The 142,954-nt window shown below is 33.4% G+C and overlaps 13 protein-coding genes across 25 annotated transcripts in view; 7 read left to right on the top strand and 6 right to left on the bottom strand.

Moving 5' to 3' along the window:
- LOC112795669 (probable acyl-activating enzyme 16, chloroplastic) overlaps positions 1-12,306 on the bottom strand; it is a 14,177-nt gene extending 1,871 nt beyond the window's left edge. Inside the window, exons 1-14 of one of the 6 annotated variants that reach the window (XM_025837727.3) lie at positions 10,397-10,667; positions 9,965-9,979; positions 9,675-9,866; positions 8,662-8,776; positions 7,853-7,940; positions 6,872-7,083; positions 6,380-6,498; positions 5,699-5,848; positions 5,536-5,603; positions 4,128-4,233; positions 3,362-3,520; positions 2,549-2,602; positions 2,389-2,469; positions 1,539-1,676 (exon numbers count right to left, since the gene is read on the bottom strand). In XM_025837727.3, the coding sequence (XP_025693512.1) occupies positions 1,539-1,676; positions 2,389-2,469; positions 2,549-2,602; positions 3,362-3,520; positions 4,128-4,233; positions 5,536-5,603; positions 5,699-5,848; positions 6,380-6,498; positions 6,872-7,083; positions 7,853-7,940; positions 8,662-8,776; positions 9,675-9,866; positions 9,965-9,979; positions 10,397-10,531 (1,632 nt within the window). In that variant the 5' untranslated portion in view covers positions 10,532-10,667. Of the gene's footprint in view, positions 1-1,538; positions 1,677-2,388; positions 2,470-2,548; positions 2,603-3,361; positions 3,521-4,127; positions 4,234-5,535; positions 5,604-5,698; positions 5,849-6,379; positions 6,499-6,871; positions 7,084-7,852; positions 7,946-8,661; positions 8,777-9,674; positions 9,867-9,964; positions 9,980-10,136; positions 10,161-10,396; positions 10,769-11,739 lie in introns of those variants that run through there. The other 5 variants (XM_025837731.3, XM_072234767.1, XM_072234769.1 and 2 more) reach the window with 5 other exon arrangements.
- A 5,026-nt stretch (positions 12,307-17,332) lies between these two features.
- LOC112795668 (serine/threonine-protein kinase rio2) lies at positions 17,333-24,299 on the top strand. Its single transcript, XM_025837724.3, has 13 exons — positions 17,333-17,768; positions 17,929-17,975; positions 18,067-18,137; positions 18,317-18,430; positions 18,542-18,717; positions 18,815-18,903; positions 20,106-20,223; positions 20,369-20,442; positions 21,254-21,301; positions 22,485-22,653; positions 22,864-22,950; positions 23,205-23,291; positions 23,894-24,299. The coding sequence occupies exons 1-13, from the start codon at positions 17,685-17,687 to the stop codon at positions 24,071-24,073; spliced, it is 1,344 nt and encodes a 447-aa protein (XP_025693509.1). The 5' UTR covers positions 17,333-17,684; the 3' UTR covers positions 24,074-24,299.
- Positions 24,300-26,466: 2,167 nt separating this feature from the next.
- LOC112795667 (squalene epoxidase 3) lies at positions 26,467-32,685 on the top strand. Of its 3 annotated transcripts, none has more exons than XM_025837721.2 (8): positions 26,467-26,852; positions 28,204-28,315; positions 29,821-29,995; positions 30,118-30,289; positions 30,421-30,639; positions 30,792-31,067; positions 31,291-31,569; positions 32,373-32,685. In XM_025837721.2, the coding sequence occupies exons 1-8, from the start codon at positions 26,619-26,621 to the stop codon at positions 32,475-32,477; spliced, it is 1,572 nt and encodes a 523-aa protein (XP_025693506.1). In that variant the 5' UTR covers positions 26,467-26,618; the 3' UTR covers positions 32,478-32,685. The 3 variants fall into 3 exon arrangements, with proteins under 3 accessions (XP_025693506.1, XP_025693507.1, XP_025693508.1); XM_025837722.2 differs by having other exon boundaries at positions 26,470-26,852; positions 32,405-32,685; XM_025837723.2 differs by lacking the exon at positions 31,291-31,569 and having other exon boundaries at positions 26,470-26,852.
- Positions 32,686-39,050: 6,365 nt separating this feature from the next.
- Positions 39,051-43,457, bottom strand: LOC112795666 (receptor-like kinase TMK4). Its single transcript, XM_025837720.3, has 2 exons — positions 40,912-43,457; positions 39,051-39,894 (listed from the first exon to the last, which is right to left on the bottom strand). The coding sequence occupies exons 1-2, from the start codon at positions 43,214-43,216 to the stop codon at positions 39,377-39,379; spliced, it is 2,823 nt and encodes a 940-aa protein (XP_025693505.1). The 5' UTR covers positions 43,217-43,457; the 3' UTR covers positions 39,051-39,376.
- Positions 43,458-50,581: 7,124 nt separating this feature from the next.
- Positions 50,582-52,972, bottom strand: LOC112795665 (xyloglucan endotransglucosylase/hydrolase 2). The gene is made up of 3 exons (XM_025837719.3): positions 52,612-52,972; positions 51,300-51,493; positions 50,582-51,173 (listed from the first exon to the last, which is right to left on the bottom strand). The coding sequence occupies exons 1-3, from the start codon at positions 52,894-52,896 to the stop codon at positions 50,780-50,782; spliced, it is 873 nt and encodes a 290-aa protein (XP_025693504.1). The 5' UTR covers positions 52,897-52,972; the 3' UTR covers positions 50,582-50,779.
- A 6,212-nt stretch (positions 52,973-59,184) lies between these two features.
- LOC112795663 (dolichyl pyrophosphate Glc1Man9GlcNAc2 alpha-1,3-glucosyltransferase) lies at positions 59,185-63,998 on the bottom strand. Of its 3 annotated transcripts, XM_025837715.3 has the most exons (6): positions 63,526-63,972; positions 62,463-62,544; positions 61,445-62,373; positions 60,837-61,043; positions 59,968-60,205; positions 59,185-59,626 (listed from the first exon to the last, which is right to left on the bottom strand). In XM_025837715.3, exons 3-6 carry the CDS (start codon positions 62,195-62,197, stop codon positions 59,238-59,240), a joined length of 1,587 nt encoding a protein of 528 aa, XP_025693500.1. In that variant the 5' UTR covers positions 62,198-62,373; positions 62,463-62,544; positions 63,526-63,972; the 3' UTR covers positions 59,185-59,237. The 3 variants fall into 3 exon arrangements, with proteins under 3 accessions (XP_025693500.1, XP_025693503.1, XP_025693501.1); XM_025837718.3 differs by lacking the exon at positions 62,463-62,544 and having other exon boundaries at positions 63,526-63,998; XM_025837716.3 differs by lacking the exon at positions 62,463-62,544 and having other exon boundaries at positions 61,445-62,364; positions 63,526-63,992.
- Positions 63,999-64,456: 458 nt separating this feature from the next.
- Positions 64,457-68,779, top strand: LOC112795662 (uncharacterized). 2 transcript variants are annotated; one of them, XM_025837713.3, is made up of 5 exons: positions 64,457-64,816; positions 65,060-65,257; positions 65,798-65,908; positions 65,988-67,634; positions 67,827-68,779. In XM_025837713.3, exons 1-5 carry the CDS (start codon positions 64,780-64,782, stop codon positions 68,480-68,482), a joined length of 2,649 nt encoding a protein of 882 aa, XP_025693498.1. In that variant the 5' UTR covers positions 64,457-64,779; the 3' UTR covers positions 68,483-68,779. The 2 variants fall into 2 exon arrangements, with proteins under 2 accessions (XP_025693498.1, XP_025693499.1); XM_025837714.3 differs by having other exon boundaries at positions 64,511-64,816; positions 65,804-65,908.
- A 3,656-nt stretch (positions 68,780-72,435) lies between these two features.
- Positions 72,436-74,935, top strand: LOC112795661 (pentatricopeptide repeat-containing protein At4g14190, chloroplastic). Its single transcript, XM_025837712.3, has 2 exons — positions 72,436-72,921; positions 73,530-74,935. The coding sequence occupies exons 1-2, from the start codon at positions 72,490-72,492 to the stop codon at positions 74,670-74,672; spliced, it is 1,575 nt and encodes a 524-aa protein (XP_025693497.1). The 5' UTR covers positions 72,436-72,489; the 3' UTR covers positions 74,673-74,935.
- LOC112795660 (protein PUTATIVE RECOMBINATION INITIATION DEFECT 1) lies at positions 74,716-83,053 on the bottom strand. Of its 3 annotated transcripts, none has more exons than XM_029297697.2 (9): positions 82,440-82,894; positions 81,737-81,846; positions 81,474-81,654; positions 80,412-80,720; positions 78,875-79,835; positions 78,065-78,773; positions 77,120-77,400; positions 75,724-76,390; positions 74,716-75,577 (listed from the first exon to the last, which is right to left on the bottom strand). In XM_029297697.2, exons 3-9 carry the CDS (start codon positions 81,511-81,513, stop codon positions 75,344-75,346), a joined length of 3,201 nt encoding a protein of 1,066 aa, XP_029153530.1. In that variant the 5' UTR covers positions 81,514-81,654; positions 81,737-81,846; positions 82,440-82,894; the 3' UTR covers positions 74,716-75,343. The 3 variants fall into 3 exon arrangements, with proteins under 3 accessions (XP_029153530.1, XP_025693494.1, XP_029153531.1); XM_025837709.3 differs by having other exon boundaries at positions 74,774-75,577; positions 81,474-81,649; positions 82,440-83,053; XM_029297698.2 differs by lacking the exons at positions 81,474-81,654; positions 81,737-81,846; positions 82,440-82,894 and adding an exon at positions 81,304-81,425 and having other exon boundaries at positions 74,774-75,577.
- A 5,832-nt stretch (positions 83,054-88,885) lies between these two features.
- LOC112795659 (protein transport protein SEC23 E) lies at positions 88,886-97,957 on the bottom strand. The gene is made up of 12 exons (XM_025837706.3): positions 96,977-97,957; positions 96,210-96,383; positions 93,812-93,973; positions 92,972-93,114; positions 92,162-92,237; positions 91,845-92,017; positions 91,658-91,739; positions 91,408-91,485; positions 90,519-90,680; positions 90,165-90,428; positions 89,906-90,010; positions 88,886-89,648 (listed from the first exon to the last, which is right to left on the bottom strand). Exons 1-12 carry the CDS (start codon positions 97,739-97,741, stop codon positions 89,502-89,504), a joined length of 2,331 nt encoding a protein of 776 aa, XP_025693491.1. The 5' UTR covers positions 97,742-97,957; the 3' UTR covers positions 88,886-89,501.
- An 11,756-nt stretch (positions 97,958-109,713) lies between these two features.
- LOC112795658 (isoflavone 2'-hydroxylase) lies at positions 109,714-116,342 on the top strand. Its single transcript, XM_072234765.1, has 3 exons — positions 109,714-110,641; positions 112,286-112,484; positions 115,455-116,342. The coding sequence occupies exons 1-3, from the start codon at positions 109,932-109,934 to the stop codon at positions 116,064-116,066; spliced, it is 1,521 nt and encodes a 506-aa protein (XP_072090866.1). The 5' UTR covers positions 109,714-109,931; the 3' UTR covers positions 116,067-116,342.
- Positions 116,343-121,643: 5,301 nt separating this feature from the next.
- On the top strand, positions 121,644-122,365 carry LOC112795657 (cysteine proteinase inhibitor B). The gene has a single exon (XM_025837704.3). It carries the CDS (start codon positions 121,772-121,774, stop codon positions 122,195-122,197), a length of 426 nt encoding a protein of 141 aa, XP_025693489.1. The 5' UTR covers positions 121,644-121,771; the 3' UTR covers positions 122,198-122,365.
- A 2,480-nt stretch (positions 122,366-124,845) lies between these two features.
- On the top strand, positions 124,846-126,333 carry LOC112795655 (uncharacterized). Its single transcript, XM_072236282.1, has 2 exons — positions 124,846-125,208; positions 125,329-126,333. The coding sequence occupies exons 1-2, from the start codon at positions 124,846-124,848 to the stop codon at positions 126,331-126,333; spliced, it is 1,368 nt and encodes a 455-aa protein (XP_072092383.1).
- The last annotated feature ends 16,621 nt before the right edge of the window (positions 126,334-142,954 follow it).

Genomic DNA, 142,954 nt, shown 5'->3' with positions numbered 1-142,954 from the left:
TTTTTTTAAATTTCATTTAAAATAGAAGAAAAATGTTCAAAAACTAAAAATGTAACAAGTGAAAACCTTGGGGGGAAAAGTTGCTCTAGTGTTTTTCCCCAGCTAGTTAGTGTTTGTTTGGGTGCCGTTAAATTGGTAAAAAAATATCTTTTTTCATTTTTTTTTATTTTTTTTTTTGTGTGTGGCAAAATTTTAGTAGTAAAAGTAAAAACACTAGAAAAAAAAATCTTTTTTTAGAAGCTATAATTTACATTTTTTTTAAGATCTTTTTTACTTAAAAAATGTTTTTAACATAATAAATAAACAAAAAAGTACTTTTTTATTGTACCCAAACATAATTGTTAGATAAAAAATATTTTACATGAGATATACAAACATAAAATTACTTTTACTTTTCTAAAAGATCTTTCAAAAAAAGATCACTTGAAAAAAAAAATCTTTCGTAAAAGTTCACCCAAACAAGTCCTTAGAATAGCTTCCTGAAAAGCATAACACTCTAATAGTCTAATATGTCTATCTATCTATTTATAAAATATTAAATCTGATACCAAGATTGTTGTAAAATATATTATTGACGTCTTAGATAATCTCTAGCTTAGCCACAACATCATTTTACCAATTTGTCATTCTATAATTGAACCTAATGCACATCAACTATTTTCTTTCCTTTCCTCATTTTCACTTCAAAGCTTCCATTATTATTATATGGTTAGAAATGTAATAACATTTTCAAATTGCTCCTCTTTAGTGGACCTTAAGTTACACCTTTTCTCCTACTTCGATTAAATTCGCCTTCCAATATTGTAAACCTTTCAATTTGAATGTGAATTAAGTATTATCAGTCACTTAAAACACCGTTTGAGCCACTCTCATTCTTCAAATAAGATTTTTAGTCATGCCTATACTAATATAGTTTACTTGGTTTCCCTTATTTCGCAGGGAAAATTCTAATCAATGACTACACTCTATTGCCAAATAAACAGTGTTATTAAGTTAGCATGCTCCATATTTCATGAATTCACTTGCATCAGTTAATGTCATTGAATGAGGATTGCATTGTTAATGGCATATAAAAATAATGTATGCTTTGTGCAATGTTGTTGCACAACGCTATTTTTCATATGCCGAATAATTGTTTCTTTTCCTAAATCATTATAACTTTGCAGTGTGTTATTGTTTGTGACATTGGATGCAATAGAAGAATAGTGGATACTATAGTCTGGGCTACGTGAGAGTTACAATGGTAAAGACCGATAATAGTTATTTGTCATTTTCTCTCTTCTTATTATTCTATGTTTAATAATATAATCTAATTGATATTTTAAAAATATTAAAAAATCAGATTTTATATACTTATAATTTTAATTTCTAATGATAATTGATCTATATTTTAATTATTTATAGACAATTTTTATTGTATTTTCTGCGCATCGTGCGGGGTCAATCCAGTTAAAAGTAGTTACACTATATCATTGTTTTTCCAACCAAACACACCATAGGACACACATGTAAACTTGCATATGGACGAAGTAAATTACCTTGTAGTATCCCTTCATCAATGCTGGGCCCGTCACTTTCAAAATTCCCTTTGAACCAGGTGGAAGAACTTCACCAGTTTCATAATCTACAACTTTAAATTTTGTATGCCTAATTGGATGCCCAGCAGATCCAATAACCTTCAAACAATTAAGTCTGTGACCTTTTCAGATAAAAGCACCACTCTTCGCAGACTCAAGATAAAAACCAATTAGAAGAATGCAAATTATGCTATTATTACGAGTACCAATGTCTCTACATGGAAACAAATATACTTTGCTATAATAGGGATTAAGGTATCTTATCGGAAATGGAATAAATAAAAGAGAAAACAGATAAAAGGCATGTTGACACACTACATTTTATCTCATTTAGCCTTCCCTTTCCTTAAAAATGGCAGCCCGGTGCACAAGCATCCCACGTTAACGCAGAGTCCGGGAAAGGACCGCACCCAAAGAGTGCAATGTACGTAACCTAACCTGATCATTACAATTTCCACAAATTGAACCCATGACCCTGAGGTCACACGGAGACAACTCATTGCTCCAAGGCTCCCCTTCCCTCCCTTTCCTTAAAAAAGAAAAAAAAATCCCATTCTCAACATATACTATTGTCCCATCAACCCCCCAAATTGAGGGAAAAAGGATGAACAGACAAATATATTGAAGGTTAGAGGGAAAGAACACATTACCTAAAATAGCTTGTTATTAAGAAAAAATGCAAGATTACGTTTAGAAAAATGGCAAGTTTAACCACTTTAAAAGTAGAGTAAGAATTTTAAACAGAAAGCACCAGCAATATGCTTGAAAAAACAATGGCATAATATTGTAGAATTTATATTCTGCTGCTTACATTACATTCAGGTCGCCGAGCAGCAATAACTGGTGAAGTTTCTGTTAAACCATATCCATTCTGCACTTTAACACCAATAGCCTGTATGCATTTGAAACCAATGACATTAAATAAAGCGAACAATATTCTGCTTACTCGTTAAAAAGGTGTAATACCAAACCTCAAAAAATTTGTCAACATGAATAGGTAAGCTTCCACCACCGCTTACTCCAGCCTGCAGAGTGCCAGAAGATTCACTTGTTATGAGCAGAAACATTTTGAAAAATATTTAAAATAAGCAGCATGGCATAAAATTTAGTGTAAAGATGGAACACTACGGGACTAAGGGCCAACCAAAGATGACATAACCAAAACCAGCAGATTGTTTTTTCCCCATTTTTTATCCCCCCCCCCCCCCCCCTCCTTCCCCTATTCCAACCCACGACCAAAAAAAAAATTCATTCCAGTTAGGAAACTTTTCCTTACTATAATGGAAACAAAGAAGAAAACCTTGAGACTTGAGTTGAACTTTACTTGACAAACCAAAGTTCATAGATAATGTTTGCTCGAGTGCTGCTACCAATAAACACACACCCTTTAAATTAAAAAGAGAAACAAAAACAAAAAGTCTCACCGGACTTTCTAAAGCTAATTTACAAAGGAGAATTATGAGCAAGGAAATGGTGGAAAATATTATAGAAGCAAACAACTGACAGAGACTCGAATAGAATAGAATCTTAGAAAAATCTTGATATTTTTGGAATGGAGGGAATACTGTATAAATATTCAAAATATTGGAATAACTAACCACTAACTAGGTTAACTAAGTCAATAGATGATTACTCAAAACCCACTTTAAACATCTTCAACCAGTTTGCAAAGTACTCATGGAAACATAAACTAGAAATATTTGCTCAAAACTTAATGCAAGGAACAACCAGCATGACACACCTCAAAAATGAATAGAAATTAAATAAGCATATAATAGCAAGACCTTTGATATTCCAATAGCTGAATGGATTTTACTGTAGACCACTTTCTTTGCCAACATATGAATTGGAAATATTATTGCAGCAACTATTCTTGCCCACAACCATTCCAACGTTGAATACAGATAAGAAGGCTGCTTCTCATTCTTTGTTAGACATTTACCCTACAAACATAACCAGAGCTTATTAGAGAAAATATATTTGCGAAGAAGTAGAATTACTACGTATATACTCTTGATCTGATGGAAAAAAGTGCACTGTACTCATAAATAAAACTTGTGAATATAGTGGGGGGGAAAAGAAAATAGAAAAAATTATTGGACATTTATCTACCATACCAGTTATTGACTTATTCAATCCTTCACAAAGCGCACACACAGCTTCATCCATGCATTATTTTATTTTTCAATCCAAAGCAAAAGACAGAAAACATAGTTTTTCTCAAGTGACAAATGAGCATGAACTATCTCATGAATGATGTTCAGGAAAGAAACATTAGGGTCAGCCCATAATCTTTTCATTTTTTCGCTCCAGAAAAGGAAGGAAGCTGGAAAAAGACTTGTATAATGCATAGAAACCATAATAGGACTGGTCATTGTGGGAATATTCTTAGAATAATGCCGTCAACCAACATTTTTATGAACATATTTAATGAGTTAAGAGCAACACCAACTGTGTGTGTATAAAACACATTATGTGATAACATCATTAAATGCAAGTGAATTCATGTTAACATTACAGAGACCACACAGTGAGAGCTAATGATCAGACCTCATAAATCCGCTTACACTCCATGTATGCTAAGCTGATCCTAATGAATGTGAGTGCAACAAGCTTTCTGATTAGGGAGCTTGTAGATATCTGCTTCTGGATGCCACTGCAGAAGGTACAATCCACGGAAACAATACAGTCATGTTTGTGAGAAATATAAACCTTCTAAATGAAAAACACAACATGTGATTAAGAAATTTTACAATCTGGTAGGATCTTCAAAAGTACAATATACATTAAAAAAAGAACCCCCCCCCCCCCTTTCTCTCCCCCTGTCCTCTTTGTTTAGTTAAAAAGATCTTTTGGCACAAAAGTTTTCTTCTCAGAGGCACTAATGATAAGATAATCATGAAAGGTTGAGTGAACTCCTTGTCAAAATGCTAGCTGTAATTAATTCTCCTGATGGTGAAATTAACTATATTACTCCTGTCCCCTCACACTATAGAGAAATTGAACTAGGATGCGATTCATTAACAAAACCATGTCTAATGATGAATCTCTATGCACCGTGTACAAAAAGAGAGAAATTTGTTGATAGAAAAGGGTAAAAAATATATCCTGTTATGTGTTAACTCTTCAATGACCAAAATAACAGATAGGTGGTGGTAGTGAGGACCAAACTACTTTGAATATTTATCCATATTTTCTCTGAAATATTTAATTTAACAAAGGCAGATTTTTGTAATAACAATTAAAAGACTAAAATAATAAACTGCAAAAATAGAAACAAACCAAAACACAAACATGAAGACGTAAGTTCACTTACCAACAACTACAAGCAAGGGGGAAAAGCAATAGCAAAAAGTTCATCACCAAAGTACCAAAATTACTGCTTTTTATCAAACCCAACCCCAAATTCATGTAATAACCTCTACTCAAGCAATTCTCTCAATCATCATGAACAACAACAAAGACGCGTCCCACTTAAATAATTTTCTCATCAATGCTAGACCATAAATACTAGAAAACTAATTCCTTTTCTTCCTTCCAGTTTTCTATTTTCTTCTTTGGATAAAAGAAGGAACTTCATTCTCTTCCTTAGATTGCTTCTTTGTTCCTATTAGCGAATGTGGGTTGTAACATAATTAAGAAACACAACCTCCTCCACAGCATGGGTTTTAATTATGGGTCAGATTGCTTCTGTTTCCTATTGATATATGGGTTTCAATTATTGGAAGGTATACATTGCACGATGTTTTAGTTCTCTTTTCCATCAGCATATTAGACATTAGCAAGAACTTGATTTATGATCATTTGGACTAGAAGAATGGTTTTTGAATTTGGAAAGAAAAAAGAAATTCTCCAACACTAGAACTATCCCTAGAAAGAATTCCTTTTCAACATGCGATATCATGGAGTAGATTATCAATGCAATAGGTATTCACAAGTTCATAGGAAAAGGGTTTACCTATATAATGTTTCATAAACTAGAGGAACTGAAATCAAGTAATGTGGTTGATATTGCTTCAAATCATCCTAGAAGAGAAGAAAATACAGGATATTAATACATGAGGAAATATGTTTTTATAACAACATACAATACATGAAACATCTGATTAAAGTAGAAATACCTTTAAGTTTTTCACAGTTGTGTATACTTGTTCAACACCGTATGAGAAAATGAAATACTCACAAGCTCTTTCATATGCATGCCAAGGAGGCAGCATGCTTAGAAATCTATCCCCAACTTCAGCAGGGACAATATCCCATAAGTTTTTAACCTAGAAATTCATTGAGAATGATATATAGTATCAATGCAAGAATTATCTTCACATAAAACCAAGCGAAACTTATCACTGCGACATGGTAAATGAAATAAACAAAACAGACTCCAGCACTCAGAAAGCAGGATACATTTTTATCCTCCATTGTTTAGGTTTTCGTGGAGAACATCTGTTTTCTTCTCAAAAAGAAAACCATAATTAACGTTAAAGCACAATATGTGAGTCAATGATAACGGTATTTGTGTGCAGGTGAGAGATAGATAGAGGGGTTGAATACAAAGTCTGTTGGTTGCAGTATAATGTGTTGACTGCCCCGACCCTAACTTTAGCTAGACTCCAGGGTCATATCACAAGTATATTCAGCGAATGGAACATCCCTCAATCATGCTTCACAAAGAATTATAATTCATGCATAATTAAACACAACCTATTTTGGGATCAACACCCTAATACATAACCTACATCTACATAGCCCGTCTAGAAGTATGATTTGCTGCAACGGATTTTACAAAAGAATGAAAATCAAACCTGATGTAAAAGATTCCGATGAGTAAGCATAACACCTTTTGGATTTCCAGTTGTTCCACTTGTGTATACAAGAGTAGCAATATCATCAGACTTAATTGCTTCATACTTAAATTGATTATCTGTAATCACATCAGAGAGAAGATAAGTTCCACTGAAACCAAGTATGGTTCCTTCTGATGATTGACAGAATGACCAATAAGTTTGCGCAAAAATAAACAAATAAAGTAAGTGCATGTGCATGTGTGTGTGTGTGTATATATATATATATATAGAGAGAGAGAGAGAGAGATAGAGAGAGATTATGCTTTTGACTTCTCTGGTCATGGCTAGCTAAGACTCTCTTATCGTTTATTTTTCTTCTTCTTCCCCAACCCAACTCTTGTTTAGTAACTGTTTTGGGGTTCTTGTGTTGCCTTATTTGCTCAATAAAGAAAAGGTTTTAGCAATATAAATAGAGTTTGTAGGATTTAGAGCAGGATCTAGGCTACATACCACCATCACGAGAATCAATCAATGCCATGCGACTCTCACGTCCCAAGTCTATGACTTCTGTGAATGTGAAGACTGGCACCTCCTTGTTTCCTTCACAAACCAGGGATGATTTGTCTCCCCAAAGAAGAATAATATATCTCATGGAAGCCTTTGCATAGAATGATTTTGCAATCCGATTAAACATTTCAGGTGTGTCCACAGCTAGTGCAACGCTGAATGCAGCAAAGTCAGCCACTTTCTATCGAGTCATCAATAAATATACAGAAGATTTAAGAATTTATAAAATTAATTAAGAAGCATTAACAATAGCAAAACACCATCATAGTCAAAGAACAAGTATATTGGACTGTAATTTCCCATTTGTTGTTTGCTAATGACTCCATCTTGTTCTTGGAAAATGAGTGAGTTATGAATGTTCTCTCTATTTTTCAATTTCTCGAGTTATCCTCTGGTTTAAAGATCAATATGTCAAACAGTTGCTTATCTGAGATTAATATAATTCCTCATAACCTTTCTGATTTTGCATCTATGACTAGGTGTCCTATTTTAGAGTGGCCTCTTGTTTATCTAGGTGTTTTGCTGGATGACAATCCTAGATCTATTTCCTTTTAGGATCCTAATCTTGAAATATATCTAAACGATTGGGACTCTAGAAAGGGGCCTATGCCTCACCAACATTCTACCATACTTCTTATCCTTGTTCCATATTCCAGTGAGCATGGCAAATTCAAAAGATTATGGGGAACTTTCTATGGTATGGTGCTTTGGATGCAAACAGGAATCATTGGGTGAACTGGGAAGTTTGTTGTGCCCCCTCAAAAGGAAGGAAGCTTGGGTCTCGGCAAAAAAGAAGGGGAAAAAAAAAAACTCCTGCGTTCAAGAAATAGAATTAAGATGCAATAACTATGAAGCATAAATACTAACATGGAAACAGACACATCAGATTTTCAAAATTGTAGGACATGGAAGTATTAACCAAACCTTTCAGAGTGTTGGTATATTTGAAACAGCTCTTCAATTGATGATCTTGTTCCCCTCACGACATTGATTGCTCCACTTGCCATCATGCCTAGACTAAAAACAGAGCATGGATGTCATAAAAACAAAATTATTACAACCATCTAGCCTTAGGAATTGTAAATACTTGACCCCATATATACCGAGTACACACAGTCATGCCCCCATGCCTATTCATATTTCACACTCCCCGTCAACTTATCATAATACAGACAAAGTAAGTTAATTGAGAACTCACAGATAAGTATTTAAATATGATAAGCCTGCCACTGATCTCAACATAAAAATTCATTTTTTCACTCATTAAACAAAAATCAAAATGCAATCTAGCGGTGAAGATGACAAAAAAATATCTAGCAAGGGAAGTGTTTAGCCTTGTTATCGTCTAAATAATAAAATACTACGGAAATGAAAACTTTGGTAATAACAACTGCATAAGAAGCAACATGAAAAAACTCCTCTTGATAATTTTTATATAGAAATAAGAGTAGTGATCGTTTTACAGAATCAAAAACAAAAAGGAAAGTTTCACAAAACAAGCAATGTCAAATCAATGATGGGCTTTTCATCCCCACAATAACTTATTTACAAATAATCAATTTAAAACTTCGTAAATTGTGCTTTTAAAATGTTAATACTTACACGTTTAGTTTCTTTTTCCCCTTCCTTTTTCAAATTTCTTTTGAAGAAACAAGAGGAGCAACACCACACTAAGAGTGGATAAAAACTAAACTCTGAACTCCTAAAAAAAAGAATACATAAAGTTCACACACCTTGATCTGCTACAAGCCAGCGACATGAATTATCAGCAAAAAGTGCAATCTTTTCCTCTGGTTTTACTCCAAGAACTCTCAAGCCTTCGGCAAAATCCAATATTGCTTCCTCCAACTGAAACATTTGATATGAAGTGGAAATGTAAGAAAGACAATAAAGAATGATTTGGATAAGTTTCCTACATTGCTCAATATAGGAATGGAAATCAATAACAATGAACATCAATCTAATAGCTCTAATAATTGGAATATATTCACACTCCATAATCTTGATTCTTGATAGCTAAGTAAAATGTTTTCTTTTGAAAATCATATTGTGCACTATATAACATCAATATAATTCAACAATCTATGATTAAAAACAATCATATTAATATTCTTTAAGAAGTTATTAGATGGTGCAAGAGAACCCAGTCTAAAAACATTGTCAACTACTCAAGGGTTTTGGAGGAAGCACAATAAAATTCTAACATCTTGTGAGACGAGATGAGAAGGTCAAAGTGTTTGAATGGACACATTGGGAAAAAGACAAGTAGGCACCTGCTATAGAAAAGATAATAGAATCTTGGTTTAGGCAATCTGCTTATGAGTATAGAATCTGGAAATCACCAACAAAGTAGAGTAGAATGGACAAACGACAGCCAACTAGTTAAGTGTTACAAGGATAGCAAGAAAATTTATAGGAAAACCGAAAGATTTGAATCTAACATCTCCTCTAAAACTATGGCTTGTGATGTGACAATATAACAATGATGTTTAATAGTTCGTTTTCAAATCGTTAGCAAAAGAAATGGTTATCGCCATAAAGAACTTCCTGCATAAATTACACATTCTAATCATGAATCAATTCCAAATTCCACAACCAAAATCAGATTTTACCTTGCCATCAAAAAAACCAAACTCTTCTTTTCAGACTATGAATGATTACTACTAGGGCACAAGTACATAGTACTACAAATGACCGAAATTTCCAGTATATGGAAGAAGCAAACTATTCAAAATAAACAAATTACCTGTTTATAGGTCATTGTTGAAGGAGGATCATGATATGGATCTATTAAGGCTACTTTATCACCATACTTCTCAGCAGAGGATCTCCAAATGTCAGGAATAGCTTTCCACTCATCCGAGGCCACCACGCCATTCCCAGAAAGCAGTGAACTTTCTAGTAAAGGGGAGCACCTTCTTATCTGTACTTCCTTTGTCTACATGGAGAAGTTCGTAGTTGGAAGAAAATAAATCAAATAATCAGGACAATTAATAACTGCAAGTTACACCCCGGAATCTAGATCTCCAGAATTACCTCGCACGTTCGCACCTATATATACCAAATTTAATTTACTTAGAGATTACTAGCTTCTCCCTGAATAAATTACTATGATATTGATTAAAGAAAATGCAATTTTCAACACGAACAATAATCATGATAATATGCAAGTGGAATTTCATATCAGAATAGGAACCTCCACACTTACTGCATCGGCATCCACGTCCTCTTACCAGAAAAAAAATCCATCCAGTTCGAGACAAAATAAATACTATAATATTAAGGGGGGAAAATAAATAAATAATTCAACATGGTACCAAATTTTCCACACCTGCAAGCTAAAGTCATGTGTACCAAATTTCATTGACTTTGAAGCTCAATAAAGCTTTCATAAAAGTCAATAAAATCATGAATGGTACGAAGGTTGACTCAAAACTGTTAAAAGAAAAGCAGGGAAGAACGAAATACCTTAGAGTCAATTTGGCAGTAAACGCAAAAACGACGGCGTATAGAAGGTTTGATCCTGGCGAAGGTGTTGGTGGTGTAGCGAGAATAGAAGAGAGGAAGCGCGTGGGTGGAATAGGTGAAAGGAATCGTCGACATTTGTGAATGCGCGAAGAAACCGAAGAAATGGCGGAAGAAGAAAGAAGGAAGCAAAGGACGTTGCAGTTGGAGATAGGAAAGTGGGAAACACTAGAATATACGAAGAGTTACATGTGACAGAGACAGATATGAAGTAAGCCTTGAAAGTGGAGAAGTGGATTTGTCGTTTTGTCGCTCTTGACCCCCTGGATATCCATTTTCAGTTATGACTTATGAGTTATGACCCCTCAACATTTCACTTTTTTCGTTTAGACCGCCAAAGATATTGGTAGTTGCGAAAGGACCCCACAATTGATGAAGATTTTTTTTTTTCACTAAGGACACGAACTAATTTGTCGTGCAATAACTTATTAGTTAGTCATAGATCTCTTAAATAGAACTTAAATTTACAAATGAATGAATTATTTGTTTGACAAACTGAAAAATACCACTAAAAAAATACTCACCCTTTTGTTGCAACCTATATATTGTATTATTGGATCTCAAGTTATGAATACATTATACAAAAATATTAGATGATAGCAGAATTTATTGTTTTTTATCAGTTAGTTGTAGATCTAAACTAAATTTAAAGACTAATCCACAATCGACGAGGGTTTTTGTTTGTATGTATTGGTCTTCTTTAACAACGAGCCTACCTAGTTATTACTTTTTGATGTGTTGGTTCTAACGATCAAGACTCCTTTCTGTGAAAGCAAAAACAACAAGCAGATAGAGTCTATGGAACAGATTCTCATATCAGAGAAAGACAATCACCACCATCACAGCATTCATGTTCTGTCCTCAAATTCCATCACTGTCTAGAGACGTCGCTCATTGTACACCACAAATAGTTAGACCACAGGAAATCGTGACGATGAAAATCACGACATTGAAGGCAATAGTAGCAGAATGCAAATAGAGTTTCAAAGTTCAATTTTCCACCAACGAATATTAGAAAGCGAGCAGGTAATTTCTCATGGTTTTCTAAGATGAATGCACACTTTCTCTTTGATTGCAGCTTACTAGTTTTTGAAAAGAGTTATTAGATTAAGTGAGATGAGATGAGTAAATTTTCATTTTGGTCTCTGAAATTAGTGTGATTATTTTAATTTTCAAAATTTAAAATTTTCATAATGGTCCTCCAAATTTAGGTTCCGACACCAATTTAGTCCCTCGATCCTTTTCGGTGATAAATTAATCGGAGTGCTGAAGTAACAAAATCTTACCACTTTGGATGCTTCAACAATTAGGTGACATGACAACTTTTGATTTTAGACCCCATTTGATCTTGGAATCCTAACTTTTTCTTGCTCCACACTGTCCTTCTCATCTAGCACCATTTTTCATCACTTCTTCTTCTCAAATCGTCAACACCATATGCAATTGCTGTTGCCACTACTTCTACACCTCCTTCATATATGTGCTTAATTAGGGTTTACATGCAAATCTTTCTTGGTTGATTTTCAGATAAGGCCCTGTCACTTGGATAAGGTTCTCTTTTCTTTTCTCTTATCTTCTCTTCCCTCTTATCTATCTGATAATATAGATCTCGATCTTTCTTTCTTTTTAGATAAATAAATAAATAAATAAACAAAATAAAATTTTCTTTTTCTTTAAATTAAAATTGAACATGGCAAATCGATGGTGGACTAGGAATAATGTGGCTATGAGGGCAACCGACTCAATCTCAGCGTCCCCATTCTTTGCACCTGAGAAGAGAACTGGAGTTCCTAGACACTCCCAACAACAACAACACTCCAACAAACAACAGCAAGGAAAAATGACGATGCAGAACAAGAATAAAAAGTTAGGGTTTTAGAGAATAAATGGAGTCCAAAATCAAATATTGGCATGTTACCTAATTATTGGAGCATCAGCATGGCAAGATTTTGCTACTTCAATACTCTGTTTATTAACTCATTGCTGAAAAAGATTTAAGGAATTAAATTAGTGTCCAGACCTGATTCTGATTCTGGGACCACTATGAGGAATTTTGAATTTCAAAAATCAAAATGGATAATCGTGCGAAATAACCTTATTGCAAGTATAGTTTCAAATCGACTAATAATTCTCAATTAAAGTTTAATTTTAGTTGTCACAAATTCAACCCAATAAAAATAACCGAAAGTATTAGTCCCGGGTCATTCTCAATTATTGGTTATGAAGTCAAAAGAGGGTTGGGTTGATAAAAGTGCAAGGAATTAAAATGACAAGAAAATAAATCAACAATTAAAGATAACAATTACTAAAAAGAGACATTCATGACAAGGATCGAAAATCAAGGCTTTCTATCATAGTCATTAATTATCATACAATAGTTAACAAGAGTTAATCTTATTTCGTCATCTCCAACATCAGAAGAAGGTATAATGTTATCTTTGTATTGAGAGAAAGTCAAATAGGACTAGTTAATCTCAATCCATAAGTAATGTTAATGGATACAAGACTAACTAATCACTCTAAATCACCAATCTAAATTGGGTATTAATGACTTAAGATTGTCCAATTTCTCTTTCCAAGTCAAGAATGCTCAAAAGCTATTTTAAACTCCAATCAAGCATTTTATCAAACACTTGGAATGCATAGAAGAAAAGCATGGTAAATGGCAAGAAATAGTAAAATCTACTACTACCCAAAGCAAAAACATCAATGACATGAAATCATAAAATTGCATTAAAGAAAATCTCAATCCAACAAGAGTGCATCAATATAAAAAGAGGCATAAAAAGGAAAATTAACAAGAGAACTAAGAAGAACAAAGATATAAGAACAAGAAATTATAAAGAAAACTAGATGAAAACAAGAATTAAACTCTAGATCCAAGAGGCATTAACCTAATTCTACCATAATTCTATAGAGAAGAGAGAGATTCTCTCTCTATAAAACTACCTAAAACATGATCCTAAACTAATATAATTGCTCTCCCTTTGTCCAATTTGGTATTCTGCATCAAATAGCCTCAGAAATGAGTTAGATTTGGGTTTGGAAAGCTTAGAAATCGCCCCAACGTCTTCACTTTAATAAGGTCACGAGACCAGCGTCACGCGTGCGCGTGGTCAATGCATGTGCGTTGCTTGTAAATTTCCTCCTCACATGTACGCGTGGGTGACGCGTGCGCGTGGCCATTAATGTCCTCCTCACGCGTACCCGTGTGTGGATGACGCGTTGCGCGTGGCCTTGAATTCTCCAAATGCTCATTTCTTCATGAATTCTCCACTTTACATGTTTTTCTATTTACTTCTTCCATCCAATACTTGCTTTATAAATCTGAAATCACTCAATAAACATATCAAGGCATCGAATGGAATCAAAATGGATTAAATTTAGCTATTTTATGGTCTAAAAAGTATGTTTTCGCTCTTAAGTACAAATTAGGAAAAATTCACAAAACCATACTATTTCATTGAATAAATGTGAGATAAGTTGATAAAATCCCCTAAATTCAACACAAGATAAACCACAAAATTGGGGTTTATCACTAGTTTTTACAAAGGGTAGAGTTGGAGTTTTCAAATTTTGATTGAGGGTAATTTTGGAAATACATATTATTAAAGTTTCGATCCTTGTTCTCATAAATTTCAGTCCTCTATGTCCCTACTTTTTAGAGGTACCAAAAAAACTAGAATTTTGTTTTTAGAAACTGAAATTTTAGTTTCAGATTTTTACTACCAAATGTAATTGTAATATTATTTTTTGGGGATGGATTCTTCTGGTCCGGATTCTGATAAAAAAAATAATATCCATAAAATTTGAAATAATATATTTTTTGTAAGATTAAAAAAAGAATTTTTATTTTTATTTTATTATCATATAGTACCAAATTCAAATGTCAAATATATTTTCGGTATAATTTATTTAAATTCACGTAACACTTTATAAAAATTTTATTTAAATTAAATTTATTCAATTTCAAAATAAAAAATCCCAAAAATAATTAATATTCATTTAAATCATTATATAAATTGTTATATTTTTTTGTTTTTAGCATAGATATAAATTATTATATAAATCTTTACCCACCATTTTTTTATATACAGCATCCACCAAAATTTAAAAAACATTAGCGAACCCAACTTAAAGGCTCCGTCTAAGGTCTAATTTGTAAGGATGAACGCGGATCAGATTGGATTGGATATGGTCAAAATTTGGATCTAATCCGTACTAAAATTATTGGATTGGATTAGATCCAATATTCACAATTTTTAAGGTTGGATCCGATCTGACATTTACGGATCGGATCGGAACGGATATCGGATATATCCGCAAAACACAAAAATATTTTTAAAAACTTATTTTTATTAAAAAAATCTTAATAAAATTCATTTTTTCTCTTCTTATAAATATGTTTACTGTTAAAATAATTTTAAACATACATTTTTTAAATAATAAATTAAAATAATACAACATATATGATAATCATTAGTTGAAATAAAATATAAAAAGAATATTTACTTGTTTATTTCTTTATTTTTGCGGATACGCGGATATGCGGATCGGATATGCGAATACCAACACAAAATCAGCAATCCGATCCGAAAGCCTTGCGGATCGGATCCATATTCGTAATTTTTAGATCGGATTCGGATAAACACCGCGGATATGCGGATCGGACCCGATCCATGAACACTCCTACTAATTTGAATAAATAGTTTAATTAAGTATTTTTTAAAAAAAACAACTTAAACAATAAATGTTTATATTAAAAATAGTTTATAAATAAGTTATTTTGTGTTTGGTTTTTTAATTTTAAAAGTACTTATTTTAAAAGAAATGCGATAAAAAAAATTATTATGAGAGAAGTCATTTTTTTAAATTTCTCTGTACTTAAATATTTTCTTAAAAAACTATAATTTAATTTTAAAAATTATACCAAATATTAATACTACTACTTTTTGTAAATAAAAAACTCAAAAAAATAACTTTTAAAATTTTTCAAACAAACGTTAAATCAAATTGTTTATACACTTGTCATATCCAATTTCATATTCACGTATCTTCCCAAGAGCTAGAGGCAAAAATCCAATAATAAGAAAACCTCATTAACATGTTGGCCGGTCAAAAGCAAACACTTTCATGTCAACACCCTAGTAGTGAGCACAACATGTGTCTCATGATTGTTATATCGGTTCTAAAAATCACACCAGACCCGTTAGTCAGATTAGTCTGACTGAGAACTAGAAATTTTTATAGTTCGGCTCAATAAAAAAATTATTATTTCAGATGTTTGAAAATCGCTAAATCAATTGAAAATTAACCAGTCGAATCGAACCAAAATCCAATCAATTTTGATGAAATGACCCATTTAGAGTTTTTTTAAACGAAAAAAAGATAACAGATTCCTTCTTTTTATATTCATTGTCCAATCCTTTTTCCTAATGTGGTTGTTCATAAATCGGATCGAATTCACATATTTGTGATTTTTTTCCGAATTCGATATGAAAACAGCGGATATTGATCCGATCCACAAAGCTAATGGATCCATCCAATCCGCACACTAATAGGATCGGATTGCGAATTTTATGTAAATATCCAAATATTCGCGAATCCACAAAAATAAATAAATCAATAAGTAAATATTCTTTTTATATGTTATTTCAATTAATAATTATTATACATGTTATATTATTTTATTTTTATTATTTAAGAAAATTATGTTTAATAATATTTTAAGAATAAACATGTTTAAAAGAGTGGAAAAAGATATTTTATTAAATTTTTTTTAATAAAAATAAGCTTTTTAAAATATTTATATGTTTTTGTGGATATATTTGAGATCGGATCTGTAAATGTGAGAATTGGATCCAAACTAAAAAATCGTGAATATTGGATCCAATGATTTTAGTGTGGATTGGATCGAGATTTTGTCTATATCTGATCCAATCTACATTTACCCCAGTAATCTCCTCACACTAACTTACATGTTCCTTTTCGGAAGTTCAGAACTTTTTTTGTTGTCCTTAAACAAATCCTAGCCATCTAGCCTCCACCATTGTTGTAGGAAGTGAGATATTATCGCTGTCCATCGCACTGTCGTCGTGCTCTAAGTCTCCAACCCCTGTGTACTCTCAGAATCTCACCAATTACATCATCCTTCTTGACTTTGGTGCCGTTGTTTTTTTGTCTATTCAATCGCGGGTTATGTGGTGCAGGTTAGGCAGTTTTTTTTAACAACTTTAGAAAAATAAGTTCTTGTCCAATTTTACTATCGAGTCAATTTTCATCTAATTCGGAGTTGTGAGTGCAATACATAATAGACAACTCACCCACTTAATGATTAGACATTTCCCGTTAGTTTTTAATGTTAGATTTAAAATTGTGTTATCCCAAAACTTGTAAAGATAGAGATCAATTTAAAATTTAAAATTTTTCAAAAATCACTATATCGGATGAGATAAAGATCTGGAAGTGAAGTGGACGAGTGAGTATTTATTCTTAAAAAAAATCCATATAATTAAAGATTAAACTCTTTTTATTATTAAAAAATACAAGCTAATTTCGTTATCTTCAAAACTCAAAAGAAGCCGGTTTTATTAGTTTAAGGTTTTTTTAAGTACTTATTTTTTTATTTGTGGTTGATAAACTTTTAGTAACAAAAATAAATTAAAAAACATCATTTTAAAAAATAATAATTTACATTATTTTAAAAAAATTAAAAAAATATTTTTTACATAATAAATAAAAAAATATTATTATCATATACAAACATAATTAATAAATAAAATTTTTTTTATCATGTATTTAAATATAAAATTATTTTTATTTTTTTTATAAGATGTTTTAAAAAAATTAAAAACAAAAATATTTTTTAAAAACTTCCTCAAACAAATATTAAGAAACCTCCGTAAGACCGTAACCCTACCCACACTAACGCAAACCCTTTCCATCGTCTCTCTCACGCACAACTCCAGCCTCCAGCCCTCCACTCCAAAGTCGACAGTCCTCTCACTCAGTCACGCCTCGACGTCGCCGCCGTTGGTTCACGTCTGCCCCTGCTCGCCTCTGGTTCGCCGTCTTCTCTGTTCCGTCTACTCTGGTTGGCTTCTCCCCTGGTCCGCCATCGCCGCTTGTTCTATTTGGTAGGGCTTTGCATTTTGCTTCTCTTTCTCTTGTCAGAAGCAGTTTGTTTTCCATATGCAAGAAGCCTAAACGAGAAAGGAGAAGTGGAACGACAATGAAGCTCGACGTAGATGTCTTGAGATATCTGTCCAAAGACGATTTTAGGGTTCTCACTGCTGTTGAATTGGGCATGAGGAATGTACGTTTTTATCACCTTCCTCCCGATTTTAGTTTGAACTTAACACTCATGACTTACTAAAATTTAGGGAAAAAGAAACGATTAAGCTATACTTATTGTTTTTATTATTAGTTTGTGTTTTTATTCTTAGCTTGAGTTATTAAAATTCTTTTCCTTGCAGCATGAAATTGTTCCTACTGAACTAATTGATCGAATTGCTCGTCTCAAGTATGTTCAGTGACTTTTTGGATTGAATTTCATCTTATATATTTTCTTAATTTATTGGTGTTTTAGTTGTGTTTCTACTGAATGTGTGCAGGCATGGGGGCACGTACAAGGTTTTGAAAAACTTGCTCAAGCATAAGTTGTTGCATCACGACTCTTCTAAATGTTGGTTGCTTCTGATGTCTATTTGATTATGACTAATTTTAGTTTTAAATTGCTGTCACATATGTGAAAATAATTGTGATAGATGGTCCGGTGCAAATTGAATTTGAAACATTGAAATTAATAATGTATTAGAGTTCATATTGATTGGCCTTCTATTAAACCGTAATTTACTTGTGCAGATGATGGATTCCGGCTTACATACCTTGGTTATGATTATCTTGCCATTAAAACAATGGTGAACAAAGGAGTGTTTGTGGGTGTTGGCCGCCAGATTGGCGTTGGAAAAGAATCTGGTACTTCTTTTATGCTTTGGCAGAACTAGTGTAGTACTTCGATATTGTCATATGATCCTCTTCAATTATATTTGACTATTTTTTCTGATTCTGGCATTGATATTCTGCCAGATATATTTGAGGTTGTCTGTGAAGATGGGACTGTTCTAGCTATGAAGTTGCACAGGCTTGGTAGAGTTTCTTTTAGAGCTGTCAAATCAAAGCGTGACTACCTAAGACATCGAAGTAGTTATAACTGGCTGTATTTGTCTCGGCTTGCTGCACTTAAAGAATTTGCTTTCATGAAGGTTTTCCTTCTCATTAATATTCCAGCCTTTCTATTTAACAATATGAATTATCATCTTTATATATGATATTATAACAGCACACGTTTTTCTTGAGCAGGCTTTGGAAACACATTCCTTTCCTGTTCCAAAGGCTGTAGAACATAACAGACACTGTGTAGTCATGTCACTTGTCCAAGGTTATCCTCTGTGAGTGTCCTCCTCATATTATCCAAGCATGCTTTAATTTTACGCTACACCTTTACTGCATTTCAATGCTAATTGTTTGTGTAGTGAGTCTGACCATAAAGTGCATCTTATGGGACAAATATACTTTTTATAATTTAAATGCATTGAAGTGCAACTGATTAGGGTTACATTCATGTTGAATATGTCGACTAAATTTTGGAAATTAGAGCGGGATTGTTCAATTCCTTCATTGTTGGACACTGGTTTCCTTTTTATCATGGTACTTCTGGGAATTATTTGTAGGGCTTTGCAACGGTGAGGGTACATGGCGTTGAGAAAGTTGGTAGTGGTTAGTGTTTAGTAGTTGTGTTCATGAAAGTAGTTGAGTAGGTTCCCTATATTTATTGTACTCTTCTATATATTGGTGTTCGTCCCCTCCATTCTTAAGCACACAAGTAATGTATGCCCTCTCTCATTTGTAGAGTTATTCTACTATTTCCAAATGTTTAACCATGGAAATTTACTTGTGGATATGCTTGATCACCTTGAGGATCTTGCTTTTCTTTCACCTTGTGAAAATGATGGTGTTCTTATATATTTAATGACAAAATTCTGTTCAAATAAGTCTTATGGTATAAAATTAGACATCCAGCCTCTACCTATATATGTTTAAAAATTGGAATGTTTGGTTTTATGATGTGTTTTTTCTGTTTATTAGCTATTATTTTTGTAAAGAGGATCCTTTGTCCTCGGTATGTTGGTAATCTTTCTTTCTTCTTTTTTTTTTTAATTTTTGAGTTTATCTTAAAAGGAATGTTTAATGATGTATCGGGATGCTTTGTTATAGCTTATGGGTATGGTCTTCAATTTATTTTTCTACCTTAGTTCGCACCAAAACCATTAGGTAAAAATTTTTAAGCTGTGTTTATCACTAGTGATTAATTATGGCATTAAGCATGTGCTGCGTTGTCTTTGAAAATAATTTTTTAGATTGTTTCTTTTAAGAATTTTACGGTGGGTTTAACTAATAGAAATTTTTTATGTAATACCACTATGTCACTCTACTTTCACTTTGTCCCCTAGAACATATGATGTTTCCTTTTCACATATTTGCTATTTTAATGTTTTCTCCATTTTCAGTTATTTTGGCCCTATTTTGTGTTATTTTTACCCATTTTATTGTTTTGATGTTGCTCCTTTGTCAATTGTTTTTGCTTGTTCAGTGTTCAGGTGAAGCAATTACAAAATCCAGAGATTGTTTTTGAGACTATTCTTGGAATAGTTGTTAGGCTCGCCGAGCATGGTCTGATTCATTGTGATTTCAATGAATTTAACATCATGGTATGCCAGAGTTACCTATGCTGTACATTTGTTGGTTCTGCTCATTTGTCAGCTTATTTTTTTAGGAGAGTATTAAATTTTAGAATTTCCTGATATCTGTTATTTGATTCTGCTTTTGGTTTATGCTGGTTTCCATTCATTGTAGATTGATGATGATGAAAAAATTACCATGATTGATTTTCCACAAATGGTATCTGTATCACATCGTAATGCACAGATGTAAGAGTCTCTCCTCTTTGCCAGCCTAATTATGTACATCTCATAGTTTGTCATTGATTTCGTGTTTACACAAATGCTAACTTCTATTATCACCCTAGCCTTAAAAGGATTTTTCATTTAGTTATATTTAGTTCGTCTATGCCTGTACAAGCTAAGTAGTGCAAGAATAATATAAGATGGTAGGTCTTGTCCAGTCTAATTTCCCTGTAACTCTGCTTTCGTAGTAATAGTAGTAGTACAAGAATGATATAAGATGGTATTTGAGAGGCCACGACTCTCCTAGGTCTTGTCCAGTCTCACTTCTCTCTCCCCTCTAACAAAATGACCATACGCCACTACTCTGCCACAATTTAACATTTATGCATGTTCCCTTCTTTGAATCAACAATGTAGCCTTAGGAACTAATGCATTAGAGAGAGTTGTTACAGCGTTGCAGCCTTTATTGTGAAAGAGATGATTGAATTTTGCCTTAAGTGGGCAGGGCATATGTGAAGACCCCTAAAACTCCCAATAAGGGCAAATATGTTAGATGAACGATAGTCCAATAACTAGAGTAGGATATCTAAAAAACCATAGGTGACTAGGAGAGACCTAAACTTCCATTGAATCTTGAATTCTTGATACAATATTTAGGTACTGTCTAATGCATGTAGGAGACCTCTGTCCAGTGGGATAAGACGTAGTTGTTGTATTGTTGGACTTTACAGTAGCTTCAGGCATCAGATATATGGTATTAAAAGGAAGCCAAGAATTATTAAGTTTCAAGATATCATCTTATGTTTTAATCACTTGTTATTTATGCTTGTTTCAGGTACTTTGACCGTGACGTTGAATGTATCTTCAAGTTTTTCCGAAAGAGGTTTGTAATCGTTTGATTTGTGTAGTATTTGTTAAAAGATTTGCTTTTATTTATCATTGTTTGTAGATTGTTGCTGTCTTGGTAATCTGAAAAATAACTAAATAAGAGTTATAAATCAAACAATCACTCTAATGATTTACTCAAACTGCTAGCTCAACACTCATAAATTAGTTTCTAAGTTATTTCTGATATCCCAAGTTGAGATGACATTTTTTATAAATTTCATTTTAGTGTGCAATCAAGGGCATGCTTGGAGGACTTGGGCTCTCGTGCGCTATTTCCTTTTAAATCTTCCCTTTCTCCTATCCTTTGTTGATATATAGTGCTTCCTTAGACCGTATCTTTCATATTTTGGTAAAAACTTAGTAATTCTTTATGATATAATAAAATAAATTCATCCAAAAAGAAGAGGATTACAATGATAGGAAGACAATTTCCTGTTCAGAAAACTAAAGATGAAAATTACATAGGAAATAGCCAAACAAAACTCAAGGAAAACAATACACTTGAAGCCATTCAATCTATAGGCAAATTCGCAACGTGCAAAGGATCATTGGCCGAGCACTAAAGTGAAGCCAAAGTCTTTCTTCTGTCAAACATTTTTGAAGACATTTGTCGAGAACTGCCATTCTATTTGTTGTTACCCCAATAGTGATAGATATGTATGACATTTGATTTTTCTCTCTATGTAGAATGCAATTACATCAAATTCAGCTCGCATTAATGTTGTGAGATATTTCAAATGCTTGTTTGTATTTGGTTTATACTACAAATGATATACATGGGATCTCATTCTTTTGTTAGATAATCTAATTCTCATTTGTGAATATTTGAAGATCTTATCCATGTCGATTCAATGTGGTTTGCCCATAAGAGTGACTCTTGTTTTTGTTGCCCTTTTTGTACTTCATCTAATCATAACTTTTGTCTTGGTATATCTAGAGACAATAAGTTTCTACTTCTTAATATATGTCACTGTCTTGTGCCATAGTTTACCTTAAAAAAATTATGTTTTTTCCCTCCTCGTTTTTGTTATTTTGTACATCTCTTTTCACCATACTGCATCTCCTAACTTGATAGTACATCAAAAGCATACTTGGTTTGCTGAAGATATTTTTGGATCTAATCTTTGATGTTCAATCAGGCTTTTTTTTCACAATTTAGTTCCACTTCCCTATTTCAGGTTCAATCTTTCTTTTCAAGAAAGCATTGATGACAATGATGATTCTGATGAAGGGAAAGATGAAGATGGAAGGCCCTGTTTTTCTGAAATAGAAAGAAGTGCTGGTTTTTTAGACAAGGAACTTGCTGCTAGTGGCTTTACTAGAAAGGATGAAGAAGATATTCAGAGGGTATAATGATTTTCTTGTTCTATATAGGAAGGGGAAATTATGGAAGCATTTTCTTTAAATGAAAAATGCAAGATGTTTTCCCTCCTTATTCTTCATTTGTGAAATTGCTTCCATACTGGTGGATTGGCTTTTCCTATTTTATTTATACGCATGGGTGTCAAATTGTCATGCTTTTGATTGTTCCTCAATGCTCTTCAAATTTTTGTGCAGTTCATTGAAGGTGGAGCAGAGGCTGAAACAAACTCAGATAGTGAAGTTGACTCAGTGGAAGACCTGAATGAATCAATCCTTCTTCAGGTATATAAAAAGGATAATTTTGATATAATAGATGGTGAAAAGTAGATATGTGTGAACTTCTTCGTATGCTAACTATATTTTGGAAATTAAATTTGAATAACGAATACGTCTAATATTTAGTACAGAGACAGTCGAGCAGCTAGCCTGTGTTTTTCATGCTTGTCTCAGTTGTTCATTTCTGTGTTTTTCAATGTTGATATAAGATTGTTGCTTTATTCGTACAAAATGACACCATGCTTTGGTTAAATAACCAGGATGAAGAACATGAAAACAAAGGAAAAGATGAGAGCTGTGAAGCTGCTGAAAGCAGTGCATCTGAAAGGGAAGATGCAACTGACGAGGTAATGATTTTGTATTTCTTATTACCTGGTGGCTGGTGGTTATTTTAATGATAATGTTTATGCTGCATCTTTTTCTTCGGCCAAATATTTGATTTCAAGAATAAAGTCCAGGATTCATGATGAGTTTTTGGGGAATATGATGCCTTTGGCTTATCAATGTAAGGAATGCAGTGCTGCTCTTAGTGTCACAGTGTATTTCTTGTTCATTTCAATATGAATGCCATTATTGGTCATCAATAAGTCATTCATGGACTTGACCCAAATTAGGATATTATCTGGTTATGAATCTAGTCCGGTGTCCTTTCTTCAGTGTGTGGAACATGGAGACATAGTTTTCCAGATGAAATTTGTCAATCGTAGGCTTATGTTGTTTAGGGTAACTTAGTATAATATAGAATATTATTTCCCTGATTTGAAAGGCACTTTGCATGGCCCCTTGAATTAGTTCACAACTTCAATAAGATTTAGTTTGGTCAAATTCTAAATGACGACTCCATTTACTATTATGAGTTAAATAACAATTATGTGATTGTGGTTTATATAATGCTTTTTATCTGGGTCCATGTCAAAATCATGATGGTAGTGGTGAATTTGGTATACAGGAAGAAAATGAAATGGAAAACGAAGCTGAACTCACGAAGAGTTTGAACAAGCAGAGACGACATGCCATAGCAGCAACTCGTAGGGGTCGAAAGAGCCACGCATCCAGGAATTCATACAAAGACAAGGGTGGCAGGTCATCTCACAATTCTAAGCTTCAAAAACAGTTGAGCGGTTGGTGAGGTATATGGATATAACATCCATGTGGCTGTTGAAATTTATTAAAGATGAATTAGAAATATATTTCATGTGCTTTCATATAGTCATTCTATCTAAACGAATGAAGTTATATCTTATGGTAGAACTTAAGTTCGGAGATAGAGAAGCAAATAGGTTATTTGTTTGGGGTGATATCTTTTATATTGTGGATATTATACCACTTATGAAATGAATAATATATTAATATCACTCAGCTCGATAAGAAAAATCTTTTCATATGGATTTTGTATTGACGGTGATATTTCCAAATTAGGAGCGACATCAATATGAAAGTAGCAAGGTTTATATAAGTTACATAATCTAAAATGGAGTAAATGGTTAAATTTGTTTCTGATAGATTTTTTTTTAAATTAGTCATTAAAAATTTTTTTTAATCAAATTTGTTTTTAAAAATTTTTAGTTTTCACTTTTTACATTAGTTTTTCGTCACATTCTTTATTTATGGCATCAGAGTTTGTCTAATATATACTTGACAATTTTAATTGATTATTAGCATGATAATATGATAAATTTATAAAATTAGATTAAATTAACTTCAAATTAAAATTAAAATTAGATCAAATCAATTCCAAACTAAGAAGAGCGATTTTAATATTTTGAGGTTCTCTTCAATTTGGGCAATTGCAAATTTGGCCATTCCTAACTCTTAGAACATCCGGAATTTTTTATTCGTAAGGATTCTGCCATACATCACCTGCTATGTGAATGTCTTTGCCTTTTGTGTTTTGACCAGTTTTCCAACACTTTATGGGTTGCTCCAACCGAGACTTCACCTTGTTCGAGTGCCTCCATCCCATTCTGTCCTCTCCGTGGTCATCTGCTGGAGCTGGTGAAGCAGTTATCTTGAGAATGATATTCTCGTGTATACGACTATTTTTTTTTTGTGTCTAAACATGAAAAGAAACAAAACAAATATTATCCTATGTATAAGACTCTTTAATTCCTAACAAATACTATTACAAGATAAATTAATCTTCCTAGTAAAAAGATCAATTCATTTTGAGAACCTCTAAAATAATAAAAACTTGTTGAGAATTAAAGTGTCTAACTTAAAATATCTTAGATTGATTATTCAATTTTTAATATGGGTATTAAACGAATAAGTTTGTAACAAATTTTATTATATAATAATTAGATTTTCGATAAATACCTTTAAAAATAACTTGGCCCTATTGATAAAGGGACCAATTCGTCTCCGAGACCTTTAAAATAAAAAAAATTATTAAAAACCAAAATGTTTGATTTAAAATTTCTTACGAACCATCTGAATGTCAACAAAGAAAATAACAAATTCTATAGAATACCTTGCCAAAAATAGAAAAAAAAATTAAGGAGTACAAAGTGGAGGCAGGTGCATGTATCATGGACATTCACATTATCAGACCTGAAAAAGGATTTACATGGTCTCACTAACTTTGAGACCTTTAAGTGGTATCACTTAAAAATAGGGGGTGGCAAATTGGGCAAAATTTGTTGGATCAATTCGCATAACTTGTTAAAAAAGCGTATTGGATTAGAAATTTGAGATTGCTACAATAAAAAAATTTGTTTAATTGACGGATTTCGGCTGAGGCGGAGTCGAGCGAATTTTTGGCTTTAAGATAACAATTGAATTTAGAACGTTACTTTTATACTTGTATTTAAAATGTTTGTTCATTTTACTTTAAGTTATAATTTGAATTATATTTGATTGATTAAAGATTTAGAGAATGTTTAATTATATATTTTAGATAATATTTGTTTTGCTTTTAAAAATATTAGTTATATTATTTTATTTTAAAAAATTTAGTTTATTATTATGCTTATTAGATATTTAAAATTATAAATACTTTAATATTTATTAAAAATTATAATTTTTTATATTTTTAAAAACTATAAATTTATTAAAATATTTGTAAAATTATATATTTTTTAATATTTAATAATTTAATTTAAAAAAATTAACGGATTTAGTCCACCAACCCGTCAATCTGCTTTTAAATAAGATAAGTAGAAATTTGAGACTTGTTTTTAGACAAATTACTATTTTAGAAATTGCCTACGTAATAAAACACCAAAATATCAAGAGTAACCACGGTACCAAATTAATTATGACAGAAAGGAATAAAACGATTATAATTATACAAATTAAATAATTAAAAAAGAGATTGTTAAAAATAAAATAAAATAATAAAAGTATATATGGATAAAATATTAAATTATTAATAATAAAATTATAAAAATAAGACAAATGAATAATTAATAATAAATTAATAAATTAAAAGTTAAATAAAAAGATTTATATATAAAATATTAATTAATAAATAATATTAAAAATTAAAAAAATATATTTTATTATTAAGACCACTTACTTATTATCCAAAAGCTTGAGAGTTGAGACCATGCAAACCAGAGAGCCACGAGACTTGCGTCATTGAGCACAAGTACGCATTACGCAACTACCAAAAGCACAAACAAGCAAATGAGTAGAGATCTGAAAAACCCTTCCGGATTTATCTTCATTCAACAATGTGCGATCTCGTTCTCCGCCTCAACCACTTCAATTTCAGTTTCACCTGTAACAACAACAATCTAATTCTCAACAACTCTCTTTTCCTTCGTATTGAATCCCATTCATCCACAAGAAACACTCATATTTGTAAAGGCCGAAAGCTCAATGACTCTGGCAGTGGCACTGGTGCTGACGTCATCATCGTCGGCGCGGGTGTGGCTGGTTCTGCTCTCGCTTACACACTTGCAAAGGTGATTCCGCCCCCCTTCCAACTTCACCTAAAGCCAACTGATCTCACATCTTTCTCATGATTTTATATTTGATTTTTGGTCACAAAAGTAGCGGAAACATTGAATTTAATATTTTAATATAAAATGTTACTTTTTCCTTTTACACTTGGCAATATTATTTGATGAGCACTACTTTGCTGTGGGATTTGGGAAATGGAAACTTTATAATGATCATGTGATGTTACTGTATATTCTAATTTGGGCTAAATTCTGATTTGGTCCTTAAAATGTTTTTTTATTTTAGTTCCAAAAAAATTAACAGAATAATAATTAATGTGGATTTTAGTTAAGTCATATGTTATTTGATGTGTGAGAAAAACATAATTAAAATCTTCTTATAATATTTTTTAAATTTTTTTTTATACAACCTTTCAAATTCTAACCATCAATCATCACCGCTCCAAAATCAAATAAAAGGTTGATGGTGAATCAATTTTACTTACATACTAAAATCAAATACTATTAGCTCTTTAATATGCGAATTATTTGTGTCAAATTTAATGTGTCAAATTTAATAGTAAGAAACATTAAATTTACTTAAAACTTTTTTGTGATTGAAATAAGATATCTTGAAGTTTTTAGAACTGACATAGGACATTTGCAAGGTTAGGGGCCAAACCAAAATTTGGCCTAAACATAGGGATGAAAATAATACTTTACTCTATACTCTTTTTAGGCTGCGTTTTCATTTTCCGTTTTCATATTGTAGTTTTATGGATTTTGGATTCTGCAAAGAAAAAGAAAAAACAGTGAAAACAGACTTGAAATTGTGTCTACTTTAATTCAACAATATGCATTGTGATTTTGTGACCCTGAATTATTATTATTCACTTTCTTGGATTTAAAAATGCCGCTTGCCTTGCTTGGAGCTTTGAATATAACTACTTAAATCTTTGGAGTATCTTATTATCTTCTTGGTCCTTTCGATTTAGCATGTTCTGTTTTCAACAATGGAAAAGTTGTTGATGAACAAACAGGTGAAATAGCACTTTCTCCTTTTTCTGTATAATGTAGAACCACACTAATGTTTGAAAGGAGGATAACCATTTTGAATTGCTATACTCTATAATCTGAACCTTTTGGAAGATATTTAGATATGATAGATTGATAGGCATCTTTTTTTTTGACATAATGTTTGTGAAAATTTATCGTTGCTATGTAAGTGGATCATCAAATTCTGTTCAATCAAATATGTACATCTCTATTTCTTTGGATTTCATTTTCGAGAAACTAGACTTGCCATAGGAGGATTAATGTTTTGGATTGGTTAAATCCTAGATCATTCATAAGCATGCTTTTTGAAACTTTGAAGGATGGAAGGTGTGTCCATGTTATTGAGAAGGACTTGAGAGTGCCAAACAGAATTAATGGAGAACTCCTCCAGCCCGGAGGGTACATAAAGTTAAAGGAATTAGGGCTAGAAGGTATGTATTCAGCTATCATAAAAGACTTTTCTGGAGCTAGGTTTTATAGACGAAGATAGTGTTGTGTCTGCATAGCTGACAAATACTTGACAAGATCAAAACAAGTGTTGGACACACATTCCCACTTGTCAAATTGAAATAAATAAATTAATAAGTTGTCTTTTAGCTTTGATATGGACCAAGTATGGGGACTTAAGTTTCTGCCTCTGATTTTTTGTTTTTATGCCAATAATTCATTCAAAATATAAGAATTATTTGATAGTATTTGTGCACATATTTTTTATGGAGTAACCCAAACAAAAGACCATACCCAATACTGGCCAACTTAATAAAAGCAATATTACTTGAAAGTTGAGGTTCGTTTTAATATCCTTTGAATTTTTCAAATTGAGCCCTAGACTCTTTTAAGTCTCTGTCATTCCTTTAACTTCAATATTGGTTTCATAAGCTCTATGGTTCTCTTGGGAAGCATGGAAACTAAGAATTACTGGTAGATTGGCACCAAATCATATGATGATATTGTAAATTTTGAGCCCGCTCAGTGTGCCTGTGTCGGTTGTGTTATCTCTGTCTTGCAATTTCAAGAGTTTGGTGTGTCTATGTTTTCATGTGGTTTTGTATGTCCATGCTAGGATAGATGCTTTATAATATACTTATTTTCCTGATTGCCTTTAATATTGCATATTGAAATGTTAACTTGTTATATAAAGTGAAAAGTGTCTTTCCTATTTGCTATCGTTCCACTTTGTATACTTCTTAGACTACATCTGATCTAACATTGGATCCCTGATATTATTTCTTATGGCTTCATAATCCTTGTATTATATGATAATTAGATTCTTCCTTATTGAAGTAGTTTTTAAGTTTATCTCACCCAACTACAACAACAACAACAATAAGTCACTAACAATTATCATTTAGAAGTGTGCCGAGAATGTATCTTGAAGTATTTTAAAGTTTCTTTTACCTGGTTGATATCTTCTACTTGATCCACTTCTCCCATAGCCTTTATTAGTCTTCTTTTGCCACTCCTCATTAAGTACTATGCCTACTCTTTCATATGCTTTGCATCTAAACTTCTCGTATATGTTTACTCATCCACTTCGGCATCACGTTGACATTTCATTGCCTGGAATTCACAACTACAGAGCATAGCTAGACTTTAGAGCTTGACATATAAACCTATTACCACTTCTCCAGGTGCCTCGGTCAAGAAAAACTGAATATAAAACTATACATTGTTATTATTGTTACTTGTGACCGTTTTAGTTTAATTTTGCATGGCTATATTTTATTTTTCTTTAGGAGTTATCATGTGTTATGCTTCTGCAATTGATACTAGTATTTGCTTTAGTTATTTAATTATGGAGGAAGTTAAGCTGGTTGTCAATCTGAAATTCTCTTGGGTCAGACTATAAATCAGCGTTAACATCCATTTCTCTTTTTCTGGCCGGCTAGTAGTTACTCTTGTAAAGTTCTGAGCCTGTATGTGTTTTCTTTGTCAGACTGTCTGGAGCAAATCGATGCACAAGAGGTGCTAGGTTACATTCTCTACAAGGATAGAGAAAATATTAAATTACCTTATCCATTGGAAACCTATCATGCTGATGTGGCTGGTAGGAGCTTTCACAATGGACGATTTATACAAAGGTTGAGAGAAAAAACTAAGGCACTCCCATGGTAGTCTCTCTTGCTTTTGTCTTTTGTTATCTAATTATTATAATTATTTAATGGGTTAAAATTAGGAAATAATCAGATAATTGCTATCCCCGATAATCTCATGTGCTCTTTACATTGTTCAGTGTACAAATGAATGAAGGCACTGTAACTTCTCTTCTTTGGAAGGACAATAAAACTGTTATTGGTGTTCAGTACAAATCTAAAGATGGTAAAGAGCAGAAAGCTTATGCTCCCCTCACAATTGTTTGTGATGGCTGCTTCTCAAAGTTGCGTCGTTCTCTCTGTCACCCCAAGGTTGAATTGTCTTGTAAATAAGTCATATGGCAAATTACTGTGCTGATATGGTGAATGTTAGAGGATTATCTTGGTTTTGCTCAAGTCTCAAATTGACTCCCAAAAATATAATTCTGTTGGTCATTTTCCAGGTAGAAGTACCTTCTTGTTTTGTCGGTTTAATCCTGGAGAATTGTCAACTCCCATTTGAAAACCATGGCCATGTTATTCTGGCAAATCCTTCCCCAATCTTATTTTATCGTATAAGCAGCACAGAGGTTCGCTGCTTAGTTGATATACCTGGTCAAAAGGTACCTCCTATAGGTAATGGCAAAATGGCCAACTTCTTGAAGACTATGGTGGCTCCTCAGGTATCTGTTACTATCCTACTTTGCATGTGATATTCCAATTGCAGCTTACTAGTAGTCGAGTATGCAGTTTTACATGCCTCTACAAACTGGAAACAATGTAAACATTTGGTTTTCTTGTGCTCGGTTTCTCATGTTCTTTTCCTGTGATACAGATTCCAGCTGAACTTCATGATGCTTTCATATCTGCGATTGACACAGAAAATATTAGAATCATGCCTAATGGTTATATGCCAGCTGAACCTATTCCCACTCCTGGAGCTCTTTTAATAGGTGATGCTTTCAACATGCGTCATCCTTTGACTGGTGGAGGAATGACAGTGGCACTATCTGATATTGTTGTGCTGCGGGATCTGCTTAAGCCGCTAACTGACCTAAATGATGTAGATTCATTATGCAAATGTCTTGGATCCTTTTACATCTTGCGTAAGGTAAGCTAGTATTTACATTTGAGCTTACATATTGTTTCAGGATGGAAACTTATATATCTCATCTCTAAACTGGTTCATATTGAGCGCAATTTATAAGTCCTAATGATGAATGTTTGAATACATGGCATAATAGAAGTTTGTCTTTGAAACATTATGATAAACGGTACTTAGAATCTTAGTCTTCATACCATGTAGATTTTAACTCATGACATGTACTTTGCAGCCTTTGGCATCTACCATAAATACTTTAGCTGGAGCCCTATATATAGTCTTTTCTGCTTCATCTGATCAAGCTAGTAACGAACTACGCGAAGCTTGTTTTGACTACTTGAGCCTTGGAACTATTTTCTCATCTGGACCAATGGCTTTGCTGTCTGGTCTGAATCCTCAACCTCTTAGTTTAGTTCTCCATTTCTTTGCTGTAGCAATCTATGGTGTTGGCCGTTTGTTGTTTCCTTTTCCCTCATTTAGATGCACTTGGATCGGAGCTAGATTAATTTTGGTGAGTTCCTCCTTCAAAATAAATGGTTCTGGTCTCTTCATTACCTCAATCATGGAAGATGGCTTTCGTTGCCTTTTCCAATTTGATTTTCCCATTGTAGTATGTTTTTCTTATGTTCTAATGGCTTTAGTAATTAACTAAAAATTTCAAGGTTTTGAATTCCGAACTAGTCATTAAACCGATGAAGCTAAAGGTTCAATGGTTGAGAGGTTCAACTGGAGTTGAATTAGATATAATAAAATAAAAATAAATTATCATTTGTACGTATGAAAGATACAGATGCTGACAAATATACCTATATAAGAATAAAACGACAATTGAAACCACTGAAGATGGCTTCCGTGTGCCAAGAGTAGTGGTGACAATTGTCGTTTTATTCTTATATGGGTACATTTATCAAGTGTCTGTATCTTTTATGGGTAAAAATGATAATTTATTCAATAAAATAATATACTTTGTATGAAATATATATTTTTTATTTTAAGAACTTTTTTTTTAATTATACTTTTTAACTGGTTTTACTGATTTTTTGACCGATTCACTAGAATATGTTTTTTACACAGAACTAGACCACTTAGATGTCAGGTTTTCGGTTAACCCAATTGAACCTGCCAGTTCAATTTGGTTCTCAGAACCATGGAAAATTTTATGTGATGATTCGAATATATTATATCATAGTTCATTGCAATTCGCTCCATTATTTTCAATGTTTTTATTTCTTAAATTCTTATTCACAGTTTAGGCTGACAGTGATTCATGTTGACATAATTAAATTGTTATTGTAACTAATGAATATGTTTCAGTGTGCATTTGGCATAATATTCCCCATCATCAGGGATGAAGGAGTGAGGCAAATGTTCTTTCCAGCGACAGTACCAGAATTTTATAGGAGTCCTTCTGCTCGGTGATGCTTTGACAAGTGCCGAATCTGTATATTGTACTATTTGAAACCTCATGATCAGATATGGTGAAGATTCATAGACCTACTGTTAGGCAAAAATTATTATTATTTAAAATAAAAAAAAGTTAATTTAAGTAAATAAATATAAGATATTATCAATTTATGAAGTCAATTTTAATATATTAAGGGAAAGGTTCTAATGGACATTATCAAAAGGAGTCGTTTTTATTCAAAATTTGAATTAGGCATGAATTATAGGACATGCTATATATATGCGGGAGCAACTCTCAACATAGAGCGTCAAAGTAGAGTACGATTGTCAAGGAAATTAGAGCGGGAAGAGTTTATTCAAGTTTAGAAAAAATTGACAAAGATATTATAGAAATAACTGTCAATTAAGCATTAGGTTAGTTTATAACTAGAGTTTTAAGCAAATATTGTAAGAATATCAGTTCTTTAAAAAACACTTTCTCAACCCGTTAACATCATAGAAAAAAATTGAAAATTTTAAATGATTTCTCTAAACTCAAACACTTGTAATTGTTTTTTTTTTTTTTTTTCTAATAAAATTTTTTCACTTTATGCGTTCTTCTTTTTTACATTTAGCTTTTCTTCTTCATCCTTTTTTTAATTTTTTTTAAATTTTTTTAATTTATTTTGCCTCCAACACTTTATATTTTATTATTTATTTGTTAATTTTATTTTTTTTTATTGACGCTATAATTATGACATTGTGATACCTATATGTTTTTTTAAATATGAACAAAATTTAAATAAAACACCTACCAAGTATTATTATATTACTATTTGTGTTCCAATTATGGAAATTTTCAGGATGAGCAATCATGCCATTAAGGATTTAAGTCCAACTGAAATAGAATAGGTTAAGTGGTAATTGGTATTACTAATTTCAAGGATGAACATTCTGTAGAGCAAATGAAACAATACCAACTAAGTTAGCTTTTTTTCTATTTGTAAAAATTTATCTGTATATTAAAATCAGTCACTATATATTTATATATAAATAAATATATAATTTAATTTATTTTTAATATATATTTTAGATTTTAATGTATATTACTAATAATTAATTTTAGTATATATTTATCATAATTATTTTTATTGATGTGCATTATTTTTAAAACTTTTTATCAAATTGCCACTATTTTCAAATTATTTATTACCGTTTTATCAATGTCACTTGTTTTGTTTTTGGGGTAAGTATTTTTTTTTGTCTGTAATGTTTAGGATTAGAATCGAAATTGTCTCCAATGTAATTTTTTATTTAGAATCATCCTTAATGTTTTATTTTGTATTAAAATCGTCATTTTTAATAAAATTTTTAATTTTAGTACTAAATTACCCCTATTCTAATAAATAAAAATATTTATAAAATAAAAAAAAGAACACGAGGGGAAAGGGAGAAAGGAAAAGGAAAGGAGGAGGCGGCGCCGAAGGGAGAAAAGGGGAAAGGAAGAGGGGGAAGGGGAAGGAAGGAGGGGGACGGCGCCTGCGAAGCTTGGAGCCGCCGTTACCGTCGCCGTCGGGAATTACCATTTACCCCACCTCCAAAAGAAATAAAGAAAGAAGAAAGGAGAGAGGGACTGCGACGGGGGAGAAGAGAAGAGGGAAAGGAGATGCGCCGGTGCTGTTAGGGCTCACCGCCGTCGTCGCATCGTCATCGGGCCTTGGAGGGAGACCACGCTGCTGAGCGTCCCTGCCGATTCACCTACGAGCTGCCGTTGGGGAAGCAAAACAGCGAAGAGAGGGAGATGCGCGAGGAAGGAGAAAGGACGAAGCGCGAGGCGGTGACGGAAGGGGAAGAGGCACGAGTGGCACCAGTGGTTCTGCTTCGGTTTCTGCATCTGCTTCCAATTCTGCTTCTGCATCTGCTTCTTCTTTTGCTTTGGCTTCTGCATCTGTTTCTTCTTCTGCATCTGTTTTTGATTCTACTTCTGCATCTGCATTTTCTTATGCTTCTGCGTTTGTTTTTGTTTTGTTTCTGGTTTTGATTTTGCTTTTGATTCTAATTTTGATTTATTATTTTTTTAATTTTATTGTTGTTTTGTGGTGATTTTGTTGGTGAATTTGATGTTGTTGTTTTTGAATTTGAATATGTTATTATTGGCATTCTTGAATCTGATTATTAGTATTTGATGGGAGTAAGGGAGGTGGTGGTAGTGGTGGAGTAAGATGCTGGTAGTGGTAAAGAGTATTTTTGTCCATAAAAAATTAAAATAACGATTTTAATACGAAATAAAACGTTAAAAACGATTCTAAATAAAAAATTATGAGGGACGATTTCAATTCTGATCCTGAACATTAGAGACCAAAACAATACTTATTTTTTTTTATTATTCTTTCTAAAATTTAGGTGTTGATTGGGAGGTGCCTTTGTCCATTCAACAAGAGAAACACTAATCCAAAAGCAACAAACATTCATAAAGAGACGCCAAGCACGAAGACGCCTTCCCCTGGAGCAAAGCATAAATGTGCCTTCCTAACCTGTCAAAGTTTAAAAAAATCTATTTATAATATAAAAATGGTATTTGCAGTGTGATTAGATTAATTTGGAATGTGAAATAAATATAATTTGTAATTTTATCTAAAATTGAATTAAAATCAAGATAAAATTTAATGGATCGAAAAATAAATTTAAAAATTTTAAATTACAAAATTTTTAAATTTAAATAATTATAGTTAAAATAATTATATAATTTCAAATATAATAATAAAAATATAATTATAAATATTTTATATAAAATTATAAATATTAAATTAAATAAAATACTATCTATGGTAGAATAATATAACCATAATAATATAATAGATATATAATATAAAAAGACAAAATCACATTAAAAGATGTTTCTTACCGTAAGTCGACTGCAGGTGAAATTGTTTCTGGATCATTGACACGTGTTATTGTATGGTTTAAAAAAAATCGATTTATTTTATACAAATGATTTATTTAAAAAAATCGGTTTGAATAGATCAAATAACTACTTTTAAAATAATTTAAATTTTTTCTGCGTGTTATTCCTAAATTCCTAACAGATGAATTTGATATGTTCTTTTTCTTCATTCATATTGACCAATTTTTTTTTAAATTTATCTGAAACTTTTTTTTATTTAATTTTTGTCAAATATATGTATACAAATTGTTTGAAAAAATAAAATTTAGTATTCTAAAAAGAAAAATAAAATTCACCATTTTTTATAGGAATGGCATAAATGATATCATCTGTCCTTTTTTGTTGTGTCTCTGTTTCTATTTTCTTGATGAGTTTTGTTTTTTTCTCATAACTTACATTTTCAGTTGCTTTTAAATTAAGCTGTAAACAGATTTTAAATTAAGCTGTAAAAATATGTTCAATTACAAATTTATCGTTAAATTAAATTTTATGGTAATCAATCAATTAACTTTTATTTTACTAATAAACTATTTTCATGCAAATTATTGTTGATTTTTCAATATTATTCTATAAATAAATTATCTTTTTAAGATAATAAGACTATAATTTACTTGTCTAGGAATTATGATTTCACTGTCATGCACGTTTTTGTGTTTTTACTTATCAACTAGAATTTATTTTTTAATGAAATTAGAATTTATTTTTAATAAAACAAAAGTATCTAATCAAAATATTAATTTGGTCTCCTTAAATAATTGAACATAATATTATTAATTTTGTCTACAACAAAAATATTTAATAAATTTTTTCAAAATAAAATTGATTCAAAAATAGAGAAAAAAAGAACAACTAATGAAAATATTTATTTTGACATTGCCATCAAGAATAGGATAGCCATAGAAAAAATTCAACCAAATAAAAAGGACCTAACTCATACAATTAAACTACCATCATATCATCACAATAAACTATAACATCATCAATTAAAGAGACATATAACAAATATAAAAGACATCATGCCAAGATTTCAACAATGCTCATGCTATCAACTAGTCTACGTTATACTATAATTACATTTTTGTCTTCCATCACATGAAATTGTCATGAATTATCTTGGTATTTATGATCCTGAACATCAAAATGGTGTGATGACATAAATATGTACGTATTTATTAAATAATTTTTATCATTCACAGAGGAATGAATAAAAACATAAATTAAGAAATACATTTGAAATAATAAATTTGATTAAGAAATATAAATAAAAGGAACATACCTAATTGAAAGTTTCATATTAGTTCTGAAAAAAGGATCGAAAGAGAACGAATTTTACGTGCGAAACGAAAAAGAAGGGAATAAAAGTAACTGCTTGGTCCAATTCAAACCAATTTTTTTTAAATAAACCATTTATATAAAATAAACCGATTTGTTTTAAACCATATAGTAACACGTGTCAGCCATTCAGAAGCAACTTCACCTGCAGTCGACTGCAGGTGAATTTCTGCCATTTCCTAAACCATTATCTTAACTATGTGCTTTTTAAATAAATAATTTTTTTCGTATCCTTTTAATCTTTTTTTACGTCTTCAAAAATAAAAAATACATTTCAATTTTACTTCTTTTTTTAAATTATTAAAATTATTAGACATACTATTAACAGGCCGTGTCATCACTCTTTTTTATATTTATTTCATGTTTTTAAAATAAAAACTGCATTTGAGTTTTTACTTTTTTTGTTCTTTTTTTTTCCTTTCGGGAGAGTTAGGAAGACAACTGGACATACATGATACATGGGACACGTTTTGTTTAACTTGCGAACATGTTTTCTCAATTTATCATTTTTAAAATTGTTTTTGTAATATTTATTCCATTCAGAAGAAATGAATAATACTTGTTAGTATTTAAAAAAGATAAAAATTCACATTCAGAGATTAATTTTATAGTTAATAATTGAGAACTGATAATTTAATCAAATTTATTAAATTATTTAATATTTCTTATTTATTAACTTTATATAAAGTTGTATTTAAATTTTTACTATTTATAAGTACAGGAGAAAGAGAATAAGCACAACTAAAAAAATTAAATATAGGAGTGACATGGGTAATATGCTTTAATATGATAATTTTTGGTATTTTTTAAAATTGTTAAAAAAATTTTAATTTTTTTTACACAAATCGAACATTCGATTTGTGTACCTTTCAAAAATCGTACAGTCTGATTTCTATACCTATATAAATCGAACTGATTTCTATACCTATATAAATCGAACGATCCAATTTTTATTTCTTTAATTAAACGATTCTATATTTGAGAATAACACTCTAACAATTCACATTTTAAAAAATTACTATTATCATTCCAATATTAAAAACAAAAAAAAATGGAAGAAGCACATGCAAAACAGCGGTTCAACTACCTTTTTGGCAAGACCCAGGGAAAAAAAAAAAAAAAAAAAAAAACTTTTTCGGTAGGAGTAGTCCTAACGCGGCAGTTTGGTTTGTGCAATCGTTGTTGCGGCGGTGAACTCATTTCGCAGCAAACTAAGGAAAGGAAAGAATCTAAATGGTCAAATCAAGTCATGTATGGGCGGTGGTGGGCCTTCGCATTCGGTATGTCTTTTTTTTTTTTTTTAATAAAGGATGGTGTTGAATTTAGAAAGTCGACCCACACCATGTGCTTCATTCCAAAACCACCTGTCATCTTTGCTTTTTCGAAAATTATTTTAATATAAAGATAAAGATAATATTTTTGTTAAATATTAATATTTAAAATATATTACAGTAGTATAAATAAAAAAATATTAATACAATATATAAAAATATATTATTATAATTTAATATATGTCCAACACGCATTTTATAACACACATCTTATTGATTTTCGACTTATAAAATTTATCTACATATAATTATATCAAATAATTTTATTTTTAACAAAAATACTAATATTTTTTATATAAAAAAATCAGTCTTACTTTTTTTATTTTTTTCAATCATATTATTAATGTTATGTATATTTAAAATTAACTTTTAAACTAATCATTTATTAGTATTTTGTTAATAATTATATTTATAGAATTATAATTTTTTTAAAATTAAGATAAGAAAAATTTAAAATTACTATACAAAAAATTTTTGCTTGGTTGTCTAACATTTTCGGTTCTAGAATATAAAAAGGTTCGAGGTTTGAAGTAGCGTAACATGCGCTAGGATTTACGCTGTTTAGTTGAGTTTAAGGTCAGGTATCAGCATTCAGCACCAACTCAACTTAAATCTCCGAGCAAGGCCTACGAAACGAAAAGCAAAACAAAGATAAAAGAAAAGGACAAATTGCCAAGTGGAACTTCAACGCGTTGAGAGTCAATCTTCGACATAATCCTTTGACTCAAATTTGAACCGTCCGTGTTTTGTGCAGCTCTGTCAAGCAAATAATGATTGCAGCAAGATCCTTTTAATTTGAGACTTAAATTGACAGTGTCTATGTTTTGGTTGGTTCCTGTTATTGTATTTAATACAAAAAAGGAAGCAACCAAATGAAATAAGAATAATATTCAACATTTAAATCTTTTTGTTAATAAGTTCAACTAAGTTAGTATAACATAATAAAAATAAATTATAATTAATATTATTTTAAATTTTATTATTTAACTTAATTAGACTTAATTTATAAAAAGACTTGGATATATAACATATAATTAAAAAGAATAAATACTCTTCTGAGTAAAATTTGTTAAAAACGATATCATACAATTAACATTTTTTCTACGGACGCAACCATCCCCTGCGTCTAGAAGACTAGAACCAATCTACAGACTACAGTATTAAAAAGAATCAATAGATCATCAAACTTTAATCGAAGAATGCAAGAAGCCAAGAATGGTAAATAAAATACATTTTTAAAAAATAAATAAATTATATTTCTGATACACTTTGGTGGTGCCGGTTGGTCAAAACATCTTAACAAGCTTCCCAAAATTATTTCGTTTTTGTTACCGGCAATCCATTGAATCAAAGGAGTCAGCAAACCCAGAAGGTTTTGCCGGAATGCTCGATTGCGTTTGTGAGGAGAAGGACATGTCATTGAACATGGTGGAAGTACCTTCATTGGCTTGCCACCTTCTGAGAGCTTGAGGAAGGCTCATGTGGAGATCAATGCCATAACCTTCTTCTTCTTCATGGTTTGTAGGCTTCCATTGCTCTACAAGGGGGACCAACACATTCACCGCATGCCCCATATCAGGCCTTTGGTATGGTTCGCGCGCAGTGCAATGGCCTGCAAGCTCGGCCACCTTATAAATGCTCTCCATGGTTTCCTCGTCAGGATCAAGGGTTTGATCAATTGCCTTTGGGATGTTCTCCTTGTTAATTTGTACCCTGCGGAACCATGAAACCAAGTGTGACCTATCATCAGGCACGGTATCATCCAAGGCCCTTCTGCCTGTAATAAGTTCCATCAAAACTACCCCAAATGCGTAGACGTCGACTTTTGTTGTCACTCTCCCAGTAGCTGGCAAGAAGCAAGAAACAAGATTACATTAGTTGCAAGTAAAGGAATGAGTGACTTTTCTCTGGTTTTTTCTTTTGGGAGCAAAGAAAGGAGAGATGTTATTTGAACATTTAAAAGTTGGTATCCATTTGAAAAGCAATAAGATCAAAGAGTAAAACCAAACATCCCTTCTTCTTTACATTAATGATAGTTAAACTTGACCATCATTAACGAAGAGGGGGAGTAAAGTTTCCTACTAGAAACTCAGGTGCAATTTTTTTCATGTGAAATTGATATTTGAGAACTGTTGGATGATAATTTAGTCAAATATGTCAAATTATCTAAACCGTTATCAACTATCAACTTTACATGAGGACAACTACATGTGAAATATCCACACCAAAATCCAAGAATGATAGAGTGGATATCAATGCATTAACACATAAATAGATGCAACCAATCACATTCAAATAATCAATATTTCAATGCAACAAGAATCTAGCATAAAGCTAATTCTAAAACTATGTACTTTTCCAAAACAAGAATAATATTCTTCAAGCTAGACGAACAGCAAATGTGATAAGATTTTAATCCCATGTTTTCTTTTGAAGTGCACAAATTGTTACAGAATTTGAAAGGTCAAATTCACAATTAATGACAAAGCTTATAGCTTAAGAAAGTATGATATTCTTTTCATACTTCCAAAACTAATAAAGGAATCCCATTTTAAAATTCAATTTACATTCGGATGTTTGAATATTAGGAAGTTTATTAGGAATATACTATAAGTCATAGCTGAACTCTAAAATAGGAAAAACAGAAACACAAATAATTAACTACTAAGAGGGAATACATCAAAATCTAAGAGGATTTGAGATTAATTATTTTTTCCTTTCAACTTCCATATATATATTTTCTCTCACCACCCTTTTAAATAAACCTTGAATTGAAGTAGTTACCTATCAAGATACTACTAGCAAATAAAACTCTAAAATATTTTTAAGGCAAGCTGGAAATAAAAGGCATTTATCTCTATACCTGCATATTCGGGTGCAAGATATCCAAACGTTCCAGCTAACCGTGTCTCAACTGAATATTTTCCATCAGGTGCATTTTTAACCAAACCAAAATCAGCAACCTTAGCTCTCATGTCATCACCCAACAGAATGTTCGAGGGTTTCAAGTCTCTATGAATGAAGCTTTGCTGAGCTAAACTGTGCAAGTATTCCACTCCCCTTGCTACATCTAGGGCTATTGCCACCCTTTGTTTCCATGTCAAAGGAGCGCATCCATTCTCATGCCAATCGAACAGATGCTGTGTTAGTGTTCCTTGAGGCATATACTCATACACAAGCAGTCTTTCATTGCCATTCATGCAATATCCTAAAAGAGCAACCAAATGCCTATGCCTAACTTTAGTTAGAACTGCAATCTCTGCTTGAAACTCATTCATTCCTTTGGTTCCCATTGCAACCGATTCCATCCTCTTGACCGCAATCTTAGTCCCATCATGCAATTCCCCTTTGTACACAACACCAAACCCTCCCCTACCCAAAATGTTATCCTCACTGAAATTATTTGTAACTTGCCTAAGAACTTGGATCGAAATTGTGACATTCCCACCTTCAAAAACAGGGAGCTGTTCGTTTTGCTCGCTACCCTGGCTTTGCAACTCACTTGTTGCTCCCCCTGCTCCCACAAATCCATTGGAACTGGAAGCACCCACCATATCAATCTTAACCTCTCCTTTCCCTGTTTCAGGGGTATTTACCCTTCCAAATTTCTTGTGCCTGTTCTTGGCATAACATTTGCAAAACACAAACAAAACAACTGCAACGAAAAACACGGCAATAATGGCTATACCTACAATCCAACCAGGAGAAAGCGAAGTACCACTCGATGCCTTAGAAGGACTTCCACTTGGTGCATCACCAGAATTTGAAGATGAGCCATTCCCACTTCCTCCACCTCCACCAGAAACCCCAAGCAAAGCATTGCCACCGTGGCTGAACTTCACCTTAGAAGGGAAACTCGGAATCTTCCCTGTCAAATTGTTATTAGAAACATCCAGAACCTCGAGCTGAGCCAAACTCGTCAAACTCTCCGGTATTGAGCCTGTCAAATTATTGTCATTCAGATACAAGTTCCTCAAATCCGTTAAATTCGCCAAAGCCGGCGAGATCGTCCCGTTCAAATCAAGATTCTTGAAATTCAAGGTTACAATCTTCTCCCCAACGCACACAACAGAGGTCCAATCATTACAAGGATTGTTGCCATCCCAAGAGTCCGCCAACCGGTACGGGTAGTCAAACCCGGCCGCAACGGCAAGAAGGGTGTTCACCCTATCATCACAAGACTCTCCAGCTTTCGCGCAAAATCTGTTGAGCCCAGTAAGCGTGACCGTCACATCTTTCCCGAACGCCGGAGTCGGACCCTGGAGTCTGTTATTGTCCAAAGAAACGTTCCTCAAACTCGACATTGTGGTCAGCGCAACGGGTACAACGCCGGTTAACTGGTTATCGCGAAGCTGCAAATCGAACAAATCGGTGCAGTTTGACAAATCCGGAATGGGACCGGTAAACTGATTCTTCTGAAGCCAGACCTGATTCAAGTGCGTCATTGACGCGAGTACATCGACGGTGCCGGTAAACCCAGCGCTGTCGTCCTGGTTGTTGAGCCAGAGATTCTGTACGGAAGATCCGGCGAGTGACCGGGGCAGCTGACCGGTGAGTTTGTTGTAGGAGAGGCGGAGGTTCTGAAGGCCAGGAAACGAGTCGAAGAAGTCCGGCAAGGTGCCGAAAAGGTTGGTGGTGCCGAGATCGAGGGTGACGAGTTCGGTAGACTGAGTCAACTCGGTGGGAATCGTCCAGGGCTGGAGGTTGACATTGGTGGTCATGCTTAGCTCCTGGAGGCTGGTGAGTCCCGAGAAGGCGGCTTTGGTGATTGAGGTGAAGTTGTTTTGGTCTAGTAGTACGGTTTGGAGCATGGTGAGGTTAGCGAGTGAGGGCAACGCGCCGGAGAGCGCGTTTGAGGAGAGGGAGAGAGTGGTTAGCTGAGTGAGGGTGTTGAGATCGGAAGGGAGGGTTCCCGAGATGGAGCTCTTGGGGAGATTGATGGAGGTTACGCGGTTGGAGGTGTCACAGGTGATGCCGGACCACTTGCAGAAGGAGGTGGTGGACCAGTCGGAAGGGGCTCCGGTGAGTGACTTGCGGAGGTTGGACATGACGGCGGCATCGTCGGCAATGGAGAGCGTGAAGAAGAAGAAGAAGAAGAAGAAGAAGAAGAAGAAGAGAGGAGAGAGAAATGGTAGGAGGGTTATGGAATGTAATTTGGGGGTGGCCATTCGGATTTGGGAGAGAGAAAATGGAAGTTGGAAGGAATAGAAATGGAAGGAAGGAAGGGAGATGGGTATGGGGGACAAGAGTACGCAACACTCATGTGGCAGTTAAGAGGGAATATCGCATTTTTTCTTTCTTTATTTCGTTTCTTAAACGTTCAATCATTAACACTTAATAATGCTCAAATATAAATTCATGAGTAATGCTACACTTGCAAGGATGAATAACAAAAGAATTACAAAAAGTGGGCTCTTTTATACATACCAGAGTTAACAACCCCTTTAATATTCGAAATCTGAAAAAAAAATAAAAAATATTATTGATAAAATAAATAATTTAAAAATACGATAAAAATAATTAATAAATATTATATTTTATATAAGTCATAAAAAAATTTACATTTAATAAACGTTTATCTATTTAATCTAAATTTTTATAGTAATATTTGATAAATATTTAAAAAACACAAAAAAATACAAAACAAAATTTAATTTCTATTTATTTTATTTTTCAAAAACATTTCATAATTCATAATAAAAAATTTTAAAAAATTCACTTGACAGAAATTACTAAATTTTAAATATGAAAAAGTTATCTTTTTAATAATATTTATAAAATATTATATGAAAATTTAATATCTAAAGTCTTTTTAAAATATATATTTAATATTTAATTTTTGTATCACATTTTTAAATTTTTCAAAGAATTTATTTGTTATTAGCATCTTTTTATCAGTACTCTATATAAAACTATAGGAAAAACTATTTGGAATTAGATACTAACAAAAATCTTAGATAGTTTAAATTTTTTTAAGTACAAATGGTTTTATTTTTTTAATTTATTTGATAATTATTAAAAAATCTAAATTTATATATTAATAAATATTGAGATTTATATTAATTAAATTATTGATGACAAATTCTATTCATGATGAAAATTCTTTTACTAGCTAGTATATCTATTATGCTTATTTTAACTATTTTATCAAATACAATTAGTATTTGCTGTATTTATTAATAGTTACTTTTATTTTAATTCGTCAAACAGAGTGTTAGAGTCTTTAGAAAATTCTTTTTTTAAAACCAATTTTAATAAATTACTTATAAAACGTAAAAATTTTACAAAATCGAACACGAAGCAATCACATTACATAAATACAAAGAGTATTAGTTATTTACGTAGAAATACATAAAAAAAAAAAATCAAACTTCCCTCGTATAAACTTTTAATACATTAAAAATAAGATTTACTTTTGATATATTTTGATCATTCTTAACTTTAAACTTGTTTTGGGAGGAATTTGCTTGGATTGTGATGAGTCTTATAGAAAATAATTAAGTTGGCTCAAATATTTTATTATAATTTAAAATATCAAAGTTTAATTTTTATTTCTTGCTTTTATTGCACAATAATTTTTAGTTTTAAACATTCAAAATATGTTAGATTTAAACTGAATTGAGTGTATTCGCATTTCATACCTCTCTATTCAATAAGCAACACTTCCTCTACCTTTGAGTTCAAATATAAAAAATTAGGTATTTTTTATTTATATAATTTAATATTATTTTATATTTGACTATTTATTTAATTTAATTTTTTATATGATAAAAATATTAGAATATTCAATAAGTATTGATACTATCGTATTTGTATAAATTGATAAAAAAATTCAATAAATATTATAAATTTTAATATTTGTCCTTCTAATTTCTTTTTTATATATTTTACAGGATATATATTCAAATTTTTATATAAAATAATCATGAAAAATGAAAGAATTGATGTATTTTTTAAAAAGAAGGTTAATATTTAAAAAAGAGAACATATAACTTTTACAATATCAACACTTATAGATAATTCTTCTATTTTAATGAATCACGAAAAAAGTGAGATACAACCTTCAAAAGTTTAAAGAGTTGCATCTGATTAGTTTGATTTTAATTTTTTGAAACGAAACTCTGGAAAAAAGTTTTAAATTTGGCAATATCACTCAAATCAGAAAGATAAAGTTAGACGAACTTATCTTAAATAGGGTCTATATCAAAAATATATTAATAATTATTTTTTATCTGACCCTTCAAAATTTTATTTCAAACTCCGCCATCTGTATGCAACTAAATAGAAAAATTTTACTTCAAATACTTTATTAGAAGTTAAAACTAGTGTTTTTTTTTTGTAACAAGTTAAAACTAGTGTATGTAAGTGCATGCTAAATAAATTTTTTCGTCATTTTTTTAAATAAATTTTTATTTATTTATGTATAAAATTTAAAATTTTAAAAATATAAAAATTCATTTAAGGATGATTAATGGGTGTTCTTTTGACAATTTTATTTACGATTTATTTGGTATTTGTGCTTAGTTAATTATGAAAATGATATTAGTCGTATACTTTAATGAAATTGATAATTTATTTTGATATAATTTAGAAATAACAAAAGTAAATTATCAACGACAATATTGTTTGCTTGAATACATGATGTCAAATTAGTTGACATAACATAGGAATTATTCTTTTATAAATTATACTAAGTTACACTACATATCATCAGAAGAAGAAGAAAAAAAAAAGAAATCAGGATGGATAATGATAGTAGGGGAAATGAGTGAGAGGTGGAAGAAGGCCCACCAACAAAATAATGAGTTAATGACTAAAGAGGATAAGCCCTGGATTTGAATTAATATATTTTATGTTTATTTTAATAAAATTAAAAATAAATTAAATTTTTATAATTTGTTCTAATTTATCACAAATATAAGAACACAAAATTTTATATCAGTATATTTTGTTTTCAATATTTTGTTTTATTCTCTTTTCAAAAATAAACACTGTCTAAGTGACGAATAAAAAAAAAAACAAACACAAATAATACTATATATTTAAATTTTTTTATAAATTAAATTTAACTAAATTAAAGAATAAATTTTGAAATAATATATTTAGTTATAACTAATTTTTATTATATTAAATTAATTTTATTAAATTTAGTTAACAAAAAATTTGGATATCTTTAATTTAAAAAAAAGTGTGACCCACACGAATGCCAACTGTATCCTACTGGATTTTCGCGTACAAATGCTATCTGATCTGACCATCTCACTGTCCCTGTCTTTGTCTCCAGAGAAAGAGAAGCTGAAGGTTATTCTTGTGTTCAACGACTAAATAAGAGTTAATTCATACTTTATGAAATTGGACATGTGTTTTAAAATAGTTTATAATAAATATTATTTTACTTATATTAATTATGTTGTGAAATTAACAAAAGTGTATTACGTGTATTTTAAGAATTTAAATCTTTTAAGATGAGGATATTAATAAAATAATAAAATAAATATTTAATTATTATTAAATTTATAATTTTTATTTAAAAATCATTAATTTTTTATTTTATTATTTTATTAATTCTCTCATTTTAAAGAAATTTAATCATTTTTAAAGGTATAATAATTCGTTTGATAAAAAAATGTTAATGGACTAACCAAGTGTATTTTTCTTAATGTCAATAATTTAATGAATACAATTAAAATCTCAAAACTATTTGAGTGCATATAATTAATTTAAAGGACTAATTTAAAACTTATTACGATTTTGTCACAAATTCACAATTCTATTCGGAGGAACGTGATTCACGGATATATTTTTATATTGTTATTTTTTTATTCAAAATCCTTTTTTCAAATTTAATACAAACTATTTGAGAATGTAAAATATTTCACTAGTCAAATGTTCAGATAGACTAGCCGTGTGTGTATTTGCAAAGCATTTACTACAGTAAGTATGAATTGATATTTGAAAACAAATATTTACTTTTTTTTAAAGATATTATTTCATTAGAAAAACAATTTTACGTTTAAATAAAAATATGAAAAGTATTTTTAATAGATTATTCATTAATTTTTTTTACTTTTTTATAAAATAACATATTATTTGTTTAAAATACATGAAATTTTATATTTTTAATAAAAATACTTTTTAAACAAATCACATTTAAACATCTTTATAATTATGTGATTTTTTTTAATAAGAAAATACTTCTTTTTAAAAAAATAGAATAAACAAATAATGTCCTTAGAGACATTAGCCTTCAAATCGGCCAAAGATAGCTGAGTAGTATCAAGTTATTTCAGTAAAGCAGAGCATATTCTTGCCATCTTTATCCTATCCCGAGCTAAGACTTAAAATGGTGCTTTATAAAAATATCATCCATACTTATAAAGCTATTTAAAAAGATGTGTTTCTCATAAAACGCCACTGCATCAAAGCCTTGTTCGTAGACTCTAGTTTAGAAATCTTACAATTTTTAGACTTCGACTCGAGAAAAGAAGACAAGAGGGGAACTGTTTGATTACCAGAATTAAAAAAAGTAGGAGTTGAGTCAGAAGTAACCTTAACAGATGCCGAAGCACTTGAATCCGACTTAGAAAGAGGAAGGAAGTCGACAGTTTCACCGACCTCTTTTAGTTGTATATTTCGAACAACAACGTTCTTCTTAGCCGTACGAAGAATTTTCATGGCGGCTGACTTTCTAATTATCTTTTTTGCACAACACTAAAGTTGGATTACATTAGTCAATAAAACAATCAATAAAATTATATCTACAAAATGAAAAAGAATGCTACCTAGTTCGAATTGGATTTGGCTTGGATTTTTTAAATATTTTTTGATGTCCAGATTAGGAGTTCGGCCCCAACACTCCTAGAATAAGGCGACTACACACTCTTCAACCTCATCCAAGTCATCCATGTTATATTTAACAACTACAGGATTCTCCTCCCAATACAAGTTAAAAAGAGGCTTATCTCTCTCATCTAAAAAGAAAGGTCGGACATACTCAACAGATCGAATTTTAAAGAAGTAATTTTTAAAATCGTGAAAAGAATCATAAAAAATGGCAAAGACCTTTTTCCTTGAACAGCTCGGAAGGAGACCAAACTTTTCTTCTTAGAGCTAAAAGCTTTGGTAAGTACAAAAAGGTAAAAAAAAATTTAAGAAAAGGAGGGACGTCAAGTTCATGGCAGAATAGTTGATAAGTATTTAGAAAACCCCAACTCGAAAGAGACAACTTTACAGAGTCTAAGAACCTCGGATTCAAAGTTGATAAAAGGAAGGCTAACTCTCAATCATGTAAAAAAACACATATACATGTAGATAAAATGTTGTTCTGACTTGTCAAGTCGGAGAAAGCAAACCCTCTATTTGGGATCGGCAACTACAATTTCATACCTTTTCTCATCCTCTCGACTTATACATAACCTATGATGCCTATGAAAAGTCTTGGCATACTCATTATCTATAACAGTAATGCCAGAAATAACAGATATACTACCCAGGTCAAGTTGGACGGGATTTAGATGACATGTTGAGAATTATTGAACGAGACATAAAAACTATACCTACAATATAACAAAAAAAAACATCACTACAAATTGGCAGGTCAGGCAAAACAACATAAACATTCAGACATAGTAACAAGAAGTCGAGTCGTCTTCAACACACAAAAGAACATTATAGTTCTTACCACCTTTCGTATGCAAAACAAACACCACATTACCAAATATAGAAATGGAGCTATCTTCAATAGATAAATGGTACCATTTGAGAACAACACAAAGTGAAATCTCACACTCAGATTCATAGCGGCAACAACCACTAAAGTTCAAGAAAGAAGCAAACTTTATCAAACTTGATTTTCGAACATAACGCAGAATTATCAAATGAACAAAGAATTATCGCCAAAGTAACAAAAAAAAATTAAAACAAAAGCACATCACCGAAAACACATAAACAGAGAAAGAAGTTCAAAAGTTAAAACGCCAACTTTGATAGAATGCGAAGCAGGAAAAGGGCACTTAACAGAAAACACGAATGATCCAAGAATCTCCAACAAACGAAGAAAAATGTCCAAACAAAAATTCAAAGAGGATAAATTTTGAAACATAAAAGAAGTTATGAAGAATTTTGAGAGAGAACGAAGAATGCAACAATATAGAAGAAGTGAAAAAAAGAAGAAAAAGAAAGAGTTTAGATATTTATAACACATTGAAGGTAAAAGAGTAATTTCATACCCTTCATTTATGGTGTACACGGTTACTAAGGTAACCGTAGAGTAATGTGCGAAGAATATGAAAAGACGTGACGCTTCAAAATTTTACAAAAACACATCGAGTCTCCGACTTAGTCTCCAAAAGGTAGCGTACCCAACGTGATGTACTAAGCGCACAAGGAAACAACATAATCTATAAATGTTCAAGTTTAACCTCATAAAACTCAAACTCAAGTAGATGCACTGTTCATACTCTGATCCAAGAACATAGTCAGACCCAAAATAAACAACGGTTCACTTAAGAGATCTGACCTCATCTACACCTACCCGACCTCATAGAGGTCGGATGCAATAGCTTCACTTATTCAAATAAGTAACCAATTTCTAAGATATTTCTTACTCATCTAGAAAGAGGATCTCAACAACCTCCCAAGATAAAAAGAATGGTCATCCATCATTAAACATGAAACTATTCTAAAAAAGTAGTTATCTCTTTTACTATAAATATACTGACTATTTCAAGTATATTCAAAATCCAATCTACTAAAAAACATGTTTAAAATCCTTGCTAACTTATGCATTAGAGTCCCTTGCAAGTCCATCCCCACCTCTGATCTTCACGAGGAACTTGGACGACGACACATCGACACCAGTAAAAGTCGGACGCTCGCTGCCCAAAAAGAGTTTGGACTTCATATTCAAGACTAAGAACAACCAGTTTCAGATAACCTTCAAAACAACAACAACAACAACAAAAAACAACAACAATAATAACATTTTTAGGGTCTCGTTATTTTATTAACGAAATACGGAATTAGTAACTGACAACTACAAATACATAGCATTTTTTGTTTGCTATTTTATCGAATTACCCTTAATGTATTTTTTCTTTTCCCATGCCTATCTCGTTCGATGCTGACTTATTTTCCCCCGAAAAAATATTTTCATATTCAATTATTTCTTTCTAAAACATAATTTCTGTCCATTTGATTTCGCTCCAAAAATACATATTTTTTTTCCCTACAAAAATGTAAAGCTTCTTTAAATATTGTTTATCTTCTTCAATGCTGCAATGAAATCGCGCTATGATAATTGACTTCTCTAACCATTATGTTACCGCTGCCGTTGAGGTATGTCGTAATCTCTAATCAATATCATAGCTTTCTAAAAATCTTCACTACTTTTTTTCTTGCTCCACGTAATAAATTATATTCTCAATTCTCAATTTAATTTATGAACAACATATTCTATATTAATATAATTTGTTATCTTATGACTTTTGCACTTTGCTAATACATTATATTATTGTCTTATTATCCACGAACTATTTTTTTTTTAAAATAACTTTTATTGATTATTAGATATCAACTTCAATAAGAAATGCAACTTCTCTCGTACTCTACTCGATAATAATCAAAGAAAAAAAAAATCCTTATTAACACAATATAAACTTAAAGAATGATAACACAGGCACACAATAATACATATGTTGCCAAATTAAAGAACACCGAATCCATGTCTATGATCAAAACCTTCCGTGACTACACTCAGCAGGAATGCCTTCTGGGAAGCGTTTAAGATCGTTGCAGTAATTATAGACCATGAAATACTTCTGAACCCATCTGAGTCTTCTTCTGCCATAGGCATCGAGCACGCTGTCTTTTCCGCTATTCTGTATCTCTGATGTTGCAACATCAGAGAAGGCAGAAGTAGCGGAGAAGCCAGTGACCTTGAAGTTGCGGTAATAGGCCGTGAAGGGTGCTTTGGACCAATCGGTTTTCACCAAACCTCCTCTTGTGGCCCAATCATCTGCGTTCCAAAGACTCGAATAGATTCTCATTGGCTGGTTCTTTGGGAATGGAACACCATCTGATTCAGCATTCTTGAATACCCTTATTGGGATGTTATCAACCAAGAATCTGCACAAAATTAGTTAATCCACTGCCATTAGAATACCATAAATATATTTTAAAAAAGATAATAATAATAATAGAAGAGAGTAATAATGATTGTAATAAATTAAAGGAGGGTAACGTTGTTCTTACGTGATGTGGTGGGGGTTCCAAATGATAGAATAAGTGTGGAAATTTGTTGTGGGATCAAACCAAAGATAGAACTGTTGCTCTCTGTTGCCCTTACCTTGACTGAACACATTCGTATGGAGAATGTATGGCTCACCACTCACGTTCCCTAGAAACTCAAAATCTATTTCATCATGTGTTGCTCCTTCTGATGACAACTGCACCATCAAATATTCTTCACATAAATAATTAAATATTTAAGTGTGATAAGTCTAATCATAAAAAATGGGCATTAATATTTTACCAAAGATAAAAAAACTCAAATCTATGACTTCTAAATAAATATGGGGAGACTATACAGCTCGTTGGCGTGTAAGTATAATTATTATATCTAACGAAGACCGGTCTTTTTAGTGTGAAAATAACATTATTGAGTGTAAGTAAAAAAGGAATAGCTTTGAAAAATTAAAATTATGTAGTATAACTTGTTTACGTGGGTGTGCTACAGTTCCCGTGAACGTGAACTTGCATTCGAATTTCAAATTGATGACTAAAGTTTACAACCATTTCAATAAAAAAGAGTATGAAAGCATCCATGCTAGTATTTCACGAGGAACAATCACTGTTAAAATATTCTTTTGGAATAAAACAAAATATTAGCAAATTAAAGTGGACAAGAAAAGTATCAAATCAGAAAAGATGCATTAAAATCTATAATTTAAAATAAAAATTATAATTTAAAAAATAACTAATATTAACTTTAAAAAATTATTAATTGAATTTATAGTATTACTATACCTACGTCTAAGAAGATTTGTCGTTAAAACGAACACTTATTTAGTTCTAAAATATTGTTTATATACTAAAATTAATAACTAAAATCAGGTAAAAACTCAGGTCGACTTCACGTAAATTTGATAGTTGAGAGCCGTTAGATAAAAATTTAGTCAAATCAGTTAAATCATATTTAGTTGACTGCACCTGAGTTTCTACCCTAAAATCAGTAATCATGTATTTATATATAAATATGTATAGTTTAATTTATTTTTAATGTGTATTTTATAGTATGATTAATTTTACTGACTGAATTTAGTGTAAATAAAAAGGTAAAAACTCAGGTGCAGTCGACTTCACGTGAAGTTGATAGTTGAGAGCCGTTAGATGGTTTGACTGATTTGACTAAATTTTCATCTAACGGCTCTTAGCTATCAACTTTATGTGAAGTTGACTACATCTGAGTCTTCACCAAATAAAAATTGCGAATTTGAGTCTCACTCTTAATTTTAGGAAAAAAAAAAAAAACAGGAGTGTAATGAATTAAGCAGATAGAGCATACATAATAAGCAGTAACAGTGCCAGCGGAATTGCCAGAAACAAGTTTGAGTTGCATGTCAATTCTGCCAAACATGTACTCTTTCTTGGATCGGAAGCCAGAGCCAGACACTTTATCGAGCGAAAGAGAGAGAAGCTGCCCTCCATTGAATATTTTTGCACGGTTTTCTCCCCATGTTAGATCAAAATCGTCGTAGAAGTTAGCGCTGCACGTACCCACCATGGTGGTAACTACCACCACAACCCCAACAACTAGCAGGTTAAACCCTTTCGTAGTAGAACCACCCATTTTGAACGCAACAGGAAGAAGAGAATAGGGAATGTATGTGATAATAATTTAATGATGTGATGTGTTAGAAATGAAGAGGTGCATGTTATATATATATACATACAAAAGTGCATGATAGAAAGATAGAGGGTAATTTGGGAAATGAATGAATAATAAGAATTTGGGAATAATTATTAGACGCGTCAAGGAAAGTATAGGAAGGCTGGTGCCAGCTTATATTGCTTTGAAAGCTGGAAGCCTTTTGTTTGAACGTTGGTTATTGTATGTATCTAAATTGTATATAGATCGAGTAGGTTGTGGTTTTATTCGTTTTGGGTTTATGCTTTGCATGGAAACGATGGAATGCCATGTATATACGATGGTGAAAAATCAGTTAAAGTCGACCTTACGTAAAGTTGATATCTAAAAGTCTTTAGATAAAAATTTAGTCAAATTATCTAACGACTTTTAGGTATCAACTTTACATGAAGTCAACTGCACCTCAGTTTTCACCATATATGATATATACAATCATATTATGTTTTTTTTAAAGAAAACAACTAACAAATCATTTATTCATATATAATGTATATTAAAAATATATTAAATAATATATATTTAATTATATATAAATACATATGACTAATTTAAGAACTAATTTTGTACGTACATGTAATATAATAATATACTATAATGATTGGTATGCATGGATAGATGTAGCTAGACCTTTTAGCTTTTAGAGAAGAGGAGGATTCTTCGGTGATATGTTTGGTGGAAGGATACAAATTTTTATAAATAAATAATGTATATAATTTTGTACATTAATATTTTTAAGTCATATATATTTTATTAATTATTTATTTAGTTTTAATATATATTTTATATAAATAATTGATTTAGTGATTGATCATTACAAAAAAAATATTGAATACTGTCAGATTTATTGTTAGATTTAGTGTTAGCTTTACTGACGGATTTACCAGCAGTTTAAGTGTCAAATTCGTTAGGTCAAATCATTATTACTGACAGATTTTTATTTCCGACGATAAATTCGCCGGTAATAATTGGAGAAAAACGAAAAAAATAGGCGCAAAATTTAGCGTCAGATTTATCCATGAATTTTTTCGCTAGTAAACTCAATTAGTGAAAAATTGCATTTTGGTGACCTACAATGCATTATCATCGAATTTATCTGTTGATAAATCCGATGGCAAGCTTGCCCTAAGTTCAAAATGCAAATCTTCTCCCCTTATTTTTGAAACACACACTCTCTCTCTAACATTCTCCTCTCTCTTTTTCTCTTCTCTCTCTACTTCTGGCAATCCCTCCGACCACCTTCTGCTAGCGCCGGCCACTTACATTCTTCTCCAAAGACTTTGTGAACTCGTCTTAATTCTGTTTCGTTGCCTGAAACAGAGCTTCTCCTTCTGTCTCTATTGCTGTTGGTGCCACGCTATCATTGCTGCACTCTCTGTTGCCAGAACTGGGTCTCTTCTCCATCCTCCAGGTAGGTTGTCCTCGTCCCTCTCCCTATTTCATCTTCGTTTTTACTTCATTTTAAATAAAAAAAACCTAATTCCTTTTTGAACCCTAACCCCAACCCCGTTTTTACTTTCTTCAGTTGGCTCTATTTTATTAATGCATGTTTATATTTTTTTATTATCATAATAAATTTTATCTTGGTATTCTTATTTATTGATATAAAATTATTTTAAATAAACTATTTATGTGCTGTGATTTTTTGGACAGCTCATCATTCTAATATTAATGATGTTGATGAATTGTTTAGACATAGTACTTTTTATCACTTTTATTAATTATTTGCTTATTAGATTATTTTAATTTAATTTTTTGTTAAGTTCTATTGTTCTGTTTCTGAATATCGTCTAAATATTGTTGAATTGAATATTGAACCATATGTTGAATATGAAGATATTGACGAGTTATAATATGTTCAGATAAACAGTACATAATAATATTGAATATGTTAGATTTTTTAGTTCAATTGAAAATTGAAGTTTTGGATATAGAAAGATATATAAATGATTTTTTATTGCTATTGAATTATTTTATTTATGTGAAAAAATTAAATTGATATTATTTTACTAATTGAGTTAAATAAGTTGTTGATAATTTATTTTTATTCATATTATTTCAAAAAAGGTTCAGGTAACTTATTTAGAATTCAAGAAATAAAAATTCACCTAATTTAAACCAAAAAATAAATGAATCGACAAATGTGAGCTTGCTGCTTTCTTTTTTTTTAATTGACATAAACTACTGTTGTTGCTATATTGATTAACATTGAGCATTAATTTATTTTGCAGGTGATAATCATTGAATCTTGAAATGCTACTTGATTAGTGACTCGCTCATTCGCAGAAGAGCAATTGCCTATGAATAATAATATTATATTACAGAGTTAGTAAATTGGATATAGGAGAAAGAACGAATTAAATAAAATATATATATATATATATTTATGATACTTTATTTTAACCCTCTTACACATAGTTCATGCCATTATTTAATAGAGAGCGAGTTAACGAGAGAAATGAAATTTTGTTTGGTGAGAGAGAAATAAAATAAAAATTTTTCTTTTTTTTTATATTAGAATACAAGTGTGATTTAATGATATTGTTTATGTGTTAAGATTGCAAAAAAAATATTATCATCTAAAAAAATATTACCATTCAAATTTTTTTAAAAAAATTTAAAATTTACGTTTATCGTCGAATTTACCGAACAGGAATAAATTCAATAGTAATAAGCTCAAAAATTTTGCCAAATAACAATTTATATCCACTACTAAATATGTCAGTAATTAGCGACGGACAAAAAAATTCACTAATAAATAATTACCGACAAAATTTATACCATCGAATTTATTATGCTGTTAAATTTGACAAAAAATATATTATCATCGAATTTTTTCTTAAATCCACCAATAAATTTGACAATATCCAATAATTTTTTTACAGTGATTTTTTTTTTTACATCTAATGCAAAATCACGCATATGATGTGAAGGTTTTGTTTATAGTGAAAAAAATAGTAGCAAGATCTTAAAAAGCTTACTAAGCAATAATGGACCATTGATCCATATACGCCGATTTGTTTATGAACATGATACTCACTTCAATTTTCATTTTTATTTTTCTATTTTATTTTTATAATTTATAATTAATCTTAATGTTACTTTTGAACGATTTCTTTCGAAAAATTTTTAATTTATGGTATGAAAATATTGAATTTGATAGTGATATTTAATTATTGTCATATTAATTTCTTAATCTTCGGCAGTCATTATTAACAGGGTTGAGCCATATAAATTTATTGATTGGCCAATATAAATAATAATTGAGATAAGTTCATATGCTTAAAATTCATATTTATAAAAAAAAATCTAAATTATTACTAATTCCGTTATCTATTTTGATCCTTTAAATTTCAAAATATATTTTTATCACCCTAAAAAGCTCCCGATGTGAATTATGGATCCACCTAAGATGATTATCTGTGGCGTCGGTGTCACATATTTGAGTAGTCAAGGATGATATATGCATGGGTCAACCGCATTTTGGTATATACTATGATATGAATTGGGAAAGAGATTATTATGAAAATAAATATAAGAGATTATTAGGTGGAGGATGCCAAGTGGACGTGATATAGAAGCTAGGTACCTCACATAAGAATGAAGGAGTTTACTTGTTAATGTGTCTACGTACCAAATCATGAGCATTTTGGATCCACTTAGATTATGCCCTGTGGCAGATAGGTTTCATATTTGAGATTAATCCAAACCTTCATAAGTCATAACTATGATGACACCGACACAGGTGTTTTTCTATTTCTAGAAATTTAAATAAATACATCTAAAACATTTCTTTTAAAAATATTTTTTAATTAAAATTATATATATATAATCGACGAAATCCTATTATTTTTATCATAATTAGATTGAATAAATTAATTTAGTTAAAAAATTAATAAATTAAATCCATCTAAATTAATATTTTTTTATAAAAAATAATTACAATATCTTATTATAAAAAATAACTTATATATATATATATATGTGTGTGTGTGTTAATTTTAAAAACTCTAAGTCTTAACATTTTTTTTCTATACTATTATGGAATTAAAATTTAGAATTTTTAATATATATATATATATATATATATAATAAAATTATTTTATTATTTTATATAATAAAGATATTATAGTTATTTTCTATAAAAATTATTAATTTAAACCAATTTAAGATTTAATTTATCAATTTTTTAGCTAAATTAATTTGTCTGAATAATTTTGACAAAAATAATACGATTTAATCAGTTATATGTATTAAAATTTAATTACTAAAAAATATTAAAAAATATTTTAAATATCTTTATTTAAATAGTTCCTTTCTGTTTAATCGTGTTTAAAAAAAAAATAAAAAAAAGTTGTCATCACATATAAACATGTGTTTTTTTTTTAAGTCAAATAAAAAAACGCTTTATTTACCACTTTAAATAAAAGAAAAGAATGATTTTATGCAGATAATATAACCTAAATGTCACTTTCTTATTCGTCCATTTTTTTAATTATAGTGGTATATATTAATTTACTATTATATCAAATCAGAGCAAACACCGAATATATCTTTTAGTAGTGAGTTATGGTACTCCTACATTTGAATGGCACAAGAGATTATTTATAAAAAAGTTTGTAAAAATAATTTGATGGAGAGATTAACTAGTTGGCTTTATTGTTTTAGCATGTTCTGTCTTGGCAAGCTGTAATTAATAGTTAGTTATATTACTTATGGCTGAGCTGGGTCAACATCTAGTAAGATAGTTAATTAGCATTGCTAAGTTAATTGGTTGTTAGTGAGAACTATAATAAATAACAGAAACTAGGTGTATTATAGTAATTAGATTCACTCAATTCTATTTTTTGCATCTAATGAGAAATCACGTATCTCTCTCTCTCAATTCTGATCCTGAGCTCGGTTCCTTCGTCATTGAAAAAGTATATTTAGTTTGTATCTTAATTAATTAAAATATAATATTACAATTCTTTTAGATTTTAGCATAATTTAATATTTTATAAGAAGTGCTTCAGATATGCCATTGTATTTTCTTGAAACATGAATATTCTATTAATTTTAGCTAATCATATTTAATTCTTTCCTTCCACTATTTTGGTTTGATTGAATCTATGTTCTTTGTTCAACTTGGCAAACCATTTATTTATCCTTGGTTTAGTTGAGTTGAGGACGTGTATGTTGATGCATTTTTACTTTTTTTTTTTTTCCCGTTATGTTAGAAACTTAGAATGGATCTCACATATGTGGCTAAAATCATGGACTCATGTGTGAACGTAAACAATAAAAAATTACTTTAGTTTCTTATAATTCCAGTAATTACGACAAGAAATGAGTCCTAATTTTAGGATGACCGACAACCCTCTAAATCCAATTCATATAATGTCTTTTTCATACGTTAGAGAAAATGCATCTTAAGTACACCAAATAGTGGGTATGAGATGATTAATGTTAGATCCACAAGAATAAATGATTGATTTACCTATTCAAAGCAATTTACGCTAGAACTCTCTTTAATAGAATATATAATTTTTTTAACTATAAAAGGAATTAATACTCTTTCTCTAAACAACTCTTAAACACAGGTATAACATATTAAAAAGGTATTATATTTTGCCATTGGACCAAACTCTATAAATCATAAACTCACACACACTTCACATTCACACACATATAAAGGTTCTATTATCTACTTGGCTAATGTCAACACACATTTAAAGGTTCTATATACTACTCGGCTAATGTCAAGATTTGAACCGGATATAACATATTAAAAGACATTATATATTTTGCCACTTAACTGAAACCTCAGTTGCAAGGAGACTATGTTCAACTCCATCTTTTTTTTTTCATGGTATTGGTTTATTGACTTTAATCAATTGTTATCGTCTTTTTTGATATTGAATAGATATGCTATGCAATCAGCCCAAAACTAAAATCCTATCCAATAAAAAAGAATCGGGAGTACATTTTGGTCCTATCCAGTTTGTCTTTATTTTGAATTTAATTAACGCAAGACTACATTACAATGCCTCTTCCAAATGTAATCATTAGAACGCATGCATACATGGATTCTTGCAACAGATTGAAATAATTTCAGAAAGGAGACAAAAAAAAAAAAAAACATGGTAGTATGAAACTCAATGTAGAACCTGACGCAACTTAAATAACATTCTTGAAATTTCTGACGGATGACTAGTCACTCTTGTAATCCGATTTACTATAAAAAGAAAAGCTGTATTGATTCAAAGTCCAATCAGTCCAAAATTTCAGGGAGATGTAACTATGAATGTTAACTGCCAAATCCAAGAATACATGATCCCCAAAGCACAGTATATAGAGATCAACATAAGGGGAGCGAAAGCAAGCTTGTCACCCAGAAGCAAAGGGTGTAAAAATTGACCCCATATCTCTACAATTACAAGACCAATCAAATACATCCTCTCAATCCAGCCAATAACAAAACCACCATTGGACTTACGTTGATCCACCTTTTTCTCGGTATGATGACCAGTTGGTGCTCTTGCTGTTTCAGCACCATCAGGAAATTGCGCGGAGAAGCCAGACCACATTAAAATCGAGTGAAGCAGCAGCAAAAGAACTTTGATAGGATACTCTTGTGCCTCAAATAGTAGTGGAAATAGTGAATAGCAAGACACTGCGCACACAAAGTTACTCAAGTGAATCCAAAGAAGTTTGGCATCCAAAAAAGTTTCTGATACAAGGTCCAAATAGCAGAAAGGAAATTCTTCATGGGAACACCCATGTCTCTAACTGAAATTAACTACTTAGAGGTCCTTGACCATTGAAAACACACAAGTCTATTAACGAAGGGACCTATGTGTCTCGCATTTTCAATGGTCAGAGACTACTGAGTAATTAATTTTGGTTAGAAACTTATATGCATCCTAGCGAAAAATGGTCAGAGGCTTATTTGTCTTTTACTCTATTTCTATTTTGGAAAACAAATGAAGGAGCATTAAAACTTCAAAAGAATACCTATTGACAGCAAAAAGTAATGTTTGGCATCTTCCAAGGTTTGTACTGCTACAATGGCAAGCGGTATTACAAAATGTAATGATGCCTTCTCATGCACATGCCACCCGAAGAGAAAACCACAGGCATAAGCATAGGCTACCCATCTACTAATCATCTGGGGTTTTGGATCTTTCCAAGCTTTGAGAAGACATGGAGATAAGGCCAGTAGAACCATCATAAAGGTCACTAATGGGGTGACCTGCAGATTGGTTAATAGAAAAATGAATGCTTCCTTGATAAAAATTTTTGGAAATTGAGAAGCAAATAGGCGTGACTAAACATGGCTGTTATATTATATCATAGTCCGAGATTCAAACAAGTTATCAACCCCATGTGCTGATGCCAATTGGACAACAGCATCTTGGAAGTTGCAATGGCTAGCACTGGATGTGTAATATGTAAAATGCCAATATTATGCATCTCTTCCCAAGTCCCATTTATAACGTTTAACAAATATAACATCCTGTGTTGGATCGGTCTGGATTTTGAGTTATGTTCAGCTTGCTATATGATGCTTCCTAATTATAAGTCCCAGTTATAATGTTTCACAAATATTACATCCTATGTCGGATCTATACCTATATTTTCTTAGGAAACAGAATAAGATTCACTCATTCAGTCAGCTACATTATCCATAATATTGTATATAAATTTCAAATAAAAGTATCTAACTGTATCTAGGTCACATGTGTGCGACTTTTGAGGTTGAAGTGATATCACAGAACACTCCTACTTCTACAAATCACACAATCAGATTAATGGGAGCATCCACTAGTAATGCACTTTCTCAGTATGATAAGAAACATTTATTCAGAAAACATAAACATTACCTGAGGTAGTACAGAAAAAGGGGAGGAATCCCCCACTAATCCAGCAGTAAACGTAGCAGTTGGTGTCTGGACATTAAACCCTAGTCTTCTGAGTATGAAAGCAAGCCCTTTGTCAGACATGATATAGAACACCCAAAAATTTGGGGCCCAATATGCATGGCAAAGTCCCCTGCCAAATGGAAATAATCGTCGAATGACTTGTTGTATCTGCAATTTATTATTTGAAAATCAATAAGAAAATCAATAATAGGAAGAGTCAAATGAAAATATGTTCACTTTTACACAGAAATTAATAACTTAAAAATAGATGAGGAAGTAAATACTAAATAGAAGAACTTGATTTCCTATATGATGTTCACGGCTGTAGGAGCATCCAATTGTTTACTATTCCTAGATAACTTAAGTTGAAAACTACAAACATCAATTTAAAATTCCAAAATTTAGAAAATCAACAAAACACCAAAATATCAAGTGACACTTCAACAAAATAGTAATCAAATTCAAATTGGTCAATTGAAAGGATTTCAGAAAAATAGGAAAACCAAAAGCATAGGGAGCAAACTGATTGGCAAAGATGTACTAAGAATGTCAAAGTCATATTATAATACCTGTCCAAGGTGGAAAAATGGACCAAATGCAGCTGCAAACACTGCTGCAACCATACCTCCCATAATCAAAAGTCGAGTGAAGCCTCTCCCTATTCCACCCCGACAGTAGTGCCTCAACAAATAAACAAAATAAACAGGTGCTGCCACTGCAAATAAATGTTTTAAGCACAAGAGGACAGCGAAAAAAAACCCTCCTAACAAATCCCTCCCTTCCTCCAAATATGAGAGTGAAATCAACAAAATCCCAATGAGAAATCCATTGTACTGGAAATGCACATGGTCCACAATAAAAAGCATTGGAGACCAAATAGCTGATAACCAAATCAGCTTTTGTTTTCTTGAATCCAGATTCCGAGTAAGTCTGTAAACCCCATAGAGAAGGCACAGATCAGAAAGTATTACTGTCCCTCTTTGGAAATAGACAACTGTGTTTGCACTATAATTCAGGCCCTCCTGAAGGTGCACTATTTTGGGATCAATGAGGTGGGCAAACATGGATAGGAAGTGTTCGAAATGAGCAAAGAACGGTGGATAATCAAGTGTCCATGGACTGGTCTCATCAAAATACCATTGGGAAAGAGGCAGAGAGTGAGTCACAGCCAGCCAATTGCGGTGCACCTCAAAGTCTGTACTGCGGTAGGATGGGAAAAGTAGAACTTTTATGCAGGCAGCTACAAGATAGAACCACCATAGAGTTGCTTTTGTGCAACCAGAATTTTGAACACCTTTAGAGCTTAGTTTCTGTTTTCCCATACCAGAAGATAAGAGTGAAAGAGGGAAACTTAATGGAGAAACCCAAAAGTACTGAATTTTGTATCAATGCAGAAACCCAAAAGTGCTGAATTTTGTATTCTTAAAAGAGTGCTTGCACAAGATTTCAACCCAATATGAGGACCATGCAGATACAAAACATAATCCTTCTGAACTCCCTGCATGAAAGTCAGCAGAGTTACCAAGAATATATATAGGAGAATCCTTTATGCAAAGACTATATGCATAGAAACAGTTAGGAATCTACAATAAACTCCTTTATTTGCATTAGTAACAGGTAGGAACCATTGATTTGGCTATGTGACATCGAATAGGGCAGGGCAATAAATCTGCAATACATGACAACATTTTATCTGTTAAATCAAGAGTCCACGTATTAGAAGGAAACTAGAGTCACTAGGCTAAACTAAAAAAGCTACGAGAAAATAATCCTGTTCCACAAATAGATTTAAAACTGAGTTTGGTAGATGGATTAATTTTCCTGGGAATCTTGAAAAATATGTCTGGGAATGAAGATTTCAATGTGTTGGTAGACACTGATACGCCAAGAATATCAAACAATTTTCCAAAAATATCCTAATAATTTAACAAAAATAACTTTATTAACTCAAAACTAAAAATTTTAACTTAAAAATTAACACTTTTGGTAGAAAAGCTAACACTTTAGTTTAAGAACTAAAATTTAAACTCAATGTATACACTCCAACAGTACTTAAAGATGTAGCACATCGATTGTCACTTTGGTAATGAAGACCCTATCCTACTATCCTACTTCCTACTCTAAAAGCCAGTCATGCCTTCATTTTCTTTCCCGCATCTTTTGTTCCACCATGAGATGCATGTATTTTTATGATGACCTCATATATATAGCTTTCATATTCTTTTCAAAGCACATGGTGTGCAGAAGAAAAAATGGTACTGCGTTCCCATCCAAAGTTGCGACGGTTGAATTTCTGTAATCTTCATATGATATTCTCAATTACTCACAAAACCAAATATACACCACCAATTACTGAAATTCAACAATGGAACACAAGAATGGGGCCACTAACAAAACAAATTCCAACCTTGAAGAGGATTAAAGAATGAAAATCAAAACCATAAAATAAAAGAGGAGCAGCTCAAGTTTCGGATGCAATAATCACATATGAGCATTTGTATTCAGCAAAATCAAATCACAGATCAAGTGCAATTCCAGAATCTAAAACCCTGTAGAAATCAGAAATTCCACGATAGAAATTTCAAGAGCAATTCCATGACTCAATAAGTCAGAAATTTTCAAAAGAGAGAAGCAAACATTGTAGAATTACCAATAGAAATCCAGAATCAGTCTAACAATACTCCGATTAACAGGCAAGGGAGGACGTGACCGGTGGCGTTTCGACTCAGCCACAGATGGAGGAGATCGTCGCGGATAAGAGCAAGCTAAGGTGCGAGCCTCGAAGCGGTATAAAGACCGCCGCCGAACCGCAAAACCACGGGAGAGGGAGACTTTGGCGTTGATATGATTCTGATCTGGTGAGACGCCACTTCGGGGTAAGCCGTGAAATCAGAGATGACGACTCGGCGAGGCTGTGAGCGGTGAGGAGGGACGGCGACAGCCGGAGAGAGACAGAAGCTGACGGCGAGAAACGGACTAACGGAGGTCGGAGGGAGGGAGGGAGGGAGGCAATGAGGGGCGAGGCACTGTCCACTGTGGACTCAGGTAGCAATGGCCCAGTTGGGGGAGACCGAGTGCGTGAAAGCAGGCGTAGGCCATGTTTGGTAACGCCCAAATATGGATTTTTTTGCCAAAAAATAGTAAAATACTTTTTGTGCCTAAGTTTGAAAAAAATTTTAAAATATTTTTAAATTTTATTTTATTTTAATTTTATCTTAAAAATTTTCGAGTTACATTAAATGTATCTTGAAGTTAATTTTTTAAAAAATTTAAGATTAATTCAACAATAATTTTATAAGAACAATCTTTAATATAAACAAATCAAACATAATTTTTATATATTATTGTTAGATTGATTTTAAATTTTTCAAAAGTTTAGTATATTTAATACAAATTAAAAATTTTAACGATAAAATTGAAACAAAATAAAATTTAAAGATATTTATGCATTTTTATCAAATTTACAGGAAAAAAAATATTTTCAATAAAAAAAATTATTTAGGAGGAAAACTGCCATTTTAAAGTTACAGTTATACCCCTTCCAGAAACCCAAAAGACCGTAGTAGTCGTAGAGGGAAAACAAACAGAAAAGTCGTGTTTGACGCATGATAGAGTCAATAGTCAACAATACAACTGTGAAGGCCTGAAGGGGTTTTCTTTCAGTTTTGCACTGCACTGCAATATGCAATGCCACTCGCCAATGGCGACGACTTCGTTTAACACTCGTTGCCCTTACTACTCACTTTCACTTTTCCTCCTCCCTTTGCTGTATCTTCTTTCATCCTTCCTCTAAACAATTTTCACTTCTTCTCCTTTTTTTGCTGCTTCCATTTCCAACACCTTCCGCTTCTCTTTAATTTTCCCGAGTTTCTTTTTTCTGATTCGATCCTTTCATTTTCTTAGTATGGATAGCGAAGATCAAAGAATAACTCAAACTCAAGGTGCTTTTTCTTTTCTTTTTTTTGTATTTTGATTTTCTTTATTGCTATTTTCTTGTAACATTATTTTCTTATCATTTGTTGTGATTTCTCTTTCTAGGTTTTGATTGTTTGGTGACTTTCTTGTTCTTCTTGTGAAATATAGTCTTTGCCTTTATTTACGGATTTTTTTATTCAACTTTAAAACTTTCTTTCTAGGAAACATTTTAATTTTAATTTTAATTTTTTTTGGGGATTAATTTGCAGGAAATGAGAATCATGGAGTTCATGTATGTAACAAATGTGGATGGCCTTTTCCAAATCCACACCCCAGTGCCAAACATAGGCGTGCTCACAAGAAAAACTGTGGAACCATTGAAGGTTACAAGCTTTTGGTCTCAGAGGGTCAAACCCTGAATCCTTCAGACGATGAACACTTCTCTGATAATGATCACAAAACACAAGGTAGATCAATCCCTTTCTTATTCGACATTACTGTGCATTTTTTTTCACATTATTATTAATTAGATTGTGAAGTGTGAATGTTTGCCCCATTTTTGTATGTGTATTATGTGTTGAATCTAGTGCATTACTACTACATAGGTGGAAGTTTTACTGATTTATGATAGTTAATGGGTTGGGTTGTTTTAGGCTCAAATGCCTTGTAGAGTGGTGAGAATAAGAAAGGTAATGGTGGATTGGGAGGAAAATCAATTAGATCAAGAGATGAGCAGTTTTTGGATGCATTTGTGAAATGGGATAGTTTGGACTTGGCTACTGATCGGTAAATAATCCACAGAAAACATCTAGACTTTTCAGTGTCTTCTAAGGACAATGGTTCCAATGGTAAACCACAAATTAAGAAATGATATTGTATAGACATTTTGAATCCACCAATATTAGAGAGACATTTTGGTTTTTGTGTGTTCATGTTTTATATTTCTCTCAGTCTGAGATTTGTTTATTCTCTGTCAGTCTATTCTGTTCTGACCATACATTTCACAGCTGCAGAAGAGAGTCCATCAATTTCCAAATCAAGAAATGATATTGTAGCACAAACTCCTAAAATTTTGCAAAGTGAGAGGAATGATGATTGTAACCTGCTGGAGTTACAAGGTTAAATGTCAAGCTCTATTGTGAATCCATTAGAAAGTTTGTTGCAGATTTGAACACTAATGATTGCTTTTTGTTGCAGATTTGAAAAGTGATGATTCTTTTGCTCTCACAAGTGACTCAAATACCTGCAGATCTGAAGCCATGTCTGATGTGTTGCTGGACAATAAGATCTATGTTGATGGAACGAAGGAGACAACTTTGAAAGAAAAGGATGAAATCAAACCAGATAGAGACATGTTTGAGATTGTGGAATCTTCCGACAGCACCATAGGTAGAACATTTGAGGGAGTGTCTGGAGCAGTTACTGAAGTGGTTAGCTTGAAATCTCAAGTTACTGATGGAGCTTTTATTCTGAAGGAAAATAATGGCTCTGGCTTCCCTTCTGTTATGCCCCAAGAAGATCTTTTTCTTGAAGCAGAATCTGCTCAGAGCATGAATGATTCCAAAGATGGCATACGGGTAGAGTCAGAGCACATGACAGAGCTTGCTACTTCTAGTGAGATCATGATATCACGGGAAAGGGAAGAAGTAAATGTTGATATGCTTACATTTCCTTCATGTGATGATAGACCTGATGTGGCACACCCTCAGATTGAGTATGAATATCATGAACCAGTGGTCTCTCAAAATTCTGCAAGTCTACATTTGTCTAAAGCATTGGAACAAGGGCATGATAGCTTGAAGGATTCTGTTACCGGGGAAAATGATTTTCTTATCAACCAAGGCCAACTGAGCAAAAAAGGATATCGTCTCTCGCAAGATATGCATTCATTGAATAGTAACATGAAAAAGCAGGTGAACTGTGAGCTTATGGCTGCAGAAATGCATGCTGAAGAGTGCATTGAGGTTTTCAATGGCGAAAGTAACAGAAGATTACATGAAACTGGAGCCTTTATGAATGATATGAAAACTGAGAAGAATGAGAATCATGTGGTTCATTTTTCTGAAGAACGGGTACCAAATGATGCTCATAAAAACTCACAACAGATTGATGTACCCAAAGGTAGTTTAATGGCTGCATCAGATGAGAACGCCTGTGATGCATCCTTTGTATCTGCAACTAGTCAAACAACTGCTGTAATTATCGGGGACAATACAACTCATCATGAGGGAAACATAACCAGCATAGCTGTAGATGACGAATGCAGAAGGGCTAATATTGAAAATGATACTGGAATATGCATGAATACTCTTCAATCCAGTAATGCGCTTTCGGAGATCAATTCATCAAGTATATGTAATGAATATGGTGTTGAAATGGGTAAATTTGAGCAATCTGATATAATAGATGCACAACATGCTGAAAGTGGTATTGTGAAAGATGCTACATTACCAGATACTTTTGAATCTACAATTCTTTCAGAGGTTGTAATAGATGGGCCTAAAGGGACACCTGAAGATATTGAATGCTCAAATAGAAGTCCATTATCTTGTACTCACGAAAAAATCAAAGAAGAGGAAATCAATAGCATAGACAGATCAAATGAATACAGTAATATAGTTGCTAGTATTTCTGCTGCTCCTCATCAAACACAAGACGAGGAACTATTACTTAAGGCTACAGAAGGCATTGATTTAATTGAAGATTCCAATAGAACTGGTAGAGACCATTCTTTAAATATTGAGCCTTCTTATCAGTGTGTTTCTCCTGTCGAAGATTCTCAAGTTGGGCAGCATGACAAGAAAGTTCCTGGAGTTGTTGCTGTCCCTATTCAAGATCAAAGAGGTAATAATGAATTTGAAGTTGCTTCATCCGTAATTAGCATTCCTTTTTTTTTCTAATATTATATTGCATGCCATGTAATATAGTTACTACATGCTAGACTTGTCAATGAAGTAATCCAACATATGTTGCCCTTCATTACTTGTAAAGCATTGAAGCTGCAATTCACTTTTGTTTCTATGATCTATTGAACAGATCTCCCTGTGCAATCTGATGTACAAGCTACTAATGAAGTGGAAGCTATAGCATCAACTGATTTGTCGATGTCAACAGAGACAGAAAAATCCAACTTGAAGTACCCAGAGGCATCTGAGGAACAGCAGTATGAAAAATCCGAAATGTTTGAACCACCTTCTTTCATGACATTGGTCGAACCTGGACTCATGCTTGGCCCAAAATCTGCACCCGAAGTCGAGACAGATCCAAACAAGCAGAAACCGGATTCTAACTCTTCACAGGCTGCTTGGTTTCCCACTCTAACTCACAATGCCAATGAGTCTGAAGGGAGAAAGAGGAATGAAGAAATAATAGCCAAGGTAACAAGAAAGCAGAACACACCTCTCAAGAGTCTTTTGGTTGAGGCTGCTCATAACAGCAAAAAGTCAAAGTCGCCCAAATCAGAAAAAGATTCCGTGAATCAGAAACATGTTAGAGTCACAGAAGATAATGGTTCTGGATTGACTACTGTTAACTCCATTCTGGGTTGTGAATCTCCCGCAATGCAGATTATGAACCGAGAGAGTACGGAAGAATGGAACTCCTCGGATGACATAACAAGAAAAAAGAAGAAAGACAAGAGCAGATCACACTGGATACAATTGTTGTGTTGTTCATCTGTCGAAACTCGGTGAAGGCGGAAGATTGCTTGCTATACTATGCTAGGTGGTGATGATAACATCTCAGTGATTGCTTTGGTTCTTAAGCACATATTTGACTATGATTTTTGACATGCTGTATGCACTGTTAAATGTTTTCGGTTAGATTGCATTTTAGGCACATATTTTGCTCATTTCTCTTCACCTTAGTTGCTAGCCTTAATCCCAAGAGGCTGGATGTATATTTTTAGGGTGTTCAGTTATTATTACAATCTTACTGCATATCTTTTTACCTATCCTTTTGCGAGTTAATACTCAATTTGCCTCCTGAAATTTGATGTAGGATTTTAAATAACTCTTAAAATTATAATTGACTTAATTTGGACTCTAAAATTTACAATGGTAACTCGCGTTAGTCTGTGAACTGATTTCTGTTAATGTCGTGCTGATTTTATACGTTAATTTACCACGATTTAGACTCCTCGATTAGGTTTTATATGAATGAAACTTACTAGAGCGCTTAAAAATTTAATTGGCTCCTTAACATTCTCGCGAAAGCGATAATAACAAATTCAATTTTTGAAATTTGGAGTTTTGGGAGTAACAGTCAAGTTTCTAAATAGGTCTCGATCACATGAAATTTAGAAAAGGAATTCAAATCGCGACAAATTAATGTACCAAATCAACACAGTGTTAATAGAGATCAACTCAAGGATTAGCGTTACGATTGTAAATTTGAGAGACCAATTTAAATCAATTAAAATTTTAAGACTCAATTTGAATTCAACCTCAAATTTTAAATGTCAAATTGAGTATTTACTCATCCTTTTGTAGTTCATAATTGCTCTTGAAATTGAAAATTGTCTCATGGCTACACTTCGATAAACTTTGCTTATTATACTTCATGTGGATTTCAGTTCAGGAAATGTTGTCTAACTAGGACAAATTAGCATTTAGATACTCTATTAACATTATTTGGTGGAATACCTATTAATATATTGACAGATCTATAATAGTATTATACATGTCTATTTTTTAATAATCTCTATCTTATTAACAAATTACTAATATCTAAAAGATTAAAATAATACATATTTTAATTATGAATTTGAACTTTTGCGAAAGATAATACATATTTGCAAAGATCTTTTGCGCTGGTGTTTTTAATGTAAGGTAGTTTTTTGTGTTTTCATGTAACTTTTTTTGTTTTTTTTCTCCAATTTGTAATTTTTATTATCGAACTAAATTATACTTTCACATACTATTAAATTTTTGCAATCTCTTCTTGTATTTCAATTTAAAGAATTTTTCAAAAGAATTATGGATTGAATTTGTGATATTACTTTTGATAAAGAACTATGACAGGACTATACAATATTAATAACAATTTTACTATATATTTAAATATTTTTATCAATTAAGTTAGTTTAAAATTATTAAAAATCACTTACACACTGTGTACATGAATTACAGTACTTTTTTTTTTTCGCATTTTATCTTTTTTTTTTTTTGTGTTTTCTCTTCTTCATCGTTCTCTTATTTTTTCTATCGTTGGTGCATTTTTTATTTTATTTCTTCTCCTCTTGGTGTTATTGCAACACTTTTTTTTTATTTATTTTTTTATTTTTATTCTTATTTAAAAAGTTAAACAATAAAAATTGTAAGGTAAAATAAGAAAGCCGAAGAATAAAGAGAAGAAGGAGAAGATAATAATGATAATGATACGAAGCAAAATCATAATAAGATGAAAATCAAAGAAATTAAATGACCACAATTTGATTTTCTATGCAACAAATAAGAAATCACTCTACCTTTTCTTTTCACATTCAATTTTTTTAAGAAACTTAAAGAATTTTTCATTCATCAAAAATTAAAAAAAGTGGCTACAAAGTTTAAAAACTTTTATATCTCTTAGTTTTAAAATTCTAACTTATAAATTCACTAGGACATAATAGGCCAAATTATAATTGAATCTAAAACAATAAAAACTAAATAAATTTTAATAAGGTATCGCATATTTGATTCAACTTAATTAATAAGAATCTTTAATGCAATTTGAAAATAGTAAAACTTTTGGTTTTTCATCATTGTTAACCACTATCTTGGCTAATTCTTGATACATATTTTGAACAAATGAATTAGTCATGTTTGCAAAATCTTCTTTTATTCTCTTAGACGTTGCTCTTATAATTAAATCAATTGGAGTATGATAGTTAACAATTTGTCCCGCATAACTCGTAACATTCTCTCCTGAAAAAGATTCGTCCTCAAATCTACATCCAAGAATATTGGTTAGAATTGGGAGGTCAATCTTGTAAGTATTATCATTGATTCTTTTTTAGCACCTAAAATAGATCATTACTCTTTGGCTCTAACTTAGATTTTCTTTGAGAAAGAAACTTCTCCTTTCTCAAATGAATCCAAACCCAATCGTCAGGTTTAAAGATAAGTTATTGTCGATCATTATTCACATTTTGAACTGTCAATCTATTTTTTTTAATCAAATGACGTGCTTTCAAGTGCATTGTCTTAACATTTTTAGCTTTACCTTCTTCATCTAAACTAACAAAACCACTTAAAGACAAAAGTAATAATTTCAAATAGTTAAAGTATTAAAACTATACATAAGTTCAAAAAGAGAAAGATTTGTATAAGAATGAATTGTCCTATTTTAAGCAAACTCAATAAAAAATAAACTATTTTTTTCAAATTTTTAAATTTTTACCAACAACAACATGCAATAAGATTTCAAATATTTTATTTACCATTTTAGTTTGACCATAAGTCTATTAATGACAAATAGAAGAATACAATAATTTTATTCTATTACTACATAATACTTTCTAAAAATAACTCAAAAATTTTACATTACGATTAAAAATAATAGTTTGGAAAATACTATGCAAACGCACAATCTTCCTAAAAAATAGATGAATAATATTTGTTGCATCATCAGTTTTATAATGAATCATCTTACTAAATATGTCTACCACAATAAAAATACTATCTCTACTATTTTTAATTCTAGGCAAACAAAAAACAAAATTTATAAAAATATCAACCCACAATTACACAAAAATATATAAAAAAAGATTAAATTATACAGTTAGTCCTTATACTTTTATTAAAATTATAAATTAGTCCTTATATTTTAAAAGTTTGAAATTAAATTCCTAAATAAAATTAAATTTTATAATTTAGTCCTCACAATTCAAATAACGTTTAATTTAATAGAATATTCGTCAATATATTTACTATCTTAAACATGTGAATTGCAATTATAAAATGTTAGGACTAATTTATAATTTAAGTAAAAATATAAAAACCAACGGTATAATTTAACATAAAAAAAATCTAAAAATTATGTGACAATAACTTAAATTTTATTCTATTATTTATTATAAAATCATATTTGCAATTAGATAAATGCAAGACAAAGAAATAAAGAATTGTCAAATGTTGTACATTTAATAGAATTTTTATAACTTGGCCCGAACAGTTTGGAATTAGATTAGATACAATGTTATGAAGGATTATTGAAACTATCCTTAGAACTTTTCCAAGGAAGCAGTTTTTTGGAATTGCTATTTCATATACTAATAATTGTTTGAGTAAATATTTAAATTGGTCATAAATATTTTGTTGTCTAATAATTTTTATTCATTAAAAATTTTAAAAAATTATTTTCGTTGAACAAATTGATTTCTCCATTTTTAATGACATTTTTAATATGTTTGTTGGATAAATAAATTTTTAACAAATTTTATTATAAGATAATTTGATAAAAAAATATAATTATAAAATAATTTTATAAATTATTTTTTTAAATTATTTTTTATGAAAATAAATTTTGAAGAATTATAAAAAATAAAATTTTCCTTTTTGGTAATCGAATAAAATTTTATTTGAGATTAAAATATTTGATATAGAATTTTTTGAAGACCAAATCTAGTTTATTCTAATTATTTAAATCGTTAAATGATGGGCCCCTATTAACTAGTTCCCATTCCACAAACCATAGAAAATTTGAACAGAAAAAAAAAATGAATTCTTTGACACAAGCTTGTTCTCACAGCCACCATTTCCATTTCCACCCCAATTGCTTCACAAACACCATACATACCGAAACTAAGAGCAGCAAAAACAAAACCATCTTTTTCTTCTTCAAACCTTTTTCAAAATTCCAATCCCTCACAACCCAAGCTCACCTTGCTTCCTCTATCCACCCACTGTCGCCACCGCCACCGCCACCGCCACCATCCACTAACAATGCTGTTTTGGACTCAAAGCACACCACCCTTCTTGTGGAAGCTTACCATGTTCACCGTGGACTGGGAATCTTGCTCCGGAAACTTGATAGCGTAGATGGTGACCCTCTTAGGATTCTTACTGAAGACGGTGATTGGCCCAAAGAATACTTTTGGGCTGTTGTCAAGTTCCTCAAGAATGCATCAAGGTTTTCGGAAATCCTTCAGGTTTGGGACTTCTGGGACCCCTATCATTTGCAGTTTTTTTTTTTTTTTTGACAAAGTTTGAAGCTTTGCGTAAAGCCGTAAATGTTCTTAAAATATTTAATTGAAAAAAAATGTAATTTGGAGTCATAATGATTTATTTGTAACAAGTGAGGATATGGTAGGTTGCTTATGTGACTACTGACTATGATAAATTTATGAAAAAGACAAAGTAATAAATCTATGAATTTTTAGGTGGTAGTGCATTTCAAACGAGATCTACACGCAAACGGTCTCTCTCTGTAGTCATGATACATGACGGAGCACAATGGCGTTGTTTGAATCATGTAGCCGAGTGGGACAAGGCTTTGTTGTTGTTGTTGTTGTATGGATAAAATACTTGTGCATCATAATAACTCATTCATATGCTTGCTATGTATGTAAACTCTCACTTATTTATGGATGAACTAAAATGAAATGATGTACACATTTAAATCTATGGTCAATATATGGAATCTATTTAATTGCCTTTTGATGTGTAAAGGGTTTTCTTCTTCCTTCTTTTTGGATTAATACTCCATAGTTCCTTAGCATCTTGCAGTAATTGATTCCAGGGTATTTGTGAATAATAGGTGTTTGACATGTGGAAGAACATTGAGAAATCACGGATTAGTGAGTTAAACTATAACAAGATAATATCCTTGTTAGTTGAAGGAGGGATGATGGAAGGTGCCATGTCTACATTGCAAGGGATGAAAATTCATGGTCTCAAGCCTTCTTTGGACACCTACAATCCGATCATCCACGGTTTCTCCAGAGAAGGTAAATTCGGCGAAGCTTTGTGTTTTCTTGATGAGATGAAAGAATTTGATTTAGAGCCAGACACCGAGACTTATGACGGGTTAATACGAGCTTATGGTAAGTTTAAAATGTATGATGAGATTGGTAAGTGTGTGAAAAAGATGGAGTTGGATGGTTGTTCTCCTGATCATATCACTTATAATATACTCATACAAGAGTATTCACGCGGTGGGGTACTCCAAAGGATGGAAAAACTATATCAAAGAATGATTTCGAAAAGAATGCGTTTGCAATCTTCAACATTGATTGCAATGCTCGATGCTTACACCACATTTGGTATGGTTGAAAAGATGGAAATGTTTTATAGAAAATTGCTGAACTCAAAAACACGTCTAGATGATGATTTGATACGAAAAGTGGCTGAGGTTTATATCAAGAACTACATGTTTTCTAGGTTAGAGGACCTTGGACTAGATTTACGTTCAGCATTCGGTGAATCTGACCTTGTATGGTGCCTTCGCCTCCTTTCTTATGCATGTCTTCTGAGTCGAAAAGGCATGGATATAATTGTTCAAGAAATGCGAGATGCCAAGGTTCATTGGAATGTTACCACTGCCAATATCATCATGCTGGCTTATGTGAAGATGAGAGATTTCAAGAGGTTGAGAATTTTGCTATCGCTATTCCCAATGTATCGAGTGAAGCCTGATATAGTCACTGTTGGAATTTTATTCGATGCAAACAGAATCGGCTTTGATGGCAGTGGAACTTTAGAAGCATGGAGAAGAATGCGGTATCATTACCGAGTTGTAGAAATGGAAACAGATTCTCTGGTTCTTACTGCATTTGGTAAAGGCCATTTTCTAAAAAGCTGCGAAGAAATGTACTCTTCCCTTCACCCAGAGTATAGAGAAAGGAAAACATGGACATATCATGACCTTATTACTTTAGTATCAATGTATAGTGGCAAGTAACATTCACTGTATGAAAACAAAACAGATAACAAAAGAGTTGGAGTATGTAAAGAAAGTTTCAATGTCTCACATTATTGTTTATTGTCTAGTTGGGATTAGGAGGTTGAAAAAAAAAAAACACTTGTAACTAGCGGTTTAGGAATTGTAGAATTATCATACATTACATTACAATCAGCTCTGCCACTTGTAATATTTTCCGTTTTCAGGTTGTTTCTCCCAGATTTAAAATGTATACCAAGAAAAAAGTATTTACACTCTTACAAGACATGTTTTCCTCTCCAACAAATGGGATGTTACATGGGCAGAAAATGGTGATATGATACCATGTAGTTTATGCATTTTCTTTGCCCATTATCATTTCTTCTAAGATAGTGCTTTTAAGGTAATAGGTTTTCTGTGTTTTTGTTGGATCCAAGGCAGGCTGGCATGCATCTCCATGTACCACAAATGCTTGCAATCCCGCCACCACCTCCTAGACATGGGCCTGCACCTAGAGTATATAAGCGAGGTAGGGCTGCTGTGCTCGCGCTGGGACTTACACTAGTTAAAGTGATTATGTGAGGGGCAATGATGATGCTCAAGATGGCGATCATGAGGTAAATACATATATATAGAATCACTATGATACTTTGTAATGGAATTCCAACATGCCTACCATTTTGATACCTAAGCTATCTGCATCTATTATCTACAGTGAGGGTCCTCAAAAACAACTCTATTTCTTCTAAGAGCCTCTTATTACCCACATGAAATCCCCATGAATCCATATCTATATATGTCTCTGATGACATTAAATCAATGAGATAGCTGTAAACGTCTCCCAGATCATGAGGCGTGGTGAGGACCTTCTTTATTGGTTCGGACGGGAGACAATCGGAGTTTGTGTAAATGTGCTTTCTGCATTCCTGTAAACAATAGCAATGGCATAGCTATGACATCTAATCTAGTTATGTAAAATGCACATATTGTAAACTTCATGCAAGTGTAATAAAGTTAACCCTAAATATAGAGCATAAGTAGTTTAAACTTATAGACATAAGATGGTAGTTACCTGGAGCATTTGACTTATAGTTGCAGTTTGCTCAGTACTTAAGAAGTCTGATTTGAGTAGTTCGTGAAGTAAAACCAGAGTTTCCGAGCTCAAACTACTTGCATCAATGCTATTAAGTATGCCAGATATGCATGAATTGTTAAACACTGATCTCATCCACCGAGGAATTTCTTTCTGTTTCAGCAGAGCAGTAGCTATATGTATGGCAGGTCTTTGACTTTTAGCAAGTGACGGCAATGCTAAAGGAGGAGATACCAAAGACACTGTCATCTCTTCCATAATCATTCTGCACCAGTTGCCATTTCCATGTAGTTTTGTTTGATTTTCCAGCTTTTCCCATCTCAGAAGCATTGACAGGCAAACGGCACAATTTGTAGCCACTCTCGCGTCAGCATAAAAAACTAGGCCTTCCAATATACTCTTTATGGACATTAAGTACCCAACGGAGCATTTCAACTCTTCATGTGTATTGTTTATTTGATTTGATACTCTGTTAAACAACTCTAACAGGCTATAGGAGGCAATAATCTTGACCACAGGAGAACCAAAATGCAGAATTCTGCACAAATCATGACAGTGGATGCCAATGAAGGGTAGCGGTTCTGCTGGATTTGTTGAACCAAAGAAGTTTTGCCAATCCACAACCCCTTGAACAGTGGCATGCAAACTAGAACGGAAAAACTAGCATTTAAAACATAATTGATGAAAAATATGTAATATTGAGGTCAATATGGTGACATTAATCAAAACTAAGAGGATATATGTAATTTAGGATAAACCACAAAAAATGCACCCGAATAATTTTGTCGTCGACAAAAATGTACTTGAATTTTGTTATTAACAAAAATATCTTCAAATAATTTAAAAATAAAACAAAAATACCCAATATTAAATATGTATTCTCAAAAAATATTTTAGAGATTTAAATTTTGATGCAGTTTTTTTATAAACATAATTAAAAAAATGAGATATTTTTATCCTTAAAATTTGGTAATTTTTTACTAAATATATTTTTTTTTTGTTTTTTTGTCAACAACCAATAATACTTTAAAATATATATATATATATATATATATATATATATATATATATATATATATATATATATAAAGATCAAATTTTTATCCGATTTTTTTTGTATATTTCTTAAATAATTATATAAATAGTCCTATAAAATTTTGGTTCAAATGTATAAGCAATTTGTCAAATACAAAATTCATTTGCTATTTACAAAAAAAACATAATATTCTTTTTAGATATTTTTGTTGCGTTTTTAAATTATTTGAGAACATTTTTGTCGATAACAAAATTCAAGTGTATTTTTGTTTTCGGGTGCATTTTTTGTAGTTTACCCGCATTATATATTATTTCATTGTGCTGATACGATCTTTTATACCTTCTAATAGCGAAGTAATGAAGCAAAAGAACAAATATTAATGTTTCTCCAGTGCTTGTTCCCTCATCATGGTCAACCAAAGCGGGTCCCTTTGTTGCAGCAGCACAGACTGCAGTATTGACTACAGATATTATGCTAGTATTGAAAAGAATAGTCTTTGATGCCTCTTCAAGTGCTTTACTGGTGGAAAGATGCAAAATCAAGGAAAGAATACCAATTACAAAGAGACTTTCATTACTTAAAACATCAGAATTTTCAGCTGGAATAGAATACTCCATCATCTGCAGAATCAGTAACATGCTGTTAGAACAATCACTGGACAATTCATAGTGTTAAAAGTAGTTTGTTCACGAAAAAAATAGTAGCATCAATGCACATTTGCTTTCAACCCTTCTCTAACTGTGGTTTTGCTATTATATATTCCAGTTCAATTTAGTTACTATATTTTAGACTCTCGATTCTAATATTTCAAAATCATTCTTGCAACTGATCCCCAGATTGTTGTTTTTCGCCTGTTACCTATTCATATTATCATACTTTTCCAAATTCAAACATGATCATCGCAATTCACAAGAGTTATGTTTTGCAGTCTGGATACTAGCTAGCTTCCTTCAGGATTTTAAATGTGAAAGTTTGGCAAAATGACACCCATATGATCAGAACTCGATAATATTATCATCATTTGATAGTCTCTACACATGGAGGATCACTGACTATACTAAGTCTGATAAATGGCTAGGACTAGGAGTAAATGGAACTAGAAAGTCCAGGTTCCAAAATCCAAATCCAAAGCTAGCGTAAATTGCAAGGACTAAAATGATAATTTAACCAAACCAAAACTAGAATATCTAAACATGGTCATGATTAATTTATATAATCTCCAAACAACTTTAATACTCTAAACAAACTTTCTAACAATAGGAAGCAATGTGCATAATTATATACCTTCATGGTTACTGCAATCCAACTCTGATCAGCTGAAAGTGCTTCAGGATGCACTGAACTCAAAATGTTAAATACTAAAAGCAAGATGGACATGAAAGTTGTTTCTGAGAAGGTATTGCTCGAATAGCACCAAGTCCTGATTGTTGACCCTATTCCATGCAAAGATAGCTGGTCAGAAGCAGCTGGACAGATGTGAATTAAGGTTGCCATAAGATTCAGAACAGAAATCACATCATGTTCTTGACCTTCTTCCTCAAAGAGCTGTGCCAATAAGCATACGAAAAGTCTAGCTCCATAATTATCTTTTTCAGATACTAACTCTGCAAGCGTCTGTACATCTATAGTTTGATAAATGTTCCCAATAATTATGTCACCTCCTTCTAAGTTGTAGCTTCTGCAGAATGCTAAAATCTGATGACCCAAGAATTCGACTATATTCTCTTGTTGAAACAACCACCTCAATGATACTGTGTGAATCCTTGCAGAAAGTAAATCCCATTCATCATTCTTTATGAGCCGAAACAGAATCTCTTCAGCTTCTCGACTGTAATGAATTTCGTGGTTCATCTTGCCAAGACCCCTTAACAATCCGAACAGATTTATCAGTTGCGTCACTATCAAGTTATCATTGGTTGGATCTTGAAAATCACTTCCATTAAGAAGAACATATTGTTCAAGGGAAGCTAAAGCCAACTTCTCATCAGCAATTCTGGTAAATGAAAGTCAGAATACTGCTGTTAGGGAAACATAGATGTGGATGAATTGTCAAATACAGAGATAGGAATAAAATGAAATAGGCAGTTCAACAACCTTTCATCATATAATGTACTAGTATACATAATCAGCAAAATAGCAGTTTGGCAAGAGGGCAAGTTTAAATTGTTACTTCTCCTCTGCCCAAGTAGAAAGAGTAAGTCAACAGGATCGGATGGTAGGTCCAGTGCAGCATCTCTAATTGGTTGTCCAGAATCATTTCCCAGGAGGGAATCTATGAGTGAGCTGAGTAACAAATATACTCTATATTTCATCCTATCTCCAGTAAACAAACCCAAACATCCAAATGAAAAACTGAACCAACTGGATGAAATCAGGGACTCTGCAAATTCCATGGCATCAATACTAGAATGCAAAAGTATCAAATGAAAAGTTTCAAGCACAGCCAGGACAATTTCCTCTTCCATTTCATGGATGCCAGATATGAGCCAAGGAAGCAAATGTGTTCTACATATATCTAGAATGCAGCTTCTAAGTGTCAGCTTACTAGAGTTGATGGTGTTCCCATCATGACTGTATGCATATGCCTCTTTAAGTAGGTATAGACATTGCAAGATTTGATTAATGTCCCTTTCAGAGATGCAGATACAAGCTAATGCGGCGTGTTTCACTGCATCCTCAACAGATTTTGGCAGATCTAAATCTCCATTACAAGATGGAGATCTGATTAGGGCCACAAAGACTGAGCAAGCCATTATAAAAGTATCAGGAGTCATACCCATCTCTCCATTAGAATTCTTCTTAAGCATTTTTATCAAAACAAGAACCAACTCCTCCATTTGAGAAGATGATACAGCTCCAGGGCACTCAGAAATGCATTCATAAATGAGCTTCACAGTCTGGTATTGAGCTGGGTGAAAAGGAACTTCAGCCACATAATGTAATACTGGAATCAGAGTGTGAAACCCAATAACAAGCCTTAGTTTGAAAGCTTCCTTAGCAGCTGATAAAAAATCAAGTACCTGAAGGCACATCCTAACTACAGGATCCTTACAATCTGTTCATAAAAATGGAACAACATAAGTCACTTTGTTGTAACATGAAGATCCAAATTAAGAATCGCATTTTACAAACTTTAAAAGGAAAAAGATGAGCTAAGATAAACTAGACCAATCAAACTCATCCAGGTAACTGACTATACATTTCATTCAATCAGCAATGAATCCAAACTATAACTGATAGAAACCGGTTTGATTTAGTTTACAAGAGGAAAGGCATGTAGTCTACTTGCTGGTTTTTAGTTGTTTTAGTTCCTAATTGCTGTGAATCAGCTATCTGGTTGTTTCCTTTGAGCTTCACTAGCAAGCATAAGGGCAATAGTTCTTAGTCCTAGCTGCTGCCTATAAATACTAGCTGATTAGTTAATTTTAGTTTTGTGAATTTTCTATCAAAACTGTTAGAACTGGAGAGGAAGAACTCCCTCCACAGTTGGCAGTTCCAACCGTGTATTCCAATAAGGGAATTGTGATTCGCAATCCCTAGTTCATCAATAAAGCCTACTGTTTCTGCTACTCCCTGAACCTATCAGTAACGCATGGACATACTAGTTAGCAATTTGCAAGTGTGTACTTACCTGATAACCTTAATACTTCAAATACATAATCTGCAATGTTTTCTTCTACCATGACATGAATCTGATTGTCTAAAGTTCCGATTGAAGACAGATAATGAAATAGTAAATCCAGAGTGCTGATTTGGACTTGACTGTTCGATGAAAGCAGTGGACCTTTGATGGCTTCTGCAAGCAGATTAACCAGAGACAACTCCTTGGCTCCCTCAATGTTTTCTTCAGAGTCAGCTCCATCAGAGTAAGAAAGGTGATAAGTATCATATGCACTTTCTTCCCTGAGCAGATGTCCTTGAGCCAACATAGTCAAAAGTGCTAATCAATAATGAAGGAGAACTGTTAGTCAAAGTAAAACAATACTGAAAGTTATGTCATACTACAGAGTGAGTCTTTTCTGTTGCTAAAGCCGTTTGGATGACTAACATTAATGACTCATTCATTAATCCAGCATTGTCTGCTTAGCATATATAGTCTGTAGCTTATGTATGCATAGTCTTAGAGAGATACAAGCAGAAAACCAATCTTATTGATATCATGATATACAGATGATCATATATGAAGTTCTGCATAATATGGCAGCCTTTTTGTGTCTTTTTATATTGTCAGCGTGTAACAGCACCAGGGGATAGGGCCTCCTAATTGCAAACATCTATTATATTGTATCATCTTGTTTGTAATGAGTTTCAATGCAAGAAAGAGTAAAAACATGTTTTGGAGAATGCCAATGATATCAGCTCCTTAAGATGAAAGCATGAGGACCAAGTAACAGAGAGAAAAGAGAGAGCTCGGAATTGTGAAGAGAATATACATGACAAGCTAAGTAAGACAAAAGACATGTTAGTAATCTCTAAATGAAATGAGAATGAATTTCTAACTGACTACACACACCAAGACCTACCTAACTAACTGCATGTTGAACCAGTGTAACTGCCAATAACAACTATCGTAGAAATTCTTGATGTCAAATCTCACTAAATGTCCAAAACTGGCCTCGTCACAAACAAAACAGAGATACTGAAAATTGAAACTTCAGCAACAATCAAAAAGATTGTGAGATTGATAACGGACCAATACAATTCAAGCGAACATCATCATTTTGAGTCTTCATGAGAACATCTCCCAATAGGTACAGGAGCTTCGGACAAAAGGGAACTAAGATATCAGTGTCATCTCCCTCAGCAGATGTATTCTTAAGAGCATACAGTTTGTAAAGGACAAAAAGGATCTCGCCACGGATCTCGTCACTGCACTGAGGAAGTAGAGGGTTTACAAACATCCAAATCAAATTTGAAAAAACTATTATGCATAACAGAACTAATACAATTGTTTACCTTGGCAATTGAAGCCCGGTAACAAGAATGGTAATGAGGCTGTATACATCTCTGATATGTGTTATTAGATCATCATTTTCACAATTCAGAAGAACCCCAAGGCAGTGTATCTGTACACTCAAACCACAAAAAAAAAAAGCAACAGTCAATAAATTTTCCCCTTCATTGTGTCAAGAATAATGGAAATAAAAACTCTTCTACAATGTTCCAATAGAGTAAAAAAAAAAGGGCAACCCAGCGCATAAGCATCTCGCGTTAAGGCAGGCTCCAGGAAGGGCCGCACCCAAAGGATGTAATATATGCTGCTTAACCCGATAATTACATCAGTGGCTGTTTTCATGGCTTGAACTCATGACTTTGAGGTCATATGGACTGTTAATTGTACTCCAAGACTGCATAGAGCCATATGTTACAGTGATTGCGGCTACAGAAATTTCAGTCAGAGCAAAATCTCATAGTTTTGGAAGCCTTGGAAATGCATATAAATTCATGACAACTTCAATTTTAGTCCAATTTCCCCAATTCAGTAAATGCAACATAACAACAATCACAATTAAAAGCATCACTAGATCAATAATTCGTTACACGCAAAAAACATATCACCGCATTACATTTGATTTCATGTAAGGTATTTAAACAAATAAACTATCAGACGAAACCAAGAATCCAAAACATATTTGATCGGAAAGTAAATCAAAATTACCATGTGCAATTGACGGGAGCTCCAGGCCAGAGTACCGGAGGAAATCTTATCGGAAACCCGACCGACGAAGTCTTGTCGAACGGAGGGATCATCGAAGGCGCAGAGATCGACAATGAGGCGGATAATCTGCGCAGCAATGGGCTCATCGTCGAAGGAGGAGAGAGCAGCGACGAGAGGAGAGAGGAGGAAGTGAGGGTGGAATGCGAGCACCGATCGGAGGAAGGGAGGGTGAGAGAGGGACCGTTCGATCTGGGAGAGAGCATAGGACACGTGGACGGTTGGGGAGAGAGGGTTTGAGACTAGGTTGGAGAAGCAGAGGAGGCAGATGGAGCCGCCGAGCTGAGTGGGGAGATTTAAGGAGGAACGGTGGCCCTGGGAGCATGAGATGTCAGCTTCTTCTTCGAAATCCAAATCCACTTGCTGCGAATCGTACATTCTCGTCCGGGTTCAAGCTCAGAAACGATGAGGACCAGGCTTCTGTATGTTCAAACTTACTTTTGGCGCCAAAGTAACAGCAAAATGTGCTGACGCATGAGGACATCCCAAAATTTTATTTTATTTATATTTTGCAGGTAAACTAAGGTGTACGTGAGTACGTTTGATTGAATATTCACAAATTTTCAATCTCATCTACACTAAAATATCAGGTTAAATCAGATATTTACGACTTTTAAATTTGGATATGATCTTATTCAACTTGATATATAAATTTGCAGATCTAGGTGGATCACATATCAAATATTATTGGTTAAAAAATTAAAATTTAAAAATTTAAAAAATATTCGAATTTTTTTCGCTCTTTTATATTTATTATTATCATATCAAAATATTATTAATTTTTTTAAAATAATAAAATAAATTATTTATCTGTAAAATATTATGATTTGAATATGTGACTAAATTCTTAAATACATATCTAAAATTTACTCTAATCCTATTTATTTACATACCAATTTGGATACTATTTAATAGAATTGTGAATTAAATACAGATAAATATTATTTTTTTGGTGACTATACAGATAAATATTATTAATTCTGTGGATCCGATTCAAATTTGTACATCTTTACTAACATAACTATCCATAAAAAAGAATTTAATTTAATTTATCTTATACTCAAAAAATAAATTTTCATTGACAAAAATACCAAATATAAATTGTTTGTTGACTTTATTAAGCAATTGAATTTACTTTCTTCTCCTCTAATTAATTGCCTTGATTACTTTTAATTTATTCTCCTTGCCATTTAATTTTTAAATTATTTTTACCTTTTTATTTTTTTTTTTGGTTGCCCACGATATCCTTCAATTTAAGGGGTCAAGAACTAATCTGTCGCGGATCTAAGCTCCAGTTAAGGGTTTGTTGCTGGCCAATGGATTGCTGCATGCACAAGATGGGATACGAACCCCCGATACTTACTTAAGCGGACAAGTGAGTTAACCACTCGATCAACCCTTGTTATTTACATTCTCATTGATTGCGATCAAACTCTAATTTTATCATAGCCAATGATCATGCACTATATTGATATTCCTAGGAAGAACGATCTTGTCCTAAATTTTCAGTTATTAGTTTGAATTGTGACATTTTTAAATTAATTTTTGAGAATGTTAAATTTCGATTTAGAAATATAACAAACTTTAACTTTATAACTTTTAAATTTTTTAAACCCATACTTAGCACTCATTAATATTATTTTCTTTTTATCTAGCGCAGGAAAGGGAAAAAAGGTTAACACAACTATATGTCCTACTTCAATCTCCAAGTGCAACGAGATGTACATCTATTCTCCACCACAAATCATGATAGAATAAACTCTACAATCGACCAATTATATCCACTAATTTCAATTCATTAAAATCCTAATTCATCAACAATTTATGAGCCCAAACCAAACTCAAAAATAAACTAGTTAAAACTTAAAACCAAGCTCACTAAATTAGGGGTGTACAAATTTGGATTTAATCTACAGGATTAGCAATATTTATCCATATTTAATTTGCAAGTCCATCATAATACATCCAAACTGATATACAAATAAATAGAATTAGATGGTAAATTTTAGATATGTATTTGCGAATCTAGTCATATATCCGAATCATAATATTTTGCAGATAAATATTATATTTTTATTATTTAAAAATTTAATAATATTTTGGTAGTAATAAGTGTAAGAGTGAAAAAATTCAAATATTTTTCAAGTTTCAGAATTTTGATTTTGTTGACCAATAATATCCGATATCGGATTTGCAAATTTGCATATCAAGCCGGATAAGATTTCCAGACTTAAAAGTTGTATATATCTGACCCAACTTGATATTTTAGTACGGATGAGATAAAAAATTCACCTATATCCTATCCGATCCAAGCGTACACCCCTACACTAAATCAGTAGATTTGGTTTGAATCTCAAACCAAAATCATTATCTTAGCGCACTTGAACCATGTATATTTAGCCACTAAATTCAAACGAAACTTAAAAACCCTCTAAATAATGAACATCTAACAAAATCTATCTAGTAGAATATTAAGTTAGTGTGCTAATCGTTAAGTGTTTCGTTGTCACTCTCTGATTGATAAGGGACTGACATGAGACACTATTGCATTGGTTAAGGACCATTAGTCCAAATCTATAACAAAAGAAACAAGAAATAGTCATTTTACAAACCTTTGTTTGGACACTTAACTCCCTATGAATTTTAAAATTGAGACATATCGATCTCCGTAGTAACAAAAAAGGTCTTGGTCCTCTTTCATCTTTGCTAATCTCTCCCTTTTTCGTCATTAGTGTCGACATCCTCATAAAGTAAGGCAACATATAAGAATTGATCAACACAAAAAATTTCAAATAGTTACCTTTTAATAGTTAGATTTCAGAGGTGTATATAACATCAGGGCTTTGTCATGCAATCTTAAAAAAAAAGGAGGACCACAAAATGGCAAGAAATGGGAATTTAAGAACAGAACATTATTGGGAAAGCGTTGAGCGATTAGATTGGGGAAAATCTTGGGGACAAGGTTGTGATCACGGTTCACGGCTGAGCCTAGGATGGTTCTGGCTTCCATGGACTGGAGTTTTGGTGGTGCAGGACGATTAGGGATGCTGTAGAAATGAAGAAAATGAAGAGGAGTTGCTTTGTGTTGTTCCAGCAACCGAGAGTTGTGGAATGTGGATCCTAATCTCAGTGGCAAAGGGAAAAGGCAAAGACGATTGCTGATAATTGGAAAGGGAGCTTGGTGAGTGAGAATGGTGCTGATGGTGATGTAGTAGGTGCAATAGCTTTCTTGCATTTTGTGGTTGCTTATAGTTTGCTTTCTAAGCTGACTGTTGAATATCATATTAGAGATATAGGTTGTATATAAGTTATTCTGAGAGATATAGGTTTTATATAAGTTATTCTCTTTTAATATAGTTTCTGTTTTTAGATATCTGATTCTGTTGTATCTCCTACTCGTCTTACATCCCAGCCTGCTCGCACTCTTCTTCTCCATACTCATGTTCCCCTTAAGTTTTGGGGTGAGGCTGTTCTGACCACATGTTATTTAATTAATCGTATGCCCTCTTCTGTTTTGCAAAATCAAGTTCCTCATTCCATTTTATTTCCTCATGAGCACATTTTTTCTCTTCCACTACGAGTCTTTAGTTGTACTTGTTTCATCCATGATCTTACCCCAGGCAAAGACAAGTTAACTGCTCGCTCTATCAAATGTGTTTTCTTAGGGTACACTCGATTTCAAAAGGGTTATCGTTGTTATTCTTCAGCTCTTGATCGTTTCTTTGTGTCTGCTGATATCACTTTTCTTGAGAATACCCTTTTTTTTCTCTGCACCCGACATCACTTCACCTTCCATTACAGAGGTGTTTCCTGTTCCTTACTTAGATGGGCCTCCTATTCCCACAAAACCTCTCCAGGTTTATCATCGCCGTCCACGGCCTACAGTCCAAGATAACTCATCTCTTGAACCCGTGGTCGAACCGTCCTTGGATCCTTCTTCGGGAGTTAGCAGTAGTCCTCATATTACTCTCAAACAAAGTACTCGTTCCACCCGTAATCCTAATCCTATTTATAATTTCTTAGTTACCATCATTTATCATCTTCGCACTATGCTTTTACCTTCTCTTTGTCTTCTGTTTCTATACCCAAAACAACAGCAGAAGCTCTTTCACATCCAGGGTGGCGCCAGGCTATGATTGAGGAGATGTCTGCCTTACATTCTACTGGTACTTGGGATCTTGTTCTATTGCCACCGGGCAAATCTACTGTGGGTTGTCATTGGATCTATACTATTATCGTCGGCTCAGATGGAACCATTGATCGATTAAAAACCCGCCTTGTGGCTAAGGGCCACACTCAAATCTTTGGTTTGGACTATGGTGATACCTTCTCTCCTGTTGCGAAGATGGCCTCTGTTCGCCTTTTTCTTTCTATGGCTGCCATTCGCCATTGGCCTCATCATCAACTTGATATTAAAAATGCTTTCTTACATGGTGATCTCGAGGAGGAAGTATACATGGAGCAACCTCCCGGATTTGTTGCTCAGGGGGAGTCTTCCGACTTAGTATGTCATTTACGCCGATCTTTATATGGCTTGAAACAATCCCCTCGAGCTTGGTTTAGTCGCTTTAGTGCTGTTATTTCTAAATTTGGCATGATTCAGAGTGAAGTAGATCATTTAGTTTTCTCCCGTCATTCTTCCTCCACGACCTCCATATATCTGGTTGTTTATGTGGATGATATTGTCATTACTGGAGATGATCATGAGGGAATCACTCAGTTAAAACAGCACTTGTTTGATCACTTTCAGACTAAGGATATGGGAAAGTTAAAATATTTCCTAGGAATTGAAGTGGCACAATCTAATGCTGGGATCTGTATCTCACAGAGAAAATATGCTTTGGATATTCTTGAAGAAACTGGAATGTTGGATTCTAGACCTGTAGATACACCAATGGATCCCAACACAAAACTTAGTTCAGATCAAGGAGAACCTCTTGTAGATCCTGGTAGATATCATAGATTAATTGGCCGATTGAATTATTTGACAGTCACTCGACCAGATATTTCATTTGCCACAAGTATCCTAAGTCAATTTCTTGACTCCCTATGCGATAGTCATTGGGACGCAGCTGTTAGAGTCCTTAGATATATCAAAGGTGCTCCATGAAAAGGTTTGTTGTATGAAGATAAAGAACATAACCAAATTGTTGGGTATACTGATACAGATTGGGCAGGATCTCCATTTGATAGACGTTCTACATCTGGTTATTGTGTTTTTATTGGTGGAAACTTGATATCTTGGAAGAGTAAGAAGAAAAATGTTGTAGCAAGATCTAGTGCGAAAGCTGAATATAGAGCTATGGCACTTGCCACATGTGAACTTATATGGTTGAAGCAATTAGTTAAGGAACTTAAGTTTTGTGAGCCGAGTAAGATGGAATTGGTGTGCGATAATCAAGCTGCCTTACATATTGCTTCCAACCCTGTGTTTCATGAACGGACCAAGCACATAGAGATTGATTGCCATTTCATAAGGGAGAAGTTGCAAAGTGGGGAAATAGTAACAGCCTTTGTCAACTCCATTGATCAACTTGCAAATATTTTCACCAAAGCTCTCCGGGGTCCTCGGATACAATACATATGTAACAAGCTTGGTGCATATGATTTATATGCTCCAGCTTGAGGGGGAGTGTTGAATATCAGATTAGAGATATAGGTTGTATATAAGTTATTCTGAGAGATATAGGCTTTATATAAGTTATTCTGTTTTGATATAATTTCTGTTTTTAGATATCTGATTTTGTTGTATCTCCTAGTATTAAGGGATTTGATTTCTATACCTTATGTATATATATATTGACGCTGAGAGATGATTCTCTCAAGAAATTCATCCAAAACACAATCCTTGTCTCACTTCTTTCTCACTTCTTTCGTGTATTTCAAGTCTTGACATTGAATGAGCAGCCACTTTCTCGGCCATGGTTGCTGCTAATGAAGAGCTCCCTGAGGCCTGAGCTGTACCAAATCACTGGTTTGACTCAGATGATTCTCGATGAGGTCTTATTTGAGCTTCCGATGCTTTGGACTTTGTTTTCTTGCTATTCTTTATTTTAAACTAGTGGTAGTGGAAGACTATACTGCATGTATGATACCATAGTTATATCCTGAAATAATGGACGGGAACCTGGGTTAAGTGTCCACTCTTTCTTAATCTCTTAATGGTTTTAAATTTTTATCTCATTTATGGGTGGTTTTGATACCTCCTTTTATGAAGCATCTCTGATCAGTTATATGTAAATTCTCTTTTGAAAATTTGTCAAATCATAGGGTTTTTAGGTCTAGTAAAGCAGAATGTAAAACACATTTTTCTAAATTGTGGCACACCGCCATTTTCACAAAACATATTACCAAGGAATTCCCATTTACGTTTTGATCAAGCAGCCATGTAACGAAAAGGGTTATCATCCTATTATCATAACTATAAGTATTCATTTTCAATATGATATATACTATTCTATAAGCTTAATAATATACAATACAAAATAACGAGGGAATAACTGAACAAACTCCATGGACATGACAATGAATTTCGTTACTCTGTAACCTATATAAAAATATTAAAAAAAAGAAAAAGAAAAAGAAAAGAAAAGAAGAGAAAAATCTATATAGAATGTAATGCAGATGAACAACACGAAAATTAAGATCTAGGCCAAAAATAAAATAAAGACCTCATGATATCTCCCTCCTTTGCTTTTTTTGCTTTTGCCGCAGAGATAGCTCTATAACTCATTTTTATATCCTTTTTTTTGCACAATATCCCAAACTCAATATATACATGCCTGTGGAGTCTTTATTCAACCCCACCAAAACCCTACATATTTCTGAGATATTCCTTACCTTCTCCAAATTCTTGAACCTTATCTTCATGAAGAACAGAGGAAAGAAAGGAAAAATGACTGAATACAACAGCACAACTGCGCGATGCAGGATGCACATCATTGTTCAATTCCTTAGTATGAATTCCAAAACCCATGAACTGTCAGTATGTCCTGATATGTGCCGTTAAGATTGGACAGCCAGCCTTTGGAGATGCTCAAAGAAAACTTGAAGACTCACATCATCAGTGAAGATTATGTCTGAACCCGCAGCCATCTCGTGTGCATTATTATATGTTGCTGATGGATTCAGCTTCGCTAATAAAAATCTAGCCTGTTTGATACCAACAAAACCTTGGTCAGGTTCCCATCATTGGTTATTCTGAAGTAATAATCAATCTGATTGGACAAATAAAAGGGGCGAAGAAAAACAAACCAAAAAAATTAAATAACTGCTAAATTGTTGTTTGACTTGGAAATTTGGAATTAATATAATACCTCACTTTTGATATGGACAGATTTTAGAAAAAGATCATGACTAGCAAAATAAGACAAATAACAAGCAAAATGGTATTGGTAAATGACACTAACCTGGGAACCATGTTGATCGCACACTACCAATCTAGGAACAGGGAAACGTTCTCTAATTATCATTTGGGCATCATGATGTGGAGCTTGTAATAGTTGTGCAAATGCCTGTGCAATATTGAAGTTAGCAAAGTAGGACAAGAAACTACAATGAATGCAATACCGGAGATTAATTGTTTTAGGTTTTAAAAGCAAATATCAATCTGTGAGCACAATTTTTCAACTAGAAAACATCTTTAGCAGGACATGAATAAGAACATACCTGGTGTTCTGGTTGGTTCTGGTATCCCAAGTTGCGCCACTGAGCTATTGTCATCCCGTGATAAATTACCACACTAAAATATGAATCTAACAACAGAATGCGGTCTGCAGCGATGGATGCTACATCTAATAAGGCAGGGCCAGGTAGTGAATTGAATGAATATGATATTAACGATGGCTGAATCATGACAGCAGCATTACTAATATTTTCTCTGTTTAACAACATGCGGAAGTAGGCAGTCTCATCTGGACTGTTGTTGAAAACCTGGCAATGCATATCACCACCCACATGCAACAAAGTTTAAACAAAGAAAATTGAAAATCAGGATAGGAAAAATATTGCAATAAAAGATACCTGTACAAACTGTGACCGCCGCAGATTAAACATAAATTGGGGGAAGAGTGAAAATGCAGGGTTTAATGTAAAAGATGATGGATCATCCTTGCGATAGTCACCAAATTTAGAACAGACGCGAATGAGGTATCGATCCAACCACCGTGTGGCATCAAATGCTTCCTGATCAAACAAGAAGTTATGCTCAGTTAGGCATTTGTATAATAAAATACTTGATATAAATTTTGCCACATGTAATACATGTCCAGCAACGTGGTTTTGATGTTAGATGAAATGGTTACTTCTCTAGCAGAGTTAACATGAGTAATTATCTCAAATTATTAAGCTATTAGGCTAAGGTTGTTTGACTTAGAATTCTCTAACATGTAATACATGCTCGTCTACCTTATGCTAAGCTGTGATCACACCCATGACCATTGGGTCATCAACATTTTAACAACATATCAACTAGTGCCTATCTAAAATGTTTAAGCTACTACATCCAAGAAAATGGGGATAATGCAAGAATGGGGATAATGCAAGGATATCCACTATCCCCTTTTTGTTTTCCTCTCACGTGGATGTTGAGTCACTTGGACTTCAAAAAAATAAAAATAAAAAATAAAAAGATGGGGACCAGTGAAGGGGATAACCATTGACAGCATGATTTTGGTTAATGAGTTAGCATGCTTTGAAAACACAAGAATTAATAGGGATGCAAAGTGGCATGCTTAAGTACATAGGTGGGTTACAACCATTCAATAAGTAGGAACATGGACGATGAGACAGTTAAAAAGGCAATTTTTGCAGTTAGCCAATAGTAAAACTAATGAATCACTAATAAGGAGTTGTAATACATTTTTAGGAACACTAATGAGAACAAAAGATAGAAAAAATAATAGTGATATACCTCAGTCTCCATTTTCAGAGAAGCATATCTAGCCAGTACCACGGCAGCAGTTTCTTGGTCAAATCCTTGAATCAGTTCCTGATGAGAAAATCATGTTACTAAATTAAAATCCCATAATTAATGAATCTATCAATTTCCTTGTCATCAAATATTCGCCATACAAAGAAAATAATGCAGGGAATAACAAAATTTAAGAAAAAGAAAAAGAAACAACCACCAAACTGTACAAATAAAAGTAAAATGAAACTACCTCAGTGCTAACAGAACTATCTACCCATCTTCTAGTTACTGTTGTGACTCGAAGCACTAATTGACCATCTGGGCTCTGATAGCTGCAACAAGAAATGACCATCAACATTTAACTCCCAGAAGGATGCTGGAAAGTGGCATATAGTATATATAAGGGATAAGATATAAGAGATGCTATCAAGCACAACCTTGTAAGAAACTGCAGGTACAGCTGTTGGTTGGCAGCATTTGGTGTGTTTGACCGGTCACTTGATGAAAGATCAAACATCACTGTCAAGCACGTACTCTTGTCAAGACCACACATCTTCCATGCTGTTGTATTCCCCTCTCCTATTACAGTGTCAGCAACAGAAGGCCCTTTCTGCAGAATGTAAAAATAACCATCAAAATCCAGAAATATCATGTCATGCATATCTTAGTTCTGTTGAGCCAACACAAACGCCAATTTCAGAGCCAATTATGTATATGTATAGGAAATTGAGTTGGAAATATAAGATGCTTCAACCTTTTCCAATGATGTGCAAGGTCCAATTATTCCCTGAATTTTGATTTCCTTTGAACAATTTACCTCAAGGGTACCACTGAAACATAAACCAAGTTTGGCAGTAAGCATGCTTGATAGCACGGGACGATATCTTAGAGAGAATAGGAAACAAGGAAAAAGGAAGAATGACAATACAAAATAAAACATGAAAAACAATATCGATAGCCCAAAATCAATCAAAAGGTGAAGTCAAATAATAATTCTCAAAAATAATTTAAAAAAAAACCACCGAAAAACCCACACATACATTGTCACCAAGTGAATTGGTCCAAAAAACTTAAAAGATGGTACCCTTCAGATCTTCAAGACATGCATAAATAGATAGAAGCAAGCTTTAGGAGTTTAGTGGAATAGCCCTAAAGGCCTAAACTGAATCCTATATTTTTCCCCTTATTTTTGCTTTCACTAGTGACTTATTATTTGATAGTACATTTAACATATACTCAGAAATTCTCTCCATATTGGTAGCATTTCTTCACAATGTAACATGCTTCTCATAAAATTGAAAATACCTACTTTCTCATTGATGTAATGAAACATTGATTACATGTCAATGCTAAAGAAAGAAGGACCAAATATACCTCTCCAAAAGAAAATCCCTTAAATTCCAGATTAAGTATTAACTCACTAGCAAACAATTACTACAGAAAAGGTTGGGATCCAATGAAAGCAAGGAGGAAGCCAAATAACAGCCGTGAACAGAAGGCCAAAATAAACTGAAATTAGGTGAAAAGAAAACCAAGCATAACATCTGAATAAAAGATTACTTACTTGAAACAGAGACCAAGAGCTTGTTCCCCATCCTCAAAAACACGCTTAAAAGAGTCCCTAAAGACTGAATGACCAAAACTTTCAGACAAGACAACAAGGCCACCAGTTCTTTCAACTGCGACTTTCATTTCCGCAACTCCAACCTTTAATATTAAAGCATCCATGAATTAGTAGAAGACAAAGAATGAGAATAACCAGATCCTAATAGTTTTCTTAAAGCAACATTCTTATAATGAGACCAGCTCTCTTTTTATGGAAGTCACTGATAAGGTAAGAACTCAAGATAGCTTCAGTGTCAAGAGGATAAAGCAAGCTTGATAATCATAATGTCATCAATATAATGTCCCAATGTTTGTAAATGGCACATATATCAATCACATTGAGTATATATGGTTTCACAGGCTTTGATGCCAACTGTTGTCAGATCAAGAGAGAGATGCCATTCAGGAGATACCCAAACAAGTCCGGAAAACTTCTTCAGCCGGGAATGCAAACTATGGATGACATTCTTCTAGGATACGAAAATTGAAAAAATCATTAAGGGTACAAAGATATGAGGATGGCTGCAAAGTTTTGGTTCAAAAATTGAAAAAATCCAATGTTATAAAAACTGTAACTGTTCGAAAACAATTTCTAGGTATAATGATGCCTTTTAATATAGAATTTTGATGATTTACACGCTAATCAAAACTCATGCCAAGTGATTCAGAAGTCTCAGTTTCAGAGACCAATCAGATCTCTGACACCGGTCAGATATGTGATCTATCCATGCATTCTTTATCCAACTATATCCGTGAAGGAAATCGAGCAGTATGAGAAAATAAGTATTCTGACACAAACCTGATCAAGTGCAGAGGCAAAAAGATCTAAAACATGACCCTGGCTAACCAGCTGTTTGGCAATACTCTCATAAAATTTGACTGCCTTCTTAAAGTATGGTGCTGCATCTTTATCAAGATCTTTATGAGAACGCACTGGGTCAGATAGATCCTTTGACACAATCTGCATAGTAATTTCAAAATCAGAATTTGCCGCATTAGAAATGTTCTGTGGCTGATTTACTTATTTTGGTAGAAAAAGATATTCTGCAAGAAGAAAGGAAAGTAACAAAGAGGACGAGACAGCCAAACCAAAATAAAAGATAAGTCCTAATGAACACCAATCCCTTCAAATGTCAGATGACAATATGCCCTTGAAATAAACCAGAAGCATAGCACAAAGCAATGTCAGAAATGTAACTTTGTCTCAAATAAAGTCTACAGTTGGGAAGGGGAAAAAAAAAAGGGGGGGTGGGGGGGGGGGGGGGGGGACACATTGAAACTTCTAGCAGTTTTTCTCTAACCAAATACACCAAAGCACAACATTAACCAGTGATTGCTACAAGATCTTTGCATCTTCGTGAGAGATTAAGGAGAAAAATATGTAAATCCACTAAACTCATGATTCGTGCTAATAGATTGTTCAATAACTGTCCTGTAATTCCTTGATTTCTTTCCACTTAATACAATCTTTTGTGCAATTTTAAATTAAGAAAAAGAGACAGAGTTGCCCCTTTCTTATTCTCCATCAAAAATCAAAATGTCAATGACACAGAAAAACTTAAATCATGTGAACTCACCATTATAGTATCTTAATATAGCAGCATGCCTACCTCTTCTAAACAAAGGAATATAAGGAGTTTAAATCTATTCGATTCAAACACTTCCACTTTTAAGATTGCTAATGAAATATGTGGTTTCAGTACAGCACCACTTCAATGCATCAGACAAATTACTAAACTTAAAATTATAAAAGAATAATAATAAATAAAATAATATGATTTTGAGTACAGTATCTGGTTCTCCAACCCATCAAATGAAACTTAAATACCAGATAAATGAGAATTAAGCCTCAAAGTGGTTCCTGAAGTTGCACTCGATCCTCAAAGTGGTCGTTGAAGTTTACCCAATTTCATCCTCCGGGACTCATACTAGTCCCTATTCCCTAAGGCATTTTCCATCCATCGGAACATTGAAACGACATCGTTTTGTATTTATAAAAAAAATAAAAAATAAAAGAAGAAAACACGAGCCTCCCCTTCCCCTTCCCCTTCCCCAACCCGAGGCCTCTGTCGCCACCTCTCGCCAGCTTTTCTCATGGCACCGCACCGCTTGCCCCCCCCCCCTCCCCAACCTAGTCTCTCACACTCGTCTCCTCTGTCTCCCTCTGCCTCCCTGATCCCTTTTATATTCCCTAATCCCAAAATTAACCCGTCACTGCACTCCTTAAGTGAAGCTGAGATCTTCGAGCAAACCTATGAGAGGTGCCGCACTGCTCCCATGAAAGGTGTTTCCTTCACTGTTGATTAATTCACTGAGGTCCTTGAAAAAGTATGATTTTGATCCAAGGTTGGCACCAAGGTCAGTTTGCTTCGCTTCGGAGTTTTTTTTTTTTTAATTGTTTATTAACTGCAATGAAGTTCATCCTGTCACTGGTTGCATAAAATTTTGAACTTGATAAATGGATTTTGTGGTTTAGGTGGAAGATGACTTTGAATTGAGTTTGTTGAATTGGTGTGTATTGATGAATAATGAGATTTTTTAATTAATGTGTCTGTGGAAATTGATGGTTGGTTGTGCATGAAGAAAAACAAAATGAGGTAATGGAGGAATTAATTTTGGGATTAGAGGCAGAGGGAGGCAGAGAGGAGACAAGAGAATAGGGAGAGGCAGAGAGAGACAGAAAGGAGACAAGAGCGTAAGAGACTAGGTTGGAGAAGGGGGAGTGCGGCGCGGCGCTGTGACGGAGGCCGGCGAGAATCGGCAACAAAGAGGAAAGGGAAGGGGAGGCTCTGGTTTTCTTTTCTTCTTTTTTTTTACAAATACAAAACGACATCATTTCAGTGTTCCGATGGACGGAAAAAGCCTCAGGGACCAGTATGAGTCCCGGAGTGCAAGTTCCCAGGTGAAATTGGGTAACTATTAACTTCAAAGACCACTTTGAGACTCGAGTGCAACTTTAGGGACCACTTTGAGGCTTAACTCGATAAATGAGCATGGTACAAAATGTCCAACAATTCCAATGGTAGCAACACATTCCTAACGTTAGAAAGTTAGATGAAGTTTTCCTATTACTAACATTTTTCATCACAATAAAAACACTAAAACAGTCTTGAACTGAGAATAATATTCAGCCAAAATTAATAATTCACAACAAATAAAAAATAAATCATACAGCTAAGAGCAGAGAACTGATTTACCGTGCCAGGTCCTTCAGTGCAAGGACCTCCAACCAACGCAATGATTCTAGCCCCTGTCCCAGGAATACAAGCACCAAGCAAACCCGCCGCAACACTCAAAGCCACACCAGTGCACCGTGCTGGACGACTGCCTGGTGGAACAGGCCATTGGTCAGTCTGCAACTCATCTAGTAGCTGGAAGAAAAAACAATAGCACAACAAATTTATGAACAAACTCTCAATTGGAATGCTGGAGTAAGAACACAAATGAATAATACTTCAGGTTCAAGTATCTAGCTTAAACTACTGGTGTCTTTTAGTTAGTGTATTTATTTATTCAAGTTCATAATATCCACTTGACTAAGAAAAACAAAATCAGGACTCAACCATTAATTTATTTTACTATCGGCATGCATAATAGTGTGAACTGTGAAGGACAAAATTAAAAAATTAAATAGCATACTCTTCAATAAACAAGAACGAAAGATAAGCTGCAAAGAGAAATGATACTTGCTCCACTTTTTGGTACAGCTCAAGTATATATCTTCAATTTTTTTATATTAAAAAAAAAATTGGCATTCTCACTCTTTTTAACTTTCAATTTTAATATTAAAAAGAGAAGGTGTAGCAGTGTACACAAAATTAGTAGAGTGCTGAGTGTGCTAGTCATTTAAGCAAAGCCTACAATTTATGTTCATCTTCAACTCACTAAAAAGCTACACAATGCAAAACAGAAATTCAGCTAGAAAAAAATATATTGAAAAAGAGAAAGAAAAACACCACACTACCGAATTGAGAGTGTATTCGCAGTCCGAAGCAGGCAGCAAGAACCGCGAAACGCCAGAAGAAGCCGGAACGAAACCACCGGGGCTGCCCTGCGCCAATCCCTTCTGAGGCACCCTTCCAAGTCCCAGCTGGTCCAAAATCTGGTCCTTGGAAATCTCCTTCGTTCCACGGAACACATAAACTTTAGACATATCACTGAATCCCAATTCATGGACCTGCACCTGCGTCCCGAACGAGACGAATCCGACGAGGGCATTATCCGGGAGCAGCTCGATCGCCTGCCGGAGGGCGGACTTTGCGAATTCCAATTCCTCAGCGATCATACAGGTATCAAGAACGAATACAAAGACCGGCGGAGGAGGCGGCGGAGGCGCCTGTGAGTGCGTTAGGGAAGCGGGGTCTAACGAGACGGTTGGGACGGTGTACTCGATGGTAGTGTACTGAGGGTAGAGCTCACCGGGGAGGTTGGTTTCGGAAATTTGGGAGTAGTGAGGGGGGAAGCGGTTGCGCTGGTAGCAGAAGGGGCAGATCCAGATCTTGGCGGTGAAGTCGACGCGCGAGAAGGGGTTGAGGGCGGAGGTGCAGGTTTTGCAGCGTAACGGGGAGTATGGGAGGCGGGGGATGTCGGTGTGAGGGCGTATGATGGAGATTGTGGCGGCGAGTGGGATCACGCACTTGCTCGCTTCGACCTTCGTGCTTGGCCATATGTTCCACGTCATCCGCACTCCGTCGACCCCCTCGGGATCTGTGTTCGCTATCTCCGACATTGTAAGGATTTATTATTAGCTTATTACTATGATGAGGAATTCAAGTGAAAGCGAGAATTAGAAGTTGTGTGTTTGGGGACCCCTTTGAGAATTAAGAGAGAAAGGGGTCAACACTCAATACACAGCAACGCGATGATGTTTTTTCGATGAGTTTGCTGCGCAGCAGAGCATTGGAAGGTGACGGAGGGAGAGACCGAGAGAGAAAGACTGTATTTAAAAAGACTGTTTATTTTATGAAGGGGTATATCTTTTTTTGGGGCGTGAGACGCACGTGTTTGTTTGTCTTGCGTTAATGGTTAAGCTTAATTTGTAAAGTCTTCGGGTCTGTTTGATAAATAAGTTGTAGAGGATAACATTTCGTTTAAGTTTTTTGGACGTTTTTATTTGATATTTGGTAATTTTTTTCAAATATTGATGTGATTTTGCATGCTAAAAGCGCGTTTAAATAATAAATTGTAGTTTATGGGTTTATTTAACGTATTTCACGTTTGTTATTGGTGATTAGGATTAGAAGTGAGTTAAGCCATCTTATGAGCCAGCTTGAATGCGACTCATTAATAGCTCGATAAACTGAACTCGTGAGTTGATAAGCGGAATTTTAGTTTGGATTTGAGCTCATAAATTAAATGAGTCGAGTTTGAGCTTTGATAACTAGTTCGATTATATATAAAATATTAAAAGTATAGATTGAATGCATATAGCATATGCATACTAATAATTATATCTATATATATATATATATATATATATATATATATATAATTTTACATATATATTAATATTCATAATTGTTTAAAATTTTATAGTCATTTTTTATATATAATTTTGATGTAGGAGATAAATAAAAAATTTATAATTGATAGATAAACAATATATTAAAAAAACTAATCTTTTTTAATATATATAAGTTATAATTTATTGATATAGAATTATAGATTATGTTCCTATTATTTGAGTCGGCTCGTGAGTTTTCGTTGAGTCGAGTTTGAGCATACGAAATAGGTTCGATTGTTAATAAGTCGAGCCGTAAGTCAAGCTTAATTTTCGTGAGTCAAGCTTGAGCTTGGTCTAACTCGACTCAACTCGGATAATTTCCAGCCCTACTGGTCATTATTGGCTTTAATAGTTTTCTTTATAATTTTTTATCATTTTTAATACTTTCTTTCATATCTTAATTTTTTATTTTTTATTATAATTTTGTTATAATATGAATTATTGCTTTTATTAAAAAGGATAAAGTATATAAAAAATTGATCATACATAACAATAGAGTCATAAGTAATAAAATTTTATCGTCCAAAATAATACTAAAGAAGACATACTGAGAGTATTAAAACGATTATACTGTAAAATTTATTATTGTAATTCTTGTGCACGATTTATTATTCTAATCTTTAATAATATATATTATTGTTCCTATTAAAAATAATAAATTAAATAAAAAATAAATTATAAATAATAATAAAAATATAACTAATAAAAAGCTAAACCTGAAACAATAATAAAAATAAGATTATTGAAAATATTTAAAAAGAATACTAAAATTTATTATTTTATATGTTTTTTAATTTAATAAATAAATATTAATTTTATTATAAAAACAATACTTAAAATTATCAATTTTTATATGTTATTTTTAATTTAATAAATAAATATTAATTTTTATTTTAATAATAAAAAATTATAACATATTAAAATAGAGTACTATAAAAAATACTATATAAAATATATACTAAAAAAAGTATAAAAAAATTTAAATATACTTAAAAAAATAACATCATAATTTAATATTATATTATTTTTAGTAATTAACTAATTATTTATCTAAAAGTGATTTTAACTAATATTATCCAAACAATATTCATTTTAACAAAATTAATTTTAATATAAAATTGTCAAACATAAATCATGTTGGCATAAACTCGCATCTACCCAAAATCAATTCTACAAAATCACTTTTATTCAAACTTCAGTTTGACGAACGGCAATCCAAACACACACTAAAAAGTAAAGACGGCTATAAATCTGGAATTGTGTTGAATATTAAAAAATCTAATTTAATACTGGTTTGGTGAGAGACTCTTTTAAGTTTTAAGTTCTATCTACTTTACACTAATAATTTTTCGCATGAGGTTCTGTTCTTGCTTGTCAGTCGAGGTATAACTCATTCTCATTAAGCTTTTACTCCGAGCTTTCTTATCTCCGCTCCAAGCTTTTTTTCCAAGGGAGGTACACCTTGATGCAGAATGAACAAAGATGGGGGAGGTACCTGCAAAAGGCACTCCGATGCTCAAGTCAACTTTTGTCAACTTATTTTTAAGTGAAATTCAACTTACCTCGTCGCGAGTTCTCCTTTTGCCTTTATATTGGGAGTTTGTGATATGAGATTTTTTGGTTACTGATTTATAATGGTAACGCATGGAGATCAATAATATTCTGATTTGCCGTTATGGTTTTAATAGCCGACCTATAACGTGTATGCAGAGATTTTCATAAGCGATGTATAACGGCCATATCATAATGCCTAAGCTGAGTCAGGTGAAATTTTAATAAAATAGGTTGAGTTTTTAAATAACGATGTATAACTCGGTCTATACGTTATAGGTGTGGAGTCCCCAATTCAAGACACTTTATTAAAACTTTCGTGGGGAGAGAAAATAGTAAAAAATAAAAGAAAATAAAATAAACAAAAAGTCGTTAGTGAAGTATTATTCATTGATTAGACACCAGTTGGCTTTCCTATGACATTTGGGCCGTTGGTTCAAATAAAGGGTGGGGATTAGGGGAAAAAATTTCAAATAATTTCATAAATTGTGCCAATTTATTTCATTTGGAATTTCAAGTGTTTGTTTCATAAAAGCAGAAGCCTTGAACTCGACAATTTTCGAGAGGGTTAAAGTATGAGCAAAAAAAGTTAGTGCATGTGTTTCTATTTGTCTTTCTTCATCATTTTTTAGAGTAATGGATGTCAAGAAATTGATTGAAGTCCGAAGGAAAGATGATGGTTCGTATAACTGAGTAGGGGAAGATGTAAAAATTCGTGGGTCTTTATTTGTTGATGAAGAGAGTGTCATTGAGATTGATAAGCGGAAAATATGAGGGTGGGTTCTGGTATTCATGTTGTGTTGTTGCCATGTACAAGGGGGAAAGAGTTTTTCATAAAAGAAATTATTTTGAAAGCTTTTATATGCATAATTGTGTTTTGCACGAGTTGCGTGTGAAATTGTCATTTACAGACTTTGAATGTTTTGTTTTGTGGCAGTTGAATTGCGCCCCATCTCAACTCCACCCCAATGGGTGGATATTTTTTAGGTGTTTTGAAATTCTAATGAATTATTTAGAAATGAAACCTACACTGAGTTTGTTTTTCTCACTGTTTCAAGCAAAAGGGATGTGGAAAGGAGTTTGGATGAACTTAAATAGTTCTCCGTGTTTGGGGATTTTTAAACTGTATAAATATTCTTTTAAGGATCTCAAAAAGTTGTTTTTGAAAATTAAAAGTATGGACGACGAATTCTCATTTTACATGGACGAGCATTTAGGTGAAAAATTTTTCTTTTATTGGTGCTCTCAATCAACTCATGTTTTGGGTATTGAAGAATTAGTAGTAGGGATGCATGTATAATAGAGTTTTTGTTGAGCCATATTAAGAATGGCCAATTGATTTCTATTTATGAGATACTTCCATGGGAAGATGATAGAGAATCTATCGTGAAGTATTTAAGTAAGGGATTGATACTGTAATGAAAAGATAGCTATAATCTAATAATGAATGATTTGATATTTTGTTTCATTGTAGGTGGGAAGTACCCTGATGTGACTGCGACGACCTTAAAAGCTTCAATTAGGAGCAAAAATGTGGTGAACCAACCTATTTCGAAAAAGAAATATATGATTTTCAAGAAGAGGAAAACAGAGATGGTTGCTATTGATGATGATACTGAAGATGTTGGAAAGGGGGTCTCATTGGAAGGGATGACCAATTTTGTGGGTAAGCAAGAGAAATTGCACTCATTTTCGGAGGTGGGTGATGGTACTTCTATTTCGGATAAGAACTTCCCATTCTTAATGGTTACCGATGAAGTTTTGCAAGCTCCTACTGATATTAAGCTGGCTATGGATATTGGCGATGTTGTCATCGAACAATATATGCAGGTAGAGTAAAGTATCGTTTTTGTCCCAACGTTTGGGGTAAGTCTCAAAGTTGTCCTTAACGTTTGAATCGTTCTATTTAAGTCCTTAATATTTCAAAATTGACTTAATGTTGTCCTGCCATTAGAAATCTGTTAACGGAATTGACAGCGAGATAAAATTAAGACGATTTTGAAACGTTAGGAACTTAAATAGGATAAAAACGTTGGGGACAAAAATGATACATAGAAATAAATTTTAATTTTATTCTTCACCAATATCAATTTTTTACGATACATAGTTATTCAATTATTTTTAAATCATATTTAAATAAATTACACTTAATCACATTACTTTGATTCTAAATAAATTATTTTTTTATAATTTTACTCTTAAAAATTTTTACTCATTATGAAATGTTTGTAAAATGACTAGAATCGCATTACTTTATTATATATGTATCATTTTTTCCCATAAGTTTATGTACTAGCCATCCTACAAACATTTTATGACGAGTAAACATTTCTAAAAGTAAAATTATAAAAAAATAAATTTCTTTAGAAAAAAATTAATGTGATTAAATGTAATTTACTTAGATGTGATTAAAAAAATTGATTAACTATGTACCGTAAAAAATTATATTATTGAAGGGTAAAATTAAAATTTATTTCTATGTATCGTTTTTGTCCCCAACGTGTTCATCCTATTTAAGTCTCTAACGTTTTAAAATTGTCTCAATTTTGTCCCGCCGTCAATTCCGTTAACAGATTCTTAACGACAGGACAACATTGAGTCAATTTTGAAACACTAAGGACTTAAATAAGACGTTTGAAACGTTATGGACAACTTTGAGACTTACCCCAAATGTTGGGAACAAAAATGATACTTTACTCTATGCATGTATATATGGGGTTTTTTTTTTTTGAAAGAAAGGGATTTGTTTATGATGCTCTTGGTTAGGTACTTGGCTTTATTTTGGCGAGTATTGGTCGGAGCCAAGAAAATAAGCATAAAAATTGATGGAGAAAAATGATTCTGAATGTTTGAGAGGTGAAATTGCTGAGAATAAAAATGTGATATCTGAGTTGAAGGAAAAGCTGCTTTTTAAAGAAGAGGAGTTGAAGGCCGTCCAAGTCATTCGTGATAAGGAGGCCGAGCTGTTAAAAAAGGATGAAAATAATATGAAAAATATGAAGAATCAAATGACTGAGACAACTGTGAAGACAAAAAATTTGGAAAAAGAGAAAGAGGCTGAGATTCTAGATGCCTTTACAAAAGGCTTTGAGAGGGCTGTTAGTCAGACAAAGTTCTTAATGCCTGATTACGACTTGAGTGCAATGGATCAAGCAAAGGTGGTCCACAACGATATGCTTGTTGATGACGATGGTGTTGTCCCTGTGGAGGAAGAGGGTGAGAATGGAGCAAAGGATTAGCTCGTTTGATGTTGTTGTGTTTGTTTTGAACTTTTGTTTAGTTTATTATATGCCTGTTGTGGCTAGTTTGTAATATTTTGAACTTTTTGCATGATCTGTGTCGCGTTATAAACAAAGTATGTAAGGCACTTAATCACGTAGAATCATCAATTTGAGCTTTTTGGTAGATTTGTTCGATTCGTTGTTTGAATTGGAAGTTAGGATGACTTGTTAATCAGGGTTGAATATTTTTTATAGTAATGATCAGTAAACGGAAAATTGAAGATATCCGTTTTTATTTGAAGCTTCATAACGAAACTCGACTGATTGTTGATATATGTTTTGACTCTTTCATAGAGTATAATTCAGATAGTTTGAACAACCCTGATAAAGTAGTAATGGCTTGACTGATTTACATTAATTTTTATAAATTGTGGTCTGAAAGATGTCACTGTTTATGGATGAGATTTGTAAGTGGCATGAAACATTTGCTTGTGAGAGATAATTCATAAGTTTTGATAGAAAGACATAGATCGGTAAAAAGGAGAACAACATAAAAAAAGTCGGATATGACTATATAGCATCGGTGACCTTTGATTACAAAGGTGCAAGTAGGCTTGCCTTGTTAAAACCTCTCCAAGCAAAATCCTTGTCGGGAGAAATCTTGTGAGTAGAAAAAAGAGTACAAGCATGCCCTGTCTTTTTAACTATAGTAGAATTTTAAAGATGAAATATTTCAAGTATTAGGTAAAGTTGTACCATCTAAGGATTGTAAACGGTAGGCATGGTTTCCTAATATTTCAATAACTCGGAAAGGGCCTTCCCAATTTGCTGCTAATTTCCCATGTGCGGAAGGCCTTCTGGCTTGTTCAATTTTCCAAAGTACTAAGTTGTTCACCTAAAAGGATCGGGGGTGGACCCTTTGGTTGTATCGCCGAGCTATATATTGTTACATAGCTCGGTGACGTAGCTCTGCTATATTCCGGACTTCTTCCATGGTGTTTAAATCAAGTCGTCGAGATGTATCTTGCAGTCGAGAATCAGTGAATTGAGTTTGGCGTAATGACTGAGAGATCTCCACAGAAATCATGACTTCAGAACCATACACTAATCTGAAAGGAGTTTCTTTTATTGTTGAATGTATGGTGGTGTTGTAGCCCCATATGATTTCGGATATGAGCTTGACCCAGAGTCCTTTGGCATCATCAAGTTTCTTCCTTAAGGCTAGTAAGATGACCTTATTGGCTGTTTCTGCTAGGCCGTTTGTTTGTGGGTGTTCCACAGAAGAAAAGTGTTGTGTTATTTTTAAATTCTGCAAAAAATAGGTGAATTTTTTATCAACAAACTAGCGACCATTGTAAGTGATAATGTGTCAAGGTATTCCAATTCTACAGATGATATATTTCCAAACGAAAGAAATCATGTGTTGAGATGTTTCAGCTTAAGGTTGAGCCTTAATCCATTTTGAAAAATAATCAATAGCTACTATTAGAAATTTTACCTAGCCTGGTGCTATAGGAAAATGGCCGAGGATATCAAGCCTCATTGATTAAAAGGCCAACTTACTTCAGAATCATGTAACACCTCGGCAGGGATGTGTGTAATCGGAGAGTGCTTTTGACAATAAGGGCAGACTTTTACTTTGGCATTGCAATCTTGCTGTAAGGTTGGCCAAAAGAATTCGATGCGAAGTATTTTGGAGGATATGCTTTGAGCCCCAACGTGTGTTCCATAAATACCTTCGTGAGCTTCTGCTATAGCTAGTTCGGCCTCTGACCTGGAAAGACATTTTAACAATAGATGAGAAAAACCTTGTCTATATAGAATATTATTGAATAATGTAAAGAAAGATGCTTCACGTCGAAATTTTCGATCATTGTTAACACTTTTGGGTATGTCTCCAGTTTTGAGATACTGGATGTAGGGCCACCGCCAATCTTTTTCCTGAGTTAAACTCAAAACTTTCGTTAGATCGATGCTTGGTTTGAGCAATGCAGATTGATAGAGAGAAGAAGTGTGTGATTGTGTGCTTGCGAGCTTGGATAATATATCAGCTCGGTGATTGTGTTCTCTAGGTATGTGATGGATTTCAAATTTTGAAAAATTAGAAATGAGGAATTTGACAATAGCCAAGTATTTTGCTAACAAATGGTCTTTTACTTGAAAGAGATCATTTACCTGTTATACGACTAGTAGAGAATCGCAATATACCTTTAGTTCTGAGATATACAGATTAGTTGCTAACCTTAGGTCCACAATCAGAACTTCATACTATGTCTGGTTGTTACTTGCTTTGAAGAAAATATGTAAAGAGTGTTCAAGGATAAACCCATTACCATCTTCAAGGAGGACTCCAGCACCACATCCTTGAGGATTGGATGCTCCATCCACATAAAGGGTCCATTCCGTGAAATGTTCCTCCATATTGGGAGAAGTGAATTCGGCCACAAAATTTGCTAAGTATTGTGATTTGATTGGTCCTCTGCTTTTATATCTGATGTCGAATTCGGAGAGTTCAACCGACCATTTTATAAGTCGGCCAGCTAGTTCCAATTTATGGAGGACTTGCCGTAGTGGTTGGTCAGTCCTAACATTGATAACATGGCTTTGGAAATATGGTCGGAGGTGTCTACCCGAGAATACCAAAGCAAGAGCTATCTTCTCTATCTTCGGATAGCAAAGTTTGGCATGCTGTAATGCCTTACTTATGAAATAAATTGGTCGCTGCTCTTTTTCTCTTTCTGTAACAAGAACAGAACTTATAGCCCAATCAGTAATGGATAATTAATATAAAGATAAGGTTTTTCCCCTGAACAGGTTTTTGTACAATTGGGGGTTTTGAAAGAATATCCTTTAGATTTGAAAAAGTTTTTTCACATTCATCAGTCCAACTAAAATTGTTTTTCATTATCAATATTTGGAAAAAACAAGAAGATTTAGATGCTAAGCATGGTAAAAATCTAGATAAGGCAGCAAGTCTTCCTGTTAACCGTTGGACTTCCCTAATAGTCTATGGGCTTGTGATGTCAAGTACAGCTCGGCAGTTGTCAGGATTGGCTTCCATTCCTCGGTTTGTAAGCAAGAATCCTAGAAACTTGCCTCCTTGTACACCGAAGGCACACTTTTCAGGATTAAGTTGCATGTTATAGCGTCTAATTTGATTAAAAATTTCTGTGAGGTCATCTACATGCTTGTTGCTGAGCTTTGTCTTTGCAACCATGTCGTCAACATAGACTTCCATGTTTCTGCCGATTTGATTTGCGAACACCTTATCCATAAGGCGTTGATATGTTGCTCCTGCATTCTTGAGTCCAAAAGGCATAACCTTATAGCAATAGTTACCATATTCAATAATAAAGGCAATTTTATTTTCATCAGAAGGATGCATTAAAATATGGTTATAACCAGAATATGCGTCCATAAAGCTTAATGTTTTATAACCTGAAATATTATCAACTAAAAAATCAATAGATGTAAAAGGATAAGCATCTTTTAGGCATGCTTTGTTGAGATCGGTGAAATCAATACACATGAGCCATTTACCATTGTGTTTTTTTACCATTACCACGTTGGCCAACCATGTTGTGAATCTGATTTCCTGTATAAAACCGGCATTGATGAGATTTTTAGTTTCTTCCAAAGAAGCTTGCTTTTTCTCAGTGCCCAGGTTACGTTTTTTCTGAGCTATAGGTCGGGCAGATGGATTAAGTGCCAGCTTGTGAGAGATGATATAGGGGTCAATCCCAGGCATATTAGCAGCGGCTCAGGCGAACAGATCAGCATGTTGCCATAAAAATTGTTGAAGTTTACTCTTTTCTTCTGACCTTAAAGTTGTACCTACATAAGTAAATTTGTTAGGGTTATTAGTGAAATACACTTTTTGTAATTCTTCCATTGGTGTTGGTCGCTCGAGGAGCTCGACTCTAGGGTCGAGATCTGCTAGTACTGGGAGCTCGTCAGGGTATTGGACATTGTTTACTTGGGTTCTTATAGTTCGGTTTGGCAATTTGAGATTGATGTTGTAACCCTGACGAGCTTCACGATGGTCACTGTGAATAGTTGCTATGAGGTCGTCTTACACAGAGAACTTAACACAAAGATGAATTATAGATACCATAGTGCTGAACTTATTTAAAAAAGGTCGGCCAAAGATTAAATTATAAGGACTGAAATCGACAACCGAATATTGAACGTCATAAATTTTGGATAAAGGATGCTCACCCAATACTGGGACACGTTCACCTGAGAATCCTACCAGGTCTCTAATGGAGGGTTGGAGTATGTTATCGCTTAGCCTCATTTTCTGGAATGTAGAATAGAATAGAATGTTTGCGCTGCTTCCAGGATCGACCAATACTTTTCGTACCAGAAGGTCTCCCTGCTGGATATAAATAACAACCAAGTCCGAATTTGTGGTGTTTGCATTGAAATCAGATGTCTAAAATGTCATTTGTGAAAAATGAGAAGGTGGTTGGGTCTCATTCAAAGTTCCTTCTACCGAGAGCATAGCTCGGTATGTATGCTTTCGGGGAGAGCTCGTTGCCCACATATAAAACCTCTAGATACAGTTAATAACTCCTTGTGGTTGGTCAGGATGATTTTGAGTCATTTTCTCCTTGTCTCAGGAATATTGTCCTGCAGATGTATGGTCAGCAGAGGATGTAGCACGTTTTTGTATGTGGCCGCTGATATATTTATCCAAATGGCCTTACCAAGCTAATCGCTCTAACAGATCCTTGGCGATCACACACTCATCAGTAGTGTGTCCATGCTTTTGGTGAAATGTGCAATATTTGGATTTATCCACATTCTTCGTGTCCTGATAATTATCGACCTTCCAAAGAGACTTGATGAGCTTTGAATTTAGGATCTCTTTGATTATCTCATCCCTCTTTGTGTTGAACTGTGTATATGAGTCATAACGGGGAGTTAGTTTGAAGGCCTTCTTGTTGTTCCGAGCTTTATCCTTGTCTCCGTTACTGTGGATTTTTTCTGATTTCCGAGCTTGGTAAAGTTCCTCAATCTCCATTCCTTTAGCCTTCTCACAAAACTCGGTGAGTGTTTTTGGCTTTGCAACCGTGATTGCTTCTTGGAATTCGCCTAGTCAAAGTCTATTTTTGATGGCGTGCATATGCACTTTAGGGTGAAGATCTGGTATGGTAATTGATACTTTTGTAAAACGAATAATATAGTCTTTCAGGCTTTCATTCTGTTCTTGCTTGATTTATGTTCAAGTAATCGGAATCATGTAAGTAGATAGAAGACGTAGCGAACTGATCTTCAAAAAGTTTTACTAATTCCTGAAAATGAGAAATAGAATCTGCAAACAAAGAACAAAACCAATCAAGTGCAGAACCGTCTAAAAAAGTAGAAAAACAACGGCATAAAACAAGGTCAGAAGAACCATTTACTATCATTATAGATCGAAATTTCATGATGTGCTTCTTTGGGTTGCCTAGTCTATCGTAAGGGGTTAAGGTCTTAGGCAAACTGAACCTCTTGGGCATTTGAAAGTTCATGATATCGGCAGTGAATGGACCAACAGCATTGTCTGGTTCGTCCTCTTCATCGGCTCACCGACCTTCTTTGTGTCGCTGGGCTTCAGAGACATGTGTTGGACCAGACTCGTGTTCCTCATCCTTTGCCCGTTCATTATGGTCGTCATTATTCTCAATCCAAGCATTAGTTAACTCGCATATTTGATTTGCCATTCTTTGATTTTCTTCCGCATGCGCTGATTGGCTTGCTGCAACTCAGTTATCATCCGAAGCAGTTCGGAGGGTGTTGGAGAAGGTTGGTTAGCCATAGGTGGATAAAGAAATTTTGGGGTCTAGAACAAAAAGAAAAAAGGTTTTATTTCTTAGGCCCATGATAAGCGCCAATTGTTCTTGCTTATCAATTGAGGTATAACTCATCCTTATTGAACTTCTACTCCAAGCTTCCTTATCTCCGTTCCAAGCTTTTTCTCTAAGGAAGGTACACCTTGATGCGGATTGCGGAGTGGAGAGAGATATTCGTAAAAGGCATTCCGATGTTCAAATAAACTTTTGTCAACTTATTCTTAAGTGAAATTTAATTTACCCCTGGATGAGTTCTTCCTTTGCTTTTATATTAAAAGTTTGTGATATGAGATTTGTTGGTTATCGAATTATAGTGATAACGCATGAAAATCATAACATTCTGATTTGTCATTATAATTTTAACAGTCAACCTATAACATATATATTGAGTTTTTTATAACCGATTTATAAGGGCCATATTAGATTCTAAAAAATAAAACGAAAAAATAGATTTCAGTACCTTTTTTTTTTCTTGTTGTGTCGGCATTTCGGTAGTTTTTTTATGCTTGGTGAATTTTTTCCCAAGCACCCGAGGCCCTAGCCATGTAAGTTTGTCAGAGCATGTTGGGGATAAGCCCCCCCCCTCTTCTCTTGGTTCTCTTGGATTTGTTGTAGTCCCATTGGACCTTATAATTATGTCTAGAACCTAGCTTTCTTGGTATGCCGTCTCTAGCCCAAGAGACGTGGCCTTCTTGAGTAACATAAAAATGTTATCAAACAAGTACACATATTTAAATGGAAGGACGGCAAATTGGAAATAAGTAGCTGCAAAAAATCATCAAACTCATAAACCAAATTATAACAACGATGGAGATCTTTTCCTTGTTATCATCATACTCTAGCCTTCATCTTGCATTCTTTCTTTTCATCATCACCATCACCATTAATAACCTTGTGCTCAAATTGCACCGACCAAGGTTGCCACCCGGTCCACCCTGCCTCCCCATAATCGGCAACCTCCACCATCTCAAGAGGCCTCTCCACCACTCTCTCAAGTCCCTCTCCCAAAAGTATGGCCACGTCATCTCCCTCCGGTTCGGCTCCCGCCTTGTGGTTGTCGTCTCATCAGCCTCCGCTGCCGAAGAATGCTTCACCAAGAATGACGTCATCCTTGCCAATCGACCGCGCTTCCTCTCAGGGAAGTACGTCTTATATGACTCCACCACCCTCGGCTCCAGTTCCTACGGCGATCACTGGCGCAACCTTCGCCGCATCACCACCCTCCATGTCCTTTCCACCCAACGCATCAACAACTTGTACTCCTCCCAAATCCGAAGAGATGAGATCATGACTCTCGTTCGGAACCTTGCAGCGGGTCATCATCGTGACGACGACGACTTTTCTCAGGTGGAGCTGAGTTCCAAGTTCTACGAAATGACATTCAACAACATCATGAAGATGATCTCTGGTGAGAGCCACCACCACGATGTTGAAGAAGGGAAGCAGTTTAGAGCGGTGGTTACTGAGTTTTTGCAAGACTATGGGCTTAGCAACGTGAACGATTTCTTGCCGATACTGTTAGGATTTGGTTGAATTAGTCCCACATTGCTTAGGATAGCAAATGGAGTGGGTGGCCTAGGCTATAAATATGAGGCTAAGTTCTCCATTTGTTTTTGCACCAGTCAGAAACACTTTAAGCTTGTATCTGATTTTTCTTTTCCTCTGTACTCTTTGATTAGAGAGTGTTGTGAGGTATAGTTAGATATTTGCTTTGAAAGAGTGTGGGTGTACTGGGGTGCCGGTGAGAGAAAGAAGTCTATGTGTTGTAACAATTTTCACATAGTGATATTCTCTGGTTGTCATTTGACAACGGCCGTGGTTTTTTCTCCGGTAATTGGAGTTTCCACGTTAAATTCTTGTGTTGTGATTGTGTCTATTTTATTTCTCTGTCAAAGGTGTTTTCTCAAGGGGGAATTGTGTCTTATTCCCATCAAGTGGTATCAGAGCTTCGGTTCGGTGGGATTTATTCTTAGTATGCTCTGTGGTTGCAGCCTAGTCTAATCTCTTTGGTTGCTGTTGTTGTTGCTGGAAGGCAGTGTGACTCTGTGAGAGTGCAGTTTGGAAAAGGTTCTGGCTAAGGAAAGACTTGGTATTTAAGTGTGTCCATTGTGACCCACCTCTCTTTCCTGGGGACCCTTCCTAGTGCACGGTCTACAGTTGAGTTATACTATTCCAGTATACGGTTGCAACAATGTCTGGATATTCAAGTGCTGTGAAGCTTGAAATAGAGAAATTTGATGGAAGAATCAATTTTGGCTTGTGGCAAATACAAGTCAAGGATGTGTTGATACAATCAGGTTTGCACAAGGCGTTGAAGGAGAAGATCTCTGGTTGCTCTCTCTATGAGAGAAGATGATGTTCTCTAGAAGACAAGAAGTATCCTCATGGTATTACCGCACTGCCATGGATAAGGATGAGTTGTGGCAATCAGGTCCACAATTGCACACGGGCATTGGTTGGCGTTGAGATGCAAGGTGTGTGGCGGAGTTAGGTCGATGGCTGAAGAACTTCCAGGAAAAGCCAATTTGGAAGTTGCACCATGAATTTTCAGCAAGGTTTCGATCTGTACCAAGGCGAAATGCTTGGAGTGGTCTAATTCCAAGTGAGTATACTTTCATGGTGGAGTATGATAGTTCTCTGAACTATGATTGTCGGTATAGACAATGGCAGCAAAGAATTGTCGGTGTTGACAATGGAAGCTGAAGATGTGTGACTATTTCAATCAAGGTGGAGATTGTTAGGATTTGGTTGAATTAGTCCCACATTGCTTAGGATAGCAAATGGAGTGGGTGGCCTAGGCTATAAATATGAGGCTAAGTTCTCCATTTGTTTTTGCACCAGTCAGAAACACTTTAAGCTTGTATCTGATTTTTCTTTTCCTCTGTACTCTTTGATTAGAGAGTGTTGTGAGGTATAGTTAGATATTTGCTTTGAAAGAGTGTGGGTGTACTGGGGTGCCGGTGAGAGAAAGAAGTCTATGTGTTGTAACAATTTTCACATAGTGATATTCTCTGGTTGTCATTTGACAACGGCCGTGGTTTTTTCTCCGGTAATTGGAGTTTCCACGTTAAATTCTTGTGTTGTGATTGTGTCTATTTTATTTCTCTGTCAAAGGTGTTTTCTCAAGGGGGAATTGTGTCTTATTCCCAACAGATACTTAGGGTTGTTGATTTCGGTGGTTTGAAGAAGCGGATCAGGAATATTGGTGAGAAAACTGACAGGTTCTTGAAAGGACTGATTGAAGAGCATCGTCGAAACAAGAAGGAGGAGGCTGAAGAGAACATGATAGATCATCTCCTAACTCTGCAACAATCACAGCCCGACAACTACCCTGATCACATCATCAAAGGCCTTGTTTTGGTAAAATTAGTAGCACCACACACACCCAAGTTTTTTCTCATCTCCTTTCTCATCAGAGGCTTGGTTGGGTGTCATTTTCTAAAAAATCTTTTTTAAATGATATTTTTTTAACAAAATTTTATAAAAATAAAAGTGATTTTATGTTTAAATATTTTATGTAATTTTTTTATTTTTTTATTAATTATATTAAAATAAAATAAAATTATTTTTTTGTTTATTTATTATATAAAAAAATTTTTTAAATATTTTTTTGATATTTTTATTTTTAGCATTAAAATTTTTTTAAACATACTAAAAAAATAAAAAAAATTAAAAAATTATTTTTTTGTTTATTTAATAACGATCAAACAAACACTAAGTCATTAACAATGAATAGATATAAAGTTGAAAAAAATTATAATTTTTTAAGCAATATTTTCTTAAAAAGTATGGTTTAATAATAAAAATATAATATTTTAATTTTAGTAATACTTTTTAAAATATTATAATCACTATAATTACTATATCATAGCTATTGAATGAATCAAAGACTGGTGAGTGAGAGCAAAAAAAAATGAGAAAGAGAATAGAGAGTTCAGAAAAGAGTAATTTGAACAGTGGAAATTTTTCATTACATTGATTAAAATTTATACCTATATAAGACTTATATAACATACACTAGAAACTTCTGAAGAATTAGGTCACTAGAACCAACTTAGCAGACTTAACTAACTTTCTAACAAACTTAACAACTATATAAATCTAATTAACTAACTAGTCCTCTTGAATTCATTTTCAATATCTTTTTTCATTCTATCAACTATATTAAAATAAAAATATATATACAATATATTCGAGTATAAAATTCCTCCGGACTATGAGATATAGTTTTCAACTTTTCATTTTCACTTTAAAATTTTTCAAAAAAATTCCTTTATTTTTTATCTCTATCCTCACATGGTGATTTTTGCACCATCTCCTTCTCCATTTCCATCTTCAGTTATTCCAACATACACTATTCACGCTTCCAGATCCATACTGCTATTCCTAGACACACACCTATTCTAGCCTTAACTTCTTCTATTATATTTTATTTATTGGATTTAGTTTGCCAGATGCAAAAGACTAAATTACTATTTAGCTTCTGACCTTTATTTAAATTTTAGTTTTGTTTCTAATATTTGAAGTATTTTATTTTATTTTAATCATTCGGTCAAAATTCATCTTTTCTCTTTAAAAATATATATTTTTTTATATTATCATCTTCTTTTAGGTTGTCCCACTAATCATTATTATGATGACAGCATAACAGTTATAGTGATTTGATAAGGAAAATAACAAAAAGGTAAAAGAAAGAAAAACTAATTAATAATAGAGAGAAGATTATATTTTTGAAAAAAAATTGACAAGAAAATAAAATATTATGAAAAATAAAACGTTTTAGAAAAAAAAAAATTCAAACATTAGGGCCAAGATTAGAATTTATAATTTTAGATCCTCTAAAATAAAAAAAAATTGATAAAGTGATGATGATAAAATAAAAAGTTCATTACTATTAATTTTGTAATTTAATCTTGACGTAAGAGTGATTAATTAAAATAATATTTTATTTCTTTTAAATATATTTTACATAAATAATATGTATTCGTGTATGAATTTGTGTATAAAAATAATTTTTTAAAAAAAAAATGTTGTTCAAATGCATAAGACGAATTAGATTATAGTATTATTGTGCGTCTAAATTAAATTTGTTTATATTTATATTTTATTTATAAGATAAACACATTGATCAAATTCATTCATAATTATATTTCCTCATGTCATTCATTTATACTTATTTTTTTAAAGAAAAAGAAAAATGACATATCTAAACAAAGTTATATTGGTAAATTATATGTGTCAAAATGTGTAGCTAATATTGACACGTGATAACAAGAATGAGATTAATATAACAGAATTTGTAATTAACTTCTTAATTTGTTTGCTAATGTGATAAATAGGTCGTCAAAAATAATATTTATATATTAAAATTAGTTATTAAAATTAGTCACCAATATATATATATAAATTTATTTTTAATTTATATTTATATTTTAATATATATTTTATACTGATAACTAATTTTGGTATATTTAATATGGTAATATGTTATGATATTATATTTTACGAAAATGTTTAATAACTAAAAAATTTTAACCAAAATCAGGCCTAACTTATTTTATTTAGTTTTTATCAATTATTATAGCAATTAATGAAAGAGAGATGCTCCTATAAAGATGCTTAAAACGTCTTTTTTGTAAAGATGTTTAAGTTTTACATTATTATTGGACGTATTAATGAATCGGTTATTTTAAATTTCTTACCAAATTAGAATAAAATCGATTTTTTTATAACAATAATAATAAACCCATTTTTTTAGAGATTTAATTGTATTTTTAAATTTTTAAGAATTTAAATGTCCACAAAACAAAAAGTTAGAGATATATTTATCTTTTTATAAAAAAAATTAAAGATATTGATCGGTTTAGATTGTGTTATTTGACCCGATCTAATAATTATAATGCAAACAATTAGGTTTATTATTATTGCTATAACAAATCGATTTTGTTCTAATTTATTAAAAAATAAATTATTAATCAATTTAATAAAAATGTCAAATAATAACATGACACATATAAATATCTTTAAAAAATATATTTTTAGTGTCTTTATTAAAGTGGTGTCCTTAATAAAAACTAAATAAAACAAGTTTTCAGCAGTTTATTTTTTTAAGAGAAATACTAGGGGCGAACAGAATTTGTGATGTATAGCCATTAATTAATCATCATCAACATTTTTAATAGTATGAGATGATATCAAACAGTATATAATTACTCATTTTTTTATAGTTAAATAATGGTCAAATTTTAATAAAAAGTGCTGACGCTAAACTTTTTTTTTTTTTAATACTTTTGGGTCCATTTTAACCAATTAAGTTGATTTGCATTGTAGAACATGTTTCTTGCTGGAACTGACACGTCAGCAGTGACTTTAGAATGGGCAATGTCATGTTTACTGAACCATGAAGATGCAATGAAGAAGGCTCAAGATGAAATGGAAAAGCATGTAGGTCAAGACCGTTTGTTAGAGGAGTCAGATCTTCCAAAACTTTCATATCTCAAAAACATCATTTACGAGACTCTTCGATTGTATACTCCTGGCCCTTTGCTACTCCCACACTTATCCTCTGATGATTGCACTATTGGGGGATACAGAGTTCCACGAGACACCATAGTGTTGACCAATGCATGGCATATGAATAGAGATCCTCAAACTTGGTGCGACGCTACATGTTTTAAGCCTGAGAGGTTTGAGAAAGAAGGAGAGTTAGAAAAATTGATTGTGTTTGGGAAGGGAAGGAGAGCTTGTCCGGGAGAAGCCTTGGCTTTCCGTACTATTAGCTTCACTTTGGGACTATTAATTCAGTGCTTTGATTGGAAACGAATTGGTGATAAGGAGATTGATATGAGGGAGAAAATTGGATTTATGTTGTCAAGGTTAGTCTCGTTAAAGGCCATGTGCAAACCACGTCCACTCATCGTCGACTATTTAATGGAGAAGTAATTAATTTGCTATAATAAGTCCTAAATTTAGGCTGAAATGATTAGGCATAAATTTGACCCACATGAGTTTCATATGTAAATTACATATAAAATTCATTTGGATAAAAATATACATACACAAGCAGTACTTATACATATATGAATAATCCTTAATAAAATTTATGTACTTGGTTTTACTATATCAGAAAAGGTTAATTATAGGGAGGTAGACTAGGCAGACTAAAGTAGAATTTGTAATTTAATTTCCTTACAGCATGATCAGTATATGTACATACTCATACCATATGTGTGTACTCTTGAGTGATCATTACGGTGAAGAAATATCCGTGAAGTTTTAAAAGTGGGAGTGGAAATATATATCGAAAAGTATAAGGAATTTGGTTGCGTTTGTTTAGAAACACGAGATATTGAGGCAAGAACATACAAATATAAAATTGTATTTAATAAATAAAATATAAATAAAAATATTATGTTCAAAAATATTGAATTAATATTTTGTATTTATCGTGATAAAAAAAATATAAAAATATTAACAAAAAATATAATTTATTTAATAGATATAAAAATGATAATATTTTACTAATCTTTCTTTAAAATGATACTGTCTTTATTGATATTAATATTATTTTAAATATTATATATACAAATTTTAATTTTAAATTAGTTCCATTAGTATAAAAATCAAAATTAATACTAAAAAATATCCTACTAGAATTGCTCTAAAACTAAAACTATATGTATTGTATTGTAAAAAAATAGAATTATATGGTCGACCTATTTATTTTTAAGAAGATTAATGGTTAAATTATTCTACCAACTTTTATGATTTTATTAAATTTATAATAAAATTTTTATAATTTAAAAATTTTTAATTAGTTTTTTATATTATTTTTAATTTTATAATTAAGTATTTATTATGTCAAAAATATTAAAATTAATATAATATTCTAAAAATAAGAAAATGTTTAAATTTAGAGATTTAGTCCTTAAATTTATTGTGCTCTCGTTGATACTATTGCTGAAATTATTTCGATTCGTTGGTTTTTAATAGACTTGAGTGTTCTTCAGTAATCTCCGGTCAATGTTTTTTTTTGTGACAATCGCAATGTTATTCAAAATGTGCATAATGATGTGTTTCATGAACGTACAAATTGATTGTTATTTTGTTCGGCAACGTCTTTTTATTGATGTTGTTCGCTTCGTCACTATATTAGAATTTTGGATCAAACTGTTGACATCTTTGCAAAGGCTCATTATCTTACTCAAGATGGTTTCCTTAGCTCTTACTTGAATTTGAGGAGAGATGTTAAAGAATAATTAGGATTAATTAAGATTAATTAGTATCATTTATATTTATATTTATATAAAATATCTGTATATTAATTATAGGATTGTATATTTTTATTACTTTGATTCTTCTAACATCCATATATACTCTTATGTATTGTCTATGAAGCACCGATATTTCGCTGAGTTGTCGTGTCCATGTGTTGGACACATTTCGGACACGACACTCACCGACATTCGTCCAACACGTATGTTTGCTGTGTTCAATCGTGTCTTCATAAAAAATAAAAAATTCTGAACACATCTAAATATCATCATGTGTCAGCGTGTCTAGTTTTATTCTTAACATATATTCTTAAAATAAATTTAGATATAGTATATATTATTATTTATTAAAACAAAAATATTTTACTTATTTATTGATATAATTAAAATAAGACATTAAAAATAATAAAAAATTTTAATTTATATTTTAATATCAATAAAATATCAAAATATCATTACGATTTATCTAAAAATACTTTATATTTTATATGTATACATATTCCTGTATCATTTAAGATTTTAAAATTTATATATTGTATATTTTGTATCATATTATATCTCGTATCTATATCAGTGTCCATATATCATATTGTACCTTTTAAACATACAATAATACACTGTTTAAATTATTCTTGTTTCTAACCGTATACATGTGTCACAGGCTAACACATCTTTCTAGAAATAATTACTAACATAAACAAATATATTAACAAAAATATGAATGTATACTATATTTAATAATTCAATCGAATATTTTAAATTATTTAATAAAATTTAACTATAATTTTTTAATAGTTATTATCTTTTCTAGAATGAATGAAATACAGCAGGTAAATTTCGGGCTAGTGGACATGTGCATGCATGCTCCAAACGTGGCACTCTCTCAAGCAAATAGTGGCTTATCTGTCAGTCCCTCCTAAAATCAGCATATCAACGATTTTGCACAGCGGCGCCCACTTTTATTTAGTTAAAGGAGAAAAATATTAGAAATTATTAAGTTAGAAAATATTTTAAACATACAAAAATTAAATTTCATTTTCTAAATTAATTAAATACTTAGTACATAAATTAAGTGTAATATAATTAATTAACAAGTAGAAGTATAATAAGAAGGAAAAGAGTTACGAAGGTTTCTCTCATCTAATTAAATGATAAATAGTATTGTTGAAATTTTTATCTTATTAGAAGTGATTTATATTTATGAACTGAAGATGATCGTGTGCGTGTGTGTGCGTATCTACACGGAAGGTCGTGAGTGTCAAAAGTAAAATATACTCTCTCTTTTTAAAGTTCTCGACAAGTATAAAAAAAAATGTTATATTTGATTTATTTTATTTTTATTCTTAATGTATAAAACTAATTTTATATTATCGTTAGCAGAAAATAGAAAATTAAATAAATAAAAAATAAAACAGCACATGAGAGAATGAAATTTAATTAGGGTTTTGAATTATTCCAATTATTTTTCTTTTATTTATTTAATTTTTTATTTTTTTACTAACGATAATATGAGATCAGTTTGACACAGTTAATTATTATAATATTCACATTACATTTATGCTACAAATTAAAATTATTAACAAAATTAGCCATAAAATAACATTATAATAATTTTAAATTGTTAAGAATTTAAATATGGCAAAATGATTTTGAGACTTGAATCAAATATTAAAGATAAAAACGATTATTTACTCTATATACTAAGTTTTGAAATTTCCTAGCGGAAGGGTGCTGGGGCGAAGGCCATGGCCGAAGCATGAGGCGCAAGTAAAAGAATAGATGGAAACAGAGAAGAAATAGAAAAGGTGATGGTCGTGGTGGCCACAAACATAATAAAAATATGTTTATTTTTAAAAATAAGATAAGATAATATATTAAAAATAAGATATAAAAAATAAAAATATAAAATTTAATATTTTTATATTTTTTTTTGTAATAAAGTAAAACAAATTATAAAAATTATTTATATCCTAATTTAAATAATAAAGTCAGGTTCGAATCAAATTAAAAGGTCTAATCTAATAAATTGGTTTCTACCATTTATCCGATCTTTTTCAAAGAAATCGGATTTGGCCTGAGCAGACATATTTATTCAATGAATATCTATTTCTGTAAATTTTTTTTCAGCTGTGATAATCGGCTCACCTCTTATAAATACTCTAACACACTCAGGTCTTCTTTGTTAATTTTGACATTGAAATATTTTGTAGGTACCACTCCTATCTATTTTTACATACGATTCGATTCCTTAATGCATGATAAGTCGGAGACTACCTTCCATTTAAATTTGAGTCTTTTATTACGGTCCAATTCACCAATTTTAGATAAAACTTCGGAACAAAAATATAATTTATTTTTTAATTAAAATATTTTAAAAAATATAATAATAAAAAATATAATTATAAAAAATAAATAAAAATAATAAAAAAATAAATTGTATTTTTTATTAATATTTTTATATTTTTTATTAAAATAAACATAAAATATATTAATTTAATATCTCTAAATATAATATTTTTATTTATATTTTATCTATTAAATATAATTTTATATCTTTATATTATTATCTTAATATATATTCCATCTCTATAAACAAATACAGCATGTAGCCTAATAGTTTTGAAGAAAGGTTGAAAAGATGATTCCCGAAAATGATATAAAAGAGTATACACCGTACATGAATAAAAATTAATAATTAAAAATAAAATAAAATAAATTAAATTTAAAATATTTTTAAAATTTTCAAATTTAAGCAATAAAAAACATATCTTATCCACTGATAATACTAAAGAAGTAGCTAAACTACAAAATATCAACCATTAAATCAGTTTGGGACAGTAAAAATATTTATATTGGGCATGGATTATGGATCATATGGGTCGTGGTACGAGTTATATGACATTGACAAGAGTAGCAGGATTACCATCACCATCTCCAAAGTGGCAACACGCAGCATTTTCTGTCTCTCTCTCTCTCTGCCCATCTCTCCATCAGAATCCAAGAAGATAACTCCACTCAATACCATCAAAACTAGCTCACGACTCAAGAGTTATAACAAAATAATTCACAGAAAAAATATATTTTTTGTAAAGATTTAATATATTTAAAATATGTAAAATTATTCATTTTAAAATTTTATATAATGTCTCATTAATACGAAGAGATATAAGTGATTATAAATATTTAAATATATATTAAATTTGTTTTAAAAATATTATTTAAAAGTCCTCTTCCTGTGAAATTATGCCACCGTTTTTAAAGTATTCTTGTTAGATTTTGAATTTTTTGAAATGAATATAGATATTTTTTTATTAAATTTTGGATGTTCTTTTTATTATGTTTGGAGTTTTTTTATTAGGTTTTGAATATTTTTTACAATGATTTTAGATATTTATTTTTATTTGATTTTAAATATTTTTTTCATATTTTGAATTCTTTTTATTTAGTTTTGAATATTTTTTCTAATGATTTGAATTCATGTTTTCTCCAAAAAAAATTAAAAATAAAATTATGCAGATTTAAATTTTTTTAAAAAAATGCTAGATGACCATAATAATTTATTATTTTTGATTATCAATTAAATATTAATATTTAAAAATATAAAATAAAATATATTATTGAATTACTAAATTAAAAAATCAGACTAAAAAAATTATAAATTATGAAAGTACAAAATAATGAATTTTGATTTTTAGTATTTTTTATTGAACTTCTTTTAAACTCTATCTATATACTAATTGCAACCCTAGTTGCTTGGGTAGCAAAGTTATTGAATATTGAAAAACTCCAAAGAGTTTACATTAGCATATAAATATATTTTAATATTAATAATGTTAGGAACCAACAATATTTGTGATTAGTAGTTATTAACTAGTTATTAATAATGATTTGATAATATAAAATTAATGTAAAATTTTATCTAATAATTTATATTTTTTTTACTAATTATATACTAGTCAAAATATAATAAAATTGTTGGTAATAGACTTTTGCATTCAATATTCAGAAACATTTTCCCCTTCATCACATAATCACATGCAAAACTCCAAAGAAGTTCGTGCCTCCCTCCTAGTGATGACCGAGACCATAGTTTTTGTTTCCCATAACATACGCGGCACACCGTCCGTTTTCCCTTCTCTTCCATTTCCACCTAATCTCATCTTTCAATTATTGCTTCTTCCCACTTCTTACGTGTCCAAACCAAACCCACCTCCCTCCAAACTCAAACCACACTATATATACCGCCATACTCTTCCCCTTTTTATTCACAAATCACAACACACTCTCTCACTGACCTACTAAAACTCTTCATAAACAACCAAAACGGCAAAAGCCTCTGCGTTTTGCTTTCTTGATTTTGCGTTCTTTCACAGTATGGCGGCGGTGACTCTTACAATCCTCTTCACTTCCCTCTGCCTCCTTTCTACAGCGTCTTGCCGGACGATGGTCGGCCGGGCTACGGAGATTGCCGACGTGAAAGCGAACAAGGAGGTGCAGGAGCTAGGGAAGTTCGCGGTGGAGAAATACAACGAGGGTTTGAGGCTATGGCAGATTTACTTTAATGGCGGTGAGGAAGATGATGATGGTGAAGAGAAGCTGCAGTTTGGGGAGGTGGTGGAGGCAAAGCAACAAGTGGTGTCAGGGATGAAGTACTACTTGAAGATTTCGGCCACCACGAAGAGGGAGAATGGCGTTCCAAAGATGTTCAATTCGGTGGTGGTGGTAAAGCCATGGCTGCGTTCCAAGGAGCTCCTCCATTTTGGTCCTTATTCCACTAGCTCCTCCTCCCACTCCCACTGATCATGCTTAGCTGCAATATTAGGTTTGGTAAAATTTTTAGGTGAGGTGTTTATCATGAAAGCCAAACTCTGTTGGTTTAGTGGTTTAAATGTTGAATTATGGTTCAACCGGAATAATCGAATTGTAATAAAATAATATATAAAATTAAAAATATATTTGTTTTGGCAAGATTATTTTTCCGTGCAATAGGCCGGTTCTGTATGGTTCTCCAAATTCTTGAAGCCTTTTGTTCAGTAAGAAAAGAAAGTAGCCTCGTGAAGTTGGATCCTGGGTGGTAACTGCAAAAAAGATTCTGGCGTTCAAGTAAGTGAAATGTTAAGAACAAATACAATATCGTATGTTTTGTTAATAATCTTCTATCCCTAATCCCTTATAGTCGGCTCAGATTCTGATTTACAGTTGCTATAGTTAAAATATCTATCAGTTTGTTAGTTGAAATATCACTATAAGAAAAATATTAATTCAGCTACATTTGAAAAATATAGCCAAAAGAAAAAAAAAATGATGTCTTAAATTATGGTTATGTTTTCTGAACTACGGTTAAATTTTCTGGAATAATTTCTATTCAAACCGTTGCCTATTCTCAAAAATTATATTTTTCTGCACTAAAAATTATGCTTTTGATATTTGAGAATATGATTATCTATTTGGCATTTGGCATTTGTGGCCGATTAAGTACGAATTCAGAAAAAAAAGTTTGTTATAATTGAGAGTTATCTATTTTGAATTCGTTTAATCCTGTCCAGGTATACCTAGGTTTAGTTTTGCCAACATATTAAAAATATAGTACAATATTCAAATAGTATAAATATATTTTAATGTATAAATTAAAAAAAAACGAAAATTGAAAGTGCAGTACCAATCTAAGTCTTCTAATCCTTTGCAATTATAACATGAGTCACATACAAAATGAAATATCAAATATCAAATATAAAATTTATATATGTATAAGATTCATGATATTATATTTTATATGTCATAGAACGATAAAGATAACCACACATAAATATATTTGTTAGTATAATTATATCTTAATTCTTAATTTTTTATTTAAAAATAGTACATTTTATATTTTTTAATGTTTAATATATATTTAATTAAAATTAAATATATTATATTAATATTTTAAAAATAGATAGTGATATGGTCATCATTATCTTGTAATATGGTCGTCATTATTGCACGTTATAACTCGGCTCTATAGTCGTTACCAACATATGATATAGCTCGTTATTTTCCGTTATTATGCGGAACTTATGAGCCATAGCTCGGTGACATTAATATTTCTATCGTAACCGACGTTTCAAACGGTAAAATAAGGTCGGTTACGATATCAATTACTCGAACATTATGGCCGAGAATGTAACAGATGAGGAACTCGTCATATAAAAGGGAAGTAGAATATCTCTAAATTCCTAAGTTTTTTCCAAAAAAGAAAGCTAGAATATACACTAACTTAAGTTTCAGAGTGCCTTTGCAGGTACATTTCGCCCTCCTTATATTGTTTATGCTCTCACACAAACAACGAACACAAGAAGCTCGGATTCCAAGAGACGGACGTTCAACCTTGCAGCACATAGCTCGGCCGATTTCGAGGAATTGAAGCCGATCTATTTCCCAGGCAAGATCAATTGGCACCCACCGTGGGGCCGAGAAAACCATATTTTTTCTTTTGGTCCCATCACCTCCATCTGTATCATGGCTGACATGCTGTCTCCTTCACTGTCTGAACTCATGCGAATGGTAGCCGAGCTGCAACAAACCAATCAACGAATGGTCAACGAGAACCAAATAATGGCCGCTCAAATCGCTGAACTAAATCATGCTTGGATCGAGCACAACAATACTCATCGCCGGCAGGCAGAAGACGAGGAACATCAGTCCCAACCCTCTCATGTCTCGGAGACTGCTCGAGCTGAAGAGCTCCAGCCCGAAGATGGAAAGGAAGAAGCCGACGACCTTGTAGGTCCCTTCACAGAAGAAGTGATGAATTTCGAATTGCCGAAGAGGTTCACTCTGCCACTGACCCTAACACCTTATGATGGACTCGGAGACCCGAGGAAGTTTCTCAAGAAGTTCCGATCAATAATGATCGTCAATGGTGCATCAGATACATTTTTATATCGTTGTTTTCTGAATTATTTAGACGGCCCTGCACTTGATTGGTTGTGTGCTTTGCCTACAGGTTCCATTTCGCGTTTTCAGCAGTTGGCGAAGTTATTTGAAGAGCATTTCGCCGATCCGCAATTTACTTGCACGATTCCGATTATTTGAATACTATCAAGCAGGGACCAAACGAAAGCTTGAAGGACTACATGACCCGCTTCACCAAGGTCGCAATCAGTATACCAGACCTCCACCCCGAGGTCCATCTACACGCAATTAAAAGCGGCCTTCGACCCGGAAAGTTCCAGGAGCCAATCGCAGTAGCCAAGCTGAAGACTCTAGCAGAATTTCGCGAGAAGGCAAAGGGACAAATTGATATCGAGGAGCTCAGACAAGCTCAGAAGTCTGACAAGTCACATTTCCGCGAAGACGATAAGAGCTCAAGCATTAAGAAAAGTTTTAAACTAACACCTCGATTTGATTCTTATACGCAGTTTAACACTAAGAGAGAAGACATAATCAAATAGATCTTGAATTCAAAAATGATCAAGCCACCAAGAAAAGTCGGTACCTACCAAGATGCAAAGAACGTGGACAAGTCAAAGTACTGCGCTTTCCACCAGAAACACGGCCACAATACCGATGACTGCGTGGTCGCCAAAGACCTTTTAGAACGACTAGCAAGGCAAGGACACCTCGACAAATACATTGGGGGTCACATCCAAAAGCGCGGCCCTAGCTCCACAACAACCGAGCTCTCTAAACAACAAAACCGAGGAAAAGAGAAGGCATCTTCAAGCCAATACGAAAGACCACGAGGTATAATCAATTGCATTTCAGGAGGATACGCTAGTGGAGGATACTCGAATTCGGCAAGGAAAAGATCGTTTCGGGCAATATGCTTGGTAAACGGACCACAGCAAGACGCAACAATAACTAATTAACAACCAGAAGTTACTTTCACACACAGCGACTTCAACTCCAGTATACAAATTTTGGATGACCTTGTCGTAGTCACCCTTCAGCTAGGGGATCTGCTGGTAAAAAAAGTACTCTTGGATCCCAGGAGCAGTGCCGATGTTCTGTTCTATTCCACATTTCAAAAAATGAAGCTCAGCAACAATATGTTAAAATCTACAGGAGGAGACTTGGTCGGGTTCTCAGGAGAACGAGTTCCAATACTCGGGTCAGTGTGGTTACAAACCACATTGGGTGAGCATCCTCTTTCAAAAACTAATGATATTCAATACTTAGTAGTTGATTGTTTTAGTCCATATAAGCTTATCCTTGGCCGACCTTTTCTGAACAAGTTCGGCTCCATTGTTTCTACAGTTCATCTGTGTATCAAGTTTCCACTGCAGGACAATCAGGTTGTAACAATCCACGGAGATCATAAAGAGGCACGGCAATGTTACAACATCAACATGAAATTCCAAAACCGCTCAAGGCAACAAATCAACAATGTCGACCTCAAGCAAAACGACCACGCACTGGCCGATCTTGACCCAAGAGCTGATTTTCTCGAGCGCCCAAAACCTTCCGACGACCTACAAAAAGTGTATTTTAATAATGACCCTAACAAATTTACTTACGTAGGTACATCAATCAACACATCCGAGTTACAAGCCATAACGACCTTCCTGCAAAAACAAGCCGACCTTTTTGCGTGGACACCTTCAGACATGCCCGGCATCGACCCACAAATTATCAGTCATAAACTAGCAATAAACTCGGCAGTCCGACCAGTACAACGGAAGAAAAGAAAACTCGGAGAGGAGAAAAAGAGAGCGTTACTAGAAGAAACCCAAAAGTTCATCAACGCAGAATTTATCAAAGAAATCAGATTTACTACCTGGTTAGCCAATGTGGTAATGGTAAGAAAACAAAACGGTAAATGGCGCATGTGCGTAGACTTCACTGATTTAAACAAAGCATGCCCAAAGGATTCTTACCCTCTACCATCCATAGACTCTTTAGTAGACAACGCATCAAGTTATGCTACTTTAAGTTTTATGGATGCATATTCATAGTATAATCAAATACTCATGCACCCCTCCGATCAAAATAAAATGGCTTTTATCACTGATTTCGGTAGCTATTGTTATAAAGTTATGCCATTTGGATTAAAGAACGCAGGTGCAACTTACCAACGCCTTATGGACAAAGTCTTTGCCAAACAGATCGGCAGAAATATCGAAGTCTACGTCGATGATATGGTCGCCAAAACACAAATCAAACATAGTCACGTCAGCGACCTTATAGAAATATTCGGCCAGATTCGCTAGTACAACATGCGCCTCAACCCAGAGAAATGTGCATTCGCCGTTCAAGGGGGTAAGTTTTTAGGGTTTTTACTAACATGCAGGGGAATAGAGGCAAATCCAGACAAATGCCGAGCAGTACTGGACATGACCAGCCCTCAAACAGTCAAAGAAGTTCAGCGCCTCACAGGAAGACTTGCCGCACTTTTCAGATTTGTTCCTTGCCTAGCATTAACTTCTATTCCTTTTTTCTAAACAATAAAGAAGAAAAACAGATTTGATTGGAACGACGATTGTGAGAAAGCCTTTTCAAAATTAAAAACAACTCTCTCACAACCGCTGATTTTGCAAAAGTCCCTACAAGGGGAAGATTTATTTCTATATCTGTCAGCTACTGATTGGGCGATAAGTTCAGCTCTTGTTACAGAAAGAAACAAAGTTCAGCATCCGATATATTTTGTCAGTAATACTCTACAACACGCCGAGCTCAATTATCCAAGGATAGAGAAGCTCGCACTAGCACTGGTATTTTCGGCCCGGCGTCTCCGACCTTACTTCCAGAGCCACGTTATACACGTCAGAACCGATCACCCACTAAGACAAGTATTACACAAACCAGAAATTGCAGGACGATTTATAAAATGGGCAGTCGAATTGTCTGAGTTCGATATCAAATACCAATCCAGAGGACTGATCAAGTCTCAATTCCTGGCAGATTTCATCGCCGAGCTTACAATACCATCAGACGAGGACCATACAAAACAATGGACTCTACATGTAGATGGATTTTTAAATAATGGGGGCTGTGGAGCAGGAATCCGTCTGGAAGCCGAGGACGGATTCATATTGGAACATTCAATACACCTAGCCTTCAAAGCCAGCAACAACCAATCTGAATACGAAGCACTGATCGCGGACTCCGACTATGTCTAGATCTCCAAATCTCGGCAATCAAGGTATATTGTGATTTACTATTAGTGGTACAGCAGGTAAATGACCTTTTAAGGTAAAAGATCCTCTCCTCTCTAAATATCTGCTATTAGTAAAGAAATTATCAACAAAATTTGCCAAATTTGAAGTACAACATATACCACGCGAACAAAATCAAAGAGCAGACATCTTATCAAAGCTCGGCAGTACACAGTCCGAGTTATCTACACTACAATAGTTTACCATAACATCACCCACTGTTACTTTGACAAACGTGTTAAGTGTTACACAGGGAAAGGATTGGAGGGACGACTTTATACACTATCTGCAAACAGGTGCTATACCAGAAGGGGTCGAGAACAATAAAAAGTTCCGACGACAAGCATCTTCCTTCATGATATTCAACGGAACACTGTATCGACGAGGTTATACTCGCCCTCTACTCAAATGCCTTAACAAGTCGGAAGCTGACATAGCATTAGCCAAGGCACATGAAGGAATCTGTGGCACACATACAGGTGCTCGAAGCTTAGCATCAAAAGTCCTCCGAGCCGGATTCTTCTGGCCTACTTTGAAACAGGACAGCCAACAAAAAATCCGATCCTGCAACAATTGCCAAAAACACGCACCACTGATACACATACCGGCAGAGCAATTGCATCACTCAGACATAAGTTGGCCATTTAACCAATGGGGTTTAGATATACTCGGTCCGTTCCCTACGACACCGGGCCAGGTAAAATTTCTCATTGTCGGCATTGATTATTTCTCCAAATGGGTGGAAGCCCAACCTTTGGCAAAAATAACATTTCAGCAAATGATTTCATTCATTTGGAAAAACATTATTTGCCGTTTCGGCATACCTCAACATATCATAACTGACAATGGTCGCCAGTTCGCCGATCAGAAATTTCAATCTTTTTTGCAGAATCTCAAAATAAAGTAGCATTTCGCTTCTGTTGAACATCCTCAAACGAATGGACTAGCTGAGGCCGCAAATAAAGTCATCCTACATGCACTAAAGAAGAAGCTAGATGACGCCAAAGGGCTCTGGGCCGAGCTAATACCTAAAGTCCTTTGGGGGTACAACACCACCCCACAAACATCAACAAAAGAAACACCATTCAGACTCGTATATGGCTCGGAGGCTATGATACCACTGGAAATCTCCCAAAGCTCATTCAGAACACAACTTGGCAATCAGGAAGAAGCTCAGAGAGCCGAACTCGATACCATAGAAGAAATAAGAAACCTCGCTACATTACGTCAAAGAGCGGCACAACACGCACTAGCTCGCCAATACAACAAAACGGTCAAGCATAAATCATTTTCAAAAAGAGACTTGATACTTCGAAAAATAGAAACTGCTCGAAAACCACCAACACATGGAAAGCTCGCAGTTAACTGGGACTGTCCATACCAAGTATTAGAAGTACTCAGCCAAGGAGCATACAAACTAGAATCAATAGATGGTAAACTCTTGCCTAATACATGGAATGTGTCTTCCTTAAAGAAATTTTATAGTTAAAAAGCAGGGACAGGCTTGGACTTTTTTTCCTACTACCAAGATTTTATCCCAAGGGGTTTTGTTTGGAGAGGTTTTAACGAGGCTAGCCTACCTGCACCTTTGTATTTAAAGGTTCAAAAAGACTCCGAATATATAGGAGACGAATATTATCTTATTCTCTATCACATAGCTGTGCGAATGATATTATCAATCAAATATAACTCTATCCATACAGCTCAGACAAACGTAAATACTCGTCTAAGCTACAAACTGCCAATAACATCAACCGCAAAGGCAATTGTTGAGTTAAGAAATTAATTAATAAAATTGATGATGACAAACATTTGATTAGTGGACTAATCACCCAATTAGTTTTGATTATTGTTGATAAGTGATGCAAGCCAAAAACAAGTTCTTGCAGCAGCCCAATATCAAACAAAAGATATATGCTAATGGGCTGAATGGTAAGTGAAAAATAAAGACAAGCCCAAGTCATTCATCTCAAACAAAATTCATCAAAGAAGCAAAGCAAGGCACCAACGAGCTGAAGTAGAGAAGAACCCGATCCAAACCCGAAATTGATTTTCAATTTCCCACCATCTTGCCTTACCAGAAGCAACGTTCCTCTCCTCTCTAATCAAGTCACATCAAGGCTTCAGAAAAGTAAGAAAGAGACAGAGAAAAAGCTTCCTCCCTAAGCTAGTAACCAAAGAAGCAAGAGAGAGAGAAAGTTTAAGCTTGAAGCACAGAAGCTAAAACAGAAAATCCAAACCAAATCAAGCTTAGGTTAAAGGTAATCCATCTCATCTTGCATGAAGGATGGAGAAAGCATTGATGAAGCGTTTGAGAAATTCTCAATCATAATCAACAACCTTGATGCTATGGGTACAAACTATGCAGAACAAACCTTGGTGAGAAAACTCCTTAGAAGCCTCACAAAAGAGTGGGAAAACACTGCCACTATCCTAACCGAGAGTAACAACATAAGTCCCATAACCTATGATGAGCTGAGAGGAAAACTCCTTGCCTATGAAGCCACACACACAAACACAGACTCAAAGAAAAAGGGAATAGCCCTCAAGTCACAAATAGAACCAAAAGAGAGTGAGTCTAGTGATGGTATTTCAGATGACGAGCTTTTGTTTTTTGCTAGGAGATTTAGAAGGATGATGAAGAGCAAGGGCAAATACAAGGGTTCAAGTTCAAAGGAGCACAAGATAGACTTGAGCAAGGTGACGTATCATCATTGTAAGGAGGCTGGACACTTCAAGTCAAACTGTCCAAAGCTCAAAAAGGAGGACAAAGGGAAGAAGGAAAGGAAGAGAGTACTCATGGCAGCTTGGGAGGATCTTGAGAATGACTCAAATGAAGAAGAAGAATCTGAAAGAGATGACAAAGACTGCTTCATGGCTGGAAACAACAATCTTGATGAGGTAAACTATTATGATTTGACCATTGAGGACTTGCATGCTATTATTGATGATCTCACTTTAAACACATCAAAACTGCTTGATAAATACAATGAATGCAGATCTGAAAGAGATGTGTTAAGAGCTGAAAATAATTTCTTAAAAGAAAAAGTGAAGGAAACTGAATGTGGATTGGATATCATTGAAGAAAATAGATTTCTAAAATCTGAACTTGAAAAATTAAAAGGAAAGCACATTGTGGATCCTTCTCATGAGTTAATTGCTGAAAATGAAAGATTAAATGATAAGATTAAAAGGCTGAATGGTGACTTAGCAAAATTTGCTCAAGGTTCCAAAAACTTGGACAAATTACTTGCAAGTCAAAGACCATTGTTTGAAAAATCTGGTTTAGGCTGCATAGCCAAGGAAGATGCAGTTTCTAATACTTTCTCTATAAAATTGTGGCTTCTTCATCAAATACTAAATCCATACCAAGCAAATCAGGTATCGGATATGTTTCAACTTGTGAAGAAAAATTTGATGAAGCAAACACAATTGAAACTGAGCCTTCACCAAGAACTGGTCCGAGTCCAAACCGGCCAGGTTTGGGTTACATTTCAAAAAATGAGGATGCTTTCAAGAAACCAATATTTTACAACAAAACCTCATTTTCGAAAGGTAAAAATATTCAAAAAAATTCTGGTGAAAACATTTTTGCATAGAGGAATAATTATAACAAAAATCAGTTTGTCAAAAGAAATGCATCTCCTCCAAAAACCAGAAAATTCCAACCATTTAATCATTTCAAGCAATATAACTCACCTCAATTTCAGCGGCACACATCAGAAAATCATTGTGTTAATTGCAAAAAATTTGGTCACTCATATGCACAATGTTTCATTGAAAAAAGAGTTGTTGGAAACAAAGTTTATAATATTGTTTGTGATTTCAATGCACTTGGGCAACCAAGATGGATTAACTTCAAATGATCCAAATTAATTTGGATACCTAAGGCTACTTGAAACTCATCATGCAGATTTGCCTAGCATCCAAGAACAAAAAGGACATGTGGTACATGGATAGTGGATGTTCAAGGCACATGACTGGAAGGTCAACCTACTTCATCAAACTAAATAAGTATGATGGAGGTTTTGTGACCTTTGGAGATGATGGTAAAGGTAAAATCATTGCTGTTGGAAAAGTAGGTAATGAGCAATCTACTTTCATTGATGATGTGCTTTTGGTATGTGGTTTAAAGCACAATCTTTTGAGTATAAGTCAGCTGTGTGATTTAGGATATTTAGTTGTTTTCAAAAGGCTTGAATGCTGTGTTGTCAATGAAAAGACAAATGAAGTGATGTTTGTTGCCAAGCGTTTCAATAATATGTATGGACTTACTCTTGATGAACTAAAGGATCAAAATGTAGCTTGTCTTCACTCTAAAGAATCTGAAAAGTGGTTATGGCACAAGAGATTGGGCCATGCAAGTATGTTTCAAATAAACAAACTTGTAAAGAAAGAATTTGTAAGAGGTCTCCCTTTGATAAAATTTGACAAAGACATCACTTGTGATGCTTGCCAAATGGGAAAACAAACAAAAAGTTCTTTTAAACCAAAGGAAGACATATCTACTAAAAGACCACTTGAGTTGCTACACATTGATTTATTTGGTCCAACAAGAACTCAAAACCTAGGTGGTAAACATTATGGTTTAGTAATTGTGGATGACTATACTAGGTTTGGTTGGGTTTTATTTCTTGCACACAAAAATGAAGCTTTTTCAGCCTTTGAACCTTTTTGCAAGAAACTTCAAAATGAAAAGGATTTAAACATATCTTCTATAAGAAGCGATCATGGAACTGAATTTGAAAATAATTTGTTTGAATCCTTTTGTGAAGAATCTGGAATATCTCACAACTTCTCTTGTCCAAGAACACCACAACAAAATGGTGTTGTGGAAAGAAGAAATAGAAGCATACAATAGATGACAAGAGCTATGCTTTGTGAGAGTAATGTTCCAAAATTCCTTTGGGCTGAAGCGGTCAATACGGCTTGCCACATTTTGAATAGAACAATCATAAGGAAATTTTTGAAGAAAACCCCTTATGAACTTTGGAAAGGCTACCCACCAAACTTAGATCACTTGCACATCTTTGGATGCAAATATTTTGTTTTAAATAACAAAGAAAATTTGGGTAAATTTGATCCAAAGACTTATGAGTGTTTGTTTGTAGGATATTCCACAACTAGTAAAGCATATAGGGTTTATCATCAAGATGCTAGAATTATTGAGGAGTCCATACATGTTACATTTTGTGATACTAACTTGGTGCAAAGCATTTTGGAAGATTGTGATGCAGGAAATCAAGCTCAAAAAGAGGATGAAATCGCTCAAAATCATGGAAAAGAAAATTCTGGACAGACTGAACCAGAAACTGCAAATGCTGAAAATTCAAGAGACAATTCCATTTTGTCTCATGAATCTGAAGGAAATCCTGTGGCCAGCATCGCCCAGAATCCCTTGGTGACTGAATCTGCCTCCAAGTCCATCAGACCTCGTGAGTGGAGATTCTTGAAGAATTATCCTGAGGAATTTGTCATTGGGGATGTCTCTCATGGAGTGCAAACAATGTCTTCCACTAGAAAGGCCAATGAAGGATCCAACATTGCCCTTTTATCACAAATAGAGCCTCAAAACGTCAAGGAAGCACTTAGTGACCCTTCTTGGGTTAAAGCTATGGAAGATGAGCTTCTTGAGTTTGAAAAGAACCAAGTATGGACTTTGGTTCCAAGGCCAAGTGAAAAAAAAAGTGACCGGCACCAAGTGGATATTTCGGAACAAGTTGGGAGAAGATGGTAGCATTGCAAGAAACAAGGCAAGGCTAGTAGTTCAAGGATATGACTAAGAAGAAGGAATAGACTTTGATGGATCCTTCGCTCCTGTTGCCCAAATGGAAGCCATAAGACTTCTCTTAGCTTATGCTGCATTTTGTGGTTTTAAATTATATCAAATGGATGTGAAATGTGCATTTTTGAATGGTGTGATAGATAGAGAAGCGTATGTGGAGCAGCCTCCTGGTTTTGAAAATAAAGAACATTCTAATCATGTTTTCAAATTGTCTAAAGCTCTCTATGGTTTAAGACAAGCTCATAGAGCTTGGTATGATAGACTTAGCTCTTTCTTTTGAAAAATAGTTTTCAAAGAGGCACCACTGACACAACTTTATTCATCAAGAACTCTAATGATTCTTTTATTCTAGTCCAAATATATGTTGATGACATTATTTTTGGATCAGCAAATGAATCCCTTTGTTCTGAATTTGGAAAACTCATGACAAGTGAATTTGACATGAGTATGATGGGTGAACTAAATTTTTTCCTTGGGCTGCAAATTAAACCAACTGAAAAAGGTATTTTCATTCATCAAGAAAAGTATGCCAAGGAATTAGTTAAGAAATTTGGTATGGAAAATGCCAAACCCATGGGAACACCCATGCATCCTAGTTCTAAATTAGATAAAGGAGAAGCTGAGAAAGATGTTGATGAGACTAGGTATAGAGGAATGATTGGCTCTCTTATGTACTTAACTTCCTCTAGACCCGATATTGTGCAAAGTGTTGGATTGTGTTCTAGGTTCCAATCCAAACCTAAAGAGTCACATCTTTCTGCAGTTAAAAGGATCATTAGATATGTTCATGGCACATCCAACTTTGGTCTATGGTATCCTAAGATTGATGATTTTTCTACAGTTGGTTATTGTGATGTAGATTTTGCTGCTGATAGAGTTGATAGAAGGAGCACTTCTGGTTTATGTTGCTTCCTTGGAAAGTCCTTAAATGTTTGGTCAAGTAAGAAGCAACCAACAGTGGCCTTATCCACTGCAGAGGCTGAGTATATAGCTGCTTCTTCTTGTTGTTCTCAGCTTTTATGGTTAAAAATACAGCTTGCTGATTACAAATTAAAGGCTGAAAATATTCCCTTGATGTGTGATAATGAGTGCCATTAATATTTCTAAAAATCCAGTTTTGCAATCAAGGACGAAGCATATTGAAGTAAAATTTCACTCAATAAGAGAACATGTCCAAAAGGGGGATATTAGTATTCAATTTGTTAAATCTGAGGAGTAATTAGCAGATATTTTTACAAAACCATTAGCTGAGGATAGATTCTATATGCTTAGGACTTGTCTAGGAATTTTGAGTTATGATTCTTTACTTGAAATCTGCTGATGTATTTGTTGGAGATTTTTGTCTCATAAACAGGTATGAGACAATTCTGGGCAGGTGATGAACATCTCCATCAAGCAAGCGTGTTCTGGGCTTGTTTCAAATGAAAGATAATCTGGGCCAACCTCAAAATCAGATCTAGAGTGGTCCATTGTGTTTCCTTAAATCCAACTATCTCTGGGCCCATATGTGAATGTTACATTTTTTTTGTTGATAGGCTATGTGTTTATTTTTAATAATTTTTCATTTAATGTTTATAATCCAAAAAGATTTTTTGGTTTATTTTTTTTGTTTTTTCAAAATTTAAGATTCATTTCCTGTTTTATTTTCAAATCAAATCAAATCTTGAATTTATGAGGTCAGGTCTTTTCATGTCATTTCAAAAAGTGATGCAGTTGCATGGTTTTGGAAAACCACTTTTGGGTACGGTTACCAACACTCCCTCTCTTCCCTCCATAACTTCTCCTCAAACCCTTCGATTTCTTCCCTCTCACTCCACTATCTCTCTTCCATCAAAAGCTTCAATTTAACCAAAATGGGGAAGAAAGTCATTGCTAAAAGAGCACCGCGTGAGAAAATCCATAAACTTCCAGGATATCCAAGACCATCAACTCGTTCTCAAGACACCACTTTTACTCCTTCACCTTCTCCTCCTACCTCTCCTCCTCGCACAATTCCCATGGCGCGAACCAAGACCACTCCAAGGTACCCTGCTCCTGCCAAACCGACACCACCACCTAAGGCAACGCCATCCAAACCAAGTTCCTCAAAACCTAGTTCGTCCAAGGGTAAGCGTCCTGCCGTTGAAGAACCTGTTCCTGAGACAACAAAACCTAAGCCAAGGTCTGTTCCTGTGTGTTCACAAAGAGGTAACCCTCATTGCCCTCTCAAATCTGTTAGAGAACCAGACATTGATCCTTTTGCTTACAAATCACACTTCATGACATCTCACTCAGATTATAACCCCCATCGTTTCAAATCTGCCATGAACCATGATTTTTATGAGGGAGTTATTCAGTATCGTACTCTATGTCCCTATTTTCTTACTGATTTACCAGATTTGAAAAAGAAAGGTTTTCCTTTTGTTGAAAATTTGGAATTTTTAGACTGGAATCACCTTTTCAAAATCAAATAACCTGTATATCCTCATTAAGTCAAAGAATTTTATGCAAACATGACTTATCATGAAGGAAGTGTGCATTCTTATGTTAAGGGCAGAGACATTATCCTGAATAATGAAACTATCAGTGAATCCTTGAAGTACACTGATGTTGGGCCGTGTGCTTATACATCTGTGAAGTGGGATGAAGGTGTTGGTATCTCTTACCATGATGTTCTGGTTCACATTTGTGAACATGTTTCCTTAATTGATGGCATCACACTCACTCACAAAGCCCTCGGATATGAACGCGCTCAGTTGCACCGTATTGTCAACCACATTTTAATTCCTCAAAGTAGTTCATATCAAAGGGTTTCTTACACAGACACACTTGTTTTGTATACCCTAATCACTAAAACAGAAATATCTTTTGCCTATTTGATGGCTAGATACATGTTTGATTCTGTTAGAAGTGTGAAAGATAAAGCACTACCTTATGGCATGTTTTTGACTTGCATATTTGAGACTTTTGGTGTTGACCTGTCAAATGAGACTTATGAAAATAAACATTCATACCTAAAAGGGGGTGGTTCAGTGAAACAGCAAAAAGGACCAACTCGATCTGAGAGAGTGGTTCTAGATGATGATGATGAAGAGTACATCCCAGATGAATCTCCTCCTCCTTTCATTGAGGGTACATCCATTTTCATTGGGAAGAAATCTGCTATGCTAAATGTGGTCAAGGATGTTGCTCAAGAGTTTGTTTCCCAATCAAATCACTTAATTGCCATGAGCAAGGAACAAAGGAAGCTAGCTAGCAAGCATGAGAACTTCCAGAAGAAATCAAGAGATAGGGTGGCTGTGCTCATGACCTTCATTGATAACCTTAATAATGATGAAGACATTGCCACTGATGTTGAAAAGGAAGCTGCTTCGGAGGGGGATGGTTCTGATACCTAAAATTTGTCTCATGAAAACTATTGATGCTGCTCTATTTTCTGTCTCATAAACTCTGTTTTCTTTTGCTACTGTTGGCCTTATTTCTGTTGTCTTGGATGACTGTATAAACTTTGGATACTGCTGCACTTTTGGTAGTTTAGTTAGTAATTTGGACTGTGCACTGATCTTTCTTGCAGGGTTTATAGTGATGTTTTTGTGGATCTTGCTTATTATCAACCCTTGATGACAAAAGAGGGAGTAATAGGAGCAATAGTTGGAATGCTAGTCTGACTTATTCTGACTAAAGTTGCCTTTGATCACTGTTTTTTGTGGACTTTGTTTGACTGCTGCAGATTTTAATAAGCTTGATTTGTTTCCTTTGATCACTGTTTTTGTGGACTTTGTTTGACTGCTGCAGATTTTAATAAGCTTGATTTGCAAATGTTTGCAAATATTGTGAACTGGTGTTGGAAACTTGCTTTATGATATGTTGCTATCTTGACACTGTTTTACTACATTTTTGATTGGTACGTTAGTTCCATATAAGCATATGTAAACAGGAAAGAAGAGAAGAGCATAAAACCAGGGGGAGCTAATCTTGAAAAGGAAAGGGGGAGCAACACTAAAGCAAGAAACATCAAAGGGAAGTTTTCTAAACTTTACCAAAATCTTAATTCCTTTGATCATTGCTTAATTATGTTTGTCATCAAGGGAGAGATTGTTGAGTTAAGAAATTAATTAATAAAATTGATGATGACAAACATTTGATTAGTGGACAAATCACCCAATTAGTTTTTATTATTGTTGATAAGTGATGCAGGCCAAAAACAAGTTCTTGCAGCAGCCCAACATCAAACAAAAGATATATGCTAATGGGCTGAATGGTAAGTGAAAAATAAAGACAAGCCCAAGTCATTCATCTCAAACAAAATTCTTCAAAGAAGCAAAGCAAGGCACCAACGGGCTGAAGTAGAGAAGAACCCGATCCAAGCCCGAAATTGATTTTCAATTTCCCACCATCTTGCCTTACCAGAAGCAATGTTCCTCTCCTCTCTAATCAAGTCACATCAAGGCTTCAGAAAAGTAAGAAAGAGAAAGAGAAAAAGCTTCCTCCCTAAGCTAGTAACCAAAGAAGTAAGAGAGAGAGAAAGTTTAAGCTTGAAGCACAGAAGCTAAAACAGAAAATCCAAACCAAATCAAGCTTAGGTTAAAGGTAATCCATCTCATCTTGTATGCATCAGATCTTCTTCTCTTCTCCCAACTCTCTGCTCTAGCCGAAAATGGCATTCAAGGGAAAATTGTTCTCTGCCCTATTCTGCTTCACATCTACGGTCACAAGTGATACTTGGGGACCAAGTAGCTTTTCAATGGCTAAGATCAAGTTGACCATGAGAAGATTTCTATGGTTACTGCTTTGTGGCTTTCGGTCAAGATGAAGAAGTCAGAAGTAAAGTTTCTACTCTAAGGTTTAACGAGAAAAATTGATTCTGTGGGTTGGTGAAACTCAAGGCTCAAGGTGTTGACCTTGGAAGAAGAACCCAGCAACATGCAAGGAGAATAAAAGAAGACTTCTTGCTCATTCAGAAGGCAAGGAGAGAAAATCAGAGAGTGAGAACAGTGTTCTGTTAACAAGTTTCTCTACTTGGATAATGCTTTCTTTCAAAGAAGCATTCGGCCAATACTGAAGAACTGCATCTGAGGTTTGCGAATCTGGTTTCGCACATAGCTAAGAGGCTGCTGATGAAGTCAATCTCCTTCATGTTTTACTGATTGTAATGTACTTTTCCAAGTTTATCTTTCTGTAATTTCTTGTGAGAAAAGGCATTGTGAGAAAGCTCAAGTAAAAGCCATGAGTGGAAAAAGGCCGAGTGATACACTTGAGAGAAAAGCCTAGAGTTATTTTTCTAATTTCTTTAGGTTGGCTAAGTGTCTTGTATCTTGTAACTGTTTGGTATCCCTTTCTTAGTTGGGTTAGCACTAAGAGTGAATAGTTAGGAGTTAGCATAGCCAATGTCAAGTTAGGATAGAACTTGAGTGTGAAATTGGTGTATGTAATTCTGTTAACTATAAGTGAAATTCTTCCATAATTGTGGAGGAGACTAGATGTAGGTTGCATAACACAAAGGCAACCAAACCAGGATACTTGCTGGTGTTAGCTTTTCTTTTCTCTGCTGTGTTCTGTTTTCTGGTAATCATGAGACAAAAATAAATTGTCTCATAAATTTCTGCTGTTGAGTTCAAACAGAATCAAAATTATAAATCTGTTTTAAAAGGGTAATAACAGCAACTTAAAAGGAAGGCATAGATTCAACCCCCTTCTCTAAGCCTACCACAACCTTCAGCAATACTTTCCGAACAATCAAACACAGCTTTTTTAAAATAAAAGCACCACATTTAAGTTCAAACAAACAAGTCAATTCAAAGGTTCTACACCACCACTAACTATTACATATACCAAAACAAATTCAAAAAGTTTCTAAAACAACACATTAAGCATTATCCGCTTCATCCTCTACGTCACCATCATCCTCGATTAGCTGACCATCTCGCACTATCTTCCCGGGGTCCATACCAGAGAGATCGGCATCCGGTACCAAAAACTTTACCTGCAACCTTGCCCTTTCAAAACCTTCAACAAAAGAATCCAAAATCTCATCCGCCTTTTTCTTCTCCATATCCTTAAAATTGAGCAGTAACCTCAATAAGACGAGATTGCATGCTCGCCAGATCATTCTCCTTTTTCTTCAAATCTTCGACATCTCTGACATAATTTTCTTTTCTCTTTTAATAACTTCTCGGCCTCAGTTAAACGACTCTGAAGCTCGGCAGCAGCAGCTTTCGTCTTGCTCAGCTCTTCCTTTAACAAAGAAATCTCACCATTCTCCACTGGAACCTTCTTGTACTTCAACTCTTGGCTCCGCCCAAGACTGGCAAGGCGCAGTCCGACAACCTAACACAAAATCAAAAAAAAATTAATAATAAACCTTACTCCAAAACATAACACAAATGAAAAACACAAACAAATTCGGCAATTACCTGCATATACTGCCCGATAGCCATATCACCAACTTCCTTGGCAAGAGAAACATCAGCGGAGGACTGGCAATACTCGTCAACCACAGCCATATATGGATACTCCTTTCCCCACACAGAGAAGCACTCACTATGCTCGGATATCTCATGAAGTTTTTTATGGTTACCCATGAAAGCTTGTATTTCTTCTAAAGGCACTACATGTTCCTTTTCGTCCGAATTCTCAGAGAGCTCGACAACATCCGACTTCCTCTTTTTCACAATTACCTTAGTCCGACCACACGGAGGTTGAGTTACCTCTCCAGTTCCAGCTCCTTTTTCAGTATTGGAGGAAGACACTTCTTTCTCCAAATTTTTGTTCTTAAAACGCGACCTTAAAGATGCAGCCGAGACACCGGGATATTTGCCACCTGCCAAAAAAAATCATGTCATACATTTTTAACAGAATAACATAGACATCGGCATAAGCCCTAACACTCACCCAAATACTCTACAACGGCATCTTTATCCTCCTCCCACTTCAGCAACTCATACATCGATATTAGATTTTTGCGATCAACGTTTCCACCAAAAATTCTATCAAACATTCATTCCTCGGGGATATCACCTCAGGGCCGAGTATATTTTGGGGCTCCGAGCACCAAAACAGTGGAAATTTCTCAGCGAGATTTTGATCAATGAAAAACGAAAAATCCTTCTCCAAACCTCTGACTTTAAAATACATTTCCTTAAAGTCCTTAAATAAGGATTTATATAGCTTGAAAATCCCAAAACCCAGAGTACTGTTAAAGTTTACCCAACCCCCCTTCCACACCCCTTTAGCTTGAAATAAGGAAAAGAACAGATCAACGGATGGCACCTCCTCAAGGAATTCCATCAGAACCTCAAAGGACCGAAGGAAAGCCCACCCATTGGGATGAAGCTGTGACGGAGCGCAGTTTAACTGCTTCAAAATCTGACACTCAAACTCCGTAAAGGGTAGCCTCACTCGCAATTCTTCAAGCACACAACTATGCATGTAGAAAAATCCAAACCCCCATTCCCGGTGGAAACCTCTATCATCAACACTGCATGGCAACAACTCTACCTTAATTCCAGAACCCTCCCTCACTATTTTAGTTACATCAACCTCCTTCACCGCCGCTTCATCAGAGAACAGTGACACCCGCGATTTCACATCCTCCCCTACCCAATCATAGGACCAATCCACCTTATCCTTTTTCTCTTTCTCGAGACCCATCAGCCCACCAAACAGAATACAAACCAAAGAAAGAAGAATGAAGAGGGAGAAGGATGAAGAAACAGATCAGAAATGAAGAAGCAGAATCATACCTCTCTTACTCATTCTTCAAAAAGCAGGCAGATAACCAATCGCCAAAAACAGTCAACAAAAACTCCAAAGATCAAAGCTATTAATGTCACAAACGTTCCTAATGATAACACCAAAAGTCACATCAAACAGCGAACCCAACATTGGGAAACAGCAAAATTAAATAAAGCCATTACCCTTTCTCTCTCATCAGAAACTAACGAACACGACTTCCCACGTACAAAATAAAAATATAAAACAAAATACCCTTTTTTTTAATGAAGTATGTTGACTTGGGGGCTCATCCACTAACCCACGTAAGCCGAGTTATAACTCATCCAAAAGCTCAACCTGCTTCATTAAAATTTTCCTCAGGCTAAGCTTGGGGGCTGTGATATGGTCATCATTATCTTGTAATATGGTCGTCATTATTGCACGTTATAACTCGGCCCTATAGCCGTTACCAACATATGATATAGCTCGTCATTTTTCGTTACTATTCGGAACTTATGAGCCATAGCTCGGCGACATTAATATTTCTATCGTAACTGACGTTCCAAACGGTAAAATAAGGTCGGTTACGATATCAATTACTCGAACATTATGGCCGAGAATGTAACAGATGAGGAACTCGTCATATAAAAGGGAAGTAGAACATCTCTAGATTCCTAAGTTTTTCCCAAAAATAAAGCTAGAATATATACTGACTTAAGCTTCGGAGTGCCTTTGCAGCTACATTCCGCCCTCCTTGTATTGTTCATGCTCTCACACAAACAACGAACACAAGAAGCTCGGATTCCAAGAGACGGACGTTCAACCTTGCAGCACATAGCTCGGCCAATTTCGAGGAATTGAAGCCGATCTATTTCCCAGGCAAGATCAGATAGTATAAAATAATTTTATATGTATATCTAATTACATAATATCACATCAGTAAAAATAAATATTTTTTATATTGACCGACTAGATATGATTGTACAACTGTATCATCAAAATTAAACTCGTATATTTTTTGATAAAACAATATGCTCCAACATTCTCGATTTCTCCTTCTTTGGCTCATTATCCGATTCTGTTGATCTGCTCATATCTTTGCCTTTAACTCTCTGTTGTATGGGTTTGCTTCTGCTCGCACCACAATCCACTTCTATGTTCGTCACCATTCCTCCTTTGTCCTGGCTGCTAGTTTAAATATATTTCTACCTGCATTCTTCCTTCTTTCGTTGTCGTTAAATGTTGTTTTGTAAATGTGCGCCTTCTTTCTCCTTCATTTGATGCTTTTTCATTTTTTATCAACATCGTTTTGGTCAGAACCTTTTAGGTTCAAATTCTATCTGATTCACAGATTTTTGGACAATTTTGTGGTTCATTCGCAGCAATTCATTGGATTAAACATTGGTTTAATTTTCGGTTGATTTGTTTGATTGACGAATTTGGTCTAATTTCAGGACTATAGTGTTTAAACAAAAAAATAACGTACTTGTATCATCAAAAAAGTATTTTTTAAAGTTAATTTATTGTGCTTATGAAAATTAAAATACCTTATTAAATATTATTGTTATTATTTATGTTTATTAAAAGTAATTTTTATTTTGATTTATTAATGTTAAATACTACCATTTTCAAAATTAATTTTATTAAATTATTTTTAAAAAATAAAAATGCTATCAAACCTACCATTATTATGATATTTGCCCTCGCAATGCAACTGTAATAGTGTGTTTAGGGCAAAATAAGGATAGGTAAAAGATACAATAAAATGAATGTGTAAACAGTCATAGTTTTTAAAATCAAATCAAATCGAATTGGTTTTTTCTGTCGGATATACAAAATCGAATCACAAAAAATCGATAAAAAATATCGATTAAATTGATAATTAACCGATAAATTGGTTGAATTGACCAATTTTTTTTTAAGGGATGGTCGGTTCATTAAAAA

Source organism: Arachis hypogaea, chromosome 4 (assembly GCF_003086295.3).
Source record: "Arachis hypogaea cultivar Tifrunner chromosome 4, arahy.Tifrunner.gnm2.J5K5, whole genome shotgun sequence".
Taxonomy (NCBI): Eukaryota; Viridiplantae; Streptophyta; class Magnoliopsida; order Fabales; family Fabaceae; genus Arachis; species Arachis hypogaea.
The sequence above is the reverse complement of the archived record's forward strand: the minus strand, read 5'-3'. Positions and strand labels throughout refer to the sequence as shown.

Coding starts and splice junctions, on each gene's coding strand:
- LOC112795667 (XM_025837721.2), top strand. CDS start 26,619: ATGTGCGATCTCGTTCTCCGCCTCAACCACTTCAATTTCAGTTTCACC. Junction 26,853..28,203: donor TCGCTTACACACTTGCAAAG/GTGATTCCGCCC, acceptor GAAACTTTGAAG/GATGGAAGGTGTGTCCATGT. Junction 31,068..31,290: donor CCTTTTACATCTTGCGTAAG/GTAAGCTAGTAT, acceptor TGTACTTTGCAG/CCTTTGGCATCTACCATAAA.
- LOC112795661 (XM_025837712.3), top strand. CDS start 72,490: ATGAATTCTTTGACACAAGCTTGTTCTCACAGCCACCATTTCCATTTC. Junction 72,922..73,529: donor GGTTTTCGGAAATCCTTCAG/GTTTGGGACTTC, acceptor TGTGAATAATAG/GTGTTTGACATGTGGAAGAA.
- LOC112795662 (XM_025837713.3), top strand. CDS start 64,780: ATGGATAGCGAAGATCAAAGAATAACTCAAACTCAAG. Junction 64,817..65,059: donor AAGAATAACTCAAACTCAAG/GTGCTTTTTCTT, acceptor ATTAATTTGCAG/GAAATGAGAATCATGGAGTT. Junction 65,909..65,987: donor TAACCTGCTGGAGTTACAAG/GTTAAATGTCAA, acceptor TTTTTGTTGCAG/ATTTGAAAAGTGATGATTCT.
- LOC112795655 (XM_072236282.1), top strand. CDS start 124,846: ATGATCAAGCCACCAAGAAAAGTCGGTACCTACCAAGATGCAAAGAAC. Junction 125,209..125,328: donor CGTTTCGGGCAATATGCTTG/GTAAACGGACCA, acceptor GTCACCCTTCAG/CTAGGGGATCTGCTGGTAAA.
- LOC112795659 (XM_025837706.3), bottom strand. CDS start 97,741: ATGTCGGAGATAGCGAACACAGATCCCGAGGGGGTCGACGGAGTGCGG. Junction 93,974..96,209: donor GCACTGAAGGACCTGGCACG/GTAAATCAGTTC, acceptor ATTACTATGCAG/ATTGTGTCAAAGGATCTATC. Junction 90,681..91,407: donor CTCTGAAAATGGAGACTGAG/GTATATCACTAT, acceptor TTGTTTGATCAG/GAAGCATTTGATGCCACACG.
- LOC112795657 (XM_025837704.3), top strand. CDS start 121,772: ATGGCGGCGGTGACTCTTACAATCCTCTTCACTTCCCTCTGCCTCCTT.
- LOC112795663 (XM_025837718.3), bottom strand. CDS start 62,197: ATGGGAAAACAGAAACTAAGCTCTAAAGGTGTTCAAAATTCTGGTTGC. Junction 61,044..61,444: donor CATTTTTCCACCTTGGACAG/GTATTATAATAT, acceptor AATAAATTGCAG/ATACAACAAGTCATTCGACG. Junction 60,206..60,836: donor CTTTTTCTGTACTACCTCAG/GTAATGTTTATG, acceptor ACCAATCTGCAG/GTCACCCCATTAGTGACCTT.
- LOC112795665 (XM_025837719.3), bottom strand. CDS start 52,896: ATGGGTGGTTCTACTACGAAAGGGTTTAACCTGCTAGTTGTTGGGGTT. Junction 51,494..52,611: donor GCACTGTTACTGCTTATTAT/GTATGCTCTATC, acceptor TTGATGGTGCAG/TTGTCATCAGAAGGAGCAAC. Junction 51,174..51,299: donor TGGAACCCCCACCACATCAC/GTAAGAACAACG, acceptor AATTTTGTGCAG/ATTCTTGGTTGATAACATCC.
- LOC112795660 (XM_025837709.3), bottom strand. CDS start 82,874: ATGTACGATTCGCAGCAAGTGGATTTGGATTTCGAAGAAGAAGCTGAC. Junction 81,847..82,439: donor GCTCCCGTCAATTGCACATG/GTAATTTTGATT, acceptor TTGAGTGTACAG/ATACACTGCCTTGGGGTTCT. Junction 76,391..77,119: donor CATTACTTCGCTATTAGAAG/GTATAAAAGATC, acceptor TTTCCGTTCTAG/TTTGCATGCCACTGTTCAAG.
- LOC112795658 (XM_072234765.1), top strand. CDS start 109,932: ATGGAGATCTTTTCCTTGTTATCATCATACTCTAGCCTTCATCTTGCA. Junction 110,642..112,285: donor AACGATTTCTTGCCGATACT/GTTAGGATTTGG, acceptor ACAGATACTTAG/GGTTGTTGATTTCGGTGGTT. Junction 112,485..115,454: donor TCATCAAAGGCCTTGTTTTG/GTAAAATTAGTA, acceptor TTTGCATTGTAG/AACATGTTTCTTGCTGGAAC.
- LOC112795666 (XM_025837720.3), bottom strand. CDS start 43,216: ATGGCCACCCCCAAATTACATTCCATAACCCTCCTACCATTTCTCTCT. Junction 39,895..40,911: donor TCTTGCACCCGAATATGCAG/GTATAGAGATAA, acceptor GCTTCTTGCCAG/CTACTGGGAGAGTGACAACA.
- LOC112795668 (XM_025837724.3), top strand. CDS start 17,685: ATGAAGCTCGACGTAGATGTCTTGAGATATCTGTCCAAAGACGATTTT. Junction 18,431..18,541: donor TGGCGTTGGAAAAGAATCTG/GTACTTCTTTTA, acceptor ATATTCTGCCAG/ATATATTTGAGGTTGTCTGT. Junction 23,292..23,893: donor GGGAAGATGCAACTGACGAG/GTAATGATTTTG, acceptor TTTGGTATACAG/GAAGAAAATGAAATGGAAAA.